At 38.0% G+C, this 121896-nt stretch overlaps 2 protein-coding genes across 3 annotated transcripts; one reads left to right on the top strand and one right to left on the bottom strand.

The window, feature by feature from the left end:
• Nucleotides 1-483: 483 nt before the first annotated feature.
• LOC109112572 (C-C motif chemokine 20-like) lies at nt 484-2799 on the bottom strand. The gene is made up of 4 exons (XM_019125462.2): nt 2639-2799; nt 2379-2496; nt 883-960; nt 484-696 (listed from the first exon to the last, which is right to left on the bottom strand). The coding sequence occupies exons 1-4, from the start codon at nt 2718-2720 to the stop codon at nt 636-638; spliced, it is 339 nt and encodes a 112-aa protein (XP_018981007.1). The 5' UTR covers nt 2721-2799; the 3' UTR covers nt 484-635.
• A 24457-nt stretch (nt 2800-27256) lies between these two features.
• LOC109111127 (ephrin type-A receptor 4-like) lies at nt 27257-66264 on the top strand. Of its 2 annotated transcripts, none has more exons than XM_042718727.1 (18): nt 27257-27583; nt 28636-28703; nt 31051-31714; nt 47382-47537; nt 50980-51315; nt 53602-53726; nt 54779-54938; nt 55344-55455; nt 57624-57682; nt 57940-58053; nt 58208-58393; nt 61630-61691; nt 61809-62018; nt 62295-62471; nt 62559-62752; nt 63480-63638; nt 63989-64830; nt 65212-66264. In XM_042718727.1, exons 1-17 carry the CDS (start codon nt 27484-27486, stop codon nt 64101-64103), a joined length of 2997 nt encoding a protein of 998 aa, XP_042574661.1. In that variant the 5' UTR covers nt 27257-27483; the 3' UTR covers nt 64104-64830; nt 65212-66264. The 2 variants fall into 2 exon arrangements, with proteins under 2 accessions (XP_042574661.1, XP_042574662.1); XM_042718728.1 differs by having other exon boundaries at nt 27261-27583; nt 62322-62471.
• The last annotated feature ends 55632 nt before the right edge of the window (nt 66265-121896 follow it).

Below are 121896 nucleotides of genomic sequence, written 5' to 3'. Positions count from 1 at the left end.
TACTAAGAGCAAATCAGAAGTAAGGAGAATATAGCTGTTGTTTGGTAGATGTTTGTTTCATAATTGTTTTCACTCACTGTCTCATTCTTTTAGCTGATGAACAATATTAACATTGGGACACCTGTACCCAGGCCTCCGGGATTGAGAAGGACAGAAATGAGTTTATGAATTTAGTCTCAGATTTATCAGAAGCTTACACCTTTTCACAGATATGTTATGGTTTGTTCTAAAGTACAAAAGTGATCATTTTGTAATGTAATGATTTAAACTAGCTGTGTAATTTTGTTTACTATTCTCTCCCAGCTGGATTTTTTTTTCAGTAAGGAGCATGCAAAGAAAATTACTTTTTATTTCACTTTTAATGTTTTTTTTTCCTTTCATTATTGCTTTTAAAGACAAATCTGTACATCATCTCAGACTGAAATAAAATAAAAAATAAGAAAAATAAGAAGTATAAAACAGTTTTTTTTTTTTTTATTATTGTTAAGAGTATATAGTCAGAATAGAATTTAAAGCATGATGTATGAGGATAATCATCAGTAATTAATAGAATTTGCCTTCATATGTTTAAAATGTTTAAAGCCACGTTATTTGCAAAAGCTTCATGGGCTTTTGGTGGTTGTGTGAATCATGCGTTACAGTCCAGCAGTGATGAGATGCTGATTTCCCTCTTCTGACAGTTTCTCTAATTTGGACCTACAAAGAAAATATAAATCTAAGTCATTTGTTATTTGGCCATCATAAAAAAATAAATCAATAAGAATTCCAGTTTGTCACATTATTTACTGCTTAGTGATAGCGAATGTTAGCTTAAATGTCGCCATTGTTTGCCAAAAAAATTGAGGTGACTTGTTTAAATGTCACACTCTTTGTTCTTCTTACCTCAGACGTGCAAGCGCTACTCTCACCCACTGATCCTTAGTGGTCGCACATACCTTCTTGTTGTTCTTGGTGAGAAAGCTTGAAGAGAAAGATAGTTTTAGAAAGCAATGAAGGCAAACTTTCTTCTGAAGACTGCTTATTGTGATTATTATTGGATGCCACAGGCAGTTGTCTCTTCATTTGTATTAATACAGTCAGGACCAAAAGTCTGATTTTAAATTCATTTTAATAATACTGATTATATAATACAAACTGCCATTCAAAAGTATTGGGTAAGCAAGAATCTAAAAGAAGAAGAAGAAATTAATACATTTATTAAGCAAGGATGCATTAAATTAATCAAAATTAAACAATACAAAAAATGCTCTAATTTTAAACTGTATGTTCATCAAAGAATCCTGAAAAAAAAAAATGTTTGAAAAATATTACACAAAATATTTTATAATAATAATAGAAGTATCTGAAGAATCATGTGACACAATGATCATGTGTGAATAATGTTTCAACTTTCAAATTCAGCTTTGCCATGACAGGAATAATTTATATTTTAAAAATATATTTAAATATTAAATATAATATTTAACTATAATTTAAACATTTATTTTAAATTGTTATAATATTTCACAATATTGCTGTATTCAAAAACATAAGAGACCTAACAACCCAGACCATTTGAGCAGTAGTGTATTACATATTTGTGTAATGTTAATTTAGTGGTTTTAATTATTTGTTTATTTTTCATTGCAAATTATATTCTCAACATAACAATTTGCGTAATTTTATTTTTAGAATTTTTGAGTTTTTCCATATCGTTTTCCCCCCTATTTGCTTCAATGGCAGTATACCTGAACCACACAAACTTCACATCATGTTCTCCAGCATGATTTGAAAATGATTCAAAGAGCAATGTTTGTTTCAACCGCAATGTGAGAAAAAAAATAAAAATAATTCCAGCACTACTTGTGATAAAGGAGACTTTTAACAATACCGATGCCTTTTAGCCTAAGAGGCTTCTTCAGGGTATCTGAAACGCGTCTGTATTGTTTAAGTAATAAAGTGTCCTTTATCACAAGTAGTGCTGGAATCTTTTTTCTCACGTTTTTGTACACAGCTTGTTTCCATAAACTTTGTGGTAAAGTGGTAATTCCTCCAGATCCTACCTCATTAGCTGTTTCAGCCGCAGCAAGAACATCTGAATATTTGTACAAATTCATTTGTATAAAATTTGTGACCTAGTAATAATAATTTCCCCCTCATTTTACATTATAGTTCTATATATTTTTTTTTTAATTATAATATTTAATAAGTTTTTCTATGTGGTATCAGATATTTGTACCCCATTGTATTTCTTGTGTTAATGCTGTGGGATTTTTGTATTGGCTGTGCGCCCTCATATTTAAATGTATGGTTAAATGTGTCTATTTCTGTGCAACCACATTGTGTGGGTAAATGTGTGAACCCTGACTCATTCCTGTGGTCGGGTTACAGTGACTTACATGATGGCGTCTATGCGACACACCTCAGTGGACTTCTGCTCCATGAAGCCCTTGATCACACCAAAGGGCAGAGGATTTTGAGTGTATTTCACACAACAGGCATAGTTCAGCGGCCCATCTGACATCACACACAACATTTTTTTTACAATCATAGTCATAGATCCACAGTACCCATTAAAACAACATTGAAAATGTCAGCTAAATTCACAGCAATGATCAAAACAGTGCAAAAAGCAGTAAGATCTCCACAAGAAACTTACATGCTGCTGGAGTGTGAGGAAACAGGCTCAGAAGAACGCTGCTGATGAGAGTGATGGTGAACAGAGACATTATGCAGCGCATTTCAGTCAGTCAGAGATGTTTGTTATAGCAGTGCAGGGCCTTATATAGTGAGCGATAAGATCAGTTGCACATGTATTGTAGAATTACAAATCAGATGCATGCTCTAAAATGGGGACAGCAACCCTGGAAAAAGAAAACAGGAAAACCAATATTGCCGATATTACAATGCTTACATAGCAAGTCCCAACCACGGATGTGGTGCAGATTGATCTAAGACTGTTTCTTAATATCTCGAGCAATTATGCACGTCCCATGATAGTATGTGTATACATTTTTGTGTACATTTTGCCTCAAGTATAAGTGGCGTTGTTGATGATGTAAATCACCATCTAGAATGACGTCCATGAAAAGACCTTAAATGTCAAAGTGTAGCTCTGTTCTTTTCTTCTTTGCTATGCTATTCATGTTTTTTTTCCCTTTTATGACTAATATTTATAAGCTGATGCATGTCATCACTTGTCATTTATTTTAAATAATTTGTTCATATATTTCAGATTAATTATTTTATCTGATGGTATTACATGATTACAGGTTTGATTTATACAATTTGAAATTGTTGACATCAATTTGTGCCTTATCTCGAGCTACCAAGTATGTTTATAGGGGAAGTTATTTATTGTGCAATGTGAAGAATAGCTAAACCTCTTCTTTACCATGACCCATTTAGTGGTGAGAATGACAATTTTCCCCTCTGAGCAAAAGAACAAATTAACATGCACAGCTTCCGTGACCTAGAAAACATCTCAATACAGGAATCTTACCATCAAGGGGAGATTTAATGTGAAGATCATATATTTAGTTAATCTAGCTAGTATGTGTCTTTGTGTGAAACACACTATTAATTGTGAAATAGATAGAGGTTTTGTCATGTGAAACTGCCTCAGGGTGCATTTCTGTCTAAAGGCTGTATAGCTGATAAAATCGTGAGATATGGAATGTGTAGATTTAGAAAACATCTCATGCAATGTGCAAGCTGTCTGTTGTGAGCAAGTTCTATTTCTGTCGACTAATAAAACATTTATACTGTATTTCCAGGAAATTGCAACCAGGCTTAATATCCAAGCAACCCTGTGGCTTTTTTTTTTTTTTTTTTTTTGCTGTATTTTATCATATATTCCCTAACTGCACTCTCAACAGCATGCTGACAAAGTGATTTCCTTTGTTAGTATTCTTTATTTAGGGAGATGTTTTCATGGATGGATGGATGGATAGGTAAATAGATGGTTAGGTGGGTGGGTAGTTCGATAGACAGACAGACATGGATGGATGGTTGGAAGGATGGATGGATGTGTAGGTAGATCGTTAAATGATTAGATGGGTAAAGAAACGGTTATATTGGTAGATGAGAAGATATATGGTTAGGTAGGTGGGTAGATGGGTAGACAGACAACCATGCAGATATGAATGGATGGTAGGTAGATAGATGGTAGATAAATGGTTATGGGTAGATGGGTAGCTAAATGGTTAGATGGGTAAATAAACTATTATATGGGTGGATGGGTAGATAAATCGTTAGGTAGGTGGGTAGATGGTAGACAAAAAAAAACATACAGACATAAATGGATGGATGGTAAGAAGATGGATGGATGGATGGATGGATGGATGGATGGATAGGTAAATAGATGGTTAGGTGGGTGGGTAGATCGGTAGACAGACAAACATACATGGATGGATGGTTGGATGGATGGATGGATAAAAGGATGGATGTGTAGGTAGATCGCTAAATGATTAGATGGGTAGATGAACGGTTATATTGGTAGATGAGAAGATAAATGGTTAGCTAGGTGGGTAGATGGGTAGACAGACAACCATGCAGATATGAATGGATGGTAGGTAGATAGATGGTAAATAAATGGTTATGGGTAGATGGGTAGCTAAATGGTTAGATGGGTAGATAAACTATTATATGGGTGAATGGGTAGATAAATCGTTAGGCAGATGGGTAGATGGTAGACAAAAAACAGAGATAGATGAGTAGATAAATGGTTGGGTAGGTGGGTAAATAAATGGTTATATGGTAGCTGGGGAGCTAAATGGTTATATAGGTAGATGGGTAGATAAATGTTCAGGTAGGTGGGTAGATAGGTAGACAGACAAACATGAAATAAGTAGATAAATAAGTAGATAAATGGTAATGTGGGTAGATAAATGGTTAGATAGGTAGGTAGGCAGACATGGTGGATAAAATGTTAGATGGGTAGATAAATGGTAATATGGGTAGATGGTTAGGTAGGTGGGTGGGTAAAATGGGTAGACACAAACATATAGACAGACAGATGGATGGATAGGTAGGTGGCTAGACAAACAGGCAGATGGTAGATAAATAATTAGATGGGTAGATAAATGGTTATATTGGTTGATAAATGGTTAGATGCTTAGGCCGTTTGGCAGATGATAGATAGATAGATAGATAGATAGATAGATAGATAGATAGATAGATAGATAGATAGATAGATAGATAGATAGATAGATAGATAGATAGATAGATAGATAGATAGATAGATAGATAGATATTACTTAATGTAGTAGATAAAATTTAACTTGATTAGACAAACATTCACAAGCATTCACTTGATAAATGTGTGTGAAGATGATGTTGCTGTCCACTGAATGCTGAGGTGTGCTGCATTAGTGTACAAACTAATGCTGAGTAAACACATTCATTCTCCACTGTCTAAACAGCAGTCTGGCTCTCTCTGTATGTACAGCACAGCTGAATTAATCATCACTGCGACACCTCGCTCTCCTTCTCAATATCTCTCCACTTTTCTCTTTTTATTGAGACCTTTCTTTCTGTCTCTGTCTCTGCTCTCCCCCACACTCTGCTCTGCAACACGTGAATCATATTGTACGCCTCCTCTCGTCTGTGCCAGAGCCAGAGTGGGACTTTCTGCTTGTGCACTTCAATCTTTTCACACGTTTGCTCTCAGTCTGAATAATTACCGTATGTGGGTGGTTGTAAGCTTCTCTCATTTTGATTCCTTTATAATGACCCAGTGGGAGGTTAACAAATTAATACCTCAAATGATGAATCTGGAGAGACAGAAAGAGAGAGAGAGAGAAACCGATAGAAGACATGTCAGGTCACCAGCTCTCTCATTCATTGCTCTCTGATGATAAATATTAGATTCTAAGATTAAAATTCATGGTGTAAATGTTACACCTGGGTCCCTGCAAGCCTGAAGACAGACTGATAGATTACCTGTCAAACTGTGTACTTTCAGGCTACACCTCATGTACGTTAATTTGAAATGACTGTGAAATCACGGGACACAATCACTGGTACGTATTTGATCTCTTTTGACCTTGAGGTCAGAGGTGAGACAGCCATATATCTTGGCTGTTTATGTATGTATGTATTTATTTATTTATTTATTTTTGATTGGGACATGGTAAAATAATAAAATCTATCAGTAGAAAAAAATCTACTTTAACTAGTTTTCTGTAATTTAATGCCACAGTAATATAACAAAGTATAGTATTATAAATGTACATTAATTAAAAAAGAAAAAAAAAATCTCTTTACTAGATTTAGTTGGCAATGCTTCATCACAGTCTGTGAAAAGGTTCTTTGAGGTCCAGTGTTGTCTTTCACTGGATGGACAAAAACTTCTTCATTTAACTTTGTATTGTTGTTAAATTTAAACATTCACATTCACAAATAAGTAATATATTTTCTATAACTATGTTAGCCCAAATCACTCTTTATTTTTATGACATTAGTATTAATTATGAAATACTAAGTCAGAAATATTAAATAAAAGCCATAATTATGACATAAAAAACACATAATGTGCTGACTTTGTCATAATTTCAATTTTATATATAATCTCTATTTTGACTTGGATTTATAATTTTCGCTTATCTAATAGATATGACTTACTATGTCATAATATGACTTAACTGTGATTTACGAAATCAATGTAATATGAGATTTTTTCTTATAGTCTGATTCTAAACTCCAGATACACTTTTTTTTTTCTTTTTAATGTCTGTATTTCCCTTCAGGGGGCGCCAGAGGACATGGAGATGGGTTTGTTTTGTTTTTCCTTGTCTTGCTTTGAATTAAGATTGAGGATAGCACTAAAATGATTGTTGTTGTTTTCAGAAAAAGTTTAGTGTTCTGCTTGCTTGGACCATTTTTTACCAGGCTGAATGAAGCGGTTTTAGGCATTTCCTGGTGGCATTTGTTCAGTTTTGTCATCTCATAAAAAAAAAAAAAATAAAAAAAAATGCTTTTAACATTAAAATTACCTCAAAGGCATTGGCCAAAAAACTGTCTGCTTAAGTAGAAGATTTGTCACAGAGGACAGACAGAGTGGACATAGAGCCATAAATCTGAGGATGAATATCACAGCTGGCATAACGCTGTCAGTGACACAACATCCTCCTCTCCCTCAAATTTGGGCCACACTCCAACTTTAAAGTAATCAAATATTTCTCATTCTAGGGGAGATTTTTGTAGTTTGTGATAAATTCTGTCCAATAAAGCAGACGAGATGACAGCTATGAAAGATGTAAAGGACAACGAAAAGAATGAATGATTATTTAAGGCCCCGCTTCCTGCAGGGAGGGCCCTGTGCCAGAGACAGCACAGTTCTAACTCTATAAAAATGTCAGTGTAAAAGGTTTGGAATCCTTTGCAGTTCTGCATTTGCAATGAATATAAGAGACTCAAGAGTGAGCAGGTTTGTGTATCTGAAGTGGAACTAGCAGGCCCCGTCCCAAATGGCAAACTTGTTGTATGAGACCATAGGGTGTCCCATTTGTCATTTTAGGCTTCATAAGTGCGCTCATGAGTTTCTGTATACCTTTTTGCAACAGCTTTGTTTCCTCAATGTGCACTTTTTCTGATGCAGACTACTAATTAATTGTCTGTGTGTCACAATTATGTCACATTTTAACAGCCTTTCATTTCTTTCTGGTTTTACAGTTTGATAAACATATTTAGGGATATGAATGGTGTTAAAGGGATTGTTCACCCCAAAAATAGAACATTTTAAACTCATTTACTCACCCTCATGTCATTCCAAACCTGCTTGTCTTACTTTTTTCATCAGAACATAGAAGAAAATATATAGAATATAAATATTTAGATTTTTAATTTTTGATTTTGTCTTCTCCATACAATGAAAGTTATACATATAAGATAAAATGTCATAATTATGTTGTAAAAAAATAATTTCATAATTTAACTTTTCCATTATTTTTACATTTTTAATAACTTAATATCTCATTATTTTACGAGACTTTATTTTGACTTTCCAAAACATGTTTTTTTCTTCTTTTTTTTTCTGTTTTTTTTTTTTTTTTTTTTTCTTCACATGGCAGAAATGGGTTTCCATATACAGTATAACAAAAAGGTTTGGACATATGGTCATAAAGGTGTCCCATAGCTTGAAAGTCATAAGTCATAAGGTCCTAAAAATATGACGTTTCTCATCAATTAAAATGTATTATGATTTAGTATCCCATAATTTCTATATTTTATCTCTTATATAATTATAACTTAATTAGAAATACTAAAGCATGAGACAATGAGTCCTTTTTACATTTCTTATGTAAAACAGAAACTACAACAAATGTAATTTTTGCATTTCCATATGCTCTATTAGCAAAAGAAGAAAACATGCAATAGCCAATTTAGGACTTTCAAAGAGAGAGAGAGTGCGAGAAATGAGAGATTGTTTAAAGTGATGTGACATACAGCCAAGTATGGTGACCCATACTCAAAATTCATGCTCTGCATTTAACCCATCCAAAGTGCACACACACCATGAACACACACCCGGAGCAGTAGGCAGCCATTTATGCTGCAGCGCCCAGGGAGCATTTGAGGGTTCGGTGCTCAAGGGCACCTCAGTCGTGGTATTCTCGGCCTGAGACTCGAACCCACAACCTTAGGGTTAGGAGTATTAATAGGAGAATTTTCCATCATTCCCTCAAGTGTTGTATTAGAAACACTGACACTGCAGCATTAAAGGGGTCATCAGATGCTACATGCACTTTTACAAGTTGTTTGAACTGAAATGTGTGTTGGCAGTAAGTGTACACAACCACCCAATAATGACACAAATCCACCCAGTGTTTTTTTTTTTTTTTGACCTACTAAAATCTTTACCCCTTTCTCAAATCGAGCCAATCTCAGATGCCTGTCTTTGTGACATCACACAGACAGGCCCCTCCCATGATAGTTTGATTGACAGTAGCATTTCAGCACAGACTGGACTGGCATCTTACCTTAGACCCGCCCTGAGTGAGCTTTCATCAGTCCACCATTGTTTCGACAACGGACCAGATGTAGACAAGAATGACTCCTAAGTGATTGAGGTGTTCTGTTGTTGGATGTAATAATGAACATAGCAGTCGTCATTTACTCCCAACATCTGAGCCGCTGAAGACACGGTGGTTTACATTTGTTTTTTGAAGGGAATGCGCCCCCAATCTACCTAAATGCGTCCATCTTCACGCAAATCATTCGTGGTCCAGCTTCACTTATACAGAAAAAGTGAGTATATGGGTTTTTTTAATAAATCTTTGCAAATCGGCTTTCCTAATAATGTGCTAATTAGCAAGTTTCACAATGAATTTGGCTAAAGTAAACAGTCCCTCAGAGAGCGGAAGAGAGGGGCGGGGTCAGCAGAGCTCATTAACATTTAAAGGAAAATGCTACAAACCACCTGGCTCTGAAAATAGTTGTTTTTGACAGGGTAAAAAAGTTTTTTACACTACCATTCAGAAATTTCAACCAAACTATGTTACAGACTTTTCATTAAGACCCTAAAGAATCATATCAACTTGTGGAAAATGGGCATCCAATGACCCCTTTAACTAAATTTTCTGTAATTTAAAGCCACAGTAATATAACAAAGTATAGTATTATAAATGTACATTAATTAAGAAAGAATAGAAAGGGGGGGGGGGGGGGGGGGTTCCTTGAGGTCCAGTGTTGTCTTTCACTGGATGGACAAAAACTTCTTCAAATGATCATTTTCTGTCATAATGGTTTAGAACAACCAGAGGGTGAGTAAATGATGACAGATTTGTCATTTTTGGTTGAACTATACATTGAAATTTCCATACATCTTGACAATAATGAATCCCTTGGAATTCTAATGAAGGACATACACTCGTCCACACACACACACTATGTGTTGCTGCTATTGTGGAGTTGCTTATGCAAACACTTTAGCGCTCTGTGTAGCATGCTAAAATTTGCTCAACACTGTCCTCCTGAAAACAAACACACACTGCTGGCCCAGAGGAGCACGGGCCAGAACGCTACAATAAATCAAAGTGCCAGCTCCAACACACACACACAATCTGTAGGCAGAATGCATCTTGACAAGAGGCTCGTCGGGGCGGGTGCTTTGTGTTTTGGTGTCAGGACCAGAGGAGTAACACAGATAACAGATGGATTTATGACAGGGCTTAGGCAGGGATTTGGGCACCTCAGACCTAGATGATTGCACAGCTTATCATGTCACCTTTAGCTTTATCATAGACATAACCTTCTAAGAAGACCGCCAGAAAGAACGGGAACGAAGCTGCATGGGGCGGGTTAGACAAAGAGAGAGGCAGAAATGCTATGTAAGCAATGAAATACACTGAAAAAATGATTAATTGAATTTACTAAAAAAATTAAGGTAAGTGGTTGCAATCAATTTATTTTAACTACATTTAAATAAACAAATTTAGTTGACTAACTTTCAACTAAATGTATTTATTTAATAAATGCAGCTAAAATAAATTGTTTGCAAGTGCTTACTTATTTTTTTCAGTGTACTAGAGGAAAAACAATATGAACTATGATTTTGATAACTGTTTTGCTAGTATATGGTACACACACTCACAATAACATTTACGCAAGCGTTCTTTAGCTGTGGGAGGGGTGATGGAGGAGGAAGATGGTGCATCTGATGAATGGGCCATTTTGTCCAAAGAGCTAGAAACATGAGCAGTGGTTTGGAAGATGGTCAGAGAGGCTAAAAATGATGTGATTGTATATTATCCTCCTCCAAATGTGTGTGTTGATGTTAATGCCCTTCATTTTCACATCACTGGTGTGTCATTGTGGGCAATTATGAAATCCATAAACTAGATATATGCCGTAAGGTCGTTTACATATTTCTTTGGCTATCTTGGTGTTTTATTGCTTAAAGCTCTCAGCATATGTGTTAATGCGCTATGACTTTATGTTGGAGTGAATTTACAACAGATTTATATTAACCCACAGGAACATTTCCCATGGATGGGTCTGGCTGTATTTTGTGGGCTTTCCCCACATTTTCTTATTTTGATTTTGGGTGAAATCTGCTGAATTTTGCAGAATGGATTTTAACATAGTAAAAAGGGTTATTAGAGGACAGATTTACAAAATTATAAAAGGATTGTCTCATGCTTAAATCTGTTTTAAATCCTAGAGGATTTTTCATGAATGTGAGTTATTTAAAATATTAAGCATTGCAACACTTACATGCACACAATACATATAGTACATACATTACCGGTTGAAAGTTTGGAATAATTAATTATTATTATCATTATTATTTATTTTTTCATGGTTTTGAAAAAAAAAAAAAGTCTACAAAATAATCAAATATTAAGCATCAAAAATTGTTTTCAACATTGATAATAAGAATCAAATCAGCATAGAATGATTTCTGAAGGATCATGTGACACTGAAGACTGAAGTAAACACTGCTTTGCTATCATAGAAATACATTACATTTTAAAATATATTAAAATAGAAAACAGGTATTTTAAATTGTAATAATATTTCACAATATTACTGTTCTTACTTAAATAAATTCAACCTTGGTGAGCATAAGAGACAAAAAAGTAGTGTATTACTAATCAAATTTTACTTATGCATATAATATAGAATACTTGTATTTTTATGGGACTAGTAGGCCTATATAATTGGCCAACATAAAACATGTAATTTTATACTTGAGGAAAAATACTTTTGCATATACTTTATCCAAAAACTATACAAATATATATATATATATATATATATATATATATATATATATATATATATATATATATATATTATATATATATATATATATATATATATATATATATATATGGGGGAATACAAAATATTTTTAACATTTTCCATAAGTAGTTATAGTAATTTTACTCTTTATTATTTTATTAATTTTATTTATTAGAATGTCACGTCTGTCACCAGAGCCATAGATCCAGAAGGTTTTTATTTTATTTTTATTTTTTATTCTACTTACTACGTCTTCTTGGCAAATGAGTAAATAAATGGACATGAAATTTGAGTTCAAAATTGAATTTATAGGAGACTATATTATCATAAGAGGACCTTGAGTGATACATGACAGTAAAACAGTGTAAAAGATCAAATTTAAAGTTTAGTCATCATTAAAAATCAATACAAAATTGCAATTGGCCAATCAAGCAAGTATAAGAAGCCAAAACACTGAATAAATTAACATGCAATGTACAAGTTTGTGAATGGCAGGCGCTTGAAATCTTCAGAATTTTCTGAGGGCCTGAAGTTTTTCTCCTCCAGAATACATGCTGGAAACTTCTGAGGGTCCTGTCACTCTGTGAGAGTCCATGGGTGTTTGTCATTGTGTGTGTATGGCAAAGAAACAAAAAGTGCATGCTAAGTGAGAGACACACAGCAGGAATTCCACAGCTAACTGTCACTTCCTCCCCCTTCTGCTCAGAGTGTGGGCGGCAGCTCAAGATCTGTGTGTATGTGAGTCCGCACTTGGGTTGTTGTGTGTGTGTCTGTCTGTCTGTGTGTGTGTGTGTGTGTGTGTGTGTGTGTGTGTGTGTGTGTGTGTGTGTGTGTGTGTGTTTGGATGTATTGCTTATGTATGCAGTGTATAAAAGGCCAATGAAAGTATGAAAGACCATGACAGAATGTATATTCTTTGATGCCGCTCGATCATGAGTTTGTGTCACTGAAGCTGAGAGAAAGAGACAGTCAGAGAGCCCTGTATAAATAGAGGATGTCTCTCTGCTGTGTTCACAAGCTGAAGTGTGTTTATAGGCTCTATGAAAACCAGCACATTAGCAAGCTGTGTTTGGTTGAGTCAATGCACGAAAACATGTCCGGTTTGTATTTCTGCATAAAATCAAAGAGGGGGAAAAAATACAAATTATATTTTCATAAAAGAAATTTATTTATTATTTATTTCTGGAAAAAAGGATGACGGTCCACAAACAAAAGAATAAACAAAAATGAATTAATGAAGAAAGAAATCTCTGTAGTATTGGATTTATACTCATTAAATTCCCTGTTTGTGCATTCCAGTTTAACACTTTACTTAGTTTGTCAATTCCACACTGAGAAAGGACTGCTGTCATAAAAACATTTATGTTTTTATCCCCAGTGAAATTTTATATTGAGTATAAATCCAAAGACTACATTTTATTTCTTTAATTTTAATGTGTCACAGACATGTGTTTGCCATCCTAAAAAGTGTGCTGTTGCTAAACCTGCGAGACAGTAAACCCCTTCTGCATAGGGACAGGAAATGACATTGAGGTGATGTAGTTGCCATGCATCTGTCTGTTTGTCAATAGGTCATCCTCTGAACAAGCACAAGCCATAAACCCTAAACCTTAATGATATGCTTTATGGTACATGGATGGACTGCACAGTAGCCTGATGCTGATTACCCAAAATTACGCAGAGTTTGAATAGGGATTGTAATCTGCTCGTAACTCATGTTTGCTCAGCGCAGATGTGAAGCCATTGTCATGAATGACGACAGAGCTAAGAGACCACCCTGTATTCAAGAGCGCATGACAATCATCTTAAATGAAATGAGAGATTACGGTGGATTAATGGTCTGAGAAACGTGCAAATGAGAGACTAAATTTCCCTCACTGTGAGTGTGTACGTGTTTACATCTGTTGAGCGTGCTCAGAAACATGATCATTTCACTTCACATTTCAGGCCGAGGAAAAAGTATGTAGATAAATGTGTGTAAAACTGTAAATGTGTTAATACGTGAAACATATAGTGTAGAAAATGGCTGTTAGAAATAATAAACAAAATAAGTTTGCTTTATTTAATATGGTTTATGTTTAACCATAGTAAAACGAAATATATTTAAAATACATTTATTTCAAAGTTTGAATCTATTAGTGATATATCGTTCGAGACTTGCTATAAAAATTATAATTAAACTTTATTTGAAGTACTACTTTTGCACAATGCACATTTCTTAATATTAAGCCTAAAATGTGTGTTTAATCTCACTATTGATGATGATTGTATCTTTGAATATTATCGGTCTTTAAATGCAAAATATTTAAAGTGTACCTGAAGTTGCAGTAGTTCCAATTTAGCACAGTCAAATATAGTTTAGTATATCTTTAGTTGAACTTCCACACTACGTCCAAGTGCATTAAGTACAAAATTAGTTGTTCCAGTTTAGCCAACTTTAATTATAGTAAAAGTACAATTGCAGGGAATTTTCTATTTAGCACATACATATAAAAAATGTATCTGTAGCATACTTAGAATGAAATAAATGTATTTCAATTATATTTAAGTATATCTATGTTTCAAAAGGGAAAACAAGCAGAAAAAAATTAATATCAACATTTTTAAGCATCTGAACCAAAAAAAAAAAAAAGATTGTTGCAATTATTACAAAATAAATATAAATTCTCATATATATATATATATATATATATATTAATATATATATATATATATATATATATATATATATGCCTTTTCTGTACAAACTATAATATTCTGATGTGACAAGTGAATTTTTAAAAAGTACAAATATCCCATTTTGCCAATTATTGTGAGGTCATAATATAATTTATATTTTAATTTAATATTTTTAAATAATCTATTTTTTTGTTAATTTTTAGTAGTTCAAGTAGTTCAACTATTCAAGTAGTTTATTATTATTATTATTATCAATGTTAAGTATCATATCACATCACATTGACCTATTATGTCAACTAAACAGATGCACTTTAAGTACACACACAAAATATTCCAGACATATTCTCTAGAAACAAGTCTTGTGGCAATTTTGCATCTAAGTATGTTTTTACTGGAAACCAAGACAAAAATACTGATTAAGTGTAGGTTTTTTTTTCTTTCTCTCAGTACAGTGCTTGTAATGTACATTTATAATGTCTCTGTGTTTCCAAGTCTCTCTCTCTCTCTGTGTATGTGTGTGTGTATGTGTGTAACACTTTTGAGTTTATTTTGGATCAACGCTGCTGTGGTTTGTGTGTTCCCCTCAGACCACATTCCAATTTTTCGACTGCTTGCCAGCTCTAGTTGAGATGGAAGTGGTTCTTGGTCTGAGTAGAAATATGGGGCTCAGACCAGGCCTGTGTTTGTGTACATGTGTGTATGTTTTGGCTGAACACACAAAACGTCTAGTGGCACCAGTGTACGGCATGCTTATAATTCAGCTATACGACTGCGTGCGCTCTGGTCCGAGTGTGTGTGACTGTGTTTGGGTCTCCATATGGAGATATTTACTCAGATGTCATGACACAACTGTGGAAAATTCGCCTGTAGATCTGAAAGCACAGATCTGTACTGAGCCAAGCGTTGCCTCTTGCAGGTACTCCCACGTCCTCCAAAGAGAACCGCAGGGGGGAGGGCGTTCTTTGTTACCCCCCTCCTTTCAGGAAGAACCGGGACTGGGAGTGGGAGGACAGCTAAAAAACCCCTCTATTCCCACTTTTGGTGCTGGGTTAAGCTTTAAACACTCTCCGTCCAGAACAAAACAATCCTGCCGTGATCCCTCTATCTGGCTCTTTCACTCTTTCTGACTGTGTAGGAGCCTCTATCCAACGGGAGATCAAGGTATCAGACTAGGGTGTGGATTAGATTGGAAGTATGAACTGGAAAACACACACTGACCGCTAGACCGCAACTCCCCACACCCATCCACAGATTACAAGCCCCTCTGCGGCCAGGGCATGCCATCAACGTTATTAATGGCTGCTAAAATGTGGCTACCTCAAGGTCCTGAGCAGAATAAATATCATTCATCACCGGCACAATTCAAACAAGCTAGACAGATGAGTATTAAAGTACATTCTTTTAGCCAGTGGGGATGAATGTGCAGTGTGTAAACTTGGAAGGAAGATGTGTAACGAGAGGGGGGGGGAAGTGAAATGTTTGACTTCAAGAGTACGTTGGGAGTGCAAACACACTGCTGTAGTGGAGAACATTTAGCATTTGAGTATACAGGTTACAAATAGCCTATCTCTATCTGGTTTATTCACCTCTTAAGAACCCTTAAGGTCTATAACAACCCTAAAGACATCAGTTCATGCTCAAACTTCGACTGATTCACTAAAGGGTGTACAGTTGTTGTTTTTTTGCACATCTAGAAAGCCTATTTTAGTACTAATTTAGTTCTCTCCCACAATGCACTAAGTAAAGGTTCTTTGGCATCTGTGGTTCCATGAAGAAACTTTTAATATCCATAGAACAAAAGTTTCTTTAGTGATTCAGATATTTAGTGACTTTGAAAGTGTGTTTTCACAGTGATCCCTTCGAAGAACCATTTTTGGTTCCTCTAAGAACTTTCATTGAAGAGTTCTTAAAATAACTTAATAACTCTTAAAAACAGTTCTATTACATTGCTATGAAAACACCATTTTGGAACCTTTATTTCTAAGAGTGTAGCATACTGACTAGATGTAGACATCTAGTCAGTATGTGATTTTAAAATGCCAGTTCAAGGTCTTTTTTTAAGATGTGTGTACACAAATATGATGTTTAAAAGCAAATGTGGTGCATTCTAGAATGATTAACTTTGGCACCTATGTCACGACAATGATAGCAATGATTTGATTTCTATATTATTACAAACAAGTACTGTCACCTATACATTAGCATGAGCGCTACCACTGTGGGCAGTTTGCTATGGCAAATATGCTACTGTATTTATGAAGTTTCAATAGATTGTTGTGGAAAATGTTGTGAAATTAATCTTATGGTACTTCATATAATATGCTACTGTATTCATGCATGGTATTTCCTTCAATGAGCTTTATAAAGAATACAGGAGTACTACAGTCATGAGACCAAAATATGGTAAAGCCACTTATTTGAACAGTAAGTGTACTTAAATAATGTAAGGATAGGACTGTTAATGAAATACAGCCAAACCCATGTCTCCACAGAAGTGTGTCCGAGTACCTGGAGCGGGCAAAGAAAGTCTTTCACTGTGGACCGCTCACCCAAAATTGGACTAAAGAATTTTAATGGACTCCGGCAAATGGGAGCTAATTGGAGTGAAGTCGAGGTAAGGATAGGTGGAGGGAAACAAATGGACTGTAGAAAGAGTCATGTTTCAGAGAGGCACGCTGAGAAAGATAGACACTATAGCAATTAAATGGAAACCTAACCTTAAGAGAGCCAAAGGGAATGAGTGTATGAGAAACAGTGGAATTTGAAGTCCAAGCAGAGGGAACTGCATTCCTGCAGTAAATTGCTGGTAGGGAATAAAGACGATGCAAGAAACGTCAGTAAGACTTTAGAGTTAGAGATGAACAATAAATCAAACAAACCCCTGCTATACTATAAAATATAAAAACATGTTATATAAAAACATCTCTCTGCTCTCACACAACAGATCTCTCTTTTTTGAAATTTTTTTGTTGCTGGTTAAACAGGGACTATGTTATTTAGTATATTGTTGGTTGTTAGAAACAATATTGTATCAGACAGATTGAGTTATTGCTCAAAAAAGTTTACAATCACACAAATAAATTACTTTATTTTTTATCTAAAATATAATAAAATGGAAAGCAGATTTTTATAACATTTCACAATATTACAGTTTATTTTACTTCATTATTTGATTTTTATTGTGGTTTTTTTTTTTTAATGCAGACTTGGTGAGATTTCTTTCAAAAGCATAAAAAAGAAGAAGAAAAAAAGAAAAGAAAAATCATATCAACCCTAAAACCCAATTTATATCCACTCTTGAACAACAACAACAACAATAATAATAATAATAATAATAACAATAATAATCATAAACTCTTATATTGGCCTATAACCAAAATGGTATTGATATAATTCCATATTTCTTATATATTATTCTAAAATTTTGTCCAGCCATGCAGAGATGTTTTCTTGGTCCATTCTAGATCCACAGTGAAATCTTGTTGCTCTAATGATGCTTGCAATAAATTAAACTTCAAATATATTCTGATTGGCTGTCACTTTGTGCTGGATTTGCGCTTGTAGTGAGTACATAAAAATGACTTAAGCTGCATTGCACTTGGTTTGGACAGTGTTCTTTGGATGAATGATTTTTCCTGGTTGCAGGGGACACATGGAACACATGGGACAGCAAGGCTCTCCAGGGCTTCTGAGAGGTATTTTTAGAGGCGGGTCTTATCTGAATTCCCGGAGGACTGAAACTCAGTCCTTCACCTTGCCAGGCCAGGTGCTGAAAAGAGAATCAGTGGGCATCATGGGAACCGACCAAGCAGTGAAGCCAAAGAGGTCAAGGGGTGACCTCACAGTGCGGCTGGGTGCGGCCCGTTGACAGTCAGACAAGACCAAGACCACCAAGAAGTCTATTTTCACTGGTACCTTTCCTGCTGTCACACAATGACTTACCTAAAAAAAGCCATGAACCCACCCCTTTATCATCTTAGAAAATGACTCTCCTTGCTGTAAACCAAATACAATGATTTAAACTTTGAAGTATTCTCATAAAAGACACATATGCTCTCAATTTCACCCTAAATAAATGTTACACAGGCCTTTACCAAAATTATTTGCTTATCAATAAGCATGCCAACACAATTACCGCACTAATTACTGCAGTCAGTGCATAAAATATTACCAAGTGTGAGGCTATGCCTCCTCTCACGCTGTAATATTAATTCCATAATCATGTTATTACTGTAAACGTGGCTCACTTTACGACAGCAGTAATTAAAAACGGCTCTGATCACACATATCAGTGGCAGCTTAGCGCTGCCGTACTGTCAGTAATTAACACTGCTGCCCCATCTCTCCCTTTATTAATGAAATCGCTCAGACAGATCATAGATTTCTCATTCATCTCAGCAGACCAGGCACGGGCAGCTCACCTCCACTGCTACTGAACCGTGCTAAAACTAAGTAAAATAGGGTGGGGGGGAATACGCTCTCTCTCTTTCTGCCTCCCTGTTTTTCTACAACAGTGGAATTGATCATTTAAGGTGCTAAAACTGAAGCTGTGTTTTTGCCTGTAAGCTGTGTTATAGCGCTGCGATCAGCTTGTTCTAGTAAAAGAGCACGTAAAAAAAAACATGTAATGATAGAATGATATATGAAAGGTTTGCACAGTGTAGCTATTGTAATTTCTGGCGAATTAAAGCAGTGACTTGGAAGGCCGAGGCTTTGCCATGTTCCAAGCGCTGATTTAAAAATCAATATGCCAAGAGGAACAGATGGGAGAAGGCATTGTGGACGGAATTCTTTACGCGATATTTACATATCTAACTAGGCGACTGACACTCCAAGATCCAGTCAACTGCTGTCTCAAGACCTCAAGCCTCACGTCTGATGATTTATTAGGCTTCTGGCACTGGTGAAACACACTACCTGGCTGTCTTCTGTCCTTCTCTGCGGGTGTGTGTGGCAGGTGCACGTGTGCGTGTAAGTGTGTGTGTCAGTTGCTACTTGGCATGTGTGTCTGAATGTGTGTGTGCGAATTTGTGTTAATTTCCATATGTCATATGTATGTTTTTTTTTTGGTGTGGTTCTATTATCCATTCATTTTTGTATGTTTGCATGGACACTGAAACACCATATCAATGTATTTTTTAATAAGAATAAGAATAAAAATAATATAATTTAATAATAAATTAATAACAATAGCTATTATGATTATTATTATTTAATACTAACAATAATAACAAACAAATCATAAATGATTTAATAATTACCATTAAATTATTATTATTAGAAGTTATTATTACTATAACACTACTACTACTACTACTACTAACAACAACAACAACAACAACAACAACAACTATACTAGCTATTTATTAAACTCTTAAAAACTCTATATAGAGTATGAAAAACTTCATAGACATACAAATGTTTATGTATCCGTTGAGGCTCATAAAATATTGAATTTAGAGAATGAATAGGTTGGTTTTATCTTATTTATAATAAATTAGACTAATAGAGAACGCTTAATGTTATCACATTTATTTAACACAGCTAATGTATTTACCTAATTTGACATTATTACATTTCATTCTGTTCAGTGTGATTTTTAAAGTTGAGTTGGAACAATTCTGACAGGACACACACATTGTTAAATGAGTAAAACAGCTTAATGAGTGCAATAAGTTAATGTTACAGCAGTTCACTTATATTTCATAGTTGTTGCGGTTTTATTATAATTAATTTAGTCCACACAAAGAGAACAAGTGACTTGAATGTTATTACTCCCATCTGGATTTCATTTATGCAAAATGTTTTTAAAAGGGTCTTTCTCGGTTTCATTCAGTGCTAAATGAGTGTCCTGCTATATTGTGTCTTAGTATTTAACATGCTGAAATTGTGAAACTCGTGTATTAAATGAATTCAGTACACACAGACTGAAGTAGTTTAAGTCTTTGGTTCTTTTAATTGTGATAATTTTGGCTCACATTTAACAAAACCCACCAATTCTCAACATATTAGAATATGGTGACATGCCAATCAGCTAATCAACTCAAAACACCTGCAAAGGTTTCCTGAGTCTTCAAAAAGGTCTCTCAGTTTGGTTCACTAGGCTACACAATCATGGGGAAGACTGCTGATCTGACAGTTGTCCAGAAGACAATCACTGACACCCTTCACAAGGAGGGTAAGCCACAAACATTCATTGCCAAAGAAGCTGGCTGTTCACACAGTGCTGTATCCAAGCATGTTAACTGGAGGAAGGGTGGAGAAGTTCATAGCCCAAGTTGCTTGAAGTCCAGTGTTAAGTTTCCACAGTCTGTGATGATTTGGGGTGCAATGTCATCTGCTGGTGTTGGTCCTTTGTGTTTTCTGAAAACCAAAGTCACTGCACACGTTTACCAAGAAATTCTGGAGCACTTCATGCTTCCTTCTGCTGACCAGCTTTTTGAAGATGCGGATTTCATTTTCCAGCAGGATTCGGCACCTGCCCACACTTCCAAAAGCACCAAAAGTTGGTTAAATGACCATGGTGTTGGTGTGCTTGACTGCCCAGCAAACTCACCAGACCTGAACCCCAGAGAGAATCTATGGGGTATTGTCAAGAGGAAAATGAGAAACAAGAGACCAAAAAATGCAGATGAGCTGAAGGCCACTGTCAAAGAAACCTGGGCTTCCATACCACCTCAGCAGTGCCACAAACTGATCACCTCCATGCCATTGAGGCATGAGGCAGTAATTAAAGCAAAAGGAGCCCCTACCAAGTATTGAGTATATGTACAGTAAATGAACATACTTTCCAGAAGGCCATCAATTCACTAAAAATTTTCATTTTATTGGTCTTATGAAGTATTCTAATTTGTTGAGATACTGTTGAGTGAATTGGTGGGTTTTTGTTAAATGTGAGCCAAAATCACCACAATTAAAAGAACCAAAGACTTAAACTACTTCAGTCTGTGTGCATTGAATTTATTTAATACACAAGATTCACAATTTGAGTTGAATTACTGAAATAAATTAACTTTTCCATGACATTCTAATTTATTGAGATGCACCTGTATATCAAAGCAGTAACCATGGTGTTGTCATTATGTTGATATTGTAAGTTGTTGTTTTCTGATGACAGAGCAGAGAGAAAACTGAAATTCAGTATGTACAGGTATGTGTAAAAGTTACATACAAATACCTGTGAATACTAATGAAATAGTGCTTGTAACTGAGTATATTTGACTAAACTTTATGTATGCCGGGACTGAAATTGGCACAGCAGCTTGTTTGAAACAACAAAATGTCTCGTTGTCTTCCTGCCTCTCTGCCAGCACCTGCTGCCGCTGTGAGGCTCTGTTTGTATGTCAAACTTTACCTCTCAGTGCCATTGAGCGTGGAGCCGACTCTCAGACAAATGGCAGAGGACATTTAAACAAAGCAATATAAGGCTGCACTGAAATAATTCAAGGTTAGAGTTACAAACAGTCATGGCAGTTAGCTTAGTCATATGACAAAAGGCAGAGTGCAGTCTTGCATGACAGATCAGATGTCTCAGTCTTTGAGCAATGGTATACATAAGTCACAGAGTTAGAGGTTATGGAGCTTTCTAGAGTATTCGAATATTGTAATGTGTTTTACAGTCACAGATGACTCTCTCTTTCCCTTTCGTTCCTCATTCATCCTGAGTTTTACTCCATACAGTCGTGACAGCTGCCTGGTGCGATGGGACCGACAGTGATGCCTTCACCATTCTAATGACTCTACTTATTTTTGAAGTGCTGTAGGACACCCTCCACCATTACACAGTCTATCTGTCTTCACCAAACAGCCACTCCACCACATCTGAAGCCTGCTTTACTGCTGCGGGGTTGTGGCTGGCACTAGGCTGTTATTTAAAACTCTTAAGAGAAGAAGAATTAGCAAATAGAAACCATGCTTCAGCAAACCTTGAGGCCGTGTGGCACTCGGTCCACACCACTGTGGGATGTTTGCCAATGGAGGTCTGGAAAAATAAAGAGCCACAGTGTGCAACAGTTTCCTTCGTTTTAAAGGTGGTCACACTTCAGGATTGGTGATTTCTGTAGTATGTTTGCACCAATTGGGTTTGAAAGCTCTTTAGTGCTTTGAACTAGTGATAGATCAGGTTAAATCTAACCATTTTGAGATGATCAAATCAGCAAACAAACCACATTAACTTGGCCTAGTAACAGTTCTTCTATTGAACGTTTTGTCAGTAGATAGTAAACAATTTGTACATTTATTTATTAGTCAATTTATTTTTTAATTTATTTGTGTATGTGTTCATTTTTATATCTTTATTAATTAAATCATATATATTTTTTTTGTGAATCTTAAGTAAATACTGTATACAATAAGTTTTAAACAGCATATATTTTTAATCATTTTATTAAGTTTGTGTATCTCATGTATTATGTATGTATTGCAAGATTTTGGACAATTCATAATTGAATTAAGATTCGTAATTTAAATTCAAATTAAATTCCTGAATTTAAGATAGAAAGCAGGATGCAGAATTGCAATTAGAATTTTAATGTAAGAAAGTATAATTAAAATGTGTTCAAATGTAATTTGTAACTAAAAAGCAGTTTGCCAAGACAACTTTGAATGTTGGCTTAACAAAGTCTTTTTTTAAAGTTTTGAAGAGAGATACATTGAAGGATATTGTATGGGTGGGTAGATGCTGTAAAAATGTGTATTTAATTTATATATTTCATAAGATTTAATAAACTTTCGACAAAGGTGGAAGAACATTTACTATGCATTAGCTGTGCTGAAGGGATAGTTCACCAAAAAATGTTAATTCTGCTATTATTTACGGACCTTCAAGTTGATCTAAACATGTGTAAGTTTCTTTTTTCAGATGAGCACAAAATAATATATTTTATAGAAGGTTGGTAACCAGTTTCTGGTAGCCATTGATCTCCATAATAAAAAATAAGTAAATGGCTACTGTCAACTGTTTGGTTATCAACATTGTTCAAAATATCTTCTTCGTCTTTTGCTCAGCAGAGAAAAGAAATTCATACAGGTTTGGAAAAAACATGAAGGTGAGTAAATGATAACAGAACAAATTTATGCTTCTGCTTTCTAGATACTGATATCGACCAAAACCATATCTATCAACCACTACTGTGAACCCAAGAAGTGGACATGTGGGACCGGCTCTTCAAAACAAATTCACCAAATAGCAGTAGAGACTCTGCATGTCATTCACTGTGTAAGTAACATTTACATAAAAACTGTCCAAACTCCATTTGAGTGTCCGATACATTGATTGTTGGGTATCTGATGCTGTAGTTGAGAAAACATCAGGGACTCTCCGCTGCTGGTGATTAGGAGCTCTTACACTATCCATTGATTTCTCCTCTACCCGGGGATGAGCGGTTGAGAACACAGAGCAGGGCTGATAGCTTTGTGTTTGATTTGCAGAGTCTGGAATCCATTCACATACTCGAGGGGGAACAGGACTCTATCTCAAACAAAAAGGTCTTTGGGAAAATCATGTATAGAGACAGAGAAAGACCATGAGTCATTCCTCATCTTTATCAGAAGGAGAAGGATTTTATGCAAAAACCTCAGAAAGGTCTTTTGGGATTTGCTGAAAGACAGGCACGTTCCAACAAAGAAACTTCTCTCCTCATTTGGTTCCTCTGAAAGGCTATAGAAACATCTAGTAAGCGTACATCTTTATTGGAGATGGAAAACCAATCAATATCCTATTTTACTGGGCTAAGTCACATCTCAATCAAGCTGAGGTGAAATAACCTCCTGTCCTGTATTTTAGAGTTAACAGAATACAGAAAGAACTGAACAGCCCAAAGCTCTCCTTCAGCTCTTTGTTTCTCAATCACAAACACCCACACGCTTCTTCAGACTGCTGAGCCCGTCCTTTTAATTTGGCCTGCCTGCATTCATTCCCTCTACTACGTTTTAACCAATCCATCACATGTTCAATGTTTGTATGTGCACAGGATGTACACATTAGTGCTGAGTTCAGTCACATATGAGTGTACATTGTTTGGAAGGTTCTGAGAGATGCCAGAATGAGGGACGTACAGAAAGTAGAAGAGCGTTGTCTTGCTCGAAGTTGGCAATTACACACCGCACAGTGTCCCTTGGGGGGCCCGGGTGCACTCTGTCTGGAGGCCTGTGTTAGCATCACACAATACAGATGTGTGGGCAGATGCCATCTGGGGCTCGGAGAACAAAACCGAGTGTGGGGGCGCAGTTCAGGGAATTCAGTCAGGAGACCCGAGAATCCAGAAAGAGAATGGAAAATGATCTGACGGTAATCAATCAAAAAAACTGTGACACAAATGACCAAACACAACGGCCCAGAGCAAAGCCTTGCACAAACACACCCCTGCCTGTGGCGACTCCCCGCCCACCAGCCATAACGCGATCAATAGGCCTTCGCCGATATGAGCAGAAGCGATTGGCCAAGACCACTAAAAATGAACCGCCTCCTTCTCTGCTAATTGCGCCTTTATGATTGCGCAGTCTTTCGTGCAGATCGAGAAAATAAAACGCCATTCTCTTCATCAAACTGAGTGACAATCGATGTTGGGCGCCCATCTCGAAATGCCAGATGCTCCTCCCGACTTCATTATGCTGGTCGAGATGGTTTCGCCGGAGCAACGGCGTTGCCACAAAGCGTTTCGATCGTGGCCCTAGAGACAAAGTCCCGGACGTCACCTGCTCCTCAGCCTAATGCTATTAAAAACGAGAGATCCCAGAGAGGCCCCAAATGTATATGGAAAAGAACAAAAACGTAGCTCCTCTGGCCTATACATAAACAGGAAACGCTAACTGTGGTCAGACGAATCTTGAATCTTAAAGTCTGAGAAGGCGGCGGAACATGTTTCAAGTCTTCATCCAATCCACTGGGGCCATCTTTCAACCAGCAGCTTTCAACCAAACGCATTCTTTACTGTGAGCACTTCACTAAAAGTGCTTTTTTTTTTACCATCTGGCACTTTCCATGAACAGGGTATAAAATGGGAGTCTGAAACTGAAAAGTTTAGTTTTTTTCTTAACAAATGTTAAGTACAGAAGGTACCTTCAGAAAATGTTGAACAACAACCTGTAAATTTCGTTTTTAGAAAGATAAAGTAGGCTTACACCTTCTTTCAGAGACTAAAAACCAATCATACGATAATATGATTCATACAATAAACATTAAATAAATATATAAAAAAGAAAGAAAATGTATAAATGAAATAAAAACTACACAAGAATTAAGTGTATATATAGCATAAATTGAGGTTTTGGGGTTAACGATACGCTATATAACAAGTATCAAACCGATCTGATAGTTATAATGAGAAAAATACATTGAAATTTTTTTAATGCTTTCAGAAAATCACGTGACGCCAAAGCGTGCCTGTTTTTTCTCACATTTTGTAAGTCACTGTATTTATATCATGCAAGAATTATTTGCTATTTAAGCAAAACACTATATCTAGCTTTATTCTAGTCATGAACATTTATCGTTAGAGACATAACAATGAAGTGTTGCTACAACTGTTAATGTTCAGGTATAAACAACTGCCTTGTCTCTTTCAGATCCAGCAGCCTCGAGGGCGGTACCCAATTACTCAAGTCAAGTTACTCTCCCTTGCAGCCCATCCATATGCAAACACACAGTTGTCAATGTTGTCAGCACACAGTGAGCCCCGCTCCCCGTTACAGGATGTAGATTGGCTCATCAGGTGGGCGCATGCAGTAAGTCAGTGCAAAGCGTGAAGCGAAATCGACGCATCTGCTGCTATTGATGGAATTCAACGGTGGAAAAGACGCGTTTGGTGCGCAACTCTGGTTGTGGGCGTCGTGAAACGATTGATTGACAGGGGCAGGAGAGGTCATGAAGTGTAGGCGTCCAGTTGATAAAAGCACAAATGGTCTCACCCTAACATTTAATAACTTTTAGTTTTTGCAGCAACACATAGTACTACTGAATAGCGACGCCCGATTCGTGAATGAATACGTCATTTAAAGTTAAGTGATCCTGTTCACAAAACCGGTCTGAACAATTATTGCACGAATCTAACTCAATTGACCCGGTTCTCTTTAGGAAATGGTAGACAGAAGTAATAATAAAGCTTACAAGCTACGTCAAGGAAAAAAAATATATGTATACGGGAATATGTTTTGAACTTATGTAATGTGCCACTCCAGGATAACAATGACGCAGTTGTGCCGAGACCTTAAAATAATTGCTGAAGGTATTTTTTTTTTTTTTTTATAATCCTATTGAAAGGAACTTGCAAAAACGAATCGAACATTTATCTCTTCTGTAGCACGAAAACACTGCAGTTTAAATCAGGATGCAAAAGTGGTTTCCCATTCGCTTATATTTTATGATTGTTAATGTTTGAATAATAATTATTGGAGTACTCCGTTACCCCTGAATAAATTGTCTGTTAGCTGTGATAAAAGTATTTATACACGACCTAGCAAGTTTAGAATTAGCTTTTGATTGAGTGCTGTAGATAAGAGATAGGCTAAATTGCAAACACTAGACGGCGCACTTGCTCTTCCCACTATTTGTCTGTTTAGCTTAACTTTAATTACTTGCACGCTCCATGCAGACTTATGTATGACGTATACTGTTATAATAATTATGATCACGGTTTTTTAAATATATTATGGACCATGTGCTGTATGTAAAAGTAGCATTTTAACAACAGGCGATCTCTTTCTCCTTTCTCGCGCGTTCTTTCACACGCGCACTGTGCATTAACTCTCTCTCTCTCTCTCTCTCTCACACACACACACACACACACACACACACACGTGAGCGTGGGTTTTTATGATACGCAAAAGACTGAAAGAAGAAAGACTTTTTTATACTTATACAATTCTTCATTTACCATATACCTGAAAAAGTGGGCTGGCTATTTACCCGAATGGACAGACTGTTGACTTTTGGTGTCTCGCTGTGACAGGCGCGTCAGGCAGTAAAGATCCGCCCCTCGGCGGTGTTCAGCTGCGCTCTGTGCATCACTCTCAAACGCTAATTCCACCGGGACAGACACAACTTCGGTCCGTGCGCGGAGCGGAGGAGACGCACACGAAATGACACCAATGGCTGCGCTTGTGTTCACAGCGACTTTTGCGCTAATAATATGGATACCGACTTTCGCATTAACCGCACGGGTCTACCCTCCTAATGAAGGTAAGGATTTACCAAACCAAGGGAAAATTTCTCCATGAGTTATTTTTTGTTGTTTGGGTTACAACATGGGACGGTATAAAATGGCACAGGTTTTTTTTTTTTTTTTTGGAGACTTTATCCCGTCAGCGAAAAGGAATTATAACATTTTCTCCGAAAGTCCCTTTGGGGATCTCCAAGTGTCTGTGGTTCCCAAATCCGCAGATCTAATGGAAGACTGAGGCGTTTTTTCATCAAACGAAGTTTAAACTCGGACTCTATTAGGAGTAAATACTCTGGTTCAGCCGATTTCTATTGGAACCATTTTTTACCCTCACATATATTTATTTATTCATTGATATTTCATTAAATGTGCATAAAGGAAAATATAATTAGTTCGCGACTTATTATTCCTTGGAGTGTTTTCACAAGCGAAATTTACGAAATTCAGACGCGTACGAGACATATACAGTGTAATAGCCTATAGACTTACAGTCTCGTAAATGTCGCATTACACTGCACGCTTTTAATTTAAATTATACTAGGGCTTTGTTGTGGTATTAAATATACCACAAACGCAAATTTATATATATATATATATATATATATATATATATATATATATATATATATATAGTCAAATTTGCATTTATTGCGTCTGCCGTCTGCTCATTTTAAATTCTGAAACCCTTAAAAAATGTGAACACAAGCCTTTTATGTATTCTTTGTATGTTCATTGCACTGAATATTTTCCTCTCTCAAAGGACCTAAATTTGCTTGGACAATAGCCAACTTAGAATGCTGATTAAAACGATACATAATCATGCTCCAATCAAAAATTATAAAATACATATTTTGGCCAAATATTCATTTGTGATATTTAATCAAATCCAATAAATAGACTTATAAGCATAAACCGGTGTACATCAAGGAAATGGAGAGTGCAATAACTTTGTGCGGTTGGGAACAACAGAGTATCAACAGAAACAAGTTGTGACTTAAGAGGTAGTTTGATCTAGTCATAAGGAGGTTGATGATCCATCTTAAGAGACTCATGGCATTTTGTCTTTCTGCAGTGACACTGCTGGACTCAAGAACTGTGCAAGGAGAATTGAAATGGGTTGCGAGTCCGACGGAAGGAGGGGTGAGTCTACAGAGAACAGACAATGTTGCTTTTACTTTTATATTTGTGTGGATAAATCTCTATCGGCAACTCTTGAAGATGTTTATTGTCTTGGAAATTATATTTGCACATAAAAAAGCAGACTAGAGAAATAAAAGAACCTTTTTTTTTTAGCACAGCGGATATGCTGTTCCACACTGCATATAAGAAGGTACAGGATCTAACTAAGGCCTCATGTTGTGCCAAAACCTCACAAAAAAAAAAAAAAAATGATGGAAAATGGCTTAAGAGGCATCACACTGTATGCAAGCAGTATTTTCTGCATTAGTGCATAGATGAAGCACAGCAGACTAATGAAACCTATACAAACATCCATAATTATAAATCCTGACAGATGAAATGGCTTTGTTCTTATAATTTGATGTTTCATACAGACTGAGAAACGACTTGAGTTTAAGTGCTTGTGCTCAGGGTAATTCATTTAGAAATTTTATGCTTCGTAATTATAATGTTCTTTTCTGTACATCATTTATGGGTTGGCATCTTAAAATTCGAAAATTTTCTAGTGCTTGGTGTACTGTACTTTGCATATACGACAATCTTACTTTTCACATATAGTCTTTATACATAAATATATATATATATATATATATATATATTTAAGTGTTTATATATATATATATATATATATATATATATATATATATATATATATATATTTTTTTTTTTTTTTTTTTTTCTTTTTTTTTTTCTTTTAAAGATATAAATATATTTTTCTTTTCCTTTGGAAAGGACAGTGCTATTTACCTCATGTTAATTACACACACATTATGCAATTTATATAATAACTTTTTGGCCACACTTGACACCAATATTCATACCTGATTATAATTATTATGCAGTTATAGCAATTAAATGTGTAATTAGCTTAAGTACCTTGTATTTAGTCAGTATTATTGTTAGTGGTATTGTGATTAATTATATTATGCAGTAGGTGTAAAATGGATGTTCTAACCAATTTTTTTATTTATTTTATTTTTTATATTTGTCAAAAATAGCATACATCAATATATCACATCAACAAAATTTTTTATTTTTTATATTAGTTATTTTTTAAAATGTTTCTATTGAAATATCTTAATCGATCTGCTTGAGCATGCGTAAGTTATTTATCAGCGATTTGATTGATTACGCCACAATTAAGTTTCCTTGTTGCCTCCGTTCCACTTTGGTTGATTTCAGGTTTAATGGTGAACTTGGCATTTCAGGAAATGTGGTCCACCCACCCTCTGCTGCTTTATCTCATCGACCAATTTGATTGACAGGGTCCCGACAGAGCCCCCTCCCTCACACAAACGGGCCGAATGTACAGCTTTATCGGTGTGACAGCTGGGATTTCTACACTTACGACTTACAAAGAGTAAAAAAGCGAGAAGAAAAGACAGCATCATAGATCGTGACAGGCCTTTTCAAAACTCTCCTTCATTGCGAACGTCTCATTTGAAACTCTCACCAGCAGGAAGCATTAAACTCTAGGCCCCATAGTTTTACTATGGCCTAATATGGGATTAATGGTGACCAGGAAGTCAGAGTGTTCTTGTAAATGTTGCTGGGCATTGCATTTGTATGGTTTATGTACTAGGGTGTTTGTAATGGTGTATAATTAGTGAAAACCATTTTTTGACCTTAGTTTCAATTTTTTTAAACTAACATCTTTCCCCCATGCACAGGGACCGATCATCAAATTTTACACGTTGCCATAGCAATGCTTAAATATTGCTTGCTATTCTTATGTACAGAAATCGATCTTAATAGTGCTTTGAAGAATCATATTATGCCGATAACAATGATTATTTAATGGCCAAAGAGTTTGTTTGCAAAGCAGTGTAAAGACTGATTATTAAAACTGCTTGCCCAAAAGGGATTGTTTGCCCAAAAATGAAAACTCCGTCATCATTTACCCACCCTCATGTTTTCTAAACCTGTATGACTTTTCTTCTTCTGTGAAACACGAAAAAATAAATGCAACTGAAATGTTATTCTAAATATCTTGTTTTGTGTTCTGAAGAAGAAAGGCAGTCATAAGGGTTTGGTTCAACATGACAGACTTTTCATTTTTGGGTGAACTGTCTCTTTAATTTTGGGAGCAGCACATGTACACAAGTGCACAGAATCTGGCAGATGTGTGATTAAATTCTCATTATCATATCGTAATCAATGAAATCATTGCATCATTGCAGCTGTTTGTCTGTGGAACATCTCCAGCACCGGGACTGGAATTGTGTGCACCTGCTGTGACAAAAGTCTCCCCAGTAGAATTTCTATAGGCCTACTTACCTCTCTGTCTTTCCCTCCATCTCTCTCACAGTGGGAAGAAGTGAGCATCATGGATGAGAAGAATACGCCAATCAGGACGTACCAGGTATGCAACGTAATGGAACCCAACCAGAACAACTGGCTCCGAACAGACTGGATCCCCCGTGGCGGAGCTCAGCGCGTCTACATCGAGATCAAATTCACTCTGCGTGACTGCAACAGCTTGCCAGGAGTCATGGGAACCTGCAAGGAGACCTTTAACCTCTACTACTACGAGTCCAACAATGACAAAGAGCGGTACATTCGAGAGAACCAGTTCACCAAAATCGACACCATCGCGGCCGACGAGAGCTTCACGCAGGTGGACATAGGAGACCGCATCATGAAGCTGAACACGGAAGTGCGGGATGTGGGAATTTTGACACGGAAGGGCTTCTACCTGGCGTTCCAGGATGTGGGAGCCTGCATCGCTCTGGTATCCGTACGGATCTTCTATAAGAAATGCCCTCTCACCGTACGCAACCTGGCCCAGTTTCCAGACACCACCACCGGGGCGGACACCTCATCACTAGTGGAAGTACGCGGATCCTGTGTGGACAATTCGGAGGAACGTGAGGTCCCTAAAATGTACTGCGGAGCAGATGGAGAATGGCTGGTGCCTATTGGAAACTGTTTGTGTAACCCTGGCTATGAGGAACACGGAGGAACATGCCAAGGTAAGAGCTCAGATAACTCCCTCGCTCCATTTTTTCCAACAGAGCGTTTCATCAGTCGAGATTTACGCACCTCCCACATGGAAGGTAAAAAATACCCTGCTCGCCCATCAGTGATACATTCTATAATTTAAGATGAGATCATTATAAAAGAAGCTGACCCGGATGAGCTTTTTCCCCCTCAGGGATGTAAGAGTTTACTCAGATGTAGACAGCTGGGTACTCGGAGGATCACTGTGGATTAAGCCAGTGTTGCTATTCGAGAGGTCTGGTTATGATTATGAATCGCCCTGTTTGATATCAAAACACCTCCCTGTGGATTTGTGCATGAGAAACGTTGGCGCTAATTATTTTGTTGGAGCAACAGCCGTGTGGTTTGTGAGCAGAATCCGCTTAATTAGATCACGGGCCAAGGCTCTCGTACTCTTTTCGCTTTCGTTCTCCTTTGCTATCTCTCAAGAGCATGTGCGATGGTTTTCAGTTCGCATTAAAGGAAATAGACGTGATTGGCAAAACACTGAAAAAGCCGGAGAGATAAAAGAAGAAAAGGAGAGGATCAGATAGATTGCTTCTGTCACCAGAGGGCCGTTTCTCTTTCTCCATGCAGGCTTTGATTCCCAGTGTCCGTAGTCAGGCCATACGGCATGGAAAAAGTGGTGATATACTGTTTGGGGTAATGCTGAGGTCAGTGCAGGCAAAAAGGAAGAGCCAGAGGGCATGTAGACAGTTTGAGCACGCCCTTTCTTCTTTTTCTGTCTGGTCCAGAAGAGGGTCATCGCTTGAGCAGGGTGATAAATGGCCAACTGGCCAGTCTAACGGCCTTTATTTATGAGTGCTATCTCAGCGGGCTAATTGCATGACAAATACGGGCTGTAATTTAGGGCTCCTGCAGGCTCAAAGGGGCCAGTCGGCATTCACCGCGGGCAATCTCTCTCAGTGGATGTGCTTGTGTGGGTGGTTAAAGGGGGTACACTGGGAAAGGCCATTCTCAGAGATCTGGCCGTTTTTCTTGGCCACTCTTTTATTAGCGGAGCTCGCTGGCAGCGGCCGGGTTCCCCACTCGCTCCTTAGCTTTCCTTCTCTCTCCCTCTGCTCTCTTTTGCCGTTCAGATATGTTGAAATGAAGGAAAGAGGCTGTGATTTACTGAGAGCAGAACAGCGTTTCCACACAGACATTTGGTGGAACATTTTACTTAAATCACTTCAGGGCTTGCAGTGATGATTTCATTACTTTGAGATATTTGGAAGAGGGCGGTTTTTAATATTTCTGTTGTTTGGCATCAGCAAAAGTTTTCAGGTTTCATTTCCCATCTCACACATCAATTAAAAAAAAAAAAAAAAAAAAAAAAAAAAACCCTCAAGTCCCAAAAGCTGGCATGTAGAGGATAATTTGTTTAATTTCTGGGTACTTGTCTGCACAGGACTGAAATATAAGGATAGCCTGCTGGCCAAGAGTTTCAGGTTAGTTGAACAAAACCATCACTCATTGCTCTTTCAGGCCAATTTTACATTTATTGATCTTGCATGTCTGTTTTAATACCTTATATACAATTTAGAATTTAATTAAACAATGTAGAAAATAAAAAAAATGCATTGCTAAAAATACCAGCAGAAAAAAACAAAAAAAACAAAAAAACTTATTGTTGAGCTTTGGTATCAGCGTGAAAAAGGACCAATAAAAACAAATTGCAATTCATAAAGTATTTCATAGCCAAATCCAGATTTCAGTAAACATCCAAGGCTCCTTTTTTATATATCCTTAGACCATCTTCTTTATATCTGTCTTATTGAAGCTTGAGCCTGTCATCAATGGCTGATTAAGCCATCACATGCTGTCTTCAGCAAGGCAACAGGCAGTTGTTTCCTCATTGAAGCGGGTTCAAAAGGTGGCTTTCTCTCCCAGCATGCAGATGCGAGTCACTGTCAGTTTAATAAGTCTGTGTGTGCAGCCCAGGCCAGGGGAGGGATGCAGAGGTTCACCTTCAATGTGAGGGTGGAGGAGAGGCCAAGAACTTTCTCAATGGGGCGTCCTGAGGACCTTGTGAAAAAAGCCCATTGAAGATAAGGGATACAAGCCCCAATACCCCAGAAGGCCTCAATGGGAGCCTCTCCCCAATTGTTGGGATGTCGTGATCGGGGATGGGGCGAGAGGGGAGGAACACTAGACAGGGTCAGGGGTGACCCCTGGCTTTATCCTCTTCTCCTCTCCGAGAGACGGGGGTCATGGCCGAGATTTATTAAGACGTCAAAATTTTGACAGCTGCTGCCTAGACGGACAGGTCCAAGAACGGAAGAGCAAGAGAAGGCCACAAAACAGCCGCCGTTCGGTTGGTGAATGGAGCAGAGACTTGGCCAAAGCATTCAGTGTCTTTTCTTCTTTATAAGAGTTTGTTGTTTTCTCACTGCTCATCTGCTGTGTTGAGTAGGAGGTGAGGACAGAGAGGAAATCTCCGCTTGTTAGTGGGCGTCCGGTGAGCTGGAGACGTGTAAAAGCCCGCTGAGGTGCTAGGCTGTAATGGAGAATGACAGCCCACTCTCAGTGTTTCACTACACTGTAGACACAGTTTAGTGAAACAGCACGACAACATGGAGAAAAATCCAACAAGCTCGAGTGAGTTTTTAGCTTTTTTGACTAATACACCCTAACAAAAAAGTACTATGGTATTACTGCAAAAATTTATTCCTCATGATAGTATTTTGTAAACATAGTAGTTCCCTTAGTACTACTTATCAAAATGTCAAAAAAACATGATAGCACCATGGTAATTTTTGGTACTTTTGTAATATTTACATGGTATTTTACACATGCACCATAGCAGTATCATGGAAGTAACATAGTAAATGAATTTCTGCACCATGGTATATGTCAAAGCCACCGCACCACAGTAGTACCGCCACAGTAGGAAGTGGTAAAAGTGGCAAATGTCCAAAAAACATGGTAATACCATGTCTAATAAATTATGGCACTACCATGATACTTTTTGGTAAGTGATACTATGGTGTTGTTTGATGTACCATGCAATACGAGTGCGATAATGCATATCAAATTACCATCTGATACATCATTCAACCATGATGCTGCCACATTATTTTTTAATGGGTGCTAATGTAAAACAACTCACGCATATTTAAGTAATTAGAAAGGATAAAGGGTTTGAAAACTAGAGCATGATGGGAAGGTGTGATAATATGAAACACTGCTCTTTGAATCAGAACAGACAGCGGCTTGTGTAACTGGAAGGAAAATGATGCTTGACAAGGCATTATTTATGTATGTACACTGAGATAGACTCTCAAGAGAACGCCGTTTGTATCGACTTCACCGAGCAAAAGTACATTTTAGCTTTAATCATACATTAAGCAAATTGGTGTACTTGAGGAGAGGTATTGATCTGGTTCTCATGTGTTATTGTTGAGGTACAGCTTTTTTTCCCGGTGTAAACTTTGCACCTTAACACCTGTATGCGGTTGTTTGTGTGCCTAATTAGAAAAAGCTTGCATGTGTATCTCATTGCTGTCATAATTATGAGCAGGTGTATGAGACTCATCATCCTCAGCTGTGTCGTTTTTGCTCTTTTCTTTGTTAAACAATAGTCGCCGCCTGCCAAAATGCTCCTACCTATGAATATTCATCACTTCCTTTTTGCTTTTGATGGCAAGCACATATGTTGATTCCTGTCACGATCCTCCTCAGTTCTCCCCCATGAGCCCCTCCATCGTCCCCTGAATGGACTGTCAGCTGTCCCGGGAAAGAGAAATAGAGAGAGAGATGGAGAGAGGTGCCCTTTGATATCAAACAAATACGTTATTTGCATATTTCGTCCGTGAAATGCAAAGCCAGCAAACTTGTCTCTCAAAGACAATGGGCGGCTCGTCCTTTCAGCGAGAGGGAGCGAAGGTTCGGTCCATCCCCTTCGCTCTGTGATCATAGCAGTGTGCTGTATACGTTTGAAATCATTAGGATAATATGATTCGCGTGATTAAATCCAAATCTTTTGAATCGGCCGAGTCTGACGTTCGCGTTTCGCATGCAGAGTTCGGATGATCCAGTCTATCTGCGTCGCTCTCTTGCTGTCTGTATGTGTGCAATTGCTTGCTCATGTGTGTGTTGTTCTCCTTGACCTCTTCCTGTCTGTCATCATCCGGTGCTCCCATACGGAAGCTCCCCTGACAGCTCACAGCCCTTCAGTTGTCATGTTGTGATGGATGCACCGGGGGTGGAAAACGACCTGAAGGACAGAATAGGAGGGAAGGGTGAGAGACGGAGGTGACTGTCCCCCCTCCTAACAGATTGTTAGCATTCATGCTAATAAAGTTTAGGTCATATATGAGGTGACAAATGCCCTTTTTAGCGTTCATTCAAATGTTATTTGATATCACAGCATTCAAAGTACCACGGTATTACCTTCTGATGCAATAGCTGTACCTTTGTAAGATCATTGTAATTTCTGTATTCTTGTATTTTAAGCTTAATTTTAGTATTTTAACGTAACGGATAAATTCGCAGCATTTCTCAGCAGAGACTGTTGAAACTGTTGTGACTGTTTTGCTAATGCAGATTAGCCAAACTGTTTGCACCCATGCTAATGCTATTTTAGGACTAAGATGAGGTGACAAATGTACAGATTATGAAGGAAAATGTGGAATTACCATGGTTCGCTTCGAAATATCTTGTAAATTAGGGTGACCAGATGCTGTTTCTAGGAACCTGTCCTCAGAAATGTCCGCTTCTTATTTTGCGTTTAAGTGGTGTTTGAATACACTAGTCATTCAGAACAATAGTATACATCAAAATACAATTGTATTCTCATACCATCATTTTACATCTTTGTAAGGTAACATATCTGGATATTTTCACTTAATATTGATATTGTATTACCATGATAAATTCACAGGCTGTTGAAACTACATACTAATGTGAACTAGTCAAACTGTTTGTGCTTATGCTGTTGTCTGTGTTTTCCAGGAATTTGGCTGTCCCTACTTTGTTCAAATACTGTATACTACCACTGTATATATCAAAGTACCATACTATGATACCATCTTTTTTTCTAAGTCAGAATGTCTGAAATAACCAGATTAAGTAGAAACTATCCAGTGTCCTTGATAAATTCACAGCATTTCCAAAAAAAGTCTGTTGAAACTACACACTAAGCATTTTTTTGCTAATGTGAACTAGCCCCCGTTCCCTTTTGAGAAAATCTGATAGCGGTAGTCTCATCTCTCTGGTGTTTAATTATATTTTAATTACGCCGTCTGGCACACATTCATTACCGGCGGTCTGGATCCGTTAGATCAGAAGAGCTGAGCTGAGCACAGATCTCCTTTAGCATCACCGGTACAGAGGTATGGACAGCGCTGTCTCAGCGTCCGCATGCCAGGGTAAATATCTTTTCGAGTGGATGAGCCTTATTGACTCACTGCTCGAGGGTCTGTCCTCCCATTCTCCCTAATTAACCTAGCATCCATTTAGATGCTGCTCTCCACACATGCTTCATGCCAAAGGGTTTGTGTTCATTTGACAAGATGTCCATCAACAGTGGACATGAGCAACCAACCCAGCTACTTTAAGCGATCCTCCCCATCATTTAGTCCCTGGCTCCTCTCTTTTCCCACTCCATACATGAAACCTTTAAGTTGGCTTCCACCCAAATAGGGTCATAGGTCGACCTGAGGCTGTGTCGGAGGCAGGAAGGCCCAAGCCATCATTTTCTTCTGAAAGAGTCGCTGAAGCTGCTGACCTGTTTTATGCAAGAGGGGCACGGTTAACTTTACAGTCAGCATGGCTGCTGCGCTTCTTTGTCTTTCGGGTTTGATTAGGATGCTGCCAAACTTTTCTCTGTACAAATGCACCAGATGGAGCCCATGAATGCAGTTGTTCTTTTCTACTAATGAAGTGTTTATGAAGGCCTAATATGAATGGTTTGATTCATGATGATTGATGTCACAAATTAATCTTCTTGCAAGCAACTCGAACTAAATGACAAACCTTTTCTCTGCACTGTGAATGACAAGAACTGAAGTGACTTAGTGTTTTCTCACTTAGGTAAATATGCAAATGTGAATGAAAGAAATGTTATTCAGAGATGTGCACAAAAGCACTTTTCGAACTCTCCATTGCACAAACATGCATACTCGGCAGCATACTCAGGGATTCCTGACTGAAGTGCTCTTCGCAAAACTCTCTCTCGGCACTTCTAGATAGGACGTCAGTTAACAGATGTCAATTAGCTGAGAGCTTGTCTACGAGAACGGGAGCTGGAGAAAGGACAGACTTAGTAATGGGATTATTTCGGGGGTCGGCAGACCTGTTTCCACAATGCAAGGCAACACTAGTGATTAGCCCGGAGGGGTCAGAGCGGCGACTTCACAATGCACATTAATACTGGTAATTATTTGGAGAGGTTGAAGCATGGCTAATGCTCGCCATTAGACTTGAGGGTTTATTCCATTCCTGGGGTTTTCGTTAGAATGGATTGGTCTCTCTCAGACCAGCTGCTGTGGAAAAAGCCACTCGGTTTGTTACTGAACGCAATTAGTTTTGACTTTATGTCTTTGTTAGCACTGAGAGAAAGACTAGGGAAAGCAGGAGGCAAAGATGAAGAGCATTTGCTGAAGCATTTCTGTAGACATAAATCTCACCAAGGAATTTTGAAACATAGGAATGGAAGCCCTATATAGAAGCACTGAAATGTAGCTGCATGTTGTTGCTTAGAAGTTTTTCTCGGTAAAATGTAACTGTGAAATCACAGTAATTCAGTGTCCCTGAGGAGAAAAATCTTAGCTACATTTTTAGCTTGACAGTAGTTCAGCGGTTTTCAAAACATTGCAGCTTTTTCAGCAGAAAATTTTCATTAACGTTTTCAACAAGAAGCAGTTTAGTTTGACAAAATGCTGTACTGCTGTCACGTTGAATTTCTTTCTGTTTTGTAGAAAAAGAATGATAATGTGCAAAGTAACTTTTTAGTTGAATTAATTTCTTTTTTTTTTTTATTATCATTTTGGGCATTTTCTGCCTTTATTGGGAAAGGACAGTAGAGAGCTGACAGGAAAGCATTGGGTGGAGAGAGGGGGGCAGGATTGGCAAAGGACCTCAAGATGGGAATTGAACTCAGTTCTCTGTGAGCGCAGTTGCACTGTATGCCGGCACACTAACCACGATCCTAATCCGAAATGGGATTATTTTAACATAAATTCATTAATTATTTGATTATTATTATTTCACATAAATTTTATAATCAAACTATAATTGTAAAGTCTTTTACTTAAAAATATAATGTAATTTTAGATATTTAAGGATATTTCTTTCTGTAATAGCTTCAGTGTAGTTAGCTACTTTTTGTTAATAGTTTGTTGTGTCGCAAACTTCTTTTCTCTCTCTTTCTCTTTTTTATGATAGCTTGACTGCAATTTAACCTCTTTTAAATCATGAGTAACTTGCACCTTGGCAAGATCAAGTTTCAGATGGCTTCCCCAACATTGCACAGTAATAATACCAATGTTCTGTCATGTTCAGAGGAGGTGATAGCAGGTGAACACTTTCTAGTGAAGTGTTCACTAGAAAGAAGACTGTAATCTGAGAAGTTCTTTTTTTCATGCAAATAAAGTGACCTTCATCATAGGGCATAAAACACCCACTACAGGAGAAGATTTCTTAACAAATTAATAAAACACAATGTTTAAACCGATCAGCTAGGAAGGAACCAAACTCATGCATTTTATAATTAGCACGCACACACTCCTCATGGCATGTGAACGACCTTTAACAGGATTACAATATTGTGGGCCTCCTCTAACACATGTGGCTTACTTAAATAAGCTGAGCATGTTACTCTCAACAGACTCCCAGTGCATTTATGTGTGTGTACACACAGACTTTCCCAATCTAACCACAGATGCATTTCTCTCATTTATATTTGAACTCCTTAACCTTCAAACACAAACACGTGACTGAAAACAAAGCAGTAACTTGAAAAAGAGACTGTTGCGAAGTGTTCTTCACTCATCGTTGCTGTGGTGTTGACACATTTACCCTTTAATATCCTCTCCTGGACATTAATCCGAGAACCCAGAAACGTTTTCTTCTCGCTCACCACCTCGTCCACACACACCTCTGCTCCGAGGCACGAGCTTGTGGCCGCACACTCACAGTAACCACAACCCATAACCCTTTGCATGTGCATTCAGTATGTCTGAGGAATTCTTGCGCTGTGTCAAATTTTGGCTCATTTGAGAGGGGAAAAAAATTCTAGTCTTAATGTTGCTTATTTTTACTGTAAGTTGTTACTGCTTTCTTTGGCTCTGATTTGATGCATGTAATCAAACCGTTAGATTTTATCCATTCCGTTTGAGATTTAAAGAGTCTGCATGTTTCTCCACTGCAATGTTCTCCATGTCATGAGCTGTTCTTGGTAGTTTTTTTAAGGGACAGATTGCTCGGTAAGAGAGGGTGGCCATTCAACGGGCAGCGCAGTGCATTCTCCCTGTCTTTGTGTGGCAGCCTCCCTTTGAAGGCCCTTGGCTAAGAGGAGGTGGGGGACTGAAGCCGACAGCGAGAACATTAGCATGTCAAAAGCTCCTAGAATCAATAAGGGCCTTTTTCTCTCTCTCTCTCTCTTTCCCTCTCATTCTCTATCTCTCTCTCGTGCTATATCTCTACCCGGAGGCCACGACCTTTTCTGGCATCAACCAGCACCGTACAGACCTTCACTTCATTTGTTCATGTTCACTAAATTTAGCGTAGGTGCTGTCTGGAAAACTGATGCTGGAACTTACCAAATTTAGATTTTTAGTAGAGAGAGAAAAAAAAAACAGGAAGTCATCAGGAACGGACAGTAGAATAGGATTAGGAGCAAAACTCAAACTTGCGTTCTTCACATGAGCACCACAGTTAAACTTTAGTTTCTTTTTTAAAACGTACATTTCTTAAGGGGTTTGTCTTGGAGAATTTCTTTTTGTCTTCACCATGAGTCATCAAAGCATGTCCCACTGCTTCTGGCTGAGTCCCAGTTGAGAGTAGCCCTTTGCAGTCTCTGCTCTCTGGCCACTGAACAAAACAAGTGGACGGGACACGACGTTCTCGGCACCATCAGCTCTTCAAGAGAGCACCACTTAGACAGGGTTCACGCCGAATGCACCGCCCCGACCCCTTCTGCAGAATTTAATATAGCAGTCCAGAGAGAGCCCACTGCCAAGCCTGCTTGAAGCGAGTGCTATTTGCTAATGATTGTAAGAGTAATCCTGCCTCTGAGATGTGTTGAAAGAGACAGACAGGGCTGAAGGGGGTGGTTTATGGAGTGCCAGAAAAGCAATTGCAGGCCAGAGCATTTGCAGTGAGGGGAAAAATGTTGGCTTTGCAATGAGGGGACAATGATTCTGCGCCCTCTGAAGTGAGGCAATTATGACCATGAGTGAGTAGTGGAAAAAGACACAGAGAAAAAAGTGAAAGTGATGAAAAAAGAACAAAAGCCCGAGAAAGTGAGAGTGAGAGAAACCTGAATAAAGTCAAGGAGAATGTAATAAGTGAAGAGAAAATAATTTTTGGACCTGGGATGTTAAATTATACTACCATGGTTTTAGAGGTTTTACCTTAGTAGTACCATATTTTTGGAAGTATCTTGATATGCTATGCTCTTAAACAAAAGTACTATTCTACTACCATAATGCCAAATGATTATCATGTTAATTCCATAACAGTACCATAGTATATTTGAATGTACCATAGTATTACCATCTGATGGCATCACTGTAAAATAGTTCCAACAAAGTACTTTTTTTTTTTGTTGTTGTTGTTTTGTGAGGGTTGGAGTATAATGCAAACAGTTGTTATTGTTAAATATAAAAAATATATATATTTGTAGTTGTAGATTAATTAAAACTGAAATAAAATATTAATATAAGATGTATTAATATAATATAATATAATATTAATATAAAATGTACTTAAAAAGATAAACTTAAATGCAAGCACCTTAAAAATAGAATAGAAATGTTGCATTGCAACTAAATGAATATAGTATTGGCTCAGTGGTAGCGCATCGTGTTAGCAGCACAAAATGTTGTGGGTTCAATTCCCAGGGAACACATGTTAGGTAAAAATTTTTTTATCCTGAATGCACTGTAAGTTGCTTTGGATAAAAGCGTCTGCTAAATGCATAAATTTAATGCAAATATCATGGCATATAAGTTCCAGTACAATGGTATTTACAATGTACACAAAATTTACAAAATTCCATGAAATGTTAAAAACAACAATTAAATAAAAGTAATTCATAACACTAGTACATTATATTCATAGTTTTTTGAGGACGTTTGATACAGTAGCTTTGTCTGAAACTGAAAATATTGAGGACAATAGCTTAATTGCTTAAATTGTGGTCTGTACCACATTTTGCTACATAACGTTTGTAGATATCTAACCCTAAATGTTTTAGCGACATGAGGATGAGTAATGACTTAATTTGCATCTGTCAGATGAACCTTGCCTTTGCATACACACACACACACTCCTTGTTTGCTATGCAGGAATTGTTAGGAATGTGAGACGTTTGGCCCCCTGCCTCTCTCAGCTGTCCCTTCCCCTCAAAGGACAGTAGACAAGACAATGAGCTGCATTTCAGAAAGACTTCACCTCCACATCCCTGCTGCTGCACTGTCCCTACCCCCACCGCGGACTAAGCGGAGAAAAGAGTGTTTTCTTGTCACCTGCCTGAGCCAACCCTTCATAAAGACCTTCCTGAAATGCCGTGAGTGTGTGTAGGTGGAGTTTCTGTCTATCAGATCCAAACCACTGGCTGGGATCTTGATGTGATTCAGAAAGACTTACCCTGGAGTTGTTGTCTATGCTGCTTTGTCCCCTTCTGCCTTTCCTTCAAAGCTTTACGCAGCTCTTTATATAAAACACAGCGACACACACACACTTCTGTACAGCAGATGGCCACGTAATAATTTACCTCAGAGCGGAGCTCTCGCACTTAAAGGTTAACACACGTCTTTTGTGTACGTTCGCCTCTAGCTGTACCTCCATACCTTACTTCGGTAAGACCTTGGGACTGTCTTTAGAAAAGTTTGAGGAAACTTCTGACAGGTTTGTGGGGATCAGAGAGCGAGAGAGGGCAAAGGAAGGGTACGTCGAAGCAGAGACAGACAGAAGAGCGATAAATAAAACCTAGGCGAATAAATGGAGATTAAAGCCAGTAAGCTTTGACGCAGCTTGGCCCCTCACTGACAAACGAGCTTCTCAGGGGTTAGAGCCACATCAATCACGGCATCATCTCACACACTCATGCTGCGGCGATGAGGAATGTTTGCATGCAGCGAGTGGATCAAGGTATATCAGTCACTGCAGATGTAATTAATAAGCAGAAGGCGGGAACCGATCAATGAGGGAATTGGTGTGTTCATGCTGGAGGGCAGAGATGACAATCGTCTTTCTTTTTCTCGTTCTGTTTTTTGCTGTACTTCTTTCTCAGCTCCTTCAGGCATAGCATCAGATAAGAGTAAAAGCAGTGTTTGTAAAAGCAGGGAATTTTGTGGAAGTTCTGTAGAATATAGTATAAATAATATTTAAGAATTGACAGTCTGTTAAGAGTAAAGTAATAAGCCTGTGAAGTGACAAGAGGAAGCAAAGAACTGCATAAAAGACTATAAATTACATAAATGTCATGAAAAGTCCCTGATATTCTGACAAGAACCTTGTAACTTGTGAGATAATGTGAGTGTGTGTGTGTGTGTGTGTGTGTGTGTGTGTGTGTGTGTGTGTGTGTGTGTGTGTGTGTGTGTGTGTGTGAGGTGGATTAGCCACTGTTGATCCTCCTGAGCAGTGGCTTCAGAGATAAGCCAACATCATAAAAGTGTCATAAATATGTTAGCCATTAGCTCACGCAAACCCACAGGTCTTGACTTCACTTTCACTGCCTTCGGCAAGTGAGCCTGTGGGTGGATGTGTGTGTGTGTGTGTGTGCACACACACGAAAAAGACACCTCTTTAGAAAAACACAAAAAGTCCAACAATATCAAAAAATAATAAACAACACCACATTTTCTAATTTGTGAAATTGTTTATGAGCAGCACTAGCTGAGTTTTAACATATTTTAATGCATACAAAAATACTGAATATAAACGAAATATGTAAAGTACCAAAATGTGCAAAAAATATTATTTAAGACCTACACTTAAGCCGCTATGAAACCACATTTCCTAAATAAATTCCTAGTTGCTCATTTTTTCCATTTCTATTTCCCTCCAATTTCCAAGTGAATTTTGTTCTCTTGAACACAAGTTTGGAACTTTATTCACAAATTGTTTTTACAATAGATTTTTTTTTTTTTTTGCATAAATTAATAACAGCAAGGATGTGATGAAGAAAAAAAATGGACAGAATCCAAGAGAGATATAGACGGAAAGAGTCTCACTTCACTTGTGTGTGTGAGGAGAGAAATATAACCTGGTAGAGTTAAGTCAGTGTTAAATTTCCGAGAGGACACACACTCTGAAGACCACCCAGTGCTGAAGCTTCATTCCCTCTCATTTTCCTGTCCCGCTCTCTCATTCTTTTCTTTCCACTTCTCCTCACATTTCTATTTATTTTTCCTGCAGTTTTACCTCTGTCCGCTATTTATTTATTTGCAGTCATCTGAATAGAAACCACCGATGTTGACGCAAGTATCATCAGACCTCTTTACATGTCTAACTGAACGTCCTCAGATTACATGCATCTAATTGAAGTCCTTTTGTCCCGCCTGGAACATCTTTCAATGCTCATAAACCACCGCACATACCTTGTAGAATTCCGTAATTCATTCACTTCCCAACACAATGCCCTGATCTGCTTTTGTCCTCAGCTCCACCCTGCATTTTGCCTTTCTATGCAGGACAACAGGTGACTGTTTTAAGGTCTAAAGCCCACAGAAAGCATTCAGAGCTCAGTCTGAGATGGTGTCATAATTGAGATGGACATTGTCCTCACGGTGGACGGTATATGCGAGAGCACTGACCCTGAATATTGGGGTATGGACTGGTAATTATGACCCTATTTTGTCACAGGCAGTAAGCTCATCTCTTCAATCGTCCACCCAAGTGGACAATGAGACCGTGATTGTCCTGCTATTGTCCAGCCCAGTGGTCATAGGCTTCATGTAGAGAGAGTGGAAAGGTCAGATCTGTGGGGGGGATGAGAGCTGTGTGTGGAATTGAAACCAGGAGCTGTTAGGGGTCTCATGAGGGACCTAGGATGGAGGACTTAGGAAGGGAGGGGACAGCTGGTCGTCTTCCGTAAGGGTCTGGGACTGAGAAAACACTCAGACTCTTAAGCAGGTGGAGGGTGTTAGATATCCTAAGTGCTTGAGAAAAGTGCTACAAGTCAGCGAGTGCATTCGCTTATAAACAAGATCGAAACTCCTGCACTCGAAGTCTCTTGATCCCCACACACACCTCCGGTTTCCTACCATGGTTTTAAGCTTCCCAAGAATCTTCTTCAATTAACTCTGTCCTCCAGCCGGTGTTAAGATGAACCAAAGCTGATCAGATGAAACCTCCAGCTCTAATTCCCATCATTCCCCTCCAACGCATGGCAACAAAGCATACCATCCAGTGGAAGTCGCGACCCAGGGCTGCATCTCTTCTCCCTGAGCTCTTTCTATCTTTCCATCCCTCACTCCCTACTGTTGTTTTATGGATCTTGTTTAGAAGATAAAACTGTGTTAATCTCCTTTTAGAAGATGTACGTTAACTCTCTCCTCTGATCAAGTGTGCTGTTGCGGCTGATTGGGAGTGATTGGCCCCTGGGCAGACTGTGATGGAGGGAGAGATGAAATGGAGAAAGTGGAAGGTGGTGATTCCCGAGGGCGAGCGCTAATGCAGCCCTAGGGTTCCTGACACTTATGTGAGATTAAAAGAATTGGCCAGCAAAGAGAGAAAATAAGAGAGAATGAGGCAGAGAGTGAGGCACATTTTATTATGGATGCGCACGCTTTATTTAACGTGTTTTGGACTGTTAAAGAGAAACACCCACCCACTGCAATGATAAGGCTTAGAAGAGCCAGGACAATTTTTAATATAACTCTGATTGTACTCGTCTGAAAGAAGAAAGTCATATACTTCTAGCATATCTCGAGGCTGAGTAAAACACAGGCTAATTTTTATTTTTGCCTGAAGTGAAAATGCTGTGTGAAGCAGAAATATCACAAACAATTAAAATGTAAAATGTTTAATATGCATCTATATTTTGGATTGGGCTATATTTTTCACTGTGGCTTTATGACTGGTTAGGAGAAGTATAAATGGGCCGTCACACTAGATTTTACATAGGAGAAAACATTTGATTTTATTTAATTTGATTTTATAGTATTTATTTAGTATTGCTACTTTTTCTATCATCTCTAGTGCTTAATGCTAATTAAAATCTTTTTTAATAATACTGTTAAATGGCATATCTCAAAATTAATATCATATTTATCTTTTATATTGTATATTTTGATGCCTAAATTCACTGGACAGTATTTCAAATGATTGACAATTTAGTATAAAATTATATTTTTTTTTTTCTACAACACTGCAACCTACAACACTGCAACGAGTGTCTTTTTAAATTGAACTTTCATTTTGTTCATATTGTTATGGATGCAAAACCACTAAAATGAGAGTTTCCCCCATGTTTGATTTTCATCCAAGAGGCCAGTTTGTGATATTTGAATCTTCTGTTGGTCTAACGTACTTTTGCTTTACGAACTTGCAGGTCAGAGTTCACCAAACCCAAACTTTTGTAGGCAGTGAAAGACAAATATTCTTCACATTTGTTCGCATTCATATGAATGTAAGTGAATGTCACACAAAGCCCAGTGTGACCGCCCTTTAAGGGCTGTCCTCTCGACACATGAAAGCTTGTTTGTCCTATTTGTCATATAAAAGCCTTGAGTTTCTTTCCCATAATGCTTTGCTAAGAGCATGTATGATTATCGCTAAGAGCATTATTATGATTTGTGATATTCCGCATGGAGCGTTTATATTGATAGGACCTTTTAGGGAAACACATCTGTAAACTATCTTCAGATCGATAAACTCTTAGATAAATGTCATAAGTAGCGGCTTTATTCATGTTCAAATGCTATCTGTACTTGTGCGGGTATCGATGGCTTTGTAGAGAAAAAGTCAATAAAAGACCTCAAAGCATTCCTTTGTCTCTGTCACCGTAAATAGGAAATTATGCTGTGTGTTTGTATGTGTGTGGCATATTAGAAGGAGCAACAGAAAAAAAAAGAAGGAAGTAGAAAGGCAAACAAACAAAGTAAGAAAAGAATAAAGCTGGAGGGAGTACAAAAATGGGCGAGAAATAAAAGAAAGTGGACAAACTTGAAAAGAGAATGAAAAAGAAAACAGAGCTAGAGAACAAATGCTGAGAAAGGGCTTGGCTTGTGTGTTGGGATTAATCACTTCCTCTCTGTCATAAAGCTGTGCACTGCTGTCTGTCATTCAGAAATTCAACACCACTCCCTTACAGAGTGTTTCACAGGCCTGACATAAACATTCACACACTGAGTGTCGCTATGATAGCTGGAGGTGAAAGACTAAGAGTTTTAAAATCGCAAAATGATGAGCTATTGTAGCAGTATATGTTAAATAGTTCATGATCATTAACTTCTCAATTTTCTCTCACTTTCTTTCTCTTCACAGCCTGTAAGATTGGTTACTACAGAGCACTGGCTACAGATGACAGCTGTTCTAAGTGTCCCCTGCACAGTTACTCCATTAGGGAGGGATCCACTTCCTGTGCCTGTGACAAAGGCTTCTTCAGGTCTGAGACAGACCCTGCTTCAATGCCATGCACACGTAAGTGTATTTAACATTCTCTCACTTTATCTGGATTTACACTGACTCCATGGATGATTATACACGTGTGCACCTCTGGTTTTTGGAGCATGTGTACAACTTTGAGACCATTTGTAGTCCAAATTACACTACCATTCAGAAGTTTGGGGTTGATAGATTTTTAAACTATTTTTCAAAGTCACTTATGCTTATCAAGGCTGCATTTTTTTTTTTTAAGTTTTCTATTTTAATATATTTAAAAATGTAATTACTCCAGTGTTCAGTATTACATGACCTTCAGAGATCAGTGTAATATGCTGATTTGGTGCTCATAAAATATTTCTTATTATCAACATTAAAAACAATTGTGCTGCATATAATGTATTTGCGGAAAACATGATAGAGCAGCATTTATTTAAAATAAAACTTTTGGTAACCTAATAAATGTCACTTAAGGCATTCATGTTAAATAAAAGTATTGATTTCTTTAAAAGAAAAAATGCATACTGACCTCAAACACATTTTAGATGGTCTCTTCCTAAGTGTGCCGTTCTTGGCCAGAATAAGCTGTAATGTGGACCAGATTATGCTTGTAGTGAAAAGTCAGCTACGTGAGACTAAAAACACAGACGTAAACAAACCACCCTGGACATGAGCAATCATTAGACCAGGTCAGGGATTTTGAACTGAGGAAGCACATATCACTCAGGAGAACCAGCACTGCCTGGAATTGTATCAGACTGCAGCTGTTCACTTCACACACCAGTGGAGCTGTTTTCCTAAAGGCTACTTACCAAAGTTAAAGACAAAAAACATGTTTGACAGTGACAAATTATTGGACATTTAATTGCAGCGGATGTTATTTTGTGTCTTGTATTCTTGCGTTGCCTAATCAAAAACTGGTGACTGACTGAAAATGTGTATGTGTAGCAGTGAGTTGGGAGGAGCCCTGTCATGATAAGTAAAGATAGATTTGTGTTAGACCCTGAGGTGAGTCATAGACTTGATAACAGTGTTCTGCTTGTTAAATAAAGACCTGCATTGAAGCACCAGCAGTCAGCTCACCATAGCTATGAGCCAAGACGACAGGGTTAATCGTAAAAAACGAGAAAAACACACGTCAAGCCGTTCATGACATTCTTGCATACGAATCACTCAGGTTTTTGCAGACACACACACACACTCAAGCCGGCGTAATCAAAAAAGAATTACGTGATAAATTTATTAAAGATCTCTAGGAAAAGGGCAGAGAGGCATCCAGACCAGATGTGTTCACAGTGTCAGATTTAATAGGTTTTCCAGATCTGAATGATCAGGGACAGCAGGTGGGGGGAAAGGGCTCTTATGCACCTATCGGCCGTCCAGACGTGCATTTTACGTATCAGATTGTCTTTCTCACTTCTATCTCCTCTTTAATTGGAGCTCTCTTTCATATCACCGTCTGTCGTTCACCCAGAAGCACCCGTCACATACTCAACAGCCAATTCGCTAAAGGCGCACGCAAAAAAACGAGATAAAAAGGCGCTAGGTAGCAAGGGAGGGAAAAAAGGTGAAATGCGAAAAAGTGGGGAGACAGACAGTGAAGAGGCGCGAGAGAAACGACCCCATTACGCTTGCCGAGCTGAGCTTCTCTCTCTCACCTTATCGTATTAAAATGCAGTGAAGCCAGTCGACTTAATCAGCTCCTGTCAATCACAGAGCGTGTGGCACCGAACCACCGTGGGAGCGTGCTCGGTTCACCCCACTCTGCTGGGGTGGGTACAGCAGCCACATACTTAATACAGGTTAAACAGAGTTTAAAGACCATTTACACTTAAAGCTCAGCCAGGAGGAACTCAATCTAATCCAGACCTAGGTCAGATATGTGTTTGAAGTGTTTAAATGATTTGGAGGATATGGAGATATTTGATAATGGCTTTTGCCATATGAGAGACCTCAAGGAGAGATAATAGGACACATCCTGTTTGAATGTTTGTCCTCTTCACTCACTTCTTCGAGTTTGATGTTGGACGTGTGGTACTTGAGACCATCCGTAGGAATGAAAAATCTCAAATGAGATCTTTTAAAAAAGAAATTAGTAATTTTTAACAAAGTACCAGCTAAATATGCCAACTAAATATGGCATTATCAGTGTGAGTTGGAAACAAGACTTTGATTCAAATGAGACTCATGTGGAGACTTGGACAAGAGCATTTGTAAAATTTGATTGTGCATGGTTTCCTGTGCAAAAACAGTCTGTCGTGCTTCTTGTTATTGCAAACTAGTATGCTATTATCATAATCAAAAACACACTAGTTTATGGCATAATTAGTTTTACTGTTTACTTGTTATTCTTTTAGTTATTTACCTATTGCAGCTAATGAATCGGAAGTCTCGCATGGTCACAGGAAATGACTTGATTCCACATTGAAAAGTAAGATGGATATCTCTTGCTCCTCAGATTTCATCATGATAATAAAGACTCTAACAACCTTACATAATCTGGAGTTTGAATAGAGATCTCAACAGTGTCCCAGGTTGTCAAGATTTGAGATTTCAATCTGATCTTAAACATTTCTCATCCAGTTTTTACAAATGATAAAATCCAGATTAATTTTCTAATAATATAAAAACACTACAATGTATGTTAACAATTCAGTCACTTCTTTCTATGTTTATTTCTCCTCAGGAATTTTAGGACAAACATCTATATTTAAGTTCATACTTGAATAAAACATAACCAAGAAACTCAAGTCTCCTGAGCAATAAAAGAGCAACCTCTGATCAATAAAATGTTCCTTCGGGCAGGCATTGTGAGAAAGTCAACCTGGGATTGCTGATTTAGAGAACCATATTTACGATGAGAACGTCATTACTATACCAGAAATGGCAGCGAGCGACCGAATTAGCATTTATCAGATCCCTATCAGCAAGTTGCTCAATTATGGAGATGTAATCATTTTCTCTCTCTTTTTCTCAATCTCTCACGGGTTGAGTGTATTTCCTTTTTGCGCAGCTAGCACTGTGTCAACCTGTGGTGCTGGTTTGTCATTAATTGTAATTAACTTTAAATTCAGCAGTGCCTCCATTGTGTTTACGAAAACACAATGGAGAAAAACTGTGCAAATGTACACAAATACACACAAGCACGCAAGCATAGACTGTAACCACATCAGACTTCATTTCCAACTGAAGGGTGTGTGTATGCTTCAAAAAACTGATGTTTTCCAGTGAAAATATCTAAACATTCTAAAAGGTGGGGGGCGGGGGATGGATGGGTGGGCGGGTATGTATTTGTTTGCCATTGAAGATTCCCTTGCCAAGGGTGTATTTTGAGATCAATCTCTGCCACAGTCATAATCCTGTTTTGTTTGTTCCAAAACTTCCAGACATCACTGTGGCGGAAATGAAACATAAATCATGTGCATATTTTGTCATAATGTCTCTAAACTGTGTTTCTTTTTCCAAAATTGTCTTTTTGTAGAGCCCCCATCTGCTCCTCAGCACCTTATTTCTAATGTGAACGAGACCTCTGTGAATCTGGAGTGGACTGCTCCAGCATCCTCCGGTGGCAGGCAGGACCTCGCTTACAACGTCATATGCAAGCGGTGCAACTCTGATGGTCAGCGCTGTCAGCCCTGTGGCAACGGCATCCATTTTTCGCCTCAGCAGCTGGGCCTACGCACCACCAGGGTATCCATAAATGACCTACAGGCTCACACCAACTACACCTTTGAGATCTGGGCAGTCAATGGGGTCTCCAAGCAGAGTCCCGGGCCAGAACAGGCGGTGTCTGTGACGGTTACCACCAACCAAGCAGGTAAGTGTGTCGTTTATGTTCAAAAATGAATTATTGTTGAACATGAAATTCCTACTATTATGACTTCATTAAATACTAGGCTGATGTCATCATGTAATCTGGTCACAGGCTGATGTGTTGAATTTGTCACCACAGTCTGATACAGAACATAATCATCAAGTTCGGTAATCAGCTTCCCGTCTGTGAAAGTGCTCTGTCTTATATCACCACAGAGAAATTTCTAATTACTTCTTGTCTATGTCTGTCAGAATGGATTTTTATGACTTTAAACCACATGTCGGGTCAAATTGCGCATATGCGCATTTGTTGGCTGCTCACATTTGTTTGCGCTGAGTGGACTATTAACTTTTACAAGGTGTTTAATTTCGGGTTCTTGAGAAAGCATGAGACAGGAAGTGCCTTTTTGTCTGGCTTTGGGGATATTGTGTGTAGGGCCCCCAGGAGTGGGGTCTTCCAAGAGTCTTTCTCACCATCATTGTCTTGGTGAACTCTGATTGTAATAGCCATCACACCTGTCTGTACACTCTTCAAACAGACCTTTACTCCTGACCGTCTGTTCTTAGCTTTTATAACCCCATATATTGGGGCTCTGGGTGGACATTGGCCTATAGCACTGAAGCACCTATTGGTGCTTGCCAAAGGCCATATCAGTATTAATATTTTTGCTATTTCTAGCTACCACCAGAATGTCCTACCAGCTGCCCTAGTAACCACCTATTGTTGCTTTTGCAGCCACTTAGCAAACCTTTGGAACTGCATAGCAGCAAGTTGTCTTGATTTTTGTCAGAGAATGCAAAAATCAAGCTAATATAAATATGAAACACTGATCTGGTTATAATTATAATTTTCGTTTGCACTGAGGAATTGAGCCAGGATCGTTTCATGGTCTGGCTTCCCCTTTGGCAACGGTAGAGTGTCATTGATAAAACCCTAAAGATTACAGATAAGCATGTGCTCCCTAGATGACTACATCAATGGACCTTCTGTAGTAGCAAAGTGGAATTAAGAGAGAAGGGAAAGAATCAGAAGACCTTGAGTGATTCTCACCACGAATCCGGGATGATGATATAACCCTTAAGAAACAAAATTATATGGTAATATACTGCAAAATATAATGTGATATATTACATAATACATTTCCATATGTTGCAAACTAGTGCTTATGTTGTTCAGTATATCCATTGATAATATATAGCTATGTATTGATACATACAAAAAAAAAAAAAAAATTTGTTTAATCCTTATATTGCTCATAGATGTGCCCATATAAATGTGCATGTATGTACATACATATATACACACATTTGTTCCCAGCATGCTTTGCTTCTGACTGTTTACGGAGAGTAAAAATGCTAAAATTAAGTGTTATTTCATATGTTTTTGTTCAATATTAATATGGGGGAGATCTGTTAGTGTTTAATGTTGTATTATTTTGAAATGTAAAAGGGTTTCTGGTATGTGTAAGTTTGTGGGGTTACCTTTTTGCAGAAGAGTAGAATCTGTGGTCTGGAAGACGATTGGCCAAACTCTGTTAAATTATATGTTACTTTATTTTAAAAGTAATGGTAGTGCACTGTTCAGCACAGTGATAGTCTGTTCACTAAGTGCTTTCTTATGAGCAGGTGTGCTTATGCTATTGTAAACTAGCTATATTTTAAAATATGAAATGTGTATATCATAAATGATTGTTAAATATAAGAAATATATATTTCCATATATGTGTGTGTATATACTGCATGAATATATGTTCAATATATTTTTACACATGCAATAACATCTTATCACATTTATATATTATAGTGTATTACTGAATATAAAATGACATATATTGTGATATATAAGTAAATATATTGTCATATTTTTCAATATAGGAAAAGCGAGCGGCAATTCCTTATGTATTATTCAATATATTGTAATATATTTACACAATATATTACTCTGTATAATTTCTAATATACCATTATGTCATTTAATATATTGATCATTCATATATTAGGAAATATATTTTCTTTGCGTAAGGGAATGGGCACTTCATTTTGGTGATTTGACATTTTTCTGTGAGTTACAAAGCTGTAATCACTGCATTTTTCAGATGTTAACCCATGTTAGCTTCCAGTGTTTAGTTGTTTTTCAGGTTTTCTCAGTATGACAACACAAATATCTCCAATATCATACCTCTTCATTGCTTTGTAGGACTAACATGTGTATGTTTCTTTGAAACAGATGGGCGGTCGGGGTTCTCCTAGCAATACTAAGCTTTTTCTCTTTGTGTTTTTCTCCTCCTAGCTCCCTCTCCAGTTACCACCATCCAGGCCAAGGACATCACCAGACACGCTGTGTCTTTGGCATGGCAACAGCCTGAGAGACCCAATGGAGTCATTCTTGAGTACGAGGTCAAGTACTACGAGAAGGTGAGAAAATTCATGGGAAAGCGGTTTACACAATTTTGTATGTTTTGTATACAGTATGTTGTGTTTTGAATATGGGTGTGCAGCCCCATGAGGCTTCTTAACCAGCTTGGTCAACCTCGCCAGAAGGACCATGCTGGTTGGAAACATTCAATTTTGCATGTTTTTGTGAGGTTCCCCATCCTGTCAGCATGAGATAAGGGATATATTTTGGCAAATATAGTTCAGGATTAGGCCTAGTGACATCACTCACTTATCAGGAACTACAAATGGGAGAGATGCTTCTTTGAAACTGCAGATTAAGATGCAGCAATCAAGGTGAAGCGTTCACTTAAGTCCTTAAAATGAGCCATATGATGTCAGGTACATCAAAACGAGAGAGCTGCATTTTAGTTCATGGCTAGACCAGACTCACTCACATTCGCAGCAGGAGTGTGGTGAACCGGCAGGTCAGAACAGCATGGGGTGGATGCAGAGATCTAGGGTGAAGCATACAGGCCGTTGGGATACAGAGAGGATAACAGCATTCTCCTCTCTCTGCTCCCGCTGCGTCTTCTTCTGGCTGACTGATTACAGATTGCAGCAGTGGTCAGATTCTTTTCCCTTACACTCTGAGGTTTTCCACTGCAAACATACACTGACACACACACAAGTCCAAGACACAAAAGTTCTTGTTTCGTGATCCAACAATTACAAGCCTAACATTAGGGGACATCGAAAAAAAACAAAAACAATTAAACTTAGTTCCTTTGCTTGTTTTGGTTCAAATTTGACATCGTTTAAGTGGTTTGGATCTAGTGATGAAACAAGGGAATTCTGAACAAGCAAATTCAGGTTACACCCAAGGGAGCGAGCAAAAACAAAGTTGGCAACCTTGTTTTTGTACAACAAGGTTGTGGTTTCCCCTACAAAATCCTGGCTGTAGTTTCTGTGTCAGACATTAAACAAATCTCTCTTCCTTTTTTGTTTTATCAGGGTTTGATTCCAAATAAAACAATCCTAATGACCAATTCCACAAGTTGGTTCAACATTTCCTGTTCCTTTAATCCAATCAGGATCAAAACGAGCGCAGCTATCGCATAATGAAGACCTCGTCCCGAAGTGCCGAGATCAAAGGCCTGAGCCCGCTCACCTCTTACGTGTTTCATGTGCGTGCCCGCACCGCCGCTGGCTATGGAGACTTCAGCGCCCCCTTCGAGTTCATGACCAATTCAGGTAGGTTTCCATGTGCGTGTTACTGAACCGACAATGGCAAGTCTTTGTTCCCACAATTAGAGACTCGTGTTGAGTTTGAGGGTGGATCAGCCATTCATCCGGAAACTATTTCTCTAAAGTAACATAATTATAGCCTTTATGTATGTTTTCCTTTCCTTTACGATAGTTTCTTTGTTTGCTCACTACAAAGTCGCTGGTATTTTTAAAAGCACTTTAAAGTAAACTCTGTAACGAGTGGAATGTTTTGGAGCTTTGATACTAGGTCATTTCAGCATCTTAAAAAAACAGGGTTTGTTCCTCACTGATGAAACAAGGCTCTTCTATGCAAATTCAAAATGGGTGACAAGTTTAATCTTTAAAGGAGAATTATGCATTTGAGATTAACTTTAATATTTTTCCTATCAGTTCCCTCTCCCATCATCGGAGATGGCGCTAACTCCACCGTGCTGTTGGTGTCTGTGATCGGCAGTGTGATTCTGTTGCTCATCTTCATCGGAGTCTTCATCATCAGCCGCAGGTAAGCCACCAGGCCCAACTGGGTGTCAGTCGTCTCACAGATACTGTCTGAATCTGGAAGCATTCCTCCGTCTTTCCCCTTGTCCCTGTGGGCATCTCCATCACCTCTCCCTCACCCTGTCTGTCATCCTATATCAGTCTTTCTTTCTGTTGTGCTCCTGCTGTCTTCCCCCCTCTCTACCTGTCCATCAGTCTGGTTCTCACGGCTCGTCCTCCTTCTCTTTCCCGCTCTCTCGCTCTCTTTTTCCCTGTGGTGTAGCTAGTCGTATAGTGACAGTCCGTTGGCAGCTCTGCCTGATTAGTCTCTTCTGTGCTGCTAAGGGTCTCTGTGCCGTGTGTGTTGAAATCCGTAGGGAACACGTACCATTCCCAAGGGAGCCGAGACGCAAGGCAGGACGGCGTATGTGTGCATACGTGTACGTCTGTGTACTGTACTCAATCAGAGCGGCTGTCATACTCCCACGGGCAAAACGTCATGGTTGCTTTGCCTTAATCAAACAACTTTTTCTTGCTAAACTCTCAGCCAGCTATGCTCTTACTCCACTATGGTTATCATCAGTTACATTTCCCTTTCATAAGGCCTCCTCCTATTGTGTCCGATTGTAGTTTCCCAAGACCAGAGTGAGAGTGTCTTTTCTTACAGTGGTTGACATTGTATCATTATCAGCTTAGATAATCATCTCTGCATCTTTCAAAGTCCCCAAAGAGAAGCTTCACCCTCATTCAGGGTGAAAATAACAATCCAAGCTAATGAATGGGGCTTTTGTTTTGGCCAAGCAGCCATTAAGCACTTCCTCAGTGGATCCCTTCAACAGGAGACAAGACTACCGATCCTCCGAAGCTACCGAAGTAGCTCTCACCTTTGGGCCGTTCTTCTCTACCTTGAGGGGATGCAAACCGGTTGATCATGGAAGCCAGGAGGGGGTTACAGCTTTGTACAAAACCTTGGGTTCCTCACTTCGGTACTTGGATAGCACACCTGATAATCTTCTAGTTCCTAAAATAAACGTGTACCGACCATTTGGGCTGATGGCAGGGCCTCCTCCTACGAAGGCATGGCCCCCTGCAGGCAGAGCTATTTCTAGCTTCTGCGATGCACTCAGGCGTTAAAGCCTGGCCCTTTCATCCTGTTCTACCTGTGGATATGCCCCTCTCCCTTCATCTAGCCTTTTATTCCTCCACTAGCTCTGAAACTTTGGGGCCTTTATCAATGCCAGAACGCACTAGAAAAACAATAACAGCAGTTGTGCATTCCCGGCCGAGCCCCCACTCTCTATGTACAGGCAGGTGACCCCATCCCCAGCAGGGAGTCTTGGGCTAGGGCAGCATCCTGGGTGGGGTTGTTATACGTTCCATTGCTTCTCTTCTGCTACTTGCACCCATGCCGAGGGGTCAGTGGTTGGCCCTAAGGGGTCAGCAGGTGATTGGGTGAAATGGTAACTTTGAAGGTGGTGCATACTAGCTCCTTTATGTCATTGTTGACAGGTAAGGCGAGATGTTTTTAGGGGAAGGGGTGGAGTCGTTTCAAATGGGATTTTGTTGCCGTTTTGGCCACTTGATGACTGTGTGTTTACTCGTCTGTCATTCTCTTTACCTCATTCCTGTTTGTTCTTTATCTGTCAATCTCTAAATGATTTCAGATGAAAGGCCAGGGGACTTGGTTCGTGAACAGACCTTCTTTCTACTTTGATATGGTGTACTCTCTCTCTGTGTAGCTTGATTAGCGTTACAGATTTTTACAGCCCCACTTTTAAAGAAAAGGTTAAAAGGTTATTCAAAACTTTGACCTGGTTCAATGACTTGGAACAGCATGTTCACCGTGTCTCACATGTGGCAGTTAGTCTTTTTTGAATGTTTTGTAAAAATATTTAATCTGATTTACTTTTTTTTTCCATCACTAACCTTGAAGGTGAAAAGCCTGTGTTAGGATGTGTTTTAAAAATAGTTAAAAGTCAAATAATTTATGCAAAAATGAATGCAAAAAAGTTACTTAACCCGTCTGACTTTTAAATTGCATGCTTTGTTATCCAAAAAAAATCACATTTTTTGACATTGTTAAATCTCAAATAATTTAATTCTTGTTAGAAAAAGAGAGACATCAAAAAAGAGATCTTATTTGTGATTTCTCTTTTATGTGATTTAAAATCCATCTCATCTCTCTGTTAACAGGAGAAGCAAATACAGCAAAGCCAAACAGGATTCTGATGAGGAGAGGCATTTGCATCCAGGTAATGCTGCGGCCATGTAAACACATATACACAATGACACATTCTCTAATATGCATGTATCATCTAAGTTAAAGTTGTAAATAAGAAGAGAAGTTTGTATATTCTCAGTGTGGTAGAAGACAGACAAGCCAACAAGAGAGGGAGGAGAATGGAAAACATGTTGTATATTCATCATTTTGTCTGTCTGTCAACTATCCTCCCCTCCTTTTCTTTCAATCTCGTAACATGTAGGCACCTCTCTCTTTGTGTCTCCACAGGGGTTCGGATCTATGTGGACCCCTTCACCTATGAGGACCCCAACCAAGCAGTCCGTGAATTCGCTAAAGAAATTGACGCCTCCTGCATCAAGATCGAAAAGGTCATCGGCATTGGTGAGCAAACGACCTGCTGTTTTCTTTTCCGTCTGTCTCAGACTGAGTGTAGCTAGACCACAACTGTTACAGTGAAATGTTAGCCCACCGATCCAGAGATATCTCATGGGTCATTATGTACCGCAGACATTTCTGATTCTTTTTCTGTTTAAAGGAGAATTCGGGGAAGTGTGCAGCGGTCGTCTCAAAATGCCTGGAAAGCGCGAGATCTGTGTAGCCATAAAAACCCTCAAAGCAGGATACACCGACAAGCAGAGACGGGACTTTCTGAGCGAGGCCAGCATCATGGGCCAGTTTGACCACCCCAATATCATCCGACTGGAGGGAGTCGTCACTAAATGTGAGTCTTTTGAGTGTTTTCAGTATGAACAAGCTACTCGTTTACTGTGACCACATCCTTTCAAACAGATTTGTTCTGGTTTTGCATATCATTTGCAAATCGTGACCTCGTTGATCACACAATCCAAGCTGTGTGCTTCACTGTCTACAGCCATCTTTCATGAAAAGTCTTTTTACAAAGTGATGCGTGATGATTTTTGTTACATTTTATTGTTTATTAATTCTTCTTTAAAGCATAAACCTCATTAAATTGTTAGGATTTACACTTTAAAACAAGAAAAAAGACTTTATTATTCATAGTTATACTTTTATTAACTTAAAAATAAATAACGAGTAATAAAGGAGTATGCGGTTTTGCTTCTTACATAACTTTTAATAACTCTTTTGTAGTATGCCAAGCACCTAATATGTTTACATGTTTTTACTGGAAAACAAGACACAAATACTTTTAAGGAAAAGTATTGTTTGCTGTGTTGCCAACTTATTTGGCCACCCATTGAAGCTCTGCTGTAGAGCTGATGGTTTTCATTTCTTTAGGTTTTTGACTTTTGCTTTGACTTTTAGCCATCGAAAGCCTTTTATTAAAAATTGGGCTGCTTTGCTTCTATATATTTTTTATTTTTTTTTACAGTCGATGTCTGCCTCCTGTTTGCATCTTAAATGCATTTTGGAACCACATTGAAGAAATGATGTACTCTCTATTCCTTAATTTGATGAAAATCAACCCTGTCTTTTGCAATGCACCCTTCCCATTACCAGAACGGAATGTTGGCTGGCTGGCAGACCTGACATCAAACCTTTTAATAACTTGTTATTGATTGAAAGTTGACTCTCTCATATGTGTGTTTAAGAAACCTCCAGGGTGTAGTTGTGGCCAGACCTCACTGTGCATAACAAATATGAGGAGGACCTGTGTGTGTGTGTGTGTGTGTGTGTGTGTGTGTGTGTGTGTGTGTGTGTGTGTGTGTGTGTGTGTGTGTGTGTGTGTGTGTGTGTGTGTGTGTGTGTGTGTGTGTGTGTGTGTGTGTGTGATGGTGGAGCTGGGATTTGCATTAGATGGCTTTGCATTTGACAGCTGGACTGAAGAACACCCTAGTGTCTTCTGACGCTGATGGCTCTTGTGCTGTCTGGCAGCTCAGGAGCTCTGGAGAAACACAAAGATGAAGATGTGTGTGTTTTTTTGGAGTTTGTTTTGGTAGACTGCATGGAAGAGAGCTGCATTCATAGGCAGGGGCTTCTGCAGACATGTAACAATACCACAATCCCACCGAGTCACATCTTTTCTCCAGACAGCCCTGGCAAATCCCCATCCTCTCTGATGTATTAGTGAAGACGATGCCAACAGATGGGTTACACAGAGAGAAAGTGAACAGGAATGAAACAGAGAGCAAAGACAGAGACATAAGGAGCAAGAGAGAGACCACTCGTGGAAAAATACATGAAAAATAAAAATGGTGATCCTAGGAATCGAAGTACGCCTTACATGGGCCATTTGCCATTTTGATATAGAGTTTGTTTGTGCTATGCATGCTCATAAACTGGACCAAAGTGAATTGGACTATTTTATTTTATTAATTTATTTTTAATTTATTATTATTATTATTTTTAATTATTATTATTTATTTATTTTTAGAATTATGAGGTAAAATTAAGAAAATGTATAAAACATTGTGATCAGAACTTTTCTTTTAACAGGACTGGTGTCTCATAGCTGGCTTAGTTTGAAGCGTTGGAGTGCTGTTTGTTATTAGCAGCCCTTCTCCCATAATCCTCAGCATGGCAGAAGTAGTGTCTTCAGGATAACTGTTATTACAAACAGACAATGGCAGCCCTCTCGTAACCTACGCCTCCAACCGGGCCAATTAAACCTGTTAAATAAATTACTAATGATGTAGAAATTGTCCTAAATAAATAAAGACAAAATGCCCCTAAGCCTCAGAGAGCGGGAGAGAAGCAGGATGCCAGCCGTCTCCTCAGAAAGCATTCACAGACGGGCTTGGTGGGCGCAGTCTTTTATGCGCTGGCATTAAATGCAAGATTGTATTTGCATAATGAAGGCAAGGCTAGAACACTGAAATGATTCCTCTGAGGTGAAGCGCGTATGTGCGTAATCTGCGTATGCGTTTGTAAGTGGTTCTGTGTAGGTGTGTGTGTGTGTGCCATTGTCCTCTTTTGTGAAGCCCCTGCACTCCTTCCTTTCGGCTCCGTGAGAGGGGCCTGCGTTGCCATAGTATTGCCTTGTCTTGGTACTGACTGGCAGGTAATGTGGGAATCCAGCCCTGATAGCCTCCAGCAACGACTGCATTCAGTAAACAAACCCACACAGAAATCCCACTCGCAAATAGGAGCGAATAGGAAGAGAGGGGGGAGTGTGAGAAAAGAGGAGGGGCTAGCAGACGGACACTTTAGGGCTTGATTGGGAAGTGTCATTCAAATGGGCTGATGTGTACAGAGTGCCTTGAGTGCATGCGGTAAAAAACAACATGAAATCTCTGCATTTTTCAATGCACTTTTTCAGTCACTATCAGACTGTTTTTTCTCTTGAAGACATGATTAAAGCAGATAATTGGTTTAGGGCCTAGATGTACAAACTCTGATTGGTTCTAAATAGGACAAACTGCAGCCAATAAGATTCTATTATACAGCTACAAAGGATCTGTTCAATGGAAGTTGGATTTCCAATTTGGAAATTCAAGTGAAAATTAAGTTTAAGCAAATTAAATGCTTTCATATGTTAAAGTTCCAACATATATATAGTTTTTTGAAAGGCATCTCTTATTCTCACCAAGGCTGCATTTATTTGATCAAAAAATAAATAAATAAATAAATAAATAAATAAATAAATATATATATATATATATATATATATATATATATATATATATATATATATATATATATATTTTTTTTTTTTTTTTTTTTTTTTTTTTTTTTTCTATTTTAATAATATATTTGAATGTAATTTATTCATTTTTAGACACACCCTAAGTGTCACATGATCCTTCAGAAATCAATCAAATATGTTGATTTGGTCATCAATATTTGAGAAACAGTTGTGCTGCTTAATATTTTTGTTCAAACAGTGATGCATTCTTTTTTCATGATTTTTAGATGTATAGAAAATTCAAAGAACAGCATTTATATCAAATAGAATTATTTTGTAACATTATCAATGTCTCTACTGTCACTTTTCACTTACATGTTTTTTTCTCTCTCTCTCTCTCTCTCTCTGCACAGGTAAGCCAGTTATGATCATCACTGAGTACATGGAGAACGGATCCCTTGATGCCTTTCTCAGGGTGAGTTTTGTTTGTGTTGTATTTCAAGCACATCTTTTCGACCCAACAGTCATTTAGTACTCTTGCGTACTGTATTAGCTTAAACATCATTTTACTGTAAATGTTGTTCCTTCGTAGAAGAACGATGGGCGGTTTACTGTAATTCAGCTGGTGGGCATCCTGCGTGGAATCGCTTCAGGAATGAAGTATCTATCTGACATGAGCTACGTCCACCGTGACCTGGCGGCACGCAACATCCTGGTTAACAGTAACCTTGTGTGTAAAGTGTCTGACTTTGGCATGTCTCGAGTTTTGGAGGAAGATCCAGATGCTGCTTACACTACTAGGGTAAGTTTGATACATATTATTTGTTTGCAGCCTTGCGTTTGCAGCCCTAACACAAGCTTAAACCCATTATCTTCAGCATTTAACCCGCATGTGCTTACAAGAAGTGCTAGTATCTTTTCAAGTGTAATAGAAATTAGCAAACTAACCCCAAAATTGAGTGCCGAGCGCATGTATGTATGTATGTGTGTGTGTGTGTGTGTGTGTGTGTGTGTGTGTGTGTGTGCATGCGTGTGTGTGATTAACCTCCATGCATGTGTTTGCTATCTCTTTTGAAAGGAAATAACAGGAACCTATCAATCACAGGGAGGCAAGATACCTATTCGCTGGACCGCTCCAGAAGCCATTACATACAGGAAGTTCACCTCCGCCTCTGATGTATGGAGTTACGGCATTGTCATGTGGGAAGTGATGTCATATGGAGAACGGCCATACTGGGACATGAGTAACCAGGATGTAAGTGTTGGATGAAGTGGATTCAGAGCTTCAGTGTATGCATTTTCAGCTGTTGTTTAAAACCATTTGGATGTTTCTTTGCTTCAGGTTATAAAGGCAATTGAGGAAGGCTATAGACTGCCTCCTCCCATGGACTGTCCAGTTTCTTTGCACCAGCTGATGCTGGATTGCTGGCAGAAAGAGCGTGCCGAAAGGCCAAAGTTCAGCCAAATTGTCAACATGCTGGACAAACTCATCCGCAACCCCAACAGCCTGAAAAGGACAGGAGGAGAGATAGCCAGGTAATAAAATACATCTCACATAAGCCAAGGTGCAACTAGCACCTATTTTTTGAAGGGCACCAATCACAGTCCTGGTGCAATGTTTTTTTTCCTTGTCTGATACCTTTCCATTAATTATTTTACACATTAATATGATAAAAAATATTATATTTTATTGAAATTTTTATGCAATTTCCAAATATATTTGTTTAAAATATTTAAAATATTTTTATATTATTTTTATTTAAATTATTTATATATATATATATATATATATATATATATATATATATATATATATATATATATATTTGTACAAAAAGTATAACTATATATAAATATGACAAAAGATGAATATAAATAAAAAAATACATATAAATAAACAAATAAAAGCTTATTTGTGTGTGTGTGTGTCTATCCACTTAGCTTAAAATGTGCTCATTTTAAAATCCATTTGGCTTAAAATCTTAGCTCAGTCTGAAGGGGCATTTCTCTTCTCGTATAAGTCATGTTCTTGGTTCCAGTCTCATTTTTTATCAGTGATAAAATGGTGTAAATGCTTTTTTAGCTGTGGTACATAAGTGCATGTTACATGCATGACTTGCAGTGTTATATAAACGTGTTCCAATGAAGTGATGCTCATGGCTATAAAATCTTTTATAGTTCTTTTATACGTTGTTCAAAGTGGGCAACACAGAGCCAGCCCATGCTCTTGGGGCTCCTAACCAAGTCTTTTCTCTGTTTGTAGACCCAACACCACCCTCCTGGAGCCCAGCAGCCCAGAATTCACATCTACCCTGGGATCAGTTGCCGACTGGCTGCAGGCCATCAACATGGAACGTTACGGAGACAACTTCACTGCTGCTGGCTACATCACTCCAGAGGCTGTGGTCCACATGACACAAGAGTGAGTCACGTGAACAAAAACTGGGCATTCTTAAGGTGTTAGGAGACGTGTGATGTGTGTATGTTGGCTTTGAGAAGGCTTTTGACTAACTCAAGAGAAAGAAACCCAGTTCTTAAATCAGCGCTCTGGGATACACATACTGACGTATGGGTTCAGTAGTCACATTTCCGTGCAAAACCCCTGTGTAGATGCCAACGAAGCATTGAGAACTTCTACTTTGGCATTCAAATGTTCAGCCAGGATCGAGTTCTTAGATTTCATGTTAAAAGCAAATGAGGAGAGAGGGGTAAAAAAATAAACCAAATCAAACATGTTCTCATCACTTCTGTCTTTGTGTCTCGTTGGAACAGAGACATGGCGAGGATAGGGATCTCCTCTGCCGCACATCAGGATAAGATCCTCAACAGCGCGCAGGGAATGCTGTCCCAGATGCAACAAACGCAAGACAGGATGGTTCCTGTCTGAACCCATAGGATCAGAACACACAAACTCGAAACATACTTTGGACTTCCTTTTTTATTTTGGTTCTAAGAAAATCCATTTACCTCATCCATGCACTTTAAATTAAAGAAAAAAAAAAAACAGATTTCAGAGGAACAATACAGCACTTTTCTTTCAATAATGCCATCCCCGCCGTCCAGTCAAGAGGATTGTCCCGCGCTGTACTGATGCTCTGGATATGATTGTAGGAAGCTTTTCATTTCAATGAAACAACGAAGGAGTTTCTTTGTTTGTTTATTTGATTTTGTATGTATGTGCCTGTAAGTAAATGTATAAATAGTACTGGATTTATTTTTTTTCGTCCGCTCCTGCCATTTCACGGTTACTTGAGTGAGCGGCACCTGGTGGAATTTTTACGCTTGGAGATAAAGATTTTATGCACTCTTTAACGCTTTTATTCCGGAGATTACGGAGAGGCATTCATCTTCCCAACGTCCACAATGGAAGACCAGCTCTGGAAGGTCTCCAGGTCTCCCCATCCTCAGAATGGAATAGCTGTCTCCACTCCACAATTCTCCACACCACTTCACTTGGCCTGTGTTGGAATAGAAAAATCTTTCTCTCTCCACGGTTTTCCCCCTCTCCATCCGTGCCCTCTCTCTCCTCGCCTCTCTGTCTCCGGAGACCTTCGGCGGGCCGTGAAATCAACACATGTCTCCCTTGCTGGAAGTTCCAACAGGGCTGAGCTAAGGTAAGCACAAAGTAACAAGTCCGACCCAATGTTTATGGGATCTGCTCTACTTCCTCTCCATCCCCTGCAGTTATTTATCCGCTCATTAGTTGGGATTAGAACCAGTACAGATGAATAAAAGGGAGATATATATATATATATATATATATATATATTGGTGCCATGTTGATAGGATAAGCTCAAAATTAAAACTGAGCCAAAAATGGGAAATGTGTTTTTCCCATGCTCCCCAGCAACAGACCAAACAGAGCAATTTCAGTTTCCATACTCTGTGGATTACTTCAATTAATGCTGCATTTGTGTGTCCTGGTCTGTTTACAGAACGCGCTTTGAATCCCTGAATCATAATCATTTTCTTTTTCTCTCTCTCTCCCTCCACAGAGTCACCTTCACACATCTGCTCCGCAGCGATATCTGCTGCGCAGACTCGCATCCATTGCCGTTTCAATAACTACTTTTACTTGACACTTGGACAAAGGACTTCAATTCCCAAGATTCCCAACAAATGCTGAACGCTTCCACGAAGGCAGACTGAAAACATGACGAACAACCCGAGGAGCGGTTGAAGGCCCTTCGGTTGTCTCCTAAGAGATTCGATGAGAGATATAATAAACATTTTCATCTGGTCTCACTCTTGACAGGAAAAACTCTCCATTCTCAGTGCAGTGTGTTGCTGTTTTCTTTGAAGGATGACGGTTTGTTTTGAGGCACATACGCAAAGGACAAAAGTACATGATGTGTGCTAAGACTGCAGAACTTTGTGGCTACTCTCTGGAGGCCGACATACTGGAGTTGTTTGCTATATTCGCTAAGCCACTGCTGTTGTTCGCTTCTTACCAATGCTGGAGGTTGTAACTAAAAAAACACCACATTTATTTGGGTCGTTTGACTCTAACCTAAAAGATTTCAATGCAAATTTGAATAGTCTGAATGTGGACTGCAAGAAGAAGCACGTTATTTGTACCTAAAATAAACTTATTACAGGAATGTTTATAAAAGGAAAAAAAAAAAAAAAAAAAAAACTTTTAACATTTCAAGTGTGCTCTGTTTCATGTCAACCACATCCATCCATCCAATCCAAGAGACTTTCTTCTCGTTTCATCTTTCGATATTCCCTCCTCACCTGTTTAGGACCAGTTTGGAATATGCAATGAATGTGGAGAGGAGAGAAATTCAATAGAATGTACCGTGCCAAGTCTCCTAATGTAGTTTATTCTGGAAGGGACACTAACAGATCGCATTTTTCCCAACAGATCTAGACATTTTAAGTTTAATGTTGTGCATAATTGTGTCATCATTTTCCTTCTCTTCCATTTTTTATTTTATGAAATTAGGTACATGAAACATGTCATTTATTTATGGTCTTTTTTATCTAGTTTGTAAATTGTAAAATAGAGCTATGAGAGAAATAAATGATTGCCGAGTGCATTGTAATTAATGTCTAAAGTGATTTATGTGGCTAACTCCACTAATTCTCAGAAACGGATTGCTGGAAAGGTACTTGGACGGGCCGTCTGATGAGGTATTCTCACATGGAGAGAAACAGATCTTGTGTTTATTTCCACATAAAGTGGCAGCCGAGGGTGAGATCGGACAATTGGCTCCAATGCTGGTCACATATTTCTATTACATTCTGGCTGCAGTTGAAACGAAATGTTCTAATGTGGTGGTATAAACAGGTTTGTTGGCCTTGCCAGTAGCATTCAGATGATTTTGAGTTTCTCTTCTCCTTTTCACCGATCATTCCTCTCCTCGTGTCTTTCAGCCTGAGCTTGAAGTGAGTGTTTGTGTAAACGCTGATTGTGAGTAAAAGCAGATTGGCAGGGATAACCAACACATTAAAAGCGTATCAAAAATAAGAGAGAAAAAAAAATTAAAGAGCAAATTATCCACCGAAGAACAATTTCAACAATCAAACCGTATTATGGTTGAAGCGGCAGCAGAAGAGGGGGCTGCCCGTGAGCGCCTGCGTTTCGTCAGCTTGTCTTTTTTTTTTCTTTAAACTTTTTTTCCTGTCCTTTCTGCACTTTGAATGGGCTGTAATACAGCCGCTTTGGCACGGTACGCCTGCTTAATCAGTAAACATCTGTTTCCCACAGCCGTCCTAGTCGCGATGAGGGCTGATTGTGGAAAGCCTTTGATAAATAAAGGAAGGAGGGAACGAGGAACGCGGAGAAAACGTAATTTTAGAATCCCAGAAAACCCTGCCGTGAGCCAAGCAATGTTTTTCCTCTGACAATCATTCTAATGAGAGATGCATTCATTATGCATGTATTTAGACGCCCGTCACCCTGAAAAAAGGAAGGATGGAGCAAAAAGAAAAAAAAAGTTTGCTCAGGAAAGACTCGCCAGCCTGATTCTGGTTGATATGTAATGAGGAAAAGAAACAGCATTCCAGCAGGATGAGAGCAGAAACAGAGAGAGAGAGAACAGGAACTAGAGTGTTTTGATAGCTCTTGATGAGGTTTAACAGAAACGGCATGGACCAGGATTTAGACCCTATGAGGGTGGTGAAGGACAGAGTATGTCTGAGGACCCAGAAACAGCTTACAACTGCAGTCTGAGAGAGTCATGCTACAAAACCAACCCTGAATCCATGTTTTAATCCTTAAACCCTGGAACAGCACAATCTGGACCATCAGGACATAAGACAGGTCTTACATTTTATATGAATCTGTTCTAGTGTCCTATATCTGTCCTTTGTGAGATCTGTGTATTGTAGTACTGGCGTCTTTTATCAGCTAGATATCAGTCTTTTTCAATAGCAACTTTATCAGTTCTTTTCAGCAACTTACAGCACATGGATTTATAAAAAAAGAAAGAAAGAAGAAAAAAAAAGTTGAACAAGGAAAAGATTAACAATCGAAATTCGGAGCAGCAGCAGCAGCAAATTAACTCATTCCCTCGCTTTCATCTTGTCCTATCCAAGACAAGCATTGAAAATCTCTTGAGTTGCTGTTAAAAAGAGAAGGAAAGAAAGAAGGGGGTGGGGAACGACACTTAAGTACCTTTGTCTTGTTTTCCAGGTTTAAAAAAAAAACATTGTGGCTCTGGCAGATGTTTCATCACTAAACAAAATACAAAAATGTGCATTATATTTAGTGAATGATATATATTTTTTTATTTTTTATTTTTTTTTTATTTCTTGCTGTGTTCCAGACTGAGGGATCCAAACCCAGACAATATAACCCATATTGCCCATGGCTGTTCAAAAGAGATCCTTTCAGCTCTTGACAAATGGTTGGTGGGAACTTTTGCATTTTGCATTTCCATAATCAGGCTTAAATTGTATGAGACCTCTGGTCCAATAATCCCTAAACAAACAGAAGTCTTGTGTGTGTGAAGACCGTTGACTTGACCTCCCTCTGAACTGAAGGAATCTCTCTGTCTCTAGATTAAGATGACTTTTCATGACGTCACAACAAAAATGTATTAAACATAAAATTTTTGTTCAGACTTAATCTAGTATTTTGAGCTTGTTTTCTAGTTAACCTACCGTTAAGACTCGACACGCTGCAACTGAAGAAAACACGCAAATAGAGAAGGAAAAAACCAACAGAAAATTAAGAAAAACAGACTTGATCTGTCTGACAGCAAAAACTGCAAATACTCACAATGGAACCGAACAAGAATGCACTGCAAATCCAAGGCAACCAAAAAAAAAAAAAAATTAATAAAAAAGAACTGTCTGTGCGATGCACAGACCGCAACATAATTGTTTCAAGGGAATACAACAAGTGACGAACCTGGCTGTGACATGTTTTGTTCAGTGTCTACTCATTGGTGTTGTTAATGGCCTGAAAGGTACTGTAAGTTTTTTGCTTAATTTAACATTCTGTTTGTAAAAATTCATTATTTGTTTGGATATAATTAGCCTAAATAATCTGACCAAATACAGAATTAACTGTAAAAACATTATGTAACTTGTTGGGGTTGCCTTAGTCTCGTGTAGCCAGATCTTCAGACTGATGGCTGAAGGTCTGGAATTCATGGCAGCTTTCATTGGCCAAAGCCCGCCCATGAGGCCATTTGACTGACATGTCAAACAACCAATCACAGTTCGTTTCATTCATCATCACGTTTTGAGGCGTGGAAATGTCACCACAATAACAGACCAGTGTGTCTGACTATAGGTCGCCTTGACACATTTCTGTTGTGGTCTGTGGTAACTGCAGCACGTTTCTGTATTTGGTCGCGTTGTGAGTATTTGCCACGTGTAATATTTGGTTGTGCTTGTTTAACTGATTACTATTTTTTTATTCTTTGCATGTGTTTTCTTCAGTTGCAGTGTGTTGAGCTCTCTTGGCCACTGTATTTTATTTAATATTTGTAGCCTACCGGAAAACAATTTTACAGTGCAGACTTTTCAAATGTGACCTTTGCTCATCCTCCTTCTAAATATATGAAGCTGATTTTAACTTATCACTTGATGCTGGATTGCGTTCAATACATTATCGACATTTCATGCCTATTAATATGTGAGGAGTATAAGAGTGAGTGATTGACTTTGGCTGTGTGCACATGCTGTGGTGAGCTTCATACAGCCCTGCATGATTAATGAGAAAGAGATGACAAAGGTAATGAGGTTTGCTTAACAGTGTCATACTCACCCACAGGCTTTTACCGGAACCACACATCTAATGGAGAGAGAGAGATAGAGAGAGCAGAGGGGGTTCAATGCAATTAAAATCTTCAATTTATTTTCCTTTCCCACTGTCATTGTGTTGTATATAGTGAGTCTTTTCATTGCTCATTCTTCTGCACTTTTACTCTTCATTTGCCACTGTCTTGAGGATTTTTGATTGATTTTACCAAGCTTTCTCTAGGTTTAACAAACATACAGTACAAGCTCTATTTCAAAACCTAGTAAGCTGCCTAGCTGTCTGTCTATAGTATGATAACTGAAATGAAACCTTTGATTTGGAACACTTACATAAACAGCAACTCTGCACATCACAAATATAGTGTTAAAACATGACAGAGACTAATTGACATTTTTCATATTTCTGGGTTTGTAATGCAAAAGTATACTGGGTAAATTTCTATACATGGGAGACCACGTTTGCATTCCCATTTGCTCCAACAGCAAATTTTTTTTTTCCCATGACTTTTCCAAAATAAATTAATAAGAAGATGAATTATGGGAGCCAAAAGAGAGAAAGTTGTCAAATTTACAGACAGTCCCTCAGAAACCCAGTTGCAGAAGTTTTCACTAGTTTTTTTTTTTTTTTGGCAATTTACCAGGGTACAGTGTTACAAACGTATGTTACTAAACAATTAAAACCTTTGCTAGATTTACGTTATTTTTGGGGAGAACATTTAATCACACTCCTGTGAAAAGTGTCTGTATGTTTACTATTAGCATGTTGCTAAGCTGACAACACAATATTCTAAACACACAAATACTTAAATATTGGTCAGTAGTCTATTTTAAATCAATTAAACTCTTTGTTTATTAATACCTTATTAGTTTAATCAGCATTTTCCCACACATTGTCCACCATTTTAAGATTAGTTCATTTACTGAATACATAATGTTTCCCTTCCCCTAGAAAGTGTCTTCGAAAGGTAGAATAGTCATACTGCCTACTGTTTGGACCAGTCTTTATGTTGGTTGCGTACTTACGATTTTTAAAATGTCGTCTATATAGGTAGCTCACTAGGTTTTAGAACACCCCAAACTCTTTTTTCTCTCTAGGGACTGGTGTTGAGTTACTACACTAAACACAAGCATCAGATTTAAAAGTATTTGAGATGCACTTGCCCTAAAAATGCTGTTAGTCCAACATGAGGTTCTGATACGCAGCCATTTTCTACAGTGTCGACAACACAGCATCCTCATCCACACGCCAAACGGAGTTTGGTTTCCTATCAGGCTAAAATGCTGCAGACACCACTGCGGCCAAAAAGCAGTCCGCTTAATTTCTTCTCTGTCAAGTAATAAGTATTTATGAGATTGTGTAAGAAAAGCCCAGCAGTATAAATCAGATGTGAGCGGGGGTTTGGCCTATGCCAGCAATCTTGAAATCCTCAACTTAGGAAAAGTTCAACAGATCCATCTCTATAATGCAACAAAGCCCTGGAACCTTTTCAACCACAAAGTGTGATATAGAGAACTCTTGTGTGATTCATCAGAAATGAGAGATAGAGATAGTGATGGAGCGAGGGATAAATACTAAGAGCCAAAGAGAGTGAGGGAAATGTTTAGACAAAGCCATGAGCTTAGTGCCTCGGTTTGCATGTGCACCACAGGACAATTCATACAGACTGCCATGCCAAAAGTCCCCTGCGCTGAGTGCAAACACATTTCTTTTCCGAGGCTTTCAGGTTCGCCTGAGGCGAGCTTTAGTATTTCTACAAGACTCTAGGTCTTTGTCAACTTCTGGAGCTTATGAAACGGGATTTATAGGCGAACCCTATACAAAAGGACAAATATGTATGAATTACGCACAACATGGAAGAAGTAATCCACAGACCGTCCTCATTATCTCTAGCATGTGAAACATCGCTCGATCAAAACACACACGCAGCAATCAAATGGTATTTCCATCCGGTGTTTTTGTTGAAATCTGTCTTCTGAAGTGAGCGAGAGAGGACGCTGCGCTGGTCTGTCGTGGTCTGGCCAGTGTCCATTTCTGACTGCGGGGACAGGGGGCAAATGGAGGGAGAGAGAGAGATAGGCGAAGAGCACAAGGGAGAGTGGGACAGAGAGGGATGCTGTGAGCCGTTCTGTTGAAACGTTCAGCGGTGGAGGGAAGCCATCTGCTGCATTACAACAACCTGCAGGAGAGAGAGAGGTGAAGGAGGTAGCGTAGCGCCTCAGGTAATGATCTCACCCAGGTTGGACTGAAACAAATGCACACGGTATTCTGCTACAGTGACTTCAATCTGCTACTGGACATTTATGAGCAGGTGACAAAACGGCAGCCAAAACAGTACACGCACACACATTGAGTGAAAGATGACCACATCCCAGAGGAACGTTTCATTGCTGAAAGGTTGCTCTTTCAAAGCTCCAGAGATGAGTTGTTTCTTTGTAGTATCAATGTTTCTTAGATGCATTGCTTAAAAGGAAAAATAAATCAAACTATCACTGACATACATTGAGATTAAAAAAAATAATAATTTGTTCTTGGGAGAACTTTTTGATAGCTTTATGCAGTTTGACACGTTTTTAAGATCCGATCTCAAACCTCCCTGCTCAAAGACCAGCATGTTATTTTTTGTTGTATCTTGGTGTGACTAATTTTGACCAGCAAGACTTTCTTGGTCAACCAGTAAAATTAGAAAGGTTCTGCTTGTGAACAGTTTGGCTATACTGGGGTGCGTTTCCCAAAACCATAGTTGCTAACTAAGTTAGCAGCTTTGTTGGTTGCAATGCAATTTCCCATTGCCAACCAGCTAAGTTGCTAACAGGTTAGCAACTATGCATTTGGGAAACGCACCCCTGGTCGGCAAACTAGACTAGCATCAATTGAGCACTAACCTCAGTTTACTATCAGTTTAATCTAATCGATCTCTTGGAGAAACAGTTGAGGTATTATAAACATCTTATTTGTCAGGAAGTCTCAATTTGCTCTCCGTTTAATCTCTGTGAAAATTGTTTTCTTATAGAATAACAATCAACACATCAAATTTAAAATCCAGTTGTGTTATCAATTTGACCGCTCATTTTCTTCCCATTGCTTTTTACTTATTTATACAGATAAAACACTTCACATTAAGAACATTTGTCATTTGTTTCAGGAGAAATAACCACCTATATCACAGATCTGTCACCATGTCAGCTGTATCAAAACGACATGGCCCCGACTGCACAATCGACCATGAAAACGAAGAGATAAGGCCATTGTTTACAAGGAGGACGCTTTATTTGGAGTACATCATTGACATTCCCATTCGGTGCAGGTAACAGAGATAATATGGAGCCAATTGCCTCGCTCCAAAACTGGCATAAATATTCACCAGTCCTGCCCGCACAAAACAAATTGATTCCACATTCAAGGTTACTGATAAGATAACATCCGTGAGTGAATACCAATCTACCTCCCATTGACTGAGCTAGGCTGAATTTGGTCGGGTGGGGGAAATCTGCACGCGTTGTGTTGTTGAATGATGAATGGACCAATTGAGTCTGCAGAGTTCTATTACTTTCCATCATCATATTACTTTCCATCATCAAACGAAAGTTGCTGAGGAGGACTGCTCTCCATTTTAGAGCAGGAACAGATTATGCATACAAAATGAGGACAGAATTAACCGTCGCTAGCTACGACTGAAGCCTAAAGGCTGCTTCTTTGTGTTCGTGCTTTTCTTGCTCCATTATTTTCCCTGACCATTCTCTAATAATGTTATCTCCCTCTAAAATTTACTATCTTGCAATGTATGTTCATACCCATCCCCCGCATTCGTCTTTTCCCGCTTTCCTCCAGACTTCTGCTCTTCAGTCAGTGTCCCCCAGGCTCCGACTTACTCCAATATGTGATATAAATATCCTCAGCATTTAATCTCTATGCTCTTTGAGTCTTCTTCATGGCTGGAGGTTTCTCTATGCTCTCCTAGTTCTCCCATGTTCTTCCCCTCTAACTACCGAACAAGTTTGGTACAAGTACCGCAGGACAGAATTTTAAGAAATATTTTTAGCTGCTCACATATTTCTACTGCATGATTTGCTTGTATGTATATTTTCCAAGTAGAAAATTTAATTGTTAGATGAAGAAAATATTGAATGATTTTCATGTTAATGTTTCCTGTATGCGCATTCTTCCACCGAAGCAAACTGAACGGCATATTAAAACACTGTGAAGCTATTCTACACATTTTTCAGTCTGACTCCCGAACTATCACTTTTATATGCCAGCAGTTTTTAGTAAACCACTAACAAACTGTACAGCGCAACCAAATCTGATTCTCATGTGAATAAACATAGACTGCAAAAAAAGACGGACGATGCATCTCCACTTCCTTCCGCTATAGAAAATTGTAGCCAAAGCATCTCAGTATGGCCGCTGCCATATTGAGTAAATGACATTATTTGGAGCCCAATGCGCAGTAGAGATTCATTTGGAGCCAGTATCTGCGCAGTAGTGTCGTGAGGTGGAGCCGTGGAATCAAAGTCCCGCCAAAACTCCCACAGACCCAATCAAAAGATCACAATCATGACATCACACCCCGTTTTTATAGCAAACTTAGCAAAACGAACACTTAAACATAAATCAACACGATAAGAACTACCTCAAATGACGGAAACCATCGTTGGGAGAAATATATTTGAAGTGTAATTTGATGATTTAGTTTGTCTCACGTCCCATTAGATTACATGGAAAAGGTGGGGTTTATGACCTATACTGCATCCAGTCACCTGGGGACGATCAAAACATTCTGGCTTCACTTTCAGGACTCGTGCGGCATGCTTGCGAATAACCTTTGTAAGCCAGTTGTATTTACTGAATCTCAGACATAGGCTGGATCCGAAATTTCATGCTCTATGGGTAGATAATTCTTTTGAAAAATTAATTGCTTTGCAACCACATAAAAGCATGTTCTATATAGTAAAAACAGTCAAATGTAATCCGGACATAATGTATTCACCATATTGTCATGTGACTATACAGTTCATAGACATTTTGTGACCCCCCTATCTGCAGGTTTTAATTTCAGTTTCCAAGTTTTAATTTGTTCTACATTTATTACTTTCTAGCAGATACAACTGAGATCTCATTTGTGATTTTCTTTCCTTCCAATGGTTTTTACTGTTTCTGTTGTTCCTCCTCTACCCACCAGTCTCTCACACTTTCCCTCTCGCTCCCTTTCTGCATTTGTCTTCACTTCTCTCTCTCTTTCTCTCTTTGTGTGTGCTGATAGATCGGTTGTTGTGGGTTTGCTGACAGCATCAGCACGCAGACAGCCCGGTTTATTTATCTCCTCTTCTGTCCCTGATCCATCTCCGCTGTCACACACGGTCCTGCTCGCCCTAATCACCACCATCTGCGAGTGCGCGGGAGAAACAGGAAGCCGCACTCGGACATGTGACCTTCTGCCGCCACTCGCCACGGCTAATCATCACCCTTGTTATCAGCTGTTGGAGAGTAGGAGTGTGAAGGGAGATGGAGAGAAAAAATTATTTCATGATGAGTGATGTTGCTTTGATCGATGCAATTCAAATTTCATAACCTCAAATCTCTTAAAGTGGCCACATGGCCGTAAAGGTCAACCATCATAATAGAGACAAGGGGCTGGATAATTTCACTGCTTGAAAATGGAATTTAATTTGGATTCTCATCACACCACAACAGCTTGTTACACGCTGATTCAGAGTCCAGTAGTGCTGGACTAGGTGTGCTTCAGGTTGATGAGAAACTTTGTTCACAGCCCATTTTCACTCTATAATGTGTCATATTTTTGAGTAGAAGGACATTCAAAGAAATGGAGGTTAAGAATTTAATTTTGCCTATAGAAAATTGATTGGAATTGGACTGTGTAAAGGTGTTTCAAAACAGAGTTGAGTAAGACCTAAATCTGAATATGCTGGTTGAAACTTAAGCAAAATAACTTTTTTTTTTTTTTTTTCAGTTACATGGTTACATTTTGTATCCACAGTGGTTGGGTTACATGTTTCCAGCCTTCTGGGTAGTTTAACACAACTATTGATTAAAATTATTCTATTTCTTGCTTAAAATGAATCCAAAATAGGTTGGAAATTAACATGTATTAATATGTTACTAAATTATATTAATAATGATACTAAATCGCAATATTTATGAGACATTATTCAGATTTTAAAATATCAGAAACTCTACATTTCCATGACCAAACAAACAGTCCACATGACAACATATGTATGAAAATAAAAAGCTTACAGATTTGATTAATAGCAAATATGTCCCAAGAATGTACAGTTTAACACAACCACATAAGTAAATTCTTATTATTCATATTTCAACCTGAATAGAAGAGAATTCTTGAATAGGCTTCACAAGAAACATTTTTCACTCACTACAAAAGTGAATTATTTAATATAATTATTTTAAAAATGCAGAAAAAATACTTTTGTTTTCGTTCGGAATTAGATGCATCTAATAGGAAATGCATATTAAAAGTGAAAAGGATCTATTTTGTTTCTATGGAAAGTTTTGGGGTAGTGTAAAAAAAAATTCTTTGGGTTTTAATATTCTTTGCTTTGTGTATTTGCATAAGCTAGTCAGCAGGCAGAGCTCTCTTCTCTCATGCTAAACAAACACTGAGCTGATCTGTGCAGGCAGAAGTCGAGGGAATTTAAGAGGAGCTGGTGTAGTGTGTGTGTGTGTGTCAGGACTGCAGCGTATTATGTGTGTGTGAATCAGAGAAGGTTTGTTAGCCTGCGGGCGGTCCGGTCTGGGACAGCAGGAAGTATCTGCACTATGCATCTCGCCAGCTCACTAAGCCCTGTGAGTATTCATAAAGTTCTGATCCAAGGAAAACAGATTACAGATCTTGTTCTCTTTCTTTGCCTCTGCCTGCCACAATTATTCCCCCTGTGCTATTTGAGGTAAAATCATCCCTTTTGACACACACTTTGCCCTCGATGGGAACTCAAAATAACATAGCGCGATGCAAACCAGACCAAACGTGCTGGGGAAAAAATGGAAAGGGTCTGTGACAAAGAACAAGACAGAGGAATGTAAAGAGAGAATGTACAGTTTAACACAACCACATAAGTAAATTCTTATTATTCATATTTCAACCTGAATAGAAGAGAATTCTTGAATAGGCTTCACAAGAAACATTTTTTTCACTCACTACAAAAGTGAATTATTTAATATAATTATTTTAAAAATGCAGAAAAAAAATACTTTTGTTTTCGTTCGGAATAGATGCATCTAATAGGAAATGCATATTAAAAGTGAAAAGGATCTATTTTGTTTCTATGGAAAGTTTTGGGGTAGTGTAAAAAAAAATTCTTTGGGTTTTAATATTCTTTGCTTTGTGTATTTGCATAAGCTAGTCAGCAGGCAGAGCTCTCTTCTCTCATGCTAAACAAACACTGAGCTGATCTGTGCAGGCAGAAGTCGAGGGAATTTAAGAGGAGCTGGTGTAGTGTGTGTGTGTATGTGTGTCAGGACTGCAGCGTATTATGTGTGTGTGAATCAGAGAAGGTTTGTTAGCCTGCGGGCGGTCCGGTCTGGGGACAGCAGGAAGTATCTGCACTATGCATCTCACCAGCTCACTAAGCCCTGTGAGTATTCATAAAGTTCTGATCCAAGGAAAACAGATTACAGATCTTGTTCTCTTTTCTTTGCCTCTGCCTGCCACAATTATTCCCCCTGTGCTATTTGAGGTAAAATCATCCCTTTTGACACACACTTTGCCCTCGATGGGAACTCAAAATAACATAGCGCGATGCAAACCAGACCAACGTGCTGGAAAAAATGGAAAGGGTGTGAAAAAGAACAGACAGAGGGATGTAAAAAGAGAAGGGCACGGGAATGAACGAAGACCTGGAGAAAGTGAAAGAGACGGGGGAATGGAAGAACAAAGGTGAGGCTGAAATGAATGGCTCTTTTGCACAGAGAGTGGTGTCAAAGACAATGGCAATGTAAAAGAGGATGTAGCTAAATGTTTGAAGATAACAGGCAGCTTTGCGCAGGCTGATCTCGGATTGTGTGTGTGCATGTGGACCTTCGGCCAACCACTGATAAAACTCCTGCTGAGGGCTGCAGGGGTCTGATTTCATTCATCCAAGGCTGGTAGCTGAGAGTTGATGAGTTCGGCTCACGGGTCGGCAAGGATAGTCTTTCTGTGTCGAGATTCGCTCTGTTTTTCTTGGCCTGAAACAGCATCTCATTGGCCTCGGGCAGCAGGTCATCTGTAGCAGTGAGTCACTGTCCATCAGATTATCACTCCAAAACTCACCTCTCCATGAAGACTTTGATGTGGTTTTGCTTTTTCTGCTGCAGTATAGAGAGGTCAGGGAATTATAGCGAGGACCCACATTGCCTGCATGAGTCCTAAGGCTTAACGTGTCAGCCTTCGCACATGCCAGTTCTATGTATCTCCTCTATATTTGCAAAGCTCAGATTTGTAAAGACACCAGAATCTACAATCAAATGTCAGATTTTTCTATATGAACTCAAACACTTATCATTAAATTCTTTCCAATTTCTCCAAAATGCCCTGGCAATCACACAATTGTCTTGTCTAGATTTTCAAAAGAGATCTCAACAATGTTTAAAATCTCTGATTGATCAAAATACTCTACAATCAAAAGTAAGATATTTCTATATTAACTCAAACACTTTGCATGACATTCCAATTTCTATGCACATTAATGTTATAGCTCTATACTTGTACTTTATATGTCAACATTTCTTTTTTCATAAAAGAAAGCATCTAAGTTGATCCATAAATAAAACAGCAATAATTCACCTGAGGTCTAAAAGTACAACATTTGCAAAGTAAAAATTCATTTAGGCTAACCAAGGCCATGTCTCCAACCACAGAGTTGCTTTCTTGAGAAAATCTGAATAATTTTACCACTGCTGAGATTTTCCTCAGTTGTGCTGCTGTATATCTATGCTGTTTATTTGTTGTTTAGATCAACTTTAGCAGGAACCTTATTTGTATTCGTTGTGCATACATTCATTAACGTACTGCGCCCAGCTTCAATCAGTCTTGTGCGGCCTGGCGTCTGTGTATGTGGTGCGCGTGTGGACGTAAGCATTGACTAATGGAAAAGAGAGTCGTGACAATAATGATTAGAGCCGACCCTGTCCCTAATGTATCTCCCACACAGATTGAATACAGAATTAGGAACGGTCTTGAAACACTGCAGACAATGTCCAGTGTTTCAAAAACCACAAACCATCACAGATTGATTCATTCCTTCCTATCCATCCATCTATCCATCTATCCATCTATCTATCTATCTATCTATCTATCTATCTATCTATCTATCTATCATTCTTATAAGATTTAGGTTGGTAAAACCATTTATTTCATAAATTTGGCATATATGAGTATGCATACATCCAGTTAGTGTACGAGACTGTCTTTTATCCTTTTCAATATCCAACTTGTTGTTGTTGGTATGTATAGCCTACTGTATTTTGAAGCTGAGAATGTCTCGAAGTGATTCATTTCCTAGCTGAGGAGAAAAGCAGTGTCTCAGACTATTTCAAACAGCATTATAAAGCTGGCATGCCCTAACAGCTGCTGTCAGGAGACATCTCCTGCCACCAGTGTAACTAACGACTCCCATATCTCAGTCTTTTCAGCTCTGTATCACCCAGTCCAAAGTCCCACTCCATTCTCCTCGCCTACAGGAATGCAATTTAGTAGACTGCAACAAAAAGTGGATTAGGTTTGGGAAGGGAACCCTATGTCTGCACTGGCACCCCTTCTCTTTAAGCTTGATTTTCTGCCTGATTGCAGCTCTCTGAATGAACCAATGACTGAATGAATGTTTCAGAGACAGATCGGAGGGAAAGAAAGAGAGCAACTTTCACGTTTCGCGATCTAAATGCAAGAATTGCAGGTGTAAGCATTAAAAAAAAAAAAAAAAAAAAACACTGATAAAAAAGTAGTGTAATCAGGAGCAGATTTGTGGATGCCTAGCTCATCCCAACCATATGGTTTAAGATTTTCAGTCGACTGCCGAATGTTCAATAAGACTATTTTTATCTGCTGCTCCTGCATAAGGAGGAATCTCAAGATTTATGCTTTTGTAAAGGTTGTAGCAATTACCCAAAATACCTCACTCGTGACTGTCACAAACATTCAAATTGCCTTCATTTTCAAATGATTTACATAAAGTGGGATCAATATCCCTCAACGCATGGAGATGACAAGCAAATCGCCCTCCGCATTCCTCGCTGCCATGCCCAACCTCATGCTCTTCCCATAATGCAGCGCAGCTTTTGCATACCACCCCAGCCCCAGGCTGTCTGCAAACAAACAGACATATAAATACACTCGGAGACGTTCCAAAACAGCTGCACCATATGAGCCTGGACCAGACCGCTGTGAGGCTGAAAGGCAGCCCTTTGGGTGCGGGGTGCATCAGAGAGATACGAAGGGGGCGGCTGCTTTGAAGAGCTGATCTCTTTAACCACGTTAGACACAGCGGCCTTTCATTCTGCCCATTTTATTATGACATCCTGGCACCATCATCCGCTCTCTCATGTCACTCTCTCCCGTCTCGGCATGTGATCCGAATGCGCTCTACCTCTGTGCAGGATTCTCGTCTGTGTGTTGATCCTGATGGATCGTGACACGCAAGAACGACACACAATCAGCCGTGGAAGAGCAGTCTAGATTGCATTATGAGCATATTTTGGGGTGGGCAAATGGAATCAAATCACTTGAAATGCTGAGGGACAGTTTCAAACAAACCAGCCTTTCTCCCCTCTCCTTTTCGCTCACATTGTCCCCTTTATATCACCATATTAGTTTCTGTAAAAGGATCTCCTAATCTTCTAAGCCTGATCATCGCGGTGTGCCGGTGGGATGTCTTTGCTGCGCGGCCAGCCGTGCCCAAATGTGTGCTGACGAGCTGAAGGAGAGCAGGGAGATGCCTTTAAAGAGCTGCCTGAGTTGCCCATTTTCATTTAAATGCCCGCTGGTCTGAGCAGGGCCTGGCTTCAGGGGTTCCCACGGCAACCCTGATTCTGAGCTTTTTTGGAGAAGATTTTAGAATACTGACCCTGGGTGAAGGAAAGACAGATATTTCTGCAGTTGTTCTTTTCTTCCCAGCTGGGGTTGTTTGAGATTTTGACAACTCAATGAGCTCAAGGCGGGGTCCCTCCGGCGGGGAGATTGGCTACAGATGAGGCTGAAAAGTGGAGACTTTCAGTGTAGATTCGTGAATGGCCTGTCTGCTCCCACTGACATGCAACATTACTTGCACTGCAGCTACCCGCATTGACAACACAAGCATATAGCTACTGGATGTATATGAACACATACAAACATGTCATTGCAAGCTTATATACAGTCAATCAATCAACCAATCGATATTTAATATTTTTCTTATTACTTTTTGGAAGAAGAAATGTGTTATTTGTTGGATTTACACCATGAGACCAACTTACTTTTTCAAGGGATGGTTCACATTATTTACCCACCTTCATGTCGTTCCAAACTGTATTACTTTCTTTCTTCTTTGAAATCCAAAAGTTGAATTTTTGAAGAATACCATTCATTTTATATACATATATGACTGAAGATTTTTTTTTTCAAGAATAAACTGTTCCTGTCCAAATCAGTTGAATGAATGGTATCAGACTGATGTGATTCTTTAGTTAAACTCAGTGATCCAATAGTCATTAAATCAAGTAATAATTTTAAATTGACTTGAAAGATTGATTGTTATAATTGTAACTTTTAAACACACACACACACACACACACACACACACACACACACACACACACACACATACATATATATATATATATATATATATATATATATATATATATATATATATATATATATATATATATATATATTTGTTTGTATATTTACATATATATATATATATATATATATATATATATATATATATATATATATAATTTTCTATTTCTTTATTAGTGAAAGTCAAAATTATGAGGTCAAAAATAAAAAAAAATAATAAAAAAATCATTATGATGTTTAATCTCATAATTTTGATTTACGTTATAATTTTGACTATGTCATTGTTATGACTTTGTAACTTATAATTATGTCATAATTATGGCTTACCAGAATTTTTTTTTTTTTTCTTTTTTTTCCATGGGTGGCGGAAATGGACTTCAATAGATTTGTTAACAAAATGATTGGTGCTATTTTCCTCATGAACTCTGAAGAATGTGCCATGGAGAGCTAGTGCAAATAGAAAGATGTTCAGTCAATAATTTCAATTATTTGAAATGCTTCCAAAATAATTAATATTCTTTAAATTTATTTAATCATAATGCAACTGAAAACCTCCCCCTCCCTTCCCTATAATGTTCATGTATACCAAATAAACACATGTGACAGTGTGGCTACACTGCAAGCAAGCTGTGTGACGTGACTAGATTTCTCCCATTATATTTTAACACCACTGTCTATACTGCAAGCAGCGCAATATCTATACAAGGTGACTGCTGAATGCAAACTATGTCTTTGTGACAGCACAGTATACCACTTCAGATTAACTAAAATCCACCTGCAAGCCAAGCACAGTGCTACTGCTATAGATGACAGATAACTTCAGCCAAGTAATGACAAAATAATACAGCAGTTCATAAAAAGAAAAGTGCAGTAATTAATAAGGACTATCCCAATAATGCTATGCATTATTTCTTTTTAAATAACATTCCCCAAAACGTCACATAATCGCTCACACACTGCAAGGATCATCAAACACACATCAGTTGCAAGCAGTAAAATCACTGGAAGTGCTGACAGCTGAAAGCTCTACGCTTCTGGGATGCTCCTAAAGGAAGCTGTAAATTTGGGTCTACGACAGGCCAAATACCCAGAGCTGCTCTTTTATCCAGACTGATTTTGCATCTCTCACCATTTTCTCTCACACACAAACAGACAGAAGATGCTGAGCCTTGATGACGGTACCAAATAAAGCCATCAGCACACTAGCTTATTCAGGCCTTGTGGATTAAGGGTTCACTGGCACTGGATGAGCGAATGACGCTCAGGGTGGCTCACAGGGAGAAACTTTGTAATTCCCGGGAATTTTTTCCCTATTCCTGGTTCAGAACAATATGGCACTTCAGTTGTGTTTCAGTGCACAATGGAATGACCCAACATTAGGAAACCCAATCATGTGGAACATCCCCTTGCCCCTTTAGTGTGTGTGTCTGTATCATTGAGACTGTATCCACAGGCCTGAATTGTATGGATGAATGGCTCTACCTGAGTAGTAATTGACAGATTGATGGCACTTAAGCGATGCTGACAGTGTGTGTAGAAGTGTGTGTGCTTGTGAGAAAAGTCACGGGTCACTGGGACAAGATACCATCTGACCAGATAAAGTGCAGTGTGTCCACATAGATCCTCCCACAATGCCACAGCCTGACCTGTCCACCTCCTTTTTCCAGGACAGAAATCCAACAAAGGCAAATCACAGAGGTCCCAGTCTTCAGGACAGAATGGCCTGCTTTATGCAAGTATACAGCAATAACTAAATACAGCAAGACCTCTGACCTCACCCCTAATGATAGTGTAATGAGAGAAGAGGGCTCATTGATGGATCCATGTAGAAGATTTGGGGTTCTACATGAACACCATCCTGCCCATCTGTCAGGTACCAAACTTTTCTTTTGTTTGTCTCACACATGGCTCTATTTACATTTAACAATTATATCTCATGCACTACAACTTAATATTTTTCAACTCAGCAGCTAAATAAACAGGACTTTATACATTTGTACATTGTTCATCATGCATCATTTCACCTGTACTACATATACTGTATATACAGTACACACACACACACACACACACACACACACACACACACACACACACACACACACACACACACTATATATATACTATATTATACACTTGCTATATACGCTATCCATACAGTCATAAATATGCACAGTACGTACTGTCAATTTTATACTGTTTTTCATTCATTTATTTATTTATTACACACATATTGACTAAAGTTTGGGGTCTGTAAGATTTTTAAAGCATTTATGAAGGAAGTCTCTTATGCTCACCAAGGCTGCATTAATTTGATTAACAATACAGTAAAACAGTAATATGTGATATAAAATGTGATATATTATTACAATTCTAAAAAGCTGTTTTATTTTAAAATGTAATATATTTCTGTGATGGCAAAGCCTTTAATGTCACATAGTCTGACAATGTATTATTAATTTTAATGTTGAAAACGGTTGTGAAAACCATAATACAACATTTTTCAGGATTCTTTGATGAATAGAAAGTTTAAAAGAACAGCATTTATGTGAAATGTGAAAAGAAAAAAAAACACTAATACTTAAAACACTATATTTAGTGTATCTTTTGACCAATATCATCACTGATGAATAAAATAATTATTTCAAACAAGAACAATCTTAATGACCCCAGACTTTTGAATGGAATAGTGTACAAAGTTATGTAATATATAATATATTAATATTACCATTAATAGACTGTGTCAGCCCACCATAGACTAAAATGTCTCACCTAATGAACCAGAATATTTTTTGGTTCCTTTCACTTCTCATAATAACTAAAAAAGTCTTTAACATCACTAACATATATAGTCAATTTTATTATCTTTTATATTTCTTTGTTTGCTCTCTGTCTGGTTATCTATCTAATGCATATCTTGATGCTTTCCACGACCTCCATAGCCTTTTTCTGGGGTCATTATCGATAGTGCTCAAATCTTAACTGCACACTTTATCCTACATAGTAAACAGAGCTTCCACCTCTTCACACAGAGCTGAACTATTATCTTGTTTTCCCTCCTGGGTCTGATTGCTTGGAACTAAAGTGATAGCGTGTCCTGAGGAGAATTTTCACCCCTGTTTTTATGTCTGTGAAAGGCTGATTACTATTGTGACAGATGCCTCACACAGCTGCAGAAATACTTGCACTCCTCTGAGCAGACAGCTGAAAATGAACAGTCATTATTTACATTATGTATTTTAGACTCATTCTTGCTGTTTGTGTGCCTTCGCCTCTCAATGCTTGTCTTTCTTTACATCTCCCTCACTCTCTTTCTGTCTGTCTTCCCATGTCGCTCACTGTTTTTCATCAAGGTATGAGTGCGGAGACTGATAACTAATTCCAGCAAAGTACAATAACTGAAGCTCCTGCCTCCCAGAGGTACAGAAAGTAATTACTGACCTCCCACTAGTCTCACGCATGTATGTGTCTGTCTCCCTGCCTCGCTGTCATCAGTTGTTTTTCTATCTTCTTTTGACTGATTATGGTTAACCCTCAGATGCATGGCGCTCAAATCTAAAAAATAACATTTTAAAGATCCTTTATGATCTAAAATGTATGGAAAGCCATTTCTGCTATGAAATAAAATGTTAAAAAGTAACTGCAACTTCTGAGTTTTTTTTTTCTTGCAATCAGTTTATCGCTCACAATTCTGAAAAAGAATATCAGAATTGAAACAAATTCAAAATTGCAAAGATAAAAAAGAGAAGTGCAAGATATAAATTGTGAAAAAATAAACTCGTAATTGCAAGAAAAAAGTCTGAATTCATAGTTTATATCTTGCAGTTGTGAGTTTAAAATGTCTGAATCATGAGATATAAACTCAGAATTGTGAGAAATAATATCACTTTTATTTATTTTATCATTTTATATTCCATGACTGAAACTGGCTTCCATAAAAATACATCAAAGGGTTAATAAGCTGGCATTGTGGACATCTATATGATTTTGTACTCGTAAAATTCACTTTTAGGAGATAAACACATTTAAAATGTAGGCTAAAGTCCTTAAGCATATCCCAAAAAGTGGGGAAAAAAGCTTGCATTAGCTTGAATAGTAAACTTTCAAAATAAGTTTTTATAATGAGCTGATTTTCTGTATCAAAGGTCTGTCTATCTTGTCACTGTCTGCGTGTGTGTCTCCTGAGCCCGTCCCAGTAAACACCCCTCCCAACCCGCTATGATGTGTCACTTCAGTCATCTGAGCCATCTGTTTACTGCCGTCCTCAATTACCTCTGGATTTGTGTGTGTATTTGCATGTGTGTGTATGAGAAAGAGAGTGAGAAAGAATGGGTTGAGTCAAACAGGTTAAGAGTGCTTGAAGTATCATCGTATAGCAGCGTTCGAATATTTATACCGAGATGGGTGGTATCTGTACACAGCTGTGGATCTTTCTTTTGTAATGAGGTGATCGGCTTACACTGTTGCAGCATCCTCTGCTGATATTGAAGGGGTTGTTTGTCATGTGTTATTGTTTGGCAAGGACGTTCTTTGTATACGGTCCCTGGAGTGTGAACACGGCACAGAAGATGGCATTTCACACCAGTGGTGATCAGTGGCTTTGCTTCAGTTGAATTCGGTAGATTCAGAGAAAGAAAGAAGAGAGAAAGAAAGAAAGAAAGAAAGAAAGAAAGAAAGAAAGAAAGAAAGAAAGAAAGAAAGAAAGAAAGAAAGAAAGTAGTCACAAATGCACAATTGAAGTAGTCAATGCCAGTAACAGTTAAATTTGTGGTGTAGAAATACTATTTTTGCCTTTTTTGTTAGAATTTTAGGATCAAACTGGCATAGGCACTTTACTAATATAGAGGCAAACAGAATGAGAGGGAGAGAAAGAATAATGGAGAGAAGTTCATCTGGAATTGTTTCACTGCTTTCATTATGGATAATAACCTTCCCTGCACTGTTGATCAGACAAATTCGTCTGCGGGGCTTTTCTGACGCCCCTGTACACGTCACTCTTTCCTAGTCTTACTCCTCATGCAGCGAAGCATTAAAAAGCCATTAAACTGTACTCATCTCACGCAATGAATAGACAGAGAGACAGAGAGTGAAAGAGGGAGAGACAGAGAAATGCACTTCAAAAGTCAATTCAAATGATTTATTAAGCTCCGTTTTGATCACTCGCTTCTTCCACCCTCTAGTCCCAAGGACATGGCCACACTCTGATAGAAAAACAATTCAATAACGAAATAAAAAGTGTGGAAAGATAGATAGTCATTGAGGGAGAGATGCATTAGGCTGAAGGTACACAGTCCACTTAGTCCTCAACTTTTAAAAACAGTCCCAAAACAATCATGCAGTGGACAAGAATGACAAAATGGAAGATTACTGTAATGGGCTTATAGGTTTTTGAAGCCGCCGCTGCCGTCTTCAAATACGTTCTTGGTTGCCACTGAAATCCATTAGGCCTGTTGGAGTAACATTACATTTTGTCATGGCTGCCGTCCCTTTAAAACACACCACAGAATCACATTTCTCCCTAATCTAATCCCCTGACTAGACTAAAAGCAGCCCAGCAGGACTATAAGAGGGTGAGAACAACAAGGTTTTTGATTGGTAAAACGAGGGAATGAATGCAATGTTATGAATGTGATAGCATCTCAATGGAGCGCTTCATCCTGACAGCAGGCTTAGCGTCGGTCTGTGATGATAGTCAAATCCCCGTGTCGGCACGTCTAGAGAGGGAAGGCCGTGCTACAGGTGTCGGGTAGAGACACAGGAAGAGTGAAAGGGTGTGTGTTTGTGTGTAAGAGTGATAGCAGGTATTAGCGCAGATGCTGCTCGCTAAGCCCCTGTGGCGACGACTGGATGGAACACTTTTTTCACAGGGGTGTCTGGACTTTGATGGCACCGCAGGTGAACCAAACACACATGCACACACACAAGCAGTGCACTACACTTATGAGGACCTCCTATCAGGGGCGTTGCTAGACAATTTTTACTGGGAGATGAGCCCCAGTGAAATATTGCTGTGCCCCAGTAAAATATTGCTGGTAAATCTATGGAAAATACATAAGAGTATCCAAAAAAGTATCAAATTATTGGGAAACTTTTTTGATGGAGGCCTATGCCCCAGCACAGATGCAGGGTGATGATGTCAGTCGACTGATGTCAGTCTGTGGTGGTGAAAAATTACTCTCTTTATTAGTGAATAAATGAATCATTCATTAAATTGATTTGTTCAAAAACACTGACTCATTCCAGAACAAACCAAGTGACGTCTTTATGAGTGATTCATTGTTTTATTCACTGAAGCAAATAAGTGACTAGAAATAGAAAAAGAACCCAATAATGAAATAAAAAGTGTAAAAATAAAAACACACATTGGAGAGAACACACAATACTCAAAAAATACACACCACACATACCCCTTTCTCCCCAAAATTTAAAAAAATCACCAAAAAAACAAGCATGCAGTGGACAAGAATGACAAAATAGAAAATTGCTTTATACGTTTTTGAACCCACCATCATCTTTAAATGTTTTTCAAAATAATCAGCATATACAGTTTTGGATAAATGCAGCAGAAAAAAAAATGAGTTACAGCAATGTGGTCTAATTCGGAACAATATTACAGTAAATGTAGGCAGTTAAGGATACATAGTACACATAATCAATGCCAAGACAGTTCAAAGGAATTACTCACAACTTCTGAAATTATTTAAATTTACCTTTTAACATAGGCCTTTATCCAATCTTTTCCAGAAGCAATCTTCAAATATGCTCATTAGGCCTGTTCATTTGTTATGACATCATTGTCATGTGACTAACTTTTACAGCCATTCACAAATCCTCTTCAGGATTTCAGACATACTACTTTTTTCTTATTGTTTTTTGTCTACTGTATCAGGAAGTATGCATATTTGGATGCATCCACTGTCATTAAAAACGTGTCACTGAATCATTTACTCAAGTGATTTATTCAAAAATAGTGATTCATATAGGAATACTCATCTGCTGATATTTAGAACAGTGCTCATGTGATATTGCTTAACTCTTTCCCTGCCACTGACAGAAATTTCCATCATTTATGAGACAACGCTTCCCGCCATTGACAGAATTTTCAAGCTTTCCTTGTTTTCACTGGTTTATGGTAGGAGGCACTATTACATTATCTTCTGAAAGAGTATTAAGTATCTGGATCAAAACACAGAGAAGAAGAAGCAGAAACAAGTTATCGTGTGTAAGCGGATGCATAAGTCAAATAACATGATAATCAAACATTCATCATTATACAAATCAAAACTCAGTAATGTTACCGAATGAAATGATGATCCAGGAAGTGGTTTAGGACTGTGCAAGCTTATGGGGTGTTGATGGAAGCGATCGACTCCACCTGTTTTCATCATCGTTCTGAATCTGATCCATAACAGTCTTTTACAAAAATGCAGTTTTCTCATATTTTTGTTCAAAATGTTTTTTTTTTTTTTTTTTTTTTTTTTTTTAATGAAACACCCATATTTGATAAAACAGAATGCATGAAGCTATGTTTTTTTGCCTGTTTGTTTAAAAGTAGAGGTTCTGGTCTGTTCTCTTTTTCCTTCTTTTTTTGACATATTGCATGTGCATATATTCCTACAACAAAATATGCTGGTGCTGGCTGGCAACCTTTTTTTTTTTAATTTGTGGGGAAAGACTTAAAGGGATACTCCACCCCAACATGAAAAATTTGTCATTAATCACTTACCTCCATGTCGTTCCAAACCCGTAAAAGCTTTGTTCTTCTTTGGAACAGAAAAGTATGAAAAGCATAATCAGAATAGTCCATCTGCCATCAGTGGTTCAACCATAACGTTATGAAGCGACGGCGATACTATTTGTACACAAATAAAAAACAAAAAAATAACGACTTTATTCAACAATTCTTTTACTCTGTCTCTCCCCACATCACCGTAGCGCCATTTTGGAGAATATGAGCTGGATGCAGGCCGCGTACGCTATACTGTGTCAGCCGCGCCACAAGGATACGTTTCCTGCATGTATTTATGCTTTGGTTTGAAAGGAAACAGCTGACACAGAAGAGCGTACGCCACCCGCATCCAGCTCATATTCTCCAAAACGGTACTACAGTGATGTGGGGAGAGACAGAGGAGAAGAATTGTTGTTGTTATTTTTACCAATTTTTATATTTACCAAAAAAATGTACTGTATTCTCAATAGAAAGTCCTGAATACAGCTTAAAAGTAAATAGATGATGTTACTAAAATTTAAGTAAATATATTTTGCTTTATTTCTGTATGCAAGATTCAAGTTGCGATGTAACAGAAGTAAAGACAAATCTTTTGCTCCATATGGTGACCTACATCCAAGTGAAACGGTGTCAAACTGTACGATGGGGACTTCTATCCATCCGTTCTTAACCAGCTGTCATTTTTTCTACATTACCAATAACACATTGTCATAAATACTGCATTCTAAAAAAGAATATATATATATATATATATATATATATATATATATATATATATATATATATATATATATATATATATATATAGTAGGTGCCCCATTTCATTATTTGATTATTTTTTATTGTTAAAACATTGAGGCTCAGCTAATCTAAGATCTGTTGGAAGTTGTGCTTAAGTCCACTGACCAGACAATAATTCACCACACTTCATCGTGTTATTTCAGCGTCCAGATTCTGTATCGGCCACGCTGCACTGGCCTACGTGTGTTATTGACTAATCAGACTTCCCCAAGGGGGTCTGTTCACTCTAACGCCAATAATCCTGAGCATGTAGCGCTAACTGCTAACAACCATGCGCACACACACACACACACATGTGGTGCCCTCTCCTGTGCAGTCATCCAACCGCTTCTTGGACAAACAGACAGAGAGATGATGATTATGTTGCTGCTAATCTGTAGTCCCTCATTCCAGCCACCAGGGAACGAGTGTGCGGCTTTTTTTTAATAAGGACATAAATGATCCCTACGAGGCAGAGAATTCCCATAGGAGAGAGAGATAGAGAGAGAGAAAGAAAAAAAATCACTCTAATGCTTATCATTGTGACTGTTTGCAACCAGGGGACAAAATGGCAATAAACAAGAGGTGCAGCGGAAGCCGGCGGGGAGATAATATGCACAGTTATTTACACGTTTGCATGTTTATCTGTGCTTGGCAGACTCCCGCCAGATCTGGGATGCATTCTCCGCTCTCACAGAGCGTAAAGCTTCTAGACGGTAGCGCACACACACTGTCTGACTCCTATGCAACTTGAGTGTGTTTTCTAGCTGGAGGTTTGAATGCGTGATTGGTTTGGATAAAGACGTTTGTGCTCCCTGGAGAACAGAGGCCCAGCAGAAGACGGACTGCGCTGCGACTGATAATCTTTAAAAATCACAGAGACACTGTCCTAGAGAGGGAATGAAAAAGAGCCTCATCATGATGGGAATTTGTCAGATTGAAGAAACAAACATCACTAAATTTGTATATTTTCTGAAGAAAATTTGAGTCATGTTTGCGTGCAAAACGCGCAAAAATTGAGATGAAAAAAGATGTGCCTATACTGCTCCTATGGTGTTCTTCAGGGTTCTATCTATCTATCTATCTCTTACCATTCTATCTATCTAATGTATGTCAAGATTGTAATCAGATTTTTACTGTATTTTTACCCTAATCCTTCTTTAAAAAAAAAAAAAAAAAACAATAAGAAAAACTTACTGACCCTGATAAAGTATTTGTGAGAAGAATTGAAGTAAAGAAAGATGAGGTTAAGGATCTGGGTTTGTAGGGTGGTATAATATAAACACAACCACTTTGCCAGCTTGACGTTGCTGTTGTTAGAGCAGAGACATCCAAATTCCCCGTCCTAACAAATAAACATTACACATTCCTTTCTATCCACTGTCTATTCTTTCTTTTCATTCACTCTGTCTGTCTCCTTCTACAGCCGTGACTTAAATGGGTCTGGAATGTTCCCTCTGTGGATTTCACCTTGATTGGATGTAATGACAGCATCTGTAGCCGCAAATGCCCTTGGCAAGCTCCTTCAGGAGCCGAGGTTGTCCACATGTACATACACCCCCATGCATCTTCAAAAAAAAAAAAAAATTGTTTGACTTAACTCTTGACTATTGGGAGAAACTTAAATGTCTTGTTGAGGTCAGGGTGACGGTACGAGGTCTGACACCGCAAGCTTGTCTCCGGGAAATCCCAGTCAAGGTCAGGGAAACACATATACAGTACAGGTGATAATCCGGAAGGCTGGACTGCTGTCACAGATTCTATAATGGAGGATACGCTGTTAGCAGACTTTGATCTTTCCACAACAGGACTGCTTTTCTACAACAATTGAATACACAAGAAGTTAAAGTTGAGTAACTTGCATTTTAGACATAATATTCCTGTCTCTTTGTCTATTTTTACTCCGTCATCGAAATAAGTTGCAACCGAAACCACTGTTTAAAATTTGTGCATCTCTGAGCAACACACGGTGGTGCTGTAAATGAATCTGTGGTGTCTGAATGAATCATTTGAGTGAATGATTCATCTTTACTCATAACAACAGTCACTTGCATTGTTACTGAATGAATCAGCATTTTGAATGAATCGGTTGAATGAAATATTAAATGACTCACTCATAAAACGGTCACGTGCTTTGTTGCTGAATGAATAGGTAAACGTTTAAAAATCGTACTGTCCCCAATATATACTTTTTTTTATGCTTTAACAATTATGAATGAATCATTTAAGTGAATCATTCAAATAACTCATTCATAACATTTTGTGTTTTATACAATGAATGACCAGTATAATCCACAAAAAATGGTGTCACAAATTTGGTTTCTTCAATTGCAATCAGAAAAAAAAAAAAAAAAAAAAAAATTGCACTTTTGGAATTGGTATGTGCATTCATGTTCAAGAATAAGGACTTTTGGAAGGACCAAGTGATGCCTTTGCTAGTAAGTGAATTGGCTCATTTAATTAAAAGGCAAGATGTCTTTTCCCACAGGTGCCATGTTACAATTTCTCCCATTCTTTGTTTTCAACAAATGCCCTGTCTCTTTATATTGTCTCTGCAAACTCTTGCATAATAGCCCTACAGCACACCTGTGGTGACCACCTCTAATGGCCACTTTATGTGGCTCTCAGCTGGGCTATTTGCTATTCCTGTCAGGTTGGGTTTTAAGGCCATTGAGTGAGCGATGTACAAGTATTGTTAAGAGTTGATGTACTGTATAACTTTAATTTAAGTCATGCTATGAGGCTTTTTGGCAGGCATAGACATTCACTCTTATAATGACAATGTCAATGTCCATTAAGACCATTGTCCTTCAATTAGAGAAGATGAGTGGGTGGTGGTACCTTTCACACTCTCCAGACAGAGTGTTTTACATTCCCATCGCTTTACATTATATTAGCCTAAAAGGGAAAGTTTTGCAGATATTTGCATAAAAGTCTAAGTAAGAAGTTCTTACTTAAAAAATACTAGGAAAACATTTAAGTTGGTTTATTATTATGTAAACAGATAAGTAAATCATACCTGCACTCTGTTGTTGAGCTGAAAGCCATAAGCTGACTAAATGATTGCAGAATCTGTCGTTTGACAGAAAGATTGAATTGAGACATTCTGATGAAAAATTATGATACATATGCATGGATGAATCATTCAAAACAAGATCAAAAGCATACACTTAGGTGACTTTTCATTTCATGCCGACTTTAATTAGCCAGTGGTGTAGTTAATGCACCTAAACAGAATGGTTAATAACTAACAAAAACCTAGTAGATGTCATATTGAAAAAGTGTCATCCCATGAACATAATTTGCTACGTGTTAGTCAGTTGCAGTTGATATTAAGGGGCGAATTTCTACAGAGAATTTGACTGAGCAAACATTTGTGTAGTGAAGATAAGTCATCAATATTTTGGTCCTGGAAGAGGAAAGCAATGTATGATAAATATGCAAATGTTAATTAAGAGTGAATTTTGTCAATGTTTGGGAGTACACTAGCATATAGATTAGCCTCAAAGCTAGACAGAACATAAGACACAAAACTCTAAGTTTTCAGGAAGACCAGAAACAGAAAACCAGGCAAACGTAACAAGTGAACCAACTTGTTCAAGAAACATGACAAACACTGACAGGAATTTTTGCCATAACGAGAGCCAAAAGCCAAAAAAAGCCACATAATTATTATCCCTGTTCTGCTCCAATGTGGTCTACTGGCTCGAATCAACTTGACCAAGGTGGTGTACCCAATCTAAACCAGGTCTGCCATAATCAGAGACCAATCTATACTGGCTTGGATCATCTAGAAAGATATATATGTATGTGTGTATATCAAAATACCCGATATGCAATGGAGGGCAGCACCTTTCCTGGTTTCTCTCACTCTTCTCAAATCCTTAGAAGCAGAGTAAGAGAATTCCTCTGAGGCCTGAGAAGACTAGCAAGACATCTGCAATATAGACGTGGGCTTCTCACTGCCCGAGATCACAGACATCCTCCTCCTTCCCATCAGCATTTCTCTACCTCTGTTGATGTCTTAATGCAGTCCAGACCCACTCCGCTGAGACACACCATGTAGAAGTCACGAAGAGCCGGAGTCCACGCATCAAACTCGCTTTTCATATTCACCCGCAAAACACCCAGACACGTCCCTTATTCATGACTGACATCAAGAGGATGACATGAGGTGAGAGGGGGAGAGAAAGCGAGGGAGAACGAGAGGGCTTCTGTAAGAGAAAGAGGAAGGATGAAAACCCAGAAAGAGCTGAGAGACAAACAGGAGTTGCTCTTTGAAGTCGTTTGATGTGCCGTGAGGATTGTAAAGCTCAGGGATGATATATTTTCGAGCAGAGCTAGCGCGGATGGAGAGGGGTTGAGGAAGAGAGAGATAGAGAGTAAAGGCTTTATTGTAAGCGAGCGGCATGCGTGCTGACCAGCTCCAGTCAGCTGCTTGATGTGCAAGCTAATGAAACTTTCTGCTGATGCCATTTATCCACTAATGAGGGCCACTCGCCTCTACAAACACACACACACACACACACACACACACACACACACACACACACACACATTCAAGCACAGGAATGCAGGTGTTGAGACTCAGGTAGACTCAAATATGACATCTATTAGTAAATACATTAAAACAAGCTAAGGCAAACATCAGCATTCTTTCTACTTAAAGGTAGGGGTTTTCAAATCTCTGAACTCTTCAGTATTATAACTGTCCTGTACTGTTTGTGTTAAGGACATACATTGTATGATATATCAAATTGTGCAGATTCCTGAGGAAAGGTGTGATATTTGAATCCCACTGACTTGTATTAATAGATTGATCTATGGTAACTGTGGTGTTATTTCTTAGAAATTTAAAAAAAAATTTAAGTCACATTATATATCTCACATTTACAATTTTATATCTCACAAATTTGACTTTACATGCCAAAATCACTAATTTATACCTAACAACTGAGAATGCGTAGCTCAAAAAGACTATTTCTCAAAGGTTCCTTTATATTTCACAACTGTGACTTTTTATCCCATGAATGTCACTGTATCAAAAAAATGTGACCTAATTGTGAATATATTTTTTTTTTCACAAATTTTATAGTTTACAATTATGATTGCATGTCAAATCTGCTAATTTATATCTCACAATAACGACTTCATATTTCACAAATGACAAATTTATATCTCACATCTGACTTGTAAAATGTGGCTTTATATCTTACAATTATAACTTAATATCTCACAAATATGACTTAATATGCCAAAATTGTTCATTTATATCTCAGAATTATGAATACATGGCTCAGCCAGACTATTTTCCGCTACTTTATATTTAACTGTGACTGCACAAATTTGACTTCTTATCTCAGTTTTGAATACATAAATATGACTTTATATCTTGCATATGTGACTTTATATCTCATAATGTTGACTTCATTCAGAATTTAACAAATGTGTCTTTATTACAAACTTACAAACTTATTTATATATTAAAATGAATACATTTCTCAGAATGACTTTATTTCTCACAAATACTACTTTATATCTCACAACTGTGTCTTTGAATCCCACAAATACAACACATCTTACAAATGTTATGAATACATATCTCATAATTATGAAATCACTATTTCTTGGAAATGCGACTTTATATCTTACAACTACAAATTTATGAGACTGTTTATCTCAAACTAATGATTTATCATAATTGTGACTTTATTTTTAATTTGAGGCATAAGCTTGCTTCCATAGGGACCTGGCAACCCAGAATATCATAGAGACCTGGGGATGAGCTCTCTTCACAAGCATCCACTTAGCAACCACCCATAATACCCTAGCAACCATATTAGAATGCACTTAAACCACTAAAAAATTTTCATAATGTAAAAATTTAATGCTGTGTCAATGTGCTTTAGTTCTCATTAATGTACTTCTAAAGGTATACGTTGAGAGCTGACATACTCTCACATACTCAGAGATATAAATGAAGCACATGTTTATGTAACACATAACTGCTCTAATCTCAGTTCCACCAGTGTAAATTGAAACTGTTCACATCTAGTTTGTGACCCGCTCCACACCTTCCCAAACTTCTACTTCCCACACACACTCACAGTTCAAAGTGCAAAGCCCAGTGTCCCTCCCTCCCACACACACACACACACATACACTCACATATGGAAATCGGTGTCAATATACTGACAGCAGCTCTTCAAAAGATAGTGAGAGAGAGAAATTGGAGGGAGAAAAAGCTGTGTATTATCTGCTTGGGGTATAAAGAAGGGTGAGATCTGATATGTAGAGTGATTGTTGACCTTCTCAATACTAAGATGTTCTCCAAGACCCTCCTACAGAACCTCTGAAGATTGTTATCTTCCAAACAATGTACAGACTTATATTACAGACCATGCTATTAACTGTATAACAATAACAAGTGCATATACACACATACTTGGCACTTCATTCCAGCATTAAAAAGGATGGGGGAGAAAATTGAAAGAAAGAGTGAAAAACACTCATGTGAAAAGGAATGGGGGTCAGAGATCAGCACTACCACCATGGTGGTCCTAATAATGCCAGAGAACAAAACAGATGAGCACAAACACATGATGGCAGCAGTTTTCTCTCTAGTTTTCTTCCTCTGAATTAAAACCAAAATGTAGCAATGTTAAAATATGGTTTGGTTTGTGGTTGCAAGATAAAACATTGTGTGCCATTACTAATTACTGTAACAAAAACTGGGTGTCTTTCTTTGGCATCCCGTTTGAAACATAATCCATTTGCATTTTCTAGTTAAGCTTTAAAGATGTGTTTGACAATAACTACTATGATAGAAATTAAACCTCCGGAAAATGTGAGTGCAATTTTGCCTCTAAGTAGCCACATATTTATGTCTATCTTTATGTTGTTGTCATTCTTTTTCATTGCCATCAACATAATTAAGATGCATCAGATTTGTTTTGATGTTAATGAAAAATAGACAAAACTGAAACCTTTTACAAAGCAGAGGAATGTTCGTATCATTAAGTTCTTTCTTATCTGGCATTTTCATCTTTTTTCTGTTTGGTCATCAGATGTAGGTTTTTGGGACCCCACACATGTACTATAGTGTTTAAATAGAGACCATGCAATCCTTGATTCAGACTTTCTACTCATTTAAAACAAGAGATCTCTTTCTTTCTTGTCTTCCTCACATGCACACATTCAATCAGTCCCATGGGGTCACAATGAGTTGAAATCCCCTTTAAATGTCCTCTGCTTCGGACAAAGGCCTTTATTTACTGTTGACAAGGAAGAACAATGGACATAAACAATAGAGAACAGCAACCTGCTGTTCCTTAAAACAGGTCCGGTGGCCTCACAAACCAACCCCCTCAACCCACCCTGCACAGAGAACAATATAGGGGAGTAACTATAACTAAAATAGTGACACAACTAACTTGTGCTACACTTTTCTCACACAGCTGTTCCATTAAGCAACTTTTTTTTTCCAATAGATAGCAGCAGTGAGTGAATAATACAATGACTTTTTTAACAATTTCAACCATTCTCATAGTAAATATATATATATATATATATATATATATATATATATATATATATATATATATATATATATATATATATATATATATATATATATATAATTCATTTGAGAATCAATTTGTTCAGACTAAAATTAATTGCTTCAATCAACTAAACTGTAGTTTAATGAGTAGCTTTTAGCCTGACAAGCTACAATTTTAAAGTAGCTTCCCCAACAGTGTTAGAAAGTGTTCTGGGTTGCATGCATATAGGTGGGATTGAGTAAAACTATATGGCTGAGTAAGTTTTCAGGGATGCATTTCTAATTAGACTCAGTTAATGACAACTGTTCTTTCCCATATTAATCAAAATCCTCATCTCTTTACACAAACGCAGTATCAGGTAAAAAGACTGACAGCTGACCGCACTGGAGACGGAGCGTTAGATTGAGATCTTGGAACATTGGATTGATTGATGATATTATTCTTTTGCAAATTGGGATTTGAAAGGGAAGCCAGAAGCTCTGCTGAAATTACTTCTTTCAAACAGTCCTCAGTGCATTCCATCTCAGTCCATCATAAGCCGCAGATGTGAAGCAGACCATTAAGTGTGTGTGTGTGTGGGTACGAGGCTGTGTATTGACGTCCTGTCTGCCTAATCACATTCCTGTGTCTCTCATTGTGTTTTCCCTGGCTGTGATGATCTGTTCCGAGCAGCACCAACGACCTTGGCTTTGGCCTTGTTTCAGACCCCATTGTGACTGATTGCTCAGCTCTGGAATTAACAGAGTGAGGCTGGCGTAGAATCGGGCACACTCTGGATCACATGATTCAATTCAGCCCTGTGGTTCTGCATGCCATCGATAACTATTTTTTTTATTTCATTCGCATGACACTCCACACACTCTTGGCTCTGTCCTTGGGGGACGGTGAGCAGGTTCAGGCATAAGGAACCGGAATATTAATAAGCCCTGCGTTTGTCTCGCACTGGAATTCATGCATCCCAATGATGCAGACATTCCAGGGTCAAACATGAGGCTCTGGAATTGATGAGAAAGAATGAAACAGATGTAAATATAGGCGGATACCTCACATATCCAACATTTTTACCCCAAAACTTGGAAGAATAAAAGAAAGAATATACTCTATTATATATATAGAATAAAATAAATCCATACTTAATGGCAAAACAGTTAATTTTCATCTGGTCACATTTAACTGCGCTCTGAACACTTTATGTATACAACATGATCACTTTTGAACAGTTTATGCATATATGCCTTATGTAAATGAAACTTAACTGCATAAAGTAAACAAAATACAATTTATAAAAGTAACTCAATCTATTTCAGGTTAACTACTAGTCTAGCTAAAACTTTTACCACTTGAAATTTACGCAATGAACAAGACAGGAAATAATACATAATAAACTTGTTTTAGTGCTGTAATTGACCCTTCGCAAAGACCCGCCAAGCCATGGCACTCTCACTTCACACATCATGTTCTCATGCAGTGAAAAAAAAAATATGTATATAAAAATTCAAACATTAAATACCATTTTGTGGCTCTTTAATGTGTCATGAATGCTGTAGCTGATCATGTGAACCGAACATATTTTCCTATTAACTAGTTAAAGCACGAAATAAACATGAATGAACATTAGAAGGAATCTTGTTTCAATGTGAAAAGATGTCAATACACACCATTTTTCAAGTATGTAAAGTCCACCGAATTTAATCAACTCTCCTGTCTGGCTTGTTTGTCGAACAAAATGGCAGATTCGGCATTATGATTGGTCAGATCGTATGTCAATCAAACTTCCAGCAAAGGGTTGATTGCTCTTTAAAACCACATTATCATCTACCCATCCTGATAAAAAAAAAAAACTTTAACTCTTCCAAAGCAGTCTCATGCAAAGCATGCCTGAAAATAAAAATCCACTACCCATTTTTGATAAATGCAACAAGAGTCATTAAATTTAAGTTCCAAAACAAATGGATAAATGTCCATTTTACAAATTTAAGTGGATTGAATTCAATAAAATTAAGGCGTGACAAAATGTTCAAGAATTGTGTTGCATTAGCTCATTTTAATTAAGTAAATTGAACTAGCAGCAGAAATAACTTTTAAGTAAAAAGCAATCATGCAAAGCTCACCATCACCTGCATGACTCATGAGTTCTCAGAAACATTTTGCAGCCAATGCTTAATGATGGCATCTCTTAGTAAATTTCTTTAAAATGTTAATTAAAAAAAATGCATGATAGCATGTCCCCTAATATACTGTGCACGTATGCCTGTTTTCCGCAGAGCTTTTACTTTCATTAAACTAAAAAAAAAAAAAAAAAAAAAAAAAAACATTTCAGAGAGATGAAACATTTTCCTGCTGCGGTTTAAGCAAAAAATACTTCTCTACTTCTCACGCTCATGTTTACCATCCGCTGATTTTCCCCAGGTCCCCATGCCTATTTTTTTCTGAACTCTACTTTAAATATCACAGACAGCTTCTCTCTTCCTTTGGTTGCCCTAAGTCTGGTGGGAACATTGGTGAGAAGTGCAGATGTTGAGCCATACCTCAGTGTTACTTTCAAAGTCGTACCACAGCGCGAAAACCATCTCATCCCCCTTGAGCTTCACTCTCTCTCTCTCTTTCTGCCAGAATAGAACAGTATGTGTTCCTAACTCCCTGATTCCATGGATATTACCTTTCATGGGATTCTAAAATCTGGCCGTATCCATTCAAAGCCAGGGCAGCCAGCGCATGTAGATTGTGCCTCAACCCTGCTGAACAGAGAAACAGAGTACTCTTAATAGAGCACATCAGCTCAATGATCCCGAGCCCTCATCAAACCGTCATAATATCACTCTAATAGCCCTCCCGAACTTTGAGGTTCAGTCCGAATTGGGCAGTTTTCCCTGAGCAGCTGTAAACCGGCAGCATTCCAGTGGAAAAAATGTGGCCGTGGTGTTCTACTGCTTTGCAGATGACAAAGAGAAAAATATAAGCGGGAATACGAGCTCTATGAATGAGAACGTTGGGACTTGAATAGAATCGTGGGAATTTAAAAAGGTGGAATATGTGTAATACAAACTGCGATACAGAGGATCTTCGCTCTACCTCATTAGTGGCTGGAACAGTTGGAGAGGTGTAGCCAGGCTCAGGAAACCAGACCGTTTTCAAACAAAATGTCTCAATCTGAGCAGTTCGGCCCAGGCCGAACAGAGTTTACAGGTTCTCAGAATCACGTACCCTTGAAATTGTGCCGCAGGTTTGCCAGGTTCCTGGCCGTGCTGGCAGCTGAAGGAGTACTGTGGGTCCAGGCATGCAGGGGCGCCAGAACGTTCTCCATCTGCTGCTCCCTGCTCCCTGCTGCCCCACGGCTGCTCTGGCCTAATTGAGTGATGCAGCTCCTGTCCCTCATAATGTCCTTTATATGAATTTCAACACACAAACACAAAGGAACACTAATTCAGGCACGTGCACGTATATATGCACATGATCCTAACCTGACAAACAGTGGGGTTTCGGGTCATGTAATTTCCAGGCAATTTTTCCATCATAAGCTTCATTAACATAATTAATCATAATCAATCTATCTATTGTACCAAACTGTTGCAGTTGTTCAAATGTGACAGTAAACAAATAAATGCTGTTCTTTTGAAATTTCTATTCATCAAAGAATCCCAAGTAAAAAAAAAAAAAAAAACCTAATGCATGTTTATATCCTATTTTCAAAAATAAAACAAAATCTAACAAATTCCAAATTTTTGAATGGTAGTACATATCAAAAATGAAGGTACTACATTACTAATTTACCTAAAAGTTACTTCAAGAATTACATCCTAATTCAGGCCATTAGTTAAGGGTTCAGATTTTAGCTTGCCTTTTCAATTGCTAAACTGACATTTTTGCACATTATATATCAATGTAATCTTAAAGACTTAAGTGTTTGATGTCATTTCATCTGTCTGCTTGTTGAGAAGCGGGCACATGCACCGTTTCTGCGGTCAGGCTCTGATGGAGAGAGATGAGAGCAAAGCTGACGTGTCAATCAGCGGGACCAGGCGCTGGGACGACAAATGAAGTGTTGTGCTAGTGAGGGTAAGGGGTTAATGCAATTACAGTGAGACTCAGCAGGGTCAAACCTCACACCTAAACCCATCCCTCTAACTCCATTCACTACACTACAGGTCACTCCAGAGCCAATCCCAGGGCTTCCTCAGCCAGCTCTGATCCGCCCCGCTGTGGGAACACCGTTCCCGGTGCCCATGCTAACTGTGTTTAGTCTCCAGAGCTTTGTGGAGGTAAACCCAGTCTAGAGCGAAGGCGGGGAGCCTCTCATGTGATATGATAGAGGAACGTTCTGACATTAATTAGCGGGGCACCGTGGGCCGTGAAATCCAATAAGGCCATGTAATGGTACGCAATGTACGTGAGCAATGGGGAGACATTAAAGTGGACGCCTGTCTGCCACCATGATGTCTGAAGGGCGACCTTGCACTTCCTGCCCAGGGCCAAGAGGCACAAACAGAGAGTAAGGTTACTGTCATAATGCGAAACAGACCATGAGTGTGCACAGAGGGGATAACATCTACGAATGCACAAAGGGAAAGATGGCCACTGGGTCAATGTCATTGAAGAGCGTCCACGATAAAGAAATGGGCAGATCTTTTAAGGAAAAAAAAAAAGTTTAAATAAAATAAAATAAGAATAATTTAATGACTATAAATATGTCTTGTAGTCCATCAAGTAAAAACTAATAATATATTTTCCTTGTTTTAAATAGATGTCTGTAAACATCTTAATCATTACCTAATATAAAAATAGATTAATTAATAATAAAAAAAACTTTACAGCTCCTCAAAATTAAATATATTTTGAAAAAGTTATATATAAAACAGATATCATAAATAAAAAAACAATGTCACATTTTCTGCAATTATAACCACGATACTCGTTGATGGACAACACTTTTCCAAATATAAATAAGCAATGAAGCAGTTTTGTTAAAATGTTTTTCTAAATGATAATAATACTAAAATACAAATTAATATTTTTCTCAAGAATTTCATTTTTAATGATTTTTTTTTAAATGTATGCCCTCTCCAAATATGAAAATATAAATTTTTTCTACAAAATTAAAAACATAGTCATTATAGAAGATGTATAATTTATTCATTTTATGTATAAATAGCATTTTTTATTAAATTTTAAATAAGTGAATGTTTTCTTATATGTTAAGATGTAAGAAGATAGGATAAAACAGACCACAGTACTGCTTTAACAGTCATTTCCTATTAAATGCTTGCTAATGATCAAAGCAATATTTATTGCATTTTAATCACTCTCACTAAATATATTTCCCAATAAAGCAAAAGGGGTTTATTAAAAGCAAAAAGATGAAGAAAAGTATCCCTGCCAGGAACACAAAACAAATTCTAATTACCCCACCCCACAATTCTTTAAACTAGCTGTGCTCAGCGAGAGGAAATTGGCTACTTCTGGAGCATAACATAAGCTCTGAGTTAACTCAGACAGAAAATACCAACCTTAAACAAACATACGTGTATCGATGCCCATTTTCAGAAAAGCAAATACAGCGGGTTTATGTCACACAAAGGAAGGAAAAAAAACAGAAAGACTCAAGCAAACAAACAGTGAGACCCTTACAGATTTCAAACTGAAACCATATGATAAGATCCACAGTTCACAGAACGTCTGGCGTTCCAGCGCCCTGACTGGCCCCTCTACTGTCCCGAGCCGTTTCTCAGGGTTATGTATTCAGAAAAGTCTGAGCGTGAAATCACAGAGGCAGAGATTTGCATCTGCTCACCTAATACTACTGGAATGCTCATGAACTCTAAGCACTTCTAAGCTCTGATAAATGCATCTTCCCAAAGGACAAAGATGTTTTGAATTTCTTCACAACACTGTATGAAAAATGTATATTTATGATTTATAATGCAATCAATGGACTTGGCTGCCGCTGAGATTTGGGATTTGGCACAAAACGCATGCAATACACACAAATGCCTGCCTTCTGCAAGTCACAAACAAGATACTCTAAACGTAATATGAATCCATATAGTTGCAGAAGTAACAAAACTGTGTAGACAAATCATTAGTTGAGCATTGGAAAACCCAGTGGTTTCCTTATTCCGAGTCTCAGCTTGTGCCAAAGGACTATGATGGAAAGTGATGGGCTCTAACTGACAGCCATCCCAGTTTCTGTAGGTCAATCAACAAGGGAGCAGCCATTCCCTGACTGATGGACAACTCTCAGTCTCTGGGAGATGAACTTGGAAGACTGCCGTCTAGGGATTTTCTTCCCCATGGCGATAAATCTGTACAAAGCAGCCTGTAAGAAAGCATATGCAGACATGAAAGAGGGAAAAGGTGCTTCAATTGCCATCTCCATGCACTGGGCAGCAAATGCTACTAGGTTATAATTGTTTCCTTTGAGACAAAGAGCGGCCATCCTCTAGGGAACGAATGGTGGCTCAGAAAGTCAAATCCTCCACTGAGCCGCAAAATTCAAATTTCAGAATGTTTCTTGACCCACTATGGAGACATTTATACATAAAGAAGTCAAATTGGCTATTTAAAAAGCATACAGAATACTGCATTTCCCAGGTGATAAATGAAGTGGAAAATTGGTTTAAAATTGTAAGGAAAAGTTTAATTTCTAAAATAATAACTGGACATCACTTGCCAAATTAAACAGCCAATGTAGTAATGCCATGAGACAACAAGTGTACAGTAACACTTATTGTTTACTGTTTCACCAAATATATACAAATGCAGTAAAAAAAAAAAAAAAAATGGTACCATGTGACAAAGCCATCTATGTGTGACTTAGCAATCATTTACCTGCATAATTACACTGAAAAAAATAAAAATAAATAAATAATTAGATATATTATTCAGACTCACTGTATTTAATCAGTTAGAGAGTTCTGGGCCTTTAAGCCTCGTCCACTTAAGAAACCTCAAAGCTTTCCACTCATTATTCTACTTCTCTGCAGGAAGCCCTCATGGGTGGATAGTGTTTACAGGTCCACTCACTATGAAACTTGCTCTTTGACAAGGTTGCAAAACAGAACAGTTCACAAATTCGAAAAGGTGCCACTGACAGATGAGGTCTGTCCTAACGCATGGCATATCAGCTTTATTGTAATATTTCCTCAAGGCTGAGAGAGCTGAAAGAGAACATAAAATATGCTCCATCTGTTCTGACAAGGAGGAAGAGAGTGAGGTAAAGAGAGAAAGAGAAAGTGCACCATGCAACAGTGCGCACAGAGGCTCTGGGAAATGAAAACATTTTTCTCTTGGGTCTTTTCACCCCATAAAACAGAGCCAGTGACTCGTCCACCCATCTGTTTCTTTATCCACAAGACTAAGAGAGGAGAGAGACAGAAAGAATGACACAAATGACACTATAGGTGCACATAGAGGAGTTAGCTCATCCCCCTCAACCTCAACAGGTATTAATGAAAGGTATTAATGCAAAAATGAAAATTCTGTCGTCATTTACTAACCCTCATGTCATTCCAAACACACACGCAAACAAAAAAAGCGGATACAGAATGTTTGATATTTTCTATCTATACTTGCATCGAAGCCTTTGTGAAGAAAGATTTAAATTTGCCTATTTGTCAGCTGAAAGCCAAAGGTGCATCCTAATTTGCATAATAATGCACTTTTCTACAAGAACATGTGCACTTCAAATACCCAGACGATGCTCTTATTTAACCAAAAAAAAAAAAAAAAAACACAAAAAACAAACAAAGTGTGGAATTTTGGACACTTCATGCACTTAACGGTCACAACTTTAATTACGTAATGGAGGGAGCTACCAGACTACAAAGTACTAACTGTGACCAAAATAGTCAAAAATGCCTGGTGAAAGTCATTCAGGCAAATAAATATAGCTTAGTATAAAGAAAAGACTACAATTTCTCCATATGTCACTGAAAATTTTGCCTTATGTGAAGTGTGAATGATATTATACTATGGTACTATGTTAAACATCAGTCATTCAGGTAAGTAAAATAATACTCATAATCACATTATTGTGTGTTATACTTACTTCAGTGCCATGTATTTGATAACTTTGTGAGAGAAAAGACAAAACATTTTTTTTTTTTTTTACTGAAAGTCTTCTAATGGCCTTCTTCCGTAGCTTGCCAACACAAAGTGTGAACAACATGCTATGCTGCTTATTAATGCTACATATGCTAATTAGATTTACAAGAATTTCAATGAAAATTATGTTACATTACTTATGGCTAAAAACACTTGACAGTATCTACTTTTGTGTTCCACACTGTTTTGAAAAACATGAGAGGGAGTAAATGAATAAATTTTCATTTTCCGGTGAATCATCCCTTTACACACACATCACACAAGCACCACAGAGCAAAACGAAGAGTGACAACGGCGGCGTTTCATAATGATATGAAGATTTTAGCCACTGGACATTTCTTATCTAGCATCTGATTGTGTAGAATGGATTTATTGAACTCATTTATCCTGAGTAACAGTTTAATTGAGGCCAGTAAAGAGTCTCTCATTATCTAGATTGCTCTGTCAGACCAGGAAATGAATGGGTATGCTTCTCTTCCGAACACTGCACTGACATACATAGCCTGATACATACACAAACACAGCAATCATTAAAGCTGACCAATAAAATGTTGAATACAATCATATGAAGAGACGAGACATTTATCCAAAGATGTTTCTGCTTATAGAGACAGATGCGAGTGTTGCCTATATATCTGGATATTAGAGCTCCTTGCACGTTTATCTCTACCAATCTTTACAAATTCAGTCTGTCAGTTAATATTTATTAGTAGTTTTTATTTTATTTTTCTGAAATGTGAGCAATCTATGAGCCAGCAGTGTATTTATTAGTATAAAAGCTTAAAACAAACACAGTTAGCCTGTGTAGCAAAGCTCTAAACAGAATAAACAAAAATGTCTACGAATTGAGAGATGAGAGGCAGCTTAGCTCTCTACACAAACCAGTCAAAAATGCTTGGTAAATCAACTAAAATAAAATAATACACATAATTAAATGTTTACAACTTCTAAGAATTGTGTTATTGTTTTTTGTTTGTTTGTTTTAAATATTGGACATCTAGGTAACACTTGTAGGGGTAGCACTTACTCATACATTAATAAAATCAAAAGTTCTATCAGTTAATATTATTCATTGGACCTCAGCTAGCATAAACAAACAATAAACTGTTGTAATTTTTAATAACTTTGACAAAGATTAAATACTGTAGCAGATGTATTGCTCATTACTAGTTTATGTTACTTAAATATGGTGGCCCAGTAGTGTACAACACAACAAAAATCTCCACAACACAATGGAAACAAGCCGTATCATAATGGAAACGAGATGCAACACAACAGAAATAAGCCGCAACACAACAGAAACAAGTCACAACACAACAAAATTAGCACAACACAACAGAAACAAGCCACAACACAATGAACTTAGCACAACACAACAACATTAGTCCTATGCATTTTGTTGTGGCGATTTCTTTGTGTTGTGGAGATTTTGTTGCATTGTGCACTACTGGTCCACCGTACTTGATGCATTAACTGTATAGTAAAGTGTTACCGAAAATTACTAGAAAAACAGAAATAGGGAAACAGCAATGGCATAATGATTTTAAAGCATTTTTAAAATCATACAACATCTCACTCTATTCACTTAGCTATGGAAATCTTTTAAAACGTTTGCGTGCTAAACCCCGAATTTGATTATAAAGATTTTAATCTACTTTGCCTAACAATTAGGACACAGTGAGCAGAGGAGAAGAAAGTCAAATCAGCTCTTTCTTTTGCCACATAAACACACTCACTTACACAATCTGGGCTATCTATATTAACCAGCCAGAAGGCGGAGATACGGCTGTCATTCGCTATGTTAGCTGCTCCAAAAATATACATTCCTGGGATAACGTTCCTGCCAATGAGAGTGAGCTTATGACACACACCGATTGATAAAGTATCCTGTGTGTACTGTATGTTCAGAGCAGAAGGGCAAACACAAAGACTGAGATCATAGTTAAACGAGAGCAATTATATCCTGCATTGTATAAAGAGACCTGCACGGAGGGTTGAGTATTTAACTGCACTAATTAAAACAAGAATTGAGAGTGGGAGACAATGCTTAGCTTTCCATCCGTGACCTTCTCTTCCGATCTCACATATAAATTAGCTGAAAAATGTCACACTCACACTCTTCAGCTTCATGGCTGGATTCATACATTCTTGAAGTACCATTTATTTTCACAAGAGAATTACCATAAACAGTATACATTCGTTCAGGACTTCATTAACGGATGGAAATCAAGCCCCTGGAGTTTTAGCCAGCTGTTTTAAAGTGTACTTAACTAAATAAACAACAATTTTAAGCCCTGTAGGCTGTAGTATTCCTGTACTGCCAAAAATAAATGTAAAATTATTACATCTATGTAGAAGGAACAGTAATGAGTTTGGCTTGTGATGCTGTGAGGAGGGAAATGATGGAAAATTGGCATTAAACACAGGAAGCGAATCACAGACGTAATCCTGTATCATATAGGCTCATTGCTTTTAAGTCTACCTGGATTACTCTCAGGAAAGAGTGTATTTGTGGTCCATGTGTGTCCGTATGACTTATGACTGATTAAGGAGATACTAAATATCCTGCACATTCTTAGATTTAACTTTGGTTGGGCATGTACTGCAAAATAATTATAAAAAGTATTAATAAATGTGACCCTGGACTACAAAACCAGTCATAAGGTTCAGTTTTTTTTATTAAGATTTATACATTATCTGAAAGCTGAATAAATAAGAAATTGATGTATGGTTTCTTAGGATAGGATGATATTTGGCCGAGATACAACTATTTGAAAATCTGGAATCTGAGGGTGCAAAAATAAATAAATAAATAAATAAATAAAAAATCTCAATATTGAGAAAATAGCCTCTTAAGGTTGTCCAAATAAAGTTCTTAGCAATGCATATTACTAATCAAAAATTAAATTTTGATATATTTAAAGTAGGACATTTACAAAAATATATTCATGGAACCTGATCGTTACTTAATATCCCAATGATTTTGGAAATAAAAGAAAAATCGATAGGCTATTGCTACAAATATAGCCATGCTACTTATGGTACTGTACTTACTGGTTTTGTGGTCCAGGGTCACAAATCAGTGTTATTTTAATAACTCTATTTTGTTTTTCTTTTATCAGAATATCAACCAAACTAAATTTTCTGTTCATCATAAAACTAATAATCAAGGAATATTTTTATAGTAACGTTTTTTAACTGTTTATGGGATTGGCACCATGTTTTGTAACAGGTGTGAATATTAAAGTGTCCCGTTCACACAACATTTTATTTACAGCATTTGATTCACTGCTGTTGGAATAAATAACTGATGTCAAACATTTTTTGCTCGACATAACTGTAAATATCACCTATAGTGACAGTGACTAAAATAAATATCAAAGATGGTGGCATCGATATCCATTGTACACTTGATGCAACACAACTTAAATCAAAGTTCATAAAGTAAGTCAAATCTTACTTCACCGACAGCAACTTTTATAGCCTACCTGAGTTGGAAGTGGAGCTACGCACAAAACTGACACAATGAGTGACTGGATCTAAAACATCAGATGACACACAGCTCATATTTTCATCTATTTAAACAAAAGTTTCTGCCAAGTTGTCACTGTATAATAATAATTATGTAAGTTGGGGCTAAATCCCTGGTGAAACAAACAGACACAAGGCATGCATGTGTGCAACACAGAGTGACACTGTCTTGACAGACTTGTCCAGTGGTCCCTTTCACCGAAAATGTGGTTGTTAGTCCAGAAAATGTACGGTGTGGATTTGGTTATAGAATATGTTTTTCACTCTCGAAAATAACCAAACTCTGTGTGAACGTAATCACATAAACACTCAAATACAGAAATGATGACCATTTTTTTCCTGCTGTGTGAACGCCACCCATGTTTTCTAAAAAGTGCTGCAGTTAACCTTTTCAAATGACGTAAAGAAAAAAAAAAGATTTTTAGGCACAAATTGCAACATTTCTTGAGAATGACCCGCTTGTGAATGCCACACGATGGACCTTATATATCATTTCAATAAATTCAGCCAAAGTAAAATCTCATGAGAACTTTCACAAATGAGAGACCATTTGGAGCCATCTGGTTATGTGGCAACATTTGTCAGACATTAATGTGTTTTTCTTTTCTTTTCTTTTCTTTTTTATTTTGACAGTTTTTTTCCCCAACACACACAAAAAAAAGAGAGTCACTTTTTACTTTGACCAAGTCTGCTTCCAAGAAACAATTTTCTCTTCCAATATTGCCCAAACAGATAAGCAAACAGACATCTGAATTTTTACACTAACAAAATAGTATCATTCTATTACCATGTTTTTAGGGCATGTGCCATGGTTAAGCATGGTATTCTTTCAAGAACCTTGTTAATGTACAGTATGTTTGTCACCACAGTACTTATATTCTTAAGGCAATTTGACCAGTATAATTATTATTAAGTTTCCACCAAATGTGTTTGCCTGCAGTAGTTGATTTTCTTGTGCTGAATTGTCAACGTAAACAACAGATGGAGATATTATCATTCTCTCAGCTAATCATAATTCAGAGCAACAGCACCTGAGCTCTTATATTCTCTGTGGTCACTGCATCTGTCTCTGAGATAATTCTACAAGACAGAAGATGAAGAAAGAGACATAAAAACAGACATGACAGGAATACCCTTAAAGCTATGCTCTTTTTCTGTCAGACCTTGCAGACCATACTTGGTGGGGTGTGTATTAGCCCACTTGTGAATAGTGTTTAATATAAATCCGTCTGGATGAGGACAGCTCATAAACACAGCTTAGCATTAAAAGAGTGCATGACTGCGAGGACGTGTCATGCTTCCTCGTTTTCGCCACCTCGTTCATCTGCATGGAGGGTTAAACAGATCGCTCTTTTAATTGGAGCCAGTCTATAAATCTGCGCTTTGTCATAACAGACATGTTGAACACGGACACTCCGCCAAAAAGCATCTCCTCACACCTCGGCAAGTGTCACATTGTCAGCTTTTAGCTCAGTGTTTTGAGAAGACTTATTTGGATCTGCACATGTACTGTAAGACACAACAGAGGAACACAAACATATACAGGCAAGGCAAAAGTAAACAAACTTCAACACAAATACAAAGCCAAGACTCGTCTAAAACACAGGCATGTCTGTGGGTTAATATCAAACAGCAAAGAGGGCTTAATTACAGAGTGAAAAAAATCCCACTTGCGCAAGACCAAATATTCTGTATTCTGGGTTTTCCACTTGAACTTTGAACTTGATATGTAAATAGAGCAGAGCGGTGTGTTTCAGGCCATGTGTTTCAGCTCAGACACGCTGCTCACGTTCGTTGAATAGCTTTCCGTGCTCTCACACAATGCCTAGGCGCTGTGCATGAAGTCTTCGTTTGTTGTCAGTCAGTGAACCATTTACTTTGCAGAAATCACACTGGCTTTTATCGCTTTATAATGAAATTTGCTTTGGTGGCTCATAAAACACCTGAACAGAAAAGCGGGATGGGAGAAGAGTGCAGAGGGGCTTTGAGCCTGGGTAAACATGGCCTTTAAGAGCCCTCGTGTTTACATTTGAAGTCTCCTGAATGCTTAATGAGATCAAGCTGACAATTTACTATTGTTTTAGTGACTACAAATTGTTCCTGTATGATATCATACCGAATCGTACTGTGCCTACTTTCAGCTGCATAAAACAAACAAATCAGATGTCCTGGATGTAATAGTATTATTTACAGAGAGAAAGGAAAGAAAATGTATTACAGGAGTGATTACAGGAGTGTTTGGGAATGTTTCTTTAAAATGTTTTGCATTACTCCTCAAGTTACTAATTACATCATCACTTTTTATGGAAAGTAACACACTATATACTTTTGCATAACTCTTTGCATTGTAAAGTGTTTGGGTTGGCTAGTCCTCTAGAGCCATCTTTACTCTGCAAATTGGACATATACGCTCCGTTTAAAGTGGCAAATATGTACACTAAAACATAAATGTATTTTCACGTGAATAACAATTATAAATATTAAAGGATTAATTCACTTCCAGGATGAAAATTTCCTGATAATTTACTCACCCCCATGTCACCCGAGATGTTCATGTCGTTCTTTCTTCAGTCGAAAAGAAACTAAGGAAGAACATTTCAGGATTTTTCTCCATGTTGTGGACTTAAACAGGGACCAATGGGTTTTAGGTCCAAACTGCGTTTTCAGTGCAGCTTTAAAAGGCTCTATGCGATCCCAGCCAGAGAATAAGGGTCTTATCTAGGATCAGTCATCAATAATCATAATCACAATTAATTGTATATATTAGTATTTTATGAGAATTGTATATATCAATATATGCTTTTATTGCACTAATGTTTGTAATCAGTCACTAAACATGTTAAATTGACATCCCTGCTGTAGAGTATGAAAAAAAAATGCCACTGGTCTCAGAAATGGGAAAAGACTTGTCATTAGTCATTAACCTTTGTTAATGTATGTCTCTGCCCCTCTGCTCAACTCTGATCAATTGCTATCATACTGTCAATTACAATCACTGCCACTAGGGAAAAAAAACATCAGATCGATACTTGGTTCAGAGGTACATGTTTGCCCAAGAGAATGACCTACTTGAGTGTGATTTTTCATACGGTGGCCACAAACGTGTTCATAACATCCTGTTTCGGCTCTCACTGATATTGACACCAAATATGTGCCCAAATATGGTTAGTGGATACAATTTCTATTGTTGGGCAAACAGTGTGTGTGTGGGTGTGAGCGAGAAAGAGAGGAAGAAAGAAAGTGCATTTTTTATTTTATTAGGTTATATTGTTTTTGTAAGTGAGAATGAGGGGGAAAAAAGAGACGGGCCAGTGAGATAGAAAAGAAAGAGGGAAATGAGAAAATAGACTTCAATTGTCTATTAGAGAGGTTATTGGCCAGAGAAGATTACATTACCTACTCTTTCGGCGAGCTCATTCTCTTTACTCCCGAGAGGCCACCGTCTAATGAGGAGGGTTAGTGTTTAGGCATGGCTATAGCCTCTTACCCATGATGCCTTTGAATATACAAAAAGCAATCTCGCTCTAAAGCTCTCAAAACTTCACTGCAAAACACACAAAGAGGGGTATAATTCTCGGTTTTCAGCACGTACCTCACTCTATTGCACAACTAATGAAGAAGGCACACACGTACACACATGAAAATGATTACCACTGAGACAAAAAAACAATCTACTTGTCCAGATTTTTGAAGCAGAGGGCAGAGCAGCGGAATCACGTTGGCCGTCTGTGACCTTGTGAGAGAGATAGACCAGGTTATGAAACACAGACTAGAAAAGGATACCAAGGAGACCGAGAGATAGAAGGAAAATTGGACAAGGAACGAGAGGGAGAGAGCAAGCTGGATGCCAGAGGTTCTCCAATTTCATCCACAGCGATCCAAACCACAGGCCCTCGAGTTCTCCTCCCCGACACGGCACTGCCTGCCAGCATCCACCACACTTAGCCACATCCCACACCAACCAGCCCAATGCCCCGGCCGCCTACACCACTGCGCTCACGGATTTAGGAGGAGCCGTAGTTCTCTAGTAACTCAGATATTTTGTGGGCTGATCTGAAAAAGCAGGGTTGTGAGAGGTTCTTTGCCTGTTCAGAGGGGAAGTGTGATATTCCAAGTCTAATGGATCACACCACAGGTCGGCTGGACTGCACTGGGAAGTGGAAAGCTGTTCTTAGACAGTTCACTATCAATCTGGGCTCAATGTTTGGTGAGGAAAGGGAAAACAAAGGATGGTGTGTGTACATGAATACAGCAACAATCTTAAAGGGATAGTTCACCCAAAAATTAAAATTGTGATTTACGCCATTCAGTATTGAATTTCTACAGAACTATTCTACAGAACACAAAGATATTCCAATTTTTTATGTAATCATAAGGAAAAACCACTAGACATTTGCTTTTGTGTTGTGTAGACAAATGACATGAGGGTGAGTAAATGATGACAGAATGTTCATTTTTGGGTGAGCTATCCCTTTAATACTGCTAATGAAAGATTCAATAATGCAGTGCAATAACAATGATCATATCTCCAGGGCGATTCGTGTGATGGTTCTTTGGTGCATTGAGTTGGTTGCAGGAATAAATGGGGGGTGAAATAGTACGCTGAAATCTGAGTTGAGATGTCTTCGAGTTTGAAAAGACGCCTCAGGGCCAAACGAAAGATGCAACCAAATAAAAGAAAGCAAAGTGCTGATTTTATTGAGCTGTTTTTCATTAAGGCCTGATGCTTAAATAATTACTTCACTGACTTCTGTGTTGATCAAATATGTGTGTTTCAGACAATTTTTTTTTTTTTAGATTAAAAAACTGTTGTGGTAGATGATAGCAAGTGTATTATTGGAAGACTGGACAAGCGTGTTAATCAACAGAGTTGATTTGACCTCCACAAGACCTAATAAGCCAGAGCTTACCCAACTAAAACAATCATTCAAGGTACTAGTCATCAGAAAGTTGAAACATTCATCAAACATTATTTATTCCCCCGACAGCAAGGAAGAAGGATTTGATGAAAGAGACTTCATGCTTGCCTTGTATGAAAGCTGTTTATAGACTTGGTTAAATTTACATTTACATTTATTCATTTAGCAGATGCTTTTATCCAAAGTGACTTACAAATGAGGACAACAACAGAAGTGATTCATCCTAAGGAGGCAGTACAAAGTTTCACAGTTGGAATAGATATAAAAGTGAGATGCAGTGAAACAGTGAAAAAGAAACAGTCATTGAGTAAGTGCCCTAAGATGCTCTTGGGATTTTTGGGAAGATCATCAGTTATGGTCCATGTATGATGTTATCAATAACGTTACTTCTGCAAAAAAAAAAAAAAAAAATTACCTAGATGCCCTCACACTAATTGCGAACATTCTGGACTGCACATGAACCTTAGTCAAGACCACAATATTCAAGTCCTTTTGCATGCATTTCCTTGGCATGCTTTCAAATTTTTGAAAAACATCTCTCACAGTATCAAACAAATTGAACTCTGATGTCAAATAACCTCGTCCACACCAAAGATTCATACTGGATGCTTGAAACCCTTTTATGACTGATTGGTGATACTGTAAAAAGCTCTCATGGCAATAATGCACCTGTATGCTGAAAGCCAGTTGTGAAAGTAAATAACAAAATAGCATAGACGTCCACATGTGTTGTTTTCCCACGGTGGTGCAAGAGTGCTAAAAGGTAGTGTGCAATTGATTTCATGCTTCATAGAGATTGCACACACTTGTCTTTGACGCCTGGGAGCATTGTGATGATTCTAAACAGCTGAATTAGCATGAATTGCCCTGTACTGAGCTTTCACTGTTATGATAACTGTATGTGGATGTGCCATTTTTGGCTGCAGGTATTATGCAAATGACAATACTGGACAACAAAACGGCCAAAGTGGCTCTGTACAGACTAAGCTGATGAAAGGAAGGCAGCTTTAGTCTGAGTCCGCAGAGATAACAGCAAAGAGGAGATTCTCTACAAACTACATGCTATTATGGAAAATGCATCCAATCCTTATGCAAGACACACTTCTTAGATAGTCATTGCTGGTAGAATGATCTTCCCACCCTCATCCGGAATGCAGAATCCCTGGCAATATTTAAGACAAAGCTTAAAACTCATCTCTTCTGTGAGCAATTAATAAAAAAAAAAAAAGGTTTATGCTTTCACTTTGCCTTGTATTTCAAGCACTTGAGCTATTTGCCTCTTTATGATGAATTGCTTGTTGTATTCCTCATTTGTAAGTCACTTTGGATAAAAGCATCTCCTAAATGAGTAAATGTAAATGTAGGTCAGTTACAGTATTTGGATACTAAAGCCACATGTAATGAATCAATGTCATTGGATCAGATAATAAAATATCAAACCTGTAAATGAATTCTTTTATCAGAACTAATATCATTTTCTGAGCCATTTTTACAATTACATTTTGCTGATTGCTCTTAATATGCGTAATATGATTTTATGAAGTCAGTTTTACATGTTTGGTGAATTAATGGCTATTTGTATGAATCCATACATCTCATCACATTTAAAAAAAAATTTGGTGATATTTGGGTTATTTTTCCCTTAGGTGTTTTATTTTTATTTTTTTATTTTTTTATTTTTTTTTACACAGAAGACACTAACACTGGCTCAACCAACTGTGTGAGTTTGGAGGAGGGATTATGTGTTGTCTGACCAATCATAATATTTTTTCACTTGCTTATATATATATATATATATATATATATATATATATATATATATATATATATATATATATATATATATATATATATATATTCTGTTTGATGCTAAAGTTAGAATGACTACCTTACTAACTATATATAATATAGTAATATATATATATAAGCAGCATATTAGGAGTTTGTGGGGCAAATGTCATACTTAATAGTTAGTTAATAGTGAGAATTGGACTTTAAAATAAAGTCGAAAGACTGTATTTACCTCTTCATACTTCATACTTTCATTCCTGCCCTGTACAAAAAAACAGAAACCTGTTTTGGTGAGTTTGCTTAATTTATATATACTGTACATAGCCTATATGAGTGGCTCTCACTTCTGACTGTCCAGATCTTTAGACATCCGGTAATTTCACACCTCTATAAAGCATGGTGTTGCACACAGACATTTCTGACCTTGATGAGTGCTCCCTGTTCCCTCTTTCAGTCCTAATACCCAGTCTGGTTAACCCTACCTGTCACCACCAGCCAATGTCATCTGATACTAATTGAACCCCCAGTTCTACTATTCGGACCAGTTCCAGCACTGCGGGCCTCTGTGAATATCCTCACATCCATCTCTCTGCCTTTCAGTTTGTATACCCGGCCTCCAATGTGCCTCTCTAGGCGGCAGGACGGCAGGGCTTCCTGACCGGACCCTTTGAAGGTCCAGGGAAGACAGATTACCTGTCCAAGCCCCAGGATGTGTGTGTTTGATGTTGGGTGCTCGCTGGAGTGTTTGCTGACATTGCCAAGAGGCCAAAGATGTCTCCGGGTCTTTTGTTTTCCACCTTTCAACACCAGGTTCACTTCACTTTCCAGAGCATTTCAGGAACAGACAGATACATTGGCATGACGTTGTTCGGGTCAGTACTGTGTGCCTTACACATGGTCGGTTTGAATTGGTCAGTTAATAATAATGTTTGTCTTTTAAGTCAGTATTTTGTCATGCCAAATTCATAAATTTTAGCCCATTTTTATTTGGACCATAAAGACATCCCGTTTTAGGTAACAAAATTCTAACATTTTAAATTTAAGTTACACATTGCTGTAAAAACAAACAAATTAACAAATTATTTCAATGCCGTAAATAAATTAAATTTACTTGTTTCACAAGACAATACTATTTAAGCCTTTCTACTTCAAAATGTCCTGATTAATTCAGTCAGTTTCTTGTATTTCTTTATAATTATTTGTGAAATTTACTAGCAATTTCTGAGTGACAGTTGTTTCACCACAATTTTTTTTCAGTTTCCCTGAAAAAATGAATAAATACATACATAAATAAGTACACTATTAAAATGCAATTTTGAAATGAAATGCTCTTCTATTTTATTGAATACATTTTTTAAATGCATTTTTAGTTAAATTGTTTATGCTTTAGTTATTTATTGTACACGTTTTAGATGTGTTTTAGTGTCTTATCAGTTATATTTTTTATAATCATTTTTAATTATCTTGTGGCATTTTTTTCTTATATTTTTTGATGTATTTTTTTTTTTAATAAAATCAATTAGTTAACATTATTAAAATGATATGTTACTGCCAAAAACAACAACAACAAACACTTAAAGAAATTAACTTAATTAGTAAATTAGTTTACATTGTTTAAAGAAGCTAAGCAAAGTCCTCACTTAAGTTTAAGATGGCAGATGCTGTGAAGGAATGAGGCATGCTGTACAAAGAACTGTCAGTTTCTCTTCATGCCTAATTATTTGTTACAGCTCTAAAACATGAGCTTTAGTGATTAGCTGCCAGAGATTGATGTGTTTGATCTCCTGGGCTTATTATTTCCTGAGATGAGCTTGTTGAAGACGTTTCTGTCAGACTAGACAGAATGGAGCAGAACAAACAGTAGCATGTGGGTAAAGTGAGATTTTTAGTAGGAGACAGACTGTGCTCACCCAGCCCCAGCTCAGTGCACGATCCTCTGGGACACAGCTCACAGGCCTTTGAAGTTCTCCCTCTTTCTTTTTTCTACCCTTCCACTTGCTAGACCTGACAGCTGTCTTAATGAAGACATACGCTCCCAAGTCAGCCAGGCCTCTGAGGAGAGGAGGGGGTGAGGAAGAGACAGAGAGACAGAGAGAGAGAGAGAGAGAGAGAGAGAGAGAGAGAGAGAGAGAGAGAGAGAGAGAGAGAGAGAGAAAAGCGCAGAAGATGCAGAAGGAAAAGCGGTAGAGGTAGAAAGAGAGATAGAGTCTTGCACAGACATCTGTCAGGACAGGCTTAGGCTGTGTACAGACACCGTGTTGAAGTTTCCTGGGGAAATAATCCATTTGGTTTTTTTGCCCATGGGCAAAACACAGTTTTGGGGCATTTCTCTGACTCTACATCTCAATTTTGGAATTTCACTGCACTACGGGGCTCTTCTTGTATCGTCACATTCTCCCTTGCTTCTTTTCCCAGCGTTCTTGCTTTTCTTTCTTATTTCCTGTATTATGAAATCCCTCTTACCTTCTTTTTAGCCATTTGTCTTCTCTTTCCTTTTACATCTATCACCTTCTTTTCTGCCATGTCTTTCTCACATCAAAAATGACCATGTTTATGCCTAGTATAAAATTGGGTAGCCCAACCAAAAAGAAAATTCTGTCATCATTTACTCGTGTACCTCATGTTGTTCCAAACCTGTATTCCTTTCTTCTTCTGAACAAAGATATTTTCAAGAATGTTGATAACTAAACAGTTGCGGCTCCCATTGACTTTCAGTGTATGGACAAATATTACAATGGAAGGCAGTGGGAACCAAAACTGGTTACTGGTTTGCCTGGTTACAATTCTTCAAAATATCCTCTTTTGTGTTCAGCAGAAGAAAGAAATGCTTACAGGTTAAGGAATTACATGAGGGTGAGTAAATGATGACAAAATTTTCAATATATTAGCATCTTTCTCGGGTGTTCTTGTCACGAATGGTCAGCACTAAATACAACTAAACAAAACAAGAGAAAGAAAGAGAGGAAATAAATTTATTCACTGAACATATCCGGTATGCTTTTATGCTGAATGGAGTGACATAATTCTCTTTTGATTAATAAATTTATGAATGAATAAAAATATAAAAATTGTGAGCATTCTGTTAAAAGTCAGAGACTACCTCTGAGGTAAAACAAATAGTTTTTAATTGAATTAATTAATTAATCAATTAATTAATGCTTAATCAACAAAGTAGTCATCAACTAGTGCAGTGGGACTTCAGTTTTGCATTTATAAATTTTTATTTTTCTCTGTATAGTGTCTTAAAATATATTAAGTGGCATTTTGACAAATGACAAATTATCAGAAAGTGTTCCACTTTACATGTATTCAAGTGATGTATGTTATTATGAAATGAAGGACCATCCCTTCAAAATCTAGACACAAAAATCCAGTCACAGGAAGCGCATTTGAGACTTAATGTAAATAACTGGTGTAAACAATAAAGTCTGTGGCAGGCAGCAAAAAGCATTTATGTCTGAGTCATAGCCTTGTGGGCAAACGCTCCGACATACACTGCAGCCCTTCAGGCAAGTCTTGGCTCGAGGTCATTTCCCGCCCCTATTCCCCTCTCACTTCCCCCAGTGTTTCCTGTCTGCCCTTGCACTGTTCTTAAAAAAAATATATATATATATATATATATATATATATATATATATAAAATTAAAGCATTCTAAATTAGACATGCTGACAGAATAAAAAACATTTGCAAGCGATAGGATTTTATTATAATCTTTATTGCTGCATGATTATTAATTTAGAGTGCTCTTAAAAGCCTGTAATAAATACATTTTTCCCCAAGTTCATGGACAATGATGCAATTTTGAGGTGGTCAGCAATGAATGCTAACAGTTAGCTTTCTCCAGGTATTGCACTGACTGACCACTTGACCGCTGTGATGGGACCATCTCAGGACAGATGTTAACACCAGGTGCAAAGAGGGTCAATAATCTCTTCCTTCTGTTCTTCTTCTCTCTTTCTCTCTTTCTCCATCTGCTGGTCTTTGATGTGGAGGTGTAGGGTAATCAGTAGTCTGTTGTTGCTGAGGGGTTTCGTCTACCTCGTTTTCCGTCTCTTTTCTTTGTGCACCATTTTCTTACATAACCTGTCTATGATGGTGAGCCCAGTGCTCCAATTCTCCTGCCTTCTGTAACTGGAACAGATGTTCTTACAAGCTGGAAAAGGTTCCCGTAAGCCTTGTTTCTGAAGCTCTGAACCACTCTGTCTTCAGCAATTTCAATTTGCATGGAATCACAGAACTATCCAGAGAACATATTAACACACTGCGCAATCATGGTAATGAGATATTTTTAGGTCATCTTCGAAGACAGTCGGAAATATTCTTTTTTTTATACCACATTATTATTTTACAGTATGCAATTTGTTACCCATTCAGTTTGGTTGCAGACTGAATGATAAAGCGGTTATTCTATGAGATAAATCACTGTCAGATTGTATATATTAAGTTTTATAAAAAAAAAATAAAAAAAAAAGAAAATTCAGCAACAGAGGGGTGCTATTTTAAAAAGTACATAAATCTGTGCTGTAACTTTGTGATTCCCAACCATATTTAGCTTTTGCTTTGCTTATAAACATATTAAGTTTACAGAAACCTATAGTGAGTGTGTTGTCGGTATGTTTTGATTAATGCTAAATAGTATCTAGTATAATATGAGTAAATTCCAGGTTTGGTGTCACTTCAGCTTTACAGTTGTGGGGGTTAGAGAACACGTTTGAAGAGGTTTGGATTTGGCAAAGACAGTAGAGTCAACCTGTTAGACATTACTGAGAGAAAACAAAAAGAGGGGAGAAGGAAACAAGAGTATTGAGTGACAATGTAAAGAAACCCAGAGGAAAATGTACCTTTCTAAATGTGTAATGGCACATTAATATGGAGTGCTTAGTCCAGATACTTTGGCTTAGCCAAAAAAAAAAAAGTGTAACAAAAAGAGAGTTCATCGTTAATTCTCTTATTTTTGACTTCACAATTTTCTCAGATCTGAAACTCTTTTGCTTAGAAGAAAGATCTGAGAACTTGGAGATTTAAGCAACTGCTTCAATATGCTCTTGATTTAATTGCACTGCTGTTGTGAGAAAAAAAAAGTATATATTAAAGAGATCTCATTTGTCTTTCTTGTGGGATTTAAATCTAAGAGAGGAAAGTGTCTGGATGGAAACACAAAAGAGAGAGTTAAAGGAGAAATGGAAATGATAAAAAAGACAAAAGAAAAAGAGAGAGAGAGATGCTCCAAGGTGACAGAGATTGTATTGATCAGCTTGTCGAGAGTCTGGTTTTGAGAGTGAGGCCTTTGCCACTGACATTAACCTTGCTGCTCTGACACCAATAACGGCTAATTCCTGCTGAGATGTGATTGATCTAAAGCTGTTCTCCTGCACATGCTCAAATACACCCACACACACACACACACACATCTGTACACACAGCCTCACCTCATGATGTCAAGCGGTAACAGAATGAATCTGGTGACATGAGAAATGGCTTGTCGATACTGCCAGCAGTCTAACCGGTCACTCAATGATCAGTTGAAATATTGTTCATTAAAAGAATATAGTTTGGCCAAAAGTAAAAGAATGTTGTTCCCAACCTGTTTTGAATAATATCCTGGTCATTTTTGCACTTTTTAATATAACCAACTTGAATGAGGGCACAGCGAAACTCCCAAAATGAAAAAAGCACCATGAAAAAAAAGCATTCATGAATGAATCATTTTAAATCAGATCTTTTCAATGAACTGTTTCACAAAACCAGCTGAAATTATTCCCTGAAATATCAGACTGATTTGATTATTCAGTTCAACTTTTCAGTTATCTCAGCAGTTAATAGCTCACTATAAGGAAAGGTAAACACATTTATAATTTCAAGTATTAATATAAACCGAACCAAATATAATATATACAATTAAAACCTAAAATACAATAACAAAATATAGCCTAAGTCGTCTATACAACTTGTAGCAGCACTTGAATGGTCTGTGCAGAGTCAAATATTATTGGACATTTTATTTTAAACTTTCTATTTATCACACAACGTTAATCATATAGTTTCTGAAAAGTTAGATTATAAAAATTAAAGTTTGAAGTCTCCAGTTTCATCGTATTAATTTCAACTGCATGGACCAGTGTTATTACATAAAAATGTACCTTTTATGTTCCACTGACAAAAAAGGCATACAGGTTTGGAATGACATGAGGGTGAGTAAATGATTTTTGGGTGAACCATTCCTTTAGTTTGCCACAGCCCTGACAGTCTTGTTCTGCC

Source organism: Cyprinus carpio, chromosome B2 (assembly GCF_018340385.1).
Source record: "Cyprinus carpio isolate SPL01 chromosome B2, ASM1834038v1, whole genome shotgun sequence".
Classification (NCBI taxonomy): Eukaryota; Metazoa; Chordata; class Actinopteri; order Cypriniformes; family Cyprinidae; genus Cyprinus; species Cyprinus carpio.
This window is presented reverse-complemented; position numbering and strand designations above follow the sequence as displayed.

What these genes read in the sequence shown, in the direction of transcription:
- LOC109112572 (XM_019125462.2), bottom strand. Translation starts at nt 2,720, where the DNA reads ATGCGCTGCATAATGTCTCTGTTCACCATCACTCTCATCAGCAGCGTT. An exon ending in TCCTCACACTCCAGCAGCAT is followed by an intron (nt 2,497 to 2,638) that starts GTAAGTTTCTTG and finishes GTGTGATGTCAG; the next exon opens with ATGGGCCGCTGAACTATGCC. An exon ending in TGTCGCATAGACGCCATCAT is followed by an intron (nt 961 to 2,378) that starts GTAAGTCACTGT and finishes TTTCTCTTCAAG; the next exon opens with CTTTCTCACCAAGAACAACA.
- LOC109111127 (XM_042718727.1), top strand. Translation starts at nt 27,484, where the DNA reads ATGACACCAATGGCTGCGCTTGTGTTCACAGCGACTTTTGCGCTAATA. An exon ending in AGGTCAAGTACTACGAGAAG is followed by an intron (nt 53,727 to 54,778) that starts GTGAGAAAATTC and finishes TAATCCAATCAG; the next exon opens with GATCAAAACGAGCGCAGCTA. An exon ending in CGAAAAGGTCATCGGCATTG is followed by an intron (nt 58,054 to 58,207) that starts GTGAGCAAACGA and finishes TTCTGTTTAAAG; the next exon opens with GAGAATTCGGGGAAGTGTGC.